The sequence below is a fragment of the Mustela putorius genome, unplaced genomic scaffold (genome assembly GCF_011764305.1).
Source record: "Mustela putorius furo isolate JIRA1106 unplaced genomic scaffold, ASM1176430v1.1 tig00000738_pilon_pilon_pilon, whole genome shotgun sequence".
Lineage (NCBI taxonomy): Eukaryota > Metazoa > Chordata > Mammalia > Carnivora > Mustelidae > Mustela > Mustela putorius.
The window spans coordinates 4,353,483-4,479,380 of record NW_025421463.1 but is presented as its reverse complement, the minus strand read 5'-3'; the positions used below and the strand labels follow the sequence as shown (position 1 = coordinate 4,479,380).

Here is a 125,898-nt window from a genome sequence, read left to right as displayed (position 1 = left end):
CTCTGAATAGTCAGTATTTGTATGGACATTTATTCCTTCTTTTCTCTTTGTAAATACCTCAAGTTTTGGTTTTTCCCTTTTCTTTTGTTATGGTAAAATATACATATCAAAAAATTCACCATTTTAATCATTTTTAAGTGTTTGGTGGCATTAAGTACATTCACATTATTGTGCTCTTGTAGCCATTCCCATAATTTTTCATCATCCCAAATAGAAACTCTGTACCCTTGGGCACCTGGGTGGCTCAGTGGGTTAAAGCCTCTGCCTTTGGGTGCCTGGGTGGCTCGGTGGGTTAAGCCGCTGCCTTTGGCTCAGGTCATGATCTCGGGGTCCTGGGATCGAGTCCGGCATCGGGCTCTCTGCTCAGCAGGGAGCCTGCTTCTCTCTCTCTCTCTCTCTCTCTCTCTGCCTGCCTCTCCGTTTACTTGTGATCTCTCTCTCTCTCTGTGTCAAATAAATAAATAAATAAAGCCTCTGCCTTTGGCTCAGGTCATGATCCCAGGGTCCTGGGATGGAGCCCAGAATCACTCTATGGGGTTCTCTGCTCAGCAGGGAGCCTGCTTTCCTTCCTCTGTCTCTGCCTGCCTCACTGCCTACTTGTGATCTCTGTTTGTCAAATAAATAAAATCTTAAACAAACAAACCTCTGTACCCATTAAATACAAGCAGAACCATACAGTATCTGCCCTTTGTGTCTGGTTTCTTTCCCTAAGCATAATGTTTTCAAGGTTCATCTATGTTGTAGCATGAATTAGTACTTCATTCTTTTTTATGGCTGAATAATACTCCATTGCACAGATATTCTACATTTCGTTTATGTATCAGTTGGTCATGGACAATTGGTCGTTTCCCTCTTTTGGCTATTATGAAAAATGCTGCTATGAATATGGGTGTAGAAGTAATCTGTGTCCCTGCTTTCAATTCTTTTGGGTATGTACCTAGGATAGAATTTCTGGATCATATATTTCTATGTTGAATTTTTTGAGGAATGACCAGTTTTTCTCTTTTTTTTCACTTTTGAGTGAAAAGGAATGCTGTCAATAATTATGTGGGATAGCAGTGTAAATCATGACTATCCTGTGCAAATCAAAATGTACAATCATCTTTCATATGCATGGACAAAAGGGTAGGACATGGCAGAGAAAAGTATTGGTTTCCCAATCTATGTTTTCCACTTTCTGTAAAATTTAGGTTTGCACATGACCACTCAGAATGAAGGCCATATTTCCAAGGTTGCCTTGCAGCAATGTGTAACTATGTAAACTACATTCTGGCCAAGGTGATATGTAATGGCGGGTGCAGTTTCTGGGAAGAGCTCTTATTTATTATTTATTATTTTTTAAAGATTTTATTTATTTATTTGACAGATCGAGATCACAAGTAGGTAGAGAGGCAGGCAGGCAGAGAGAGAGGGGGAAGCAGGCTCCCTGCCAAGCAGGGATCCCAGGACCCTGAGACCATGACCCAAGCCAAAGGCAGAGACTTTAGCCCACTGAGCCACCCAGGCGCTCTTACAGGGGAGAGCTCTTACAGGGAGGGGCATGCCCCCTTCTCTCATTTCTTCCTTTTCCAGGCTAAAGTGGAAATGTGATGGCTGCTAGTCCTTGGAGCAGAGATAACTTGGGAAAGGAAAATGCATGCACAAGGCAGGGCAAGAAGGTGGAAGGAAGGAGCCTGGACCCCTGATGCCCACTGGAGTCCCTAACACCAGTCCTGGGCCACCTGCCTCTGGACTTTTACTGGAGAAAGAAAGAAATTCTTTTTTTTTTTTTTTTTAAGATTTTATTTATATATTTGACAGAGAGATCACAAGTAGGCAGAGAGGCAGGCAGAGAGAGAGAGGAGGAAGCAGGCTCCCCGCTGAGCAGACAGCCCGATGCAGGACTAGATCCCAGGACCCTGAGATCATGACCTGAGCCGAAGGCAGAGGCTTGACCCACTGAGTCACCCAGGTGCCCTAGAAAGAGAGAAATCCTTGTTTTATTTGTTTCAAGGTTTTCTACTCCTAATTTTCCCAAATGCTCTTATCTTAGTAACTAGTCCGAGATTGTTTTAAGGGTGTAAATGCTAACTGATCATAGAGTAAGTGTGGAAATCCAACTCCGTCTCTGGCTTTCTTTGCTTTGTTCCACTCTAGGCTATTCTGAGTTTCCTCACCCTTCGCACGTCTTCTGTGCCCTTTCTCCTTGGCTTTTTGCTCCCACTTTCATGGCAGAAAAAGCCCCTCCGCATCGACACTCAGAGCCCACTCCCTGCAGCCGCTTGTTCTCACGGGCACGCGGGGACCTGCTGGCCTTGGCCCTGCAGCCGCAGAAGCAGAGGCTCACGGTTCCTCCTCACCTCCTGTGCCTCTGGCCCTGTAGCCTTTCCCTGCTGGCTCTTCGCCGCAATTCCTCAGTCTCCTCAAAGCACCACCTGCTTCTCTGTCACACTCGGAGAACTTGGGCATCTGGGCCCCAGGACGGGCAGCTACGGGACAGAGAGCTGGTGGTGCTAGTGATTGGCGTGGGATCCAGGCGAAGCTCTCCCACCATCATGCCAGTCTCAGCAGCTCAGAAACCCCAGTCCCTGACATCCCCATGTCGTTGCCTCCTGGCCCCACTCCTCTCACACACCCCCACCCCCGCCCCCGCCCACAAACCTCTGCCTTTCAGAAGCGTGGAGCCTCCTGGTGCCTCTCATCTCTTCCCCCTTCTCAGCCTCACCTTAATCATGCTACATTTCCTACAGGCAGTGGGCCCCACTTTTTTCTTTTTACTACCTCTCCGGCATCTTTGACTCCGGGGCACCCAGTCCCCCACCTCCTGCCTCCTCTAGGGCAGGAGTCAGCAAACTTTTCTATAAAGGGCAAGACAACAAATATTTCAGGCTCTGCTGGCCTTTCCTCCTTTATAGCTAGAAAACCCTACATAGACAATCAGTAAATGAATGGGTGGGGTTAGGTTCCAATAAATTTTGATTTACAAAAACCCGGCAGCTGGCCTCTGTAGTTCGCTGACCCCTGCTCTGGGGCATTGTTTCACGAATTATTCCTGACTCCTCCTGGATTTTTATTTCTTCCTCTATGCCAGTTTCTTCTTCACAATCTGCAAACAGGTTGAAGTTTCTGCATCTGAATGGGGAAATCCCTGAAAGGGGAGAAAGAGTCGGGGCAATGGAACCCAGGACAGTTTGTGGCTGAATTTAAAGAAGGCAAGAGACTGAACGTGATTTCAGTGAACCTCTAACAGGAGCAAGTCCTTGTTTGTGGAATCTAAAAAACAAAACAAATGCACTAACACACAAAAAGCCATACAGACCCATAAATACAGAGAACGATCTGGTGGTTGGCAGAGGCTAGGAGAGTGAAGACATAGGCAGAAGGGGGGCAACGGAGCGGGAGGCACAGGCTTCCAGTAATGGAACCAATAATTCACAGGGATGAAAGGTTCAGCATAAGGAATATAGTCAGTGGTATGGTATAGTGTTGCGTGGCGACAGATGGTCCCTACATTTGTAGTGAGCACAGTATAACATACAGACTATATTGTAACCCTGAAATTAAGGTAATATTGTGCATCAACCATACTTTCAATAAAAGACAGAGGGGTGTCCATCCGGGAGGCTCTGTCAGTTAAGGGTCTGATTTTGGCTCAGGTCTTGATCTCAGGGTCCCAGGATTGAGTCTCGCACTGGGCTCTGCACTTAGCAGAGCAAGGAGTCTGCTTCTCCCTCTTCCTCTGCCCTTCCCCCATCTGTGCATTCTAGTTCTCTCTCAAATAAGTAAATAAAATCTTTTTAAAAATAAAAGAGAGAGAGAAAGAAAGAAAGAAAGAGAACTTAATTCTCATATCTAAAGCATAAAAATGGTAAGAAACCAGCTCTTTTACCAACCAGAGTAGTTTCCAGGCCACACTAAAGACCTGGGTCTCATAGGGTTAGGTTTGACTGTCAGAAATGGGAAGTACAAAATAACAATGTCTTTTTTTTTTTTTTCAAAATAACAATGTCTTAAACAAGATAAATAAAAGCTGAGAGACACAGCCTTCAAAGGGAATGGGTCTCCACAATGTCAGGGACCCCGGCTCCTTCTGTCCTTTTGCTGCACTATTCGTACCCACCATTCCCAAGATCACCTCATGGTACAAAATGGCTGCTTGAATTCCAGCCGCTAGTTCTCTCTCTCTCTTTTTTTTTTTTTTAAAGAATTTATTTATTTATTTGACAGACAGAGATCACAAGTAGGCAGAGAGGCAGGCAGAGAGAGGGGCGGGGGGGGGGGAAGCAGCAGGCTCCCCGCTGAGCAGAGAGCCCGATGCGGGGCTCAATCCCAGGACTCTGGGATCATGACCCGAGCTGAAGGCAGAGGCTCAACCCACTGAGCCACCCAGGTGGCCCTCTTTCACCATCTCTTGATGGCCCACTTTGGGGCATTCCAGCTGCTACGTCATGAGGCAGCCCTGCACAGAGCCCCATGTTAGTAAATTTGGAAATGGATCCTTCTTCCTTTGTGACCTCAAGAGCCACATGAGTGAGCTCAGAAGCAAACCCTCCTCGTGGAGACTTTAGGTGATGGCAGCCCCCGCTGATACCTTGATTACAGCCTCGCCCGAAAGAACCACGCTGCTGGATTCCTAACCCACAGAAACTTCAAGAAACTAATGTCTGTTGTTTTCAGGCACTTAGCTTTGGGGTAATTTTTTTATGCAGCGTGGATGATTACAACATCCCTTTTTAAGGATACTTCTCAAAACTGGCCTTCACCAATCATATGTACATCCGTTTGGTCGAAACTTACTCCATGACCACACCTAGTTGCAAGTGGTGGTGCTGGAGATCTAGTCTTTAGGGGGATGGTGGCCAAGGCCTGGCTCAAAATGGAGAGTTCTATAGAAAGAAGAAATATTGGAGGCTACCTACAGTCTCTGCCAACCCCTAGAACATGACAGTGACCAGAGGAACGGGTTGAGATGATTAGCTTAAGCAAAATCTAGAACTAATCACTCACTAGGAAAATGACTTTTTCATTCTGGCTTAAACGAAAGGGGATCCAGTGCCGGAGCAGGGAATGGGGTCAGAGTCCCAAGATTCTCATAGGCTGCCTGGGGAGGTACAAAGACCCAAACAAAACCAGGTTTCTGGCTGGAAGAAGGAAGGGGGACCTGAACACTGGGAAATCAACAAACAGCATCCTCCCAGACTGAATATAAAAGGTGATGACTTGTTTCTCACTCTCCATGATCTCCACAGGAGACAGAGACAACAGACTGATACCACTTTGCCCAACAATTTCCTTATCCAGCCCAGACCCCACTCTCAGGTTGAGACCCCACATACCCAACTTGCTTGCTGCCATCAGCTCACGGTCCTTCCACATATCCCCCTGTGTGCATTTGTCAGGGCTACTCCAGCAGAATACCATGGGCTGAGAGGCTTAAACAACAGAAATTTATTTTCTCACAGTTGTGGAGGCTAGAAGCCCAAGATCAAGGTGTTGGCAGGTTTGGTGTCTGTTGAGAGTGCTCCGTTTTGCAGGGAACCACTCTGAACAGTTTTCATGACATCACATGTATGTTGCTGTTGGTTTTCTACACCCAAAACCAGGTCTCCAGCTCTCTGGACACCCACTGGGTGTCCAACAATTCTATTCAGTTCTGACACTAACCACCCAGAGTTAGTTAGCATCAGATGCCATAAATTAAGGGTTGGGTCCCCTGAGAGAGAGTGGCCCTACTTCAGAAGCCAATCACGGGGTACCTGGGTGGCTCAGTGGGTTATTGCCTCTGCCTTTGGCTCAGGTTATGAACCCAGGGTCCTGGGACATGGGATCGAGGCCCACCTGGGACTCCCTGCTCAGCAGGGAGCCTGCATCCTTCCCCTGCCCCCCTGCCTGACTTTCCGCCTACTCGTGATCTCTCTCTGTCAAATGAATAAATAAAAATAAAATCTTAAAAAAAAAAAAAAAAGGAGACAATCACAATTCCCAGGCCTCCTGTACTTTTTGATTGAGGCTATAAATTTGGGGTTCCCATGACCCCCTCCTCAGGTTCAGTAAATTGCTAGAATGGCCAAGGTAGGAAGGCCGCTTTACATCCTGTTATCTGTTTGTTATGAAGGACGTGGCCCAGGGACAGGCAAATGGGAGAAGTGCAGACGGCAGATGTAGGAGGACGGGCTGGAAGCTTCCATGCCCTGTGTGGGTGCGCTACCTTCCCAGCACCTTGACGTGTTTGCCAATCCAGAAGCTCTACAAGCCTCATAGTTTAGCATTTGTATGGAAATTCCGTCACAGAGGCACGAATGATTAAATTATTGGACTATTGAGATTAACTCACTCTCCAATCCCTTCGTCCTCCCCAGGGGTGGGGGATGGGGTAGACCTGAAAGTTCCAACGGTCCAATCACAGGGTTGGATCCTTGGGCAGGGGAGGATCCTAAAGCTATCTAGGGGCTTGGGGTGCGCCAAGAATCACCTCATTTGCATAAACTCAGGTGTGGTTGAAAGGGGCTAATTGTGAATAACAAAAGAGGGTCCTCTCACCTCTTCACTCAGGAAATTCCAAGGATTTTAGGAGCTCTGTGCCGGGAACTGGGGACAAAGACCAAATACATATTTCTTATTTCAGAGTAACCCATTTGCCTTCTCTGTGTCCTCAAAACAGGGCTTTTTTTTTTTTTTTTTTTCTGTGTACCCGAATCCCTGGTATCTGTTACTCTTATTAGGACACCAGTCATATAAGATTAGGGCCCCACCCTACAGTCTCATTTTAACTTAATCACCTCTTTGAAGATCTTGTCTCCCAATATAGCTACATTCTGAGATACAGGGAATAAGGACTTTCTGAATTTAGGGAGGGACACTGTTGAGCCCATAATATCATCTTCTTTAATTTATTTTTTTTTAAAGATTTATTTATTTATTTATTTGACAGACAGAGATCACAAGTAGGCAGAGAGGCAGGCAGAGAGAGAGAGGGGTAAGCAGGCTCCCTGCCAAGCAGGGAGCCCTATGTGGGGCTTGATCTCAGGACCCTGAGATCATGACCTGAGCCGAAGGCAGAGGCTTTAACCCACTGAGCCCCCCAGACCCCCCTATCATCTTTTTTTTTTTAATTTTTTTATAAAGATTTTATTTATTTGACAGAAAGAGATCACAAGTGGGCAGAGAGGCAGGGAGAGAGGAGGAAGCAGGCTCCCTGCTGAGCAGAAAGCCCAATGCGGTGCATGGATCCCAGGACCCTGAGATCATGACCTGAGCCACCCAGGCGCCCCAATTACTTTTTTTTAATTAAATTTAATTTTTTTCAGTGTTCCAAAATTCATTGTTTGTGCACCACACCCAGTGCTCCATGCAATACGTGCGCTCCACAATACCCACCACAAAGCTCACACCCCCTACCCCCGCCAAAACCCTCCAGAAATCTTCACCTGCATTTGTTCACAGACTCATTCAACAAACATATGTAGGGATGGCACTTACAGACTGGTCGGGGATAGAGAGAGTGGTGTTGGAGGGCCGGGGACTGAGATGTGGGGATCTGAGCATCTTAAAGATTTTTTTTTTTTTTTTTATTTGACAGAGAGAAATCACAAGTAGATGGAGAGGCAGGCAGAGAGAGAGAGGGGGAAGCAGGCTCCCTGCTGAGCAGAGAGCCCGATGTGGGACTCGATCCCAGGACCCTGAGATCATGACCTGAGCCGAAGGCAGTGGCTTAACCCACTGAGCCACCCAGGCGCCCCAGAGCATCTTAAAGTTAGAGGAGGAAGACCCAGAAAATGAGCCAAAAGGAGAAAAGGCCTCCCCTTCCTGGTCTGTGGACCGCCCCCCCCATTCCCCTCTCACTTCTCTGGTTCTTCTGCGAGCCTCCTCTGTAAGTGAGACCCTTTCTCGCTTTGAGCCCCACTCTGCCCCTTGAGATTCCCCATCTCCATCCCTCCTTGGCAGGAGAGCAGTGCCATACCATCTCGCTTCTGGCACATTCCCACTGGATGTCAGTGGAGCCTTCCTCTGCTTGGGCATCAACTGCTTTCCAAGACGACTGGGAGCAAGAGGGAGCTCTGGGCTCTCACAGGGCTGTAACGTGGTAGGCATTTTCTCTTCAGTTTGAAAGCTCTGTATCAGAAGTAACTGTAGCTGTTTTGTTCCTCAGTTACCAAAGGGCAAACTCACCGTATCACCATAGAATTCCTTTTCTTCCAACTCCATACTGTCTAGCCGAATGAAAAACGCAATTTCCTCCTATTGATAGGATTTTACCCTGTTTCTTGAGAAGTGATGAAGATTTCCTAGTCTTTTGGCCCCAACAATGCGTATGCTCTCCTCCTGGGGATTTTTTTTCCCAAATATAATTGTGTGAAAATGCCCCCATCTAAGCTACCAGGGAGGAATGACCCCATTAAGAACTAGATCTTCTCTGATTCTCTAGTTTCTCCTCTAATCTTGAGAGGGTTTGCTCCCTTCTGCTGTACTACTGAAATTGGAAGAAGGAATAGGCTCCAGATGGATATGGGTAGTGGGATTTGGGTAGTGGGGACGTGAACGTGTTGTCTTTGGAAGCTTTATCTTTGCTCTGTGAGGTAGGAAGTGAGGCCATTACTGAGAGTGAAAGAGGAAGGTGAGGCAAGCACACAGCTCAGCCAAAGGTTAGCCATCATCCTGAGGAGAGTGGGCAAGACAGCTGGCTGGAGATGCTCGGTAATGTTCTCAGCATTGTTGAAGGCTCAGGGAGAGAAGTGACCTTGAATTTTAAGTTATACCAGTTTGTGTCTGCTCTGTATGGCTGCCTGCCACATCATTGCGTCCACTCCCTATCTCCTTCCATTAACTGGTCAGTCAACCACCAACCTCATAGATTGAACTATGAGGCCTAAATATTCCTCAAACCCATTTTCTGTCACCATACAACAGCTTCCTCACTGTACTCTCTGGTCCTCTTCTCTCTATCAGGGTGACTTTCCAAAATGCTTTCCAAATTCTCAAATTTTATTGTGTCACTCCCCTACTTACAGCCCTCCAACGGTTCCTTGTCACCCATGGGCTTCATTCTAAGAGCGGTAGGAGAACTTTGGAGGGCTTTGAGCTGTAGAGTGATATGATTCAGTTTAGATTTCTGGAAGTTCACTCTGGCTCTTGTGTGGAGAATGGGTCTGAAATGGAGCAAGAGTAGAAGCAGGGAAACCAGTGAAGTCTTGTAATGTGGACGAAATAGTGGCTTAGACCATGTGCTGAGAATGGGGATGGAAGTAATTGGAGGGAACTGAGACATCTTTTGTTTTGTTTCATTTTTTAAGGTTTTATTTATTTATTTGACAGAGGGAGAGACACAGGGAGAGAGGGAACACAAGCAGAGGAAGTGGGAAAGTGTGAAGCAGGCTTCCCGCTGAGCAGGCACATTGGGGGGCTGGATCCCAGGACCTTAGAATCTTGACCTGAGCTGAAGGCAGCCACTTAAGGATTGAGCCACCCAGGTGCCCCGAGACACGTTTTTAAAATAGGATTGATCACGTTCGCCAACAGTTTGGATGTAGAGTGCACGGGAGAGGGAAGTGTTATAAAAACCCCCTACTCCTGGGGACTGCCTAATTCCTTGGCTACTGGTGCCCTTCACCCTTCCCTTCCCGTGACCGTGCCTCTCCAATTTTCATGGCTCTGCATTCACTGACAGCTCCTCAAATGGGTGTGCTTCTCCAAGGTCCATGCCCCTCTTCCGTTCTGTCTTTATTAGTTCCTTTACCCTTTAGCTGCAACTCTGAACTATATGTTGACATTTTCCATGCCTACATCCCTGTTCTTGACCCATAATCATGCCCCATGTCAGTATTTCTATCCGGAATAGGCGCCTAAATTTAACATGTCCAAAATGGAACCTGTTCTTTGACCATCAAGTATGCCCCCAATTCTGTACTCTTGACCTCAATGCTTTCACCGTTTCCCCAAACATTCCTCACTGTGTACGAGCATGTCATCGTCTTCACCTTTCTCTCCATTCCCCCTAAGGTTGTGAGCCAACAAAGTCCATGGTCTTCAAATATGCATCCCATTCTGTGTTTCCATCCATTTCTAAAGCCACTGATTTATTCAACCCTTCATTATCTTTTGCTTGGACTATTCTGACCTCCACGAACTACTCCTTCTCTACCTTTTATCCTCCAGATTTCTGATGCTTACAATTAATATTTCCCCGGGGTTGTTCCACATATGGCTTGGTCAAAGTTCAGGTGATATCACCAGAAACCATTCTTCTACCTCCTCCCTGCTCTGCTTCCTCTGTGTGCTGACTCCATTCCTTCATTCCTACGTTCCATTCACTTCATGCTGCCAGGACTCTGACCTTTCTCATTCAAGTCCACATTAAACACCTAAAATGGAGCCTCACTGGCTCTGACTGGCCATGTGTGTGTCGCGAACCTCCACTTGAACAAATCGGTGTTTAAGAGGACAGTATGTTCTCATTGGCTTAGGATGAGGTCACATGCACCCTTGGTAAGGGGGTAGAAGTTTCCCCCAAAGCATAATGGTTGAGTCAAGAAAGATTGGTTTCCTAAAAGCAAAACCAGGGTACCATGATCACAAGAAGGCAGATGTGATGCTGAGCATCATCTGCTCCAAGGTTCCTCTTCCCCTCTCCTTTTTCTTGTTGAGTGGTACCACCCCCAATTTAGCCACTTGAGGTAATCCTTGGCACATCCATTAAGTCCCACCAAATCCCAAATCCAATCCACTTTTCCTTTCTGTCCCCAACAATCCATTGTTAGAAACTATCCTATATGTTCGTAAGTATTCGTTTCCTCCAACACTTAACAGGTTTCCCTGGCCTGTTAACTTTGGATTTCGCCACATGATATGCTCTGGCCAGTGGGATGTGAGCATATGGGAACTTTGTCACACTCACCCAGAGTTTTGTTTTGTTTTAAGATTTTTATTTATTTATTTGACAGACACGGACCACAAATAGGCAGAGAGGCAGGCAGAGAGAGAGGGAGGCAGGCTCCCCACTGAGCAGACAGCCCGCTGTGGGGCTCAATCCCAGGACCCTGAGATCATGACCCAAGCTTTAACCCACTGAGCCACCTAGGCGCCCTCATCCAGAGTTTTAAATGCAACTGTGGGGCTTGGCTGGGGTACTTGTGCTCTAGTCCCTCACTGTGAAAAAAGGTCCCAGACAGTGGCTATTCCTTCAGCCTGGACTCCAAAATGAAAAGATATGGGTAGCTGAGTCTAGCAGAAAGATAATCAACCTGAACCTATTATATGAGTAAAAAAATAAGTATAGATTGCCATAAGCAGTAAAATTTTAAAGCTGTTTCTTATGCAGCATAACTTAGAGAAAGCTAAGTTGTACATAGACTTTGTACATAGACTTCAGTTCAGGTCCTTAATATTTCTACCTGGATCACTGCAACCAATCTTTCCTGACTCTCACTGCAACGTCCTCCTAGTGATCTTTCTGTCTCCTGGCCTCCTGTCCATTCTCCACTTTGCCGTCACAGGGATCTTTCTACAGGGCAAATCTGACTACATGATTTCCTATCTTGCCACTATTTTCAGGATAAAATTCAAACTGCTTGAACCCAGTTTTTCAAGAACGTCTCCGGATCTCTGGCCTTATCCATCTTCCTTCCTTGCGCATCTACCCCTGGCCCCAGTCTCACTGACCCCTTTGCAGTGACTAAAGTCATGATTTTAAGGTAGCAGGAACTTTGCCCACCCTGATGGCCCTGCCTCTTACTCATTGAGGGGCCACTCAGTTGTCCCATCTTCTACGGAGGAACCCCTTGCCCAATGTAGATTTAAGTCTCCTTTCCCTCCTCTGTGTTCCCACAAGTGCCCTGTGCCCCCCCCCCTTCTCATGAGGCTCACTAATCTCACTCTTTCCTGGCCCCAAAGTTCCACGAGGTCAAGGACAGGGTCTGGTTTGTCTCTGTGTTCCGTGGGCTTGGTGGTATCTCGCACAAAGCGTCTGGCGATGCTTGGAAGATAACTAAAGGCAAGAATGAATGCACGTGTTGGATACTCTGCTACCTATTCCTCCAAGATTCTACTTCCGCTACCAAGATTCCCCAATCTTCCAAACTGCTGTCGGACTTACCTTCCTATAAATGAGATTTGATCATTTGATTTCCCTGCTGAAAATGCCTCTCCTGGCTCCTCTTTTTTTTTTTTTTTAATTTATTTATTTGACAGACAGAGATCACAAGCAGGCAGAGAGGCAGGCAGAGAGAGAGAGAGGAGGAAGCAGGCTCCTTGCTTCCTCTCTGCGGAGCAGAGAGCACGATGCGGTTCTCCATTCCAGGACCCTGGGATCATGACCGGAGCGGAAGGCAGAGGCTTTAACCCACTGAGCCCCCCAGGCGCTCCTGGTTCTTCTTTGTTCTTACTCCATCATGGTCTAGTTTCTTCCACTCCTTTGACTTTGGCCACTATTCAAATACCGATGAGGCCCAAATTCCAGCCCAGAACTCTCTCTACTTTTAGATATAAAACTGCCTATTTTACTTACCTACTCCTGTGTCTTGGAGAGACCTTAAACTAGATGAGTCAGATGCCCGTTTTCCTCCTCGAATCTTCTTCCTCTCCCTCTCCCTCTCAATAAATAGCGTTGTCCACCACTGAGTTGCCCAAACCTGGCAGCTGGAAGTCGCCTTTAAGAAGTGGGTTAAGGGGGGGCACCTGGGTGGCTCAGTGGGTTAAGCCACTGCCTACGGCTCAGGTCATGATCTCAGGGTCTTGGGATCGAGACCCGCATCGGGCTCTCTGCTCAGCAGGGAGCCTGCTTCCCTTCCTCTCTCTCTCTGCCTGCCTCTCCATCTACTTGTGATTTCTCTCTGTCAAATAAATAAATAAAATCTTAAAAAAAAAGAAGTGGGTTAAGAGGGGCCCCTGGGTGGCTCGATCAGTTAAGCAACCAACTCTTGGTTGGTTGGCTGAATCTCAGGGTCATAAGATCGAGCCCCGTGTGAGGCTCCATACTCAGCCGGGAGACTGCTTGGGATTCTTTCCCTCTCCCTCTGCCCCTCCTCCCGCTTTCTTTCTCTCTCTCTTTCTGTTTCAGGAGTAAATAAAATAAATCTTTAAAGAGAAAGAGAGAGAGGGAGAGAGATGGGTTAAGAGTTCGATTGTGGCAGACAGATAAATGGCTTCAAAGGCTAGGTCTTGTGTGTCCACAAGCAAGTTCCTGCACCCTCTCAGACTTTAAATCTGTAGACTCTCGTCATGGCCACACCCTCCTCCCTAGGTCACTGAACGACAGAATCACTCCAAGTGCTAGGCGAGTACTACTGCCGAGTTAAGTACTTACCAAATATTAGTCTTTTTTTTTTAAAGATTTATTTATTTGACAGGGAGAGAGAGAGAGAGATCTCAAGTAGGCAGAGAGGCAGGCAGAGAGAGAGGGAAGCAGGCTCCCCGCTGAGCAGAGAGCCTGATGCGGGGCTCGATCCCAGGACCCCAGGATCATGACCTGAGCTGAAGGCAGAGGCTTTAACCCACTGAGCCATTCAGGCGCCTCTCAAATATTGGTCTTTACTATGATAATGACCCTCCCCCTCCTTCAGCCATCATCCAACCACTAACTTTGTAGATTCTACATTCTCACCGTCTCTTGAATCTGTCCCATCCTTTCTGTCCCCACTGCCGCCCTCCTAAGCCAGCCTCTGGTCCTCTCTTGTCTAATGACGACAGGAGCTTCCTCACCAGTCTTCTGGGCTCCACTCTTGCCCTCTTTCGATCCTTTCTCTATAGTCCTAGTGTGGCTTTTTCTGAAAACAGACTCAGCTCGTGTCGACTTCCGGCTGAGCAGAACTTCTTTCAGTTCCTCAAATGGACAGAACTCTATTCTCCCTCCACAAATGCTGTTTCCTCTGCCGGGACCTCTGCTCTCTGCCAGCCCCCTCCACGGGCTGGCTCCCTCTTCTCTTCTTTCTGCTTCCCACACAAATGCCAGGCTGCCTGCTCACCTCTGAGGGCTGTGGCTCAATATCCCCTGTTCTAGCAGTCATCACATGTTACCACAATGATGGCTTTAGTGACCGTCTCCTGTCACTGGACTGGGAGCACCACAAGGCAGGGTCTCTATTTGGGTCACCACCATATCTCTAGGAATTAGCACAGGTCTGCTCCATAATAGAAACTCCATACATTTTTAAATGATCTAAGTTACTTTTTTTTATTTTTAAAGATTTTATTATTATGATGATGATTTTATTTGACAGGCAGAGATCACAAGTAGGCAGAGAGACAGGCAGAGAGAGAGAGAGGGAAGCAGGCTCCCCGCTGAGCAGAGAGCCCGATACGGGGCTCAATCCCAGGACTCCGAGATCGTGACCTGAGCAGAAGCAGAGGCTCAACCCAATGAGCCACCCAGGTGCCCCCATCTTACTTACTTTTAATAGGTAATACATGTGGGTGCCTGGGTGGCTCAGTGGCTTAAGCCTCTGCCTGCAGCTCAGGTCATGATCCCAGGGCCCTAAGATCAAGCCCCATGTTGGGCTCGCTGCTCAGTGGGGAGCCTACTTCTCCCTCTCTCCTCTGCTCATGCTCTCTCTCACACTATCTCTTTCTAATAAGTAAATAAGTCTTTAAAAAAAAAAAAAGATAATACATGTAACTAGTAGAAAATCCAAAAGTTGCAAAGGAACATACAGTAAAAAATATCTCCCTCCACCCTCATTCCCCAAACATCCACTACTCCTATTTTCTTGAGGATCATTCCAAGATATTCTATGCAAATACAAGTATATATGCATATTCACTATGGTTTTGGTAGTATATTATACACCGTATAGGACACCTGTTTATTATTTCTCTTAATATATCTTGCGGGATGCCTGGGTGGCTCAGTCAGTTAATCGTCTGCCTTTGTCTCAGGTTGTGATCCCAAGGTCTTGGGACTGAGTCCCACATGGGGCTCCTTGCGTGGCGAGGAGCCTGCTTCTCCCTCTGCCTTCCTCTCCCCCTGCTTGTGCTCTTTCTCTCTCTCTGACAAATAAAATCTATATTTAAAAAAGAAAAAGAAAAAGAAAACAACGTATCTTGGAAGACAGTCCTTTTCAGTCTACATAAAACTTTTTAAAAAATCTGTGTTAGGGCTGCCTGGGTGGCTCCGTGGGTTAAGCCTCTGCCTTCAGCTCGGGTCATGATCTCAGGGTTCTGGGATCGAGCCCCGCATCAGGCTCTCTGCTCAGTGGGGAGCCTGCCTCCCCCCCCCACCCCCGCCTGCCTCTCTGCCTACTTGAGATCTCTATCTCTGTTAAATAAATAAAATCTTAAAAAAAAAAATCTGCATTAGTGTTCCCTTGTAAATTTGTATCATAAATTACTTAAACAGGGGCACCTGGGTGGCTCAGTGGGTTAAGCCACTGCCTTCAGCTCAGATCATGATCTCAGGGTCCTGGGATCGAGCCCCACATCTGGCTCTCTGCTCAGCAGGGAGCCTGCTTCCCCCTGCCTCTCTGCCTACTTGTGATCTCTCTCCCTCTGTCAAATAAATAGATAAAATAAATAAATAAATAAATAAATTACTTAAACAGTCCTCAGCCACTGGGGATTGAAGCTGTTTTCAATCTTTTGTTCTTATAAACAGTGTTACCCCGACTATCCTTAACTGTGTCATTCACACATGAGCCCTGATTCCCCCTCTCTCTCTGTCCCACCACTCATGTTTTCTCTCTCTCTCTCAAATAAATATCTTAAAAATAAATAAATACATAAGTAAATAAAATTTAGAATCTGACAATACCAAATGTTGTCAGTCAAGTGGGATGACAGGAACTCTCAAGCACTTCTGGCAGGAGTGTGAATTGGTTAAGCTGCTCAGAAAACCTGGGACTGTGGAATCCCTAAATCCCAGAAATTCCAGTCCTAGGACTTACACATCTTGAGAGAGCCTTGCCCATGTACTTCAGTTCAGAGCAGAACTATTCCTCATAGAATAAAAATGAAAAGCCTTCAAAGGTCCATCCATAGTAAAATGGAAAAATAAATTGTGATTTATTAAGACAGTGCAAAACTCTACAGCAACAGAACGAGCAAATCACACCTTCAGGCAGCAGCATGGCCTAACAACGTGGAGCTGAACACATACGTCACAAAAGAAGAGAATGGCTTCCTTTATGTAAAGGTGAAAAATGGATGAAACTATTCTACAGTGTCTGATGATGCGCACACGGGAGGGAAAACTATATTAGAAAGGGAAGGAAACAGTGGTGACTGAAGTCAGTGTAGTGATTCTGCTTCTGAGAAGCAATGGATATGCGATAGGAGAGGCCACAGCAGTGATGGGCAGAGCTGCTAACAATCGGCTAGATTTCATTTCGTGGCCTGCCTGATGATTACACACTTGTTGATTTTGTCTTTAAAATGTGTATATAAGGGTGCCTGGGTCGCTCAGTGGGTTAAACCACTGCCTTTGGCTCAGGTCACGGTCTTAGGGTCCTGGGATCGAGCCCCGCACCAGGCTCTCTGCTCAGCAGGAAGCCTGCTTCCCTTCCTCTCTCTCTGCCTGCTCCTCTGCCTGCTTGTGATCTCTGTCTGTCCAATAAATAAATAAAACCTTTAATTTAAAAAAATTTGTGGCTTAAACAATACAGACATTCATTATTTCACAGTTTATACAAGTTAGGAGTCCAGGCATTGCTTAGGTGGGTCCTCAGCTCAGGGTCTCCCGGGGCTGCCATCACGATGCCATCTGGGCTGCGTCTCATCTGGAGGCTTGAATGGGGAAGAATCTGCTTCCGAGCTCCTTCATAGGATTGGCAGACTTCATTTCCTTGTAGTGGTATGACTGAGGGCCCCAGCTTTGTTGTTGGCTATTGGCCTATAGTTCCTAGAGACCACTCACAGTTTCTTGCCATTTGGCTTCCTCAACATGGCTGCCTACTCCATCAAGCCTGCAAGGAGAACCTCTTACTCTGATTCTCTAATTGGCTAAGTCTTGATGCAGTCTCATATGACACAACATGATCTGGGAGTGATATCCTATCACCTTTCCCACTGCTATTGGTTAGAAGAAGTCACAGATTCTACCCACACGTAAGGGTAGGGGATTACACAGAGGCAGGAACATCAGGAGGGGGGAATTTGGGGGAGTCACCTTAGGGTTTGTCAGCCACCGCTGTTTATTGTTTGGTGAGGTTTTTCATCCACTTTCTTTCCTATTTTTTTTCCCTTAACCACATGCAAAAGCTCTGTGATTAAAGAAATTAACCCCTTGTTTACCAAACCACCAACTCTTTTTAAATTTTTACTTATTGATTTTTTTAAAGATTTTATTTATTTGAAAGAGAAAATGAGAGAGAAAGAGAGAGAGCGCGAGAGCAAGAGCACAAGAGAGGGGAGGGTCAGAGGGAGAAGCAGACTCCCTGCTGAGCAGGGAGCCCAATGCAGCACTTGAGCCTGGAACTCCAGGATCATGACCTGAGCTGAAGGCAGTCGCTTAGCCAACTGAGCCACCCAGGCACCCTATTTGTTGATTTTTTTAAAAAGTAATCTCTATACCCAATGTGGGCCTTGAGCTCACAATCTTGAAATTGTTCTTTGATTTATGCCAAGAGGAGTCAGAAGAATAGTGCAAAGACTAAACCTGCAATGAGGCCGCTGGTCGGAGGTCAAGGCAAGTATTCTACCGACATCTGATGGAGATGCACCTGAAGTCCAGGGGGAGGAGATGTTTTTCAGGTTGGCGGTGTGTGGAACACTGGGTTTGCTACATTGTATGCCTGTAATGACCTCAGTACCCCAGGACATCAGTTGTCACCAGGTGATGTCACACGTTTAGCTCCCCAGTAAGCCACAACACCAGATCACCCGTGCCCATCGCCCATGGGCTTTATGGCATTTTCTGTGCCTCCCTTTACCTATGCCTGGATTACAGGGACAATGGGTTTTTCAATTGTTTCATGTTGGACTTTTTGCTTTTGTTTGCTTGTTGGTTTGGTTTGGTTTGGTTTGCTTTACCAGGATAGCCACTCTCAGTCATTCAAGACTCCACTCCCAGGCTGTGTCCTAGAAGGACACCGGAACTTCTAGGCCAAGGTCGTTGTATCATCATCTTTGTGTAAATTGTAATTGTGAGTATTGTAATTGATTCTGTATTTACATTCCTGTCTCTTTCACTCAATAGCAATACCCTCCAGGGCAAGGATTGTGTCTGATTTCCTTATAGATCTGTATGTCCATCCGTCCGGGGGAGATGTCCATATGGGTGTCCCACAAGCACATTACCATGTCCAAAGCTGAACACATCTAAAGCACCTGACTGAGTGCTCATATAACACCCAAGACTCTATCATTGCCTCTTGAATATTAGATTATAATTTCCTGTTTATGAGACTATCTTTACTACTAGACAGTGAGAAACTGAGGGCAGAAATCGTGTGAATTTTATTTAATTTTGCATTGCTGGAGCCCAGCACAGTGCCTCCATATAGGAGCTATTCAGTAAATGTTCAATGATCTGAACTGGATTTCTCTATCTTCAGGACAAGGTACCGTGGGAGTATCTAGGAAATTCTCAGGACACATTTGTTACGTTAGATTCTAGGAAAGATGCTTCTCCCAAAGCCCTCTGCCCGCCCTCCTTCTCTGGCAGGCTTAGATTAACAGTGAGAGCCAATAGTTTGTCACATAGCAACAATAGTAAAGAATGAGCTACCGCCGAATAGAGCAGACGCTTGCCTGCTGCAGAGAGCAGAGCAGAGCTATTTTGAGATCCTTTAGGTAGAGTCACAGTCTGATAGGCCCACACATTGTGGCGATAGTTACCATCAGCTTAGGGGTACGAGGCATTGAAAACATCTGATTTGCATGTCTGTCTTTTCTGCCATCCTTTGAAGAACGCTTTTAGAATATAAAGGACCAAATTTTAGGTCACGGTTTTCTTTTCTTGAAGTCAATCAGATTTTTATTTTTAATACTGCTAACCTATTTTAATATTCCAATGAATTGCTGTACATTCTAATTTGTAGATCAAACGACCACAAGTTCCAAATAAAAAGCAGGGCTCAGTCCAGCCTTCCCAACATGGCACACATGGTCCCTTGTGGCCTGGCCAGGCCACTCTTTCAGCATCCTCTGCTGCCTGGGTCCTTTCATTAGCATGTGCTCCAGCCTCCATAAGCAGCACCCAGGCACCAATGTGACAAAGTATTTCGCTCATGAATTATCCATTCTGTTTGCCTTAAGAGAGCCTCCACTACTCTGTCTGGTAACTACTGATCCAACGAGGTTTCTCTCCAACTAGATGGTGTGCCCAGGGGGTGAGAATAGTGTCTCTTCCATCTTGGAATCCACAGTTCCCAGCAAAGTGCTGGGCACAGAGAAGATGCTCAGGAAAGGCTGGTTCAGGGTGTCAAGACTGCAAGTTCTTGCTCACTAGTAGTCAGGCTCTAAAAGCCCACTTCAGTCCTTATGGTGGGGCACCATGCCTAACAACATGGAAAGTTACAAAATCTATGGCTGCTTTTATGGCTTTGGCACTCTGTGTTCTAATTTTACAGAAAAGATTTTGTGATGGGGTGCCTGGGTGGCTCAGTCGTGTCTGCCATCTTTATCTTATCTCAGGTCCTCATTCTAGGGTCATGGGTTCAAGCCCCACGTTGTGCCCCGCATTGGGCACGGAACATACTTAAAAAAAAAAAAATTGTGAATGTGTGTGTTTGAGTATGTGTTTATATAGAGAACTTCCTTCTTCCTTTATTCATTCATTCAACAGACATTCATTGGCTTTGAATCCTGCAGCAGCTCCTGTGCTAGGTACCAGAGGCGTGAGAAAGCGTGAGACCCACTTTCTGCCCTGAAGGTTAAGTGGTAAGAGGCCTGTATGTGCTGTTGGAAAACCTGAGTTCAAGACTTCCCTTTGCCTCAGTTTGGGGTCTCATGAAGGACATTTTATTTGCTTTAGAGCCTTGGTTTCCTAGATCATTAATGAATATAAGCACTTATTCTCCTTCTGTTATAAAAATCTGTTATAAAGAGGGCACCTGGGTGGTTCAGTGGGTTAAGCCGCTGCCTTCGGCTCAGGTCTTGATCTCAGGGTCCTGGGATTGAATCCCGCATCGGGCTCCCTGCTCAGTGGGGAGCCTGCTTTCCTCTCTCTGTCTGTCTGTCTGTCTGTCTACTTGTGATGTCTGTCAAATAAATAAATAAAATCTAAAAAAAAACATCTGTTATAAAGAATCCAAGATATTCATGATTCCAGGAGAGAGGAAGATTGGCTGGTACCCGATGCACAGGTGAGAGAGACTGTCTTTTTCAGAGCCAGATAGATGGTGTCCTGGTCACTGCAGCAGAAAAGAAGGATGGGCAAAGAGACCGACTCACTGAGGCCAGCCTGGCAAATCAGGGGTGTCTATTCATTTGTTCAAGACGGTTGAGTTGAGTTCCTACCATGCATTAGGTCCTGAGTTAGGAGCCGGGAGAGAGAGAGATGGACAACATGGTGACCCTACCTGCTGTCACCGGGAAAGGCCAACAAGGACTATAACACCGGCCGAAACACAGGCAATTCGGAAGTATAGGGTTCTTGCCATGGGATGGCATCTGCAGTCAGGATTTGAGGGATCAGGAAGGCCATTACGGGAAAAGGGATGTGTAAGTTGAGACCTGGAAGGTGATTGGGAATTAGGTGGCAAAAAGGGGGCTGGGGTAGTGACTGTTTCAGACAGAAGGAATATGTGTGAAGAGAAAACACATCACAAGCAGCACAGAAGTGATTCCATTTTGCTGCAAGGAGGGAGTTTGAGAGAAATGGGGCAGGTAGACAAGGGCCATTTCTTACACATTACAAAGAAACACATTTCTTTGCTAATGGCAAAGAGGAATCATTCAGGCTTTTTTTTTTTTTCTTCTTCTTCTTTTTTTTTTTTTTTTAAGATTTTATTTATTTATTTGACAGAGGGAGAGAGAAATCAAGAGTAGGCAGAGGCAGGCAGAGAGAGAGGAAGGGAAGCAGGCTCCCCGCTGAGCAGAGAGCCCGATGCGGGGCTCGATCCCAGGACCCTGATATCTTGACCTGAGCCGAAGGCAGAGGCTTAACCCATTGAGCCACCCAAGTGCCACCCCCCCCTTTTTTTTTTTAATTTTATTTATTTATTTATTTGACAGAGAGAGATTACAAGTAGGCAGAGAGGCAGGCAGAGAGAGAGAGGAGGAAGCAGGCTCCCTGCTGAGCAGAGAGCCCGATGCGGGAATCGATCCCAGGACCCTGAGATCATGACCTGAGCCGAAGGCAGTGGCTTAACCCACTGAGCTACCCAGGCGCCCCCACCCCCCCCTTTTTAAAATATTTTATTTATTTGAGAGAGAGACACACAGCGAGAGCAGGAACACAAGCAGGAGGAGTGGGAGAGGGAGAAATGGGCTTTCCGCCGAGCAGGGAGCCTGATGCGGGGCTCGATTCCAGGACCTTGGGATCATGACCTAAGCCGAAGGCAGACGCTTAACGACTGAGCCACCCAGGCACCCCCCCCCCCAAAAAAAAGATTTTATTTGAGAGAGAGAGTGCATGGGTGAGAGTGTGCATAGCAGGGAGGGGCAGAGGGAGAGGAGGAGAGAATCCCAAGCAGACTCCAAGCTGAGCCTGGAGCCTGACACCCGACTCAATCTCATGATGCTAAGATCATGACTTGAGCCGAGATGAAGAGTGCGACACCTAACTGACTGAGCCCCCCAGGCGCCCCGCTTTTAGCCATTTTTAAGTGCACAGTTTAGTGGCATTAGGTCCATTCACACACCTATGCCAGCATCACCACCATCCGGCTCCAGAATTGTCTAATCTCACCAAACTGAAACTCTCCACCTGTTAAATGGCTCTTCCCATTCTTTTCAGGCCCTGGCAACCACCATTCTTTCTGTCTCTGTGAATCTGAGAACTTTCATAAGCGTATGTAAGTGGAATCATAATCCATGGTTGGGGTTTCTCGTTGTTGTTACTGTTTTTAACATTCACTTAGAGACCGGCTGGGCCTGGTGGTTTATTAACCTTTGGGAGTGGGGAGAGGAACTATTATAATGCTGCAAGAAATGTTCTCATAGGGGTACCTGCGTGGCTCAGTGGGTTAATGCCTCTGCCTTCGGCTCGGGTCATGATCCCAGGGTCCTGGGATCAAGCCCCACGTCGGGCACTCTGCTCAGTGGGGAGCCTGCTTCCCTTCCTCTCTCTCTGTCTGCCTCTCTGCCTACTTGTGATATCTGTCAAATAAATAAATAAAATCTTTAAAAAAATGTTTTCATATCCATCTCTGTGCACTTGCAGAATTCATCCTAGAGATATTGGGATTTTCAAAATCTTTAAGTGTAATACTATGAACCTAAAACATGTGTTCCAAGCTCTTTTCCTATTAATAATTGTATATAAACACCAATTCTCCACATCCTTGCCAATATTGGCTACTAAAATTTTTTTCAAGAACAGATTTTATTAAATGTTTGATATAGATAAAAATGTGTTCTCGTAAACGCTGATAACATTTTGGAAGAGTGTGCAAATCAGTAATTACTTGCAATGGATATGCAGCCACTTTCACAGCCGGTCCCCACTCGTATTTGCAGAAGGAACCCAAGTTCCTGAGGCATTCTTCCCTTCCTGGGTGGGGAGCCACCCAGGCGCCCCTCGAATAGCCCTTTTAATCTAATTTTAGAATGAATGACTGGAGGGGCGCCTGGGTGGCTCAGTGGGCCAATCTTCTGCCTTCGGCTCAGGTCATGATCCCAGGGTCCTGGGATTGAGCCCCACATCGGGCTCTCTGCTCAGCAGGGAGCCCGCTTCCCCCTTTCTCTGCCTGCTGCTCTGCTTACTTGTGATCTCTGTCAAATAAATAAATAAAATCTTTTTTTTTTAATCCCAGGGGAAATTCTTTTTTTTTTAAAATATTTTATTTATTTATTGGACAGAGAGAGAGAGATCACAAGTAGGCAGAGAGAGAGAGAGGAGGGAGCAGGCTCCCCGCTGAGCAGAGAGCCCAATGTGGGACTCGATCCCAGGACCCTGAGATCATGACCTGAGCCGAAGGCAGTGGCTTAACCCACTGAGCCACCCAGGCGCCCCAAATAAATAAAATCTTTAGAAAAAAAAAATGAATGACTGGAAACAGCTAAGGTGACACTATGTATCAGACATTGCAGGTAAACATTATTCCTAAATTATCATGTTTAATCTTCACAGTCAAGTAGGTCCAATCAAGAAATCCATTTTACAGATTGGGAGCCTGCCCACGTCACACAGCTGGTAAGTGACACAGCCAGAATTTAACCCCAGGCCTGGTAGCCTTCAGTGTCCATGTTCTTACCTGCCAGTCTCTGCTCTCTTCTGTGGCTCCCTCTCCCACCCCCCTCGCACCTACCAGTTTGTGACTGACAATTCCTTCTTCGTGCACACCCTTAATCCACACATAGCACTGCACAACTGTTGCAAATATTCATTTGGTTAAGGTATATATAATCCAGGGTGATCATTCCATTTTGCTTTTTTGAAACTACCTGAAGTCTCATTTTTAAAAAAAGATTTTATTTATTTATTTGACAGAGAGAGAGATCACAAGTAGGCAGAGAGGCAGGCAGGGGCGGCGGAGGTGAAGAGCAGGCTCCCTGCCAAGCAGAGTGCCCTACGTGGGGCTCAATCCCAGGACCCTGAGATCATAACCTGAGCCAAAGGCAGAGGCTTAACCCACTGAGCCACCCAGGCGCACCCCCCCCCCCTTTTTTTAAAGATTTTATTTGACAGAAAGTCAGCGAGAGAGGGAACACAAGCATGGGAAGCGGGAGAGGGAGAAGCAGGAGTCCCATCGAGCAGGGAGCCCCGCCCAAGGCCGGGCAGATGCTTAACAACTGACCAATCCAGGAGCCACTGAAGTCTCATCTTGATTGCATTCGTGGGACCCTCGCTCATTTCTCCAGTCCTCTTCAATGCTGCTGACTCCAGGTCCTGGGTGAACACCCCGAGGCACAAATCCTGGGAAGGAGCAGGAGGCATGAGAACTCTGTTTACTGTGGAGCCTTCCCTCTGGTTAGGTCCATGGCTCCTGATTCTTTTTGCAGAATTATCTCATGAGATGGTTCTCAGATCTTCTTGGATAGGCTTCCTTTACCTAGTCCTAAGGTACTTTTGGCCAGGCAGGCCAGTTATGTTTGAATGCTGCTTAAATTCAGGTTGGATCCTTGGCAAAACGAGGCAAATCTTTTTCCGAAGGTCAGAAACTCTTCAAAAATTTGGGTGAGCAACCTTCCAGAAGAAAACTTCCAGTCAAGTTTCCAGGTGTTGTCCACATCTGTTTCCTATGTCCTCTTTACTGCAAAGGTGGGTATCAACGATCAGAAATAACGGAGTCATTCCCGCAGGCCCATTTTGACCTTCGTCGCACATGCTGAATCCATCCAAAACCAACTTTCTTAAAGCACCTTTTCAATTTACCTGCTTTTCTACTTTGATTGTGGTGAATTAGGCCTGAACTTCACAGGACAGAACTCATCCTTATTGGTAATCTGAGTTGCTCCACGGATATCATCTCTGCTAGCTTCTTACTCCCCCCATTCACTTTAAAGAGCAAACCACCACCACCACCACCAAAGTGAATTCAACAATAAGCACACACCAACTAAGGAGCAATGAGATTTGAAATATGTGAAAAAGCTTTTAACTATCTCCATAGATACTGGTTTGGGGGTTTCCTTGGGGAACACTAACAACCTTGCCACCTCCTCAAGTACCAATTTACCCAAGGCCAAACACAGCGGAATCCCATAATGTGTAGGAATGTGAAAGCATGCTGGCAAGGCCCTCCTCTGCAAAACTATGTTTTGCACACACTTTATTTATATTCAAGAATTTTCCTCCGTAGTTACATTTTGCTTTTGTCCAGGCTTAGATTATCTTTAGCACATTACGTTTTTGCCCTTTTCCGTATCTGCATTATCTTTAAGGCACTACCTAAACGTACCTCTTTTATTGAACTAGCCTACTGGGGGTGGGTGAAAAGTACCAGCATAAAATGTCCTCAGATCTCAGGTGTATTCAGAAAAATAATTCGTCTCCCTTGGTGAAAGAGGTACCTGGTAGGGGCAAGCGGACACGTGGTGGGCTAGAAGCGAATTTAGGTCTGGTCCTACAGCGTCTTCCCACCACTGTGATTTTTGTTTCCTGATTATCAAAATAATATAGGCTTATTGTAAAACAAAGTGTAAAATTTGGAGAAAAGGGAAACAACTCATAATCAGTGTGAATTTTTGGATGTGAACCGTTCCCTCTGGGAGAGAGATGGAGGAGAGAGGACGCACTGGGTCTCTCACCAGAAACACTGGCCGACGACGGGGTACCCCCTGCCTGGTTGAATCCACTGGGGTTCGGAAGACTGGCCGCCCAAGGACCCGGGACGCAGGGCCATCCCCACGGCGCTCCTATTCGGCCACCTGCGCCGTGACCTGGCGCCTTCCCCAGTGCAGCTCCCGGGCTCCGTCACTCCCCGTTCCCACCGGTCCCCTACGCAGAGACCCAACCCAGGCACCTTCCCCCGCAAGTGTCCACCGACTGAAAATAGATCCCGAGTCGGCCCCTGAGCCCCCCCGCCTTGCCGCCAAGTCCTCCCCTTTAAAGGGAGCCACCGGGTGACGCCGGGGGAGTTTGCGGAAGCGCCAACCGTGTTGGGGCCTTGGGCGGATCCCGTGATTGGAACTGGCCCCGCCCCCGGGTCCTCTTCCCCCATTGTGTGAGCGGCTCGGGCCCAGGCCCCGCCCCCTCGCCACCTCCCTCCGGAGGCCCAACCCCTCCCCTTTTTTTCACCCCCCCTTGGCTCATTTCCGGCCGCCGCTGCTACCGCTAGCCTGTAAGGAGGATTCGGCAGAGGGAAGAAACAACAGCCGCCATCTTGTTTGTGTGCTAGGCTGGGGGGGAGAGAGGGCGAGAGGGAGCGGGCGAGAGTGGGCAAGCGGGACGCCGGGCTGAGTGCGAACTGCGGGAGCCAGAGTGCGGAGGCGAGCCGGGCCGAAGAGAGGCGGCAGGGGCCGAGACAGTGGCAGGGGGCCCGGGGCGCACGGGCTGAGGCGACCCCAGCCCCCTCCCGTCCGCACACACCCCCACCGCGGCCCGGCAGCGGGGCCGGCGTCGACGCCTAGGGGGGACCATTACATAACCCCGCGCCCCGCGGCGCCTTCGCCCGCCGCCGAGGGCGGCCCCGAGCGGAGCCCCGGGGGGCGGGCGCTCCCGGCACCTGGCCGCCGGGGGTGGGGGCCGCAGCGGCGGCCGTATTTATTTCTGTGCCGCGGGAGAGGAGGGCGAAGGAGGAGAGCGCGGCGCGAGGAGAGGCCGCCTGCGCCGCCCGCCGGAGCGGGGCCTCCTCGGTGGGCTCGGCGTCGGCGCGGGCGGGCTGCGCTGCTCGGCCCGGCCCCCTCGGCCCTCTGGACCGGCGAGCTCCGCGCCCGGCGTCCTCGCCGCGCCTCCGCCGCCCGCCGCGCGATGTGAGGCGGCGGCGCCAGCCTGGCTCTCGGCTCGGGCGAGCTCTCTGCGGCCATTAGGGGCCGGTGCGGCGGCGGCGCGGAGCGCGGCGGCAGGAGGAGGGCTCGGAGGGTGGGGGCGCAGGTCCGGGAGGGGGCACCGGGAGGAGGTGAGTGTCTCTCGTCGCCTCCTCCTCTCCCCCCTTTTCGCCCCCGCCTCCTTGTGGCGATGAGAAGGAGGAGGACAGCGCCGAGGAGGAAGAGGCTGATGGCGGCGGCGGAGCTCCGAGAGACCTCGGCTGGGCAGGGGCCGGCCGTGGCGGGCCGGGGACTGCGCCTCTAGAGCCGCGAGTTCTCGGGAATTCGCCGCAGCGGACGCGCTCGGCGGATTTGTGTTCCTGTGCCCTCCTCCGGGCCTGGGCCCAGGCCCGGCCCCTCGCACTTGCCCCTACCTTTATCGAGTCGGCATCCCTCTCCAGCCACCGCGACCCAGCGAAGAGAAAAAGGAACTTCCCCCACCCCTTTCGGGGGCCGGCGGAGCCCCCCGAGCCCACCCCAGGGAACGGGGCGGGGAGCCCTGGCCCAAGAAGAGATTTCCCGAGGATTCTCGTTTTCCTCGTCTGTATCTCCGAAAGAATTAAAAATGGCCGAGAATGTGGTGGAACCGGGGCCGCCTTCAGCCAAGCGGCCTAAACTCTCATCTCCGGCCCTCTCGGCGTCGGCCAGCGATGGCACAGGTTAGTCCCGGGAGCCCTGGCCTTCCACATCCCCCTTAATCTTTTTTGCTCCGTGCACCCTTCTTCTTCCATATTTTCTTCCTTTTTCTTTCTTCTTAGTTCTCTGCTTCTTCATTAATTTCAAAGGTGTTTGAATGAGCTGGTCGAAGACGTCCAGTAGCCCAACCATTTTCTTTGCTTCCTAATACATTCGTTGCAACACTATGTCATATAGATGTGTGTTCTGGAATTAGAGCTCTTGAGTGGTGCTATGGAAATAGCCTTTATTGTTGCTCCCATGCAGTTTAATTTTTGAAATGCCAGTGCATTTGTGTGTAAGGGCTTTTTTAATGCAATTTTGCTTTGAATGTTTTGTTGTTGAGAAATGAGGAATTGCGAATCCTTTCTCTTCTATTGCACTTACTCTGTTTTCTCTACTTTCCACTCTTCCTTTTCAAGGTTTTCTCTTTTTTGAACAGGATTTTCCGTTGAGGATGAGAGTATTAAAAAAAATCTCGATTTTATTTGTGTGTATGTGTGACCCAAGATTTCAGGTTTGACGTTAGGTTTAACGTCAAACCTGAAATTTGGTTCGAATTATTTTACCTCCCATTCCTAGCCCCCCCCCCTTTTTATTTGCCTTAAGAATCAATATGGAGCGCAGTTCATTTTACATCTTCCATTTCTTTGGTGTGAGACTAAAATGTCTGAAACTCTGGGGTTTTAGGTTGGGGGAGAGCAGAGGCATTTTCTTTGCAGTTTGTACTCACTTTCGGCGGGGGGGCAGTGGAGATAACCAATTGTGTGAAGTTATGTACTTGGAAATCAAAATTAGGAGTTGTAAGGGTCCCAGTCATGAACTGCAAATGTAAACTGATCGTACAAAAGTTTCAAATGTGCATTAGGTTCTGTATTTGTGTGGTTTTGATTTTTTATGTTTTAAACATACTTGGGGATCCATAGTTCAGCTTAAAACAGCTCAGCCATTCTTAACTTCACTCAGTTGTGGACCAACCCTTTTGTCAAGGGAAATTCAGGGAGACTTCCCTCCATCATTCCCTCCTTATAATTAGTTTGGTGCTGTCCTGATGGCCACCGACCTTCTCTTTTGCTCTCGTAGTTGTTTGAGGTGCCAGGATAATGAAGAGGGAAGAATGGCTGGCCATCTGACAGTCCACAAGATGTTCCCCCTTACTACGGAGCATCTCTGTAACTCAACGTCATCCCTCCATCTGCCAGTGAGAGCGCATAATGGAGTTAAATGTACCCTATGAGTTTGTAGAGAACTTCTAAAGTATGTTTCTAAGTAGGCTTCGTCTCTCAGGGTGAAAATGTAAGGATGTGTGGCAAATGCTTTGGATTCTTTGCTTTTATAAGAAAAATGTGTCATGAGTTTAAGATAACTGCAGATTGAAGATTTTTGCAGTTTTCTACTTCAGACTTGTAAAATTGGCCATGCAAGAACTTTGATCTATTCTTATTCCTTGAACTTTCTGTATTCTTCACAGGTTTTTTTTTTTTTTCCTCTTACTTGCCTTTTTTCCTCAGGACTGTTACACATATCGAGTATCCTATTTCTTTGCACTTACTAAAATGTTCCGAAGGATTTTCATATCACCTTTAGACATATTTCTGTCTGTATGTTTTTGTTACTTTAATTTTTGTGTACTGTAGTAATGAATTTTACATTTGAGTTCAGTAGTCACTTGGGATGTTGTAGAAAAAACTTTAATGTGTCACTTTGATGACCCCTGATTTGAGCAGCTTAGTCTTAGAGAAATGCAAGGCCTGAAAGGAAAGCTGTGCTCTCTTGTTCAGGTACCTCTGTTCAGGTGCACTACTGCTTTCCTATTTGATCTGTGTACTTAGCAACTTTAGCTAACTCATTTTAGTAGTGTCTCACCTGTCTAGTACACAAAAACTGCTTGGCTACTTGAAATATCTTTGGATAATTAAGAGAGTCCTAAATGTATCAAGTGGGTTTTTAGAGTAAAAAACTCTCGACCTTGAGATGAACTCAATTTTAGTACTAAGGGTTTATCTTAGTATTAGTTACCTTTCTCTAAATTTTGTGATGAGAATTGATCCCCCTGCCCCAATTAAGATTGTACTCTAGGAATTTTTTGGTGTCAATTTTTAATCCTAATCAGTCTGGGGTTTGGCCGGGGAGCGGGAGATGGAGGGAGAGAGTGAGGGAGTTCTAAAGAAAGTACTATCCCATTGTGAACTTCATTGAAGTTGGTGATTCCCCCCCACCCAGCCAACAGTGTGTAGTATAAGTTGGCAGGGAACTTTAAACAGACGCACCTCACTTCTTAAAATTGAAGTTTTCAAAACATTTCTACTTTTTGACTTTTGAGTTATTACCTGGATATTTTATAAATGTGAAAGTAAGTTGTTTTTTGGTGATTAAGAATTTTATCTAGAACTGGATAAAAATGATCCCAATGTGCTAGCCATCAGAAACTTTTTATTTTATTTTTGTAATGATTAGGTCTTGCTATTTTAGTAGTGTAAGCAGACCTACCACGAGTGTTGGCATGTGCCCGTTTTACAGGAAGGAAAACTGGAATCCAGTTGGTTGATATACTAATGTGTTAACAAATTAACGTTTAAATTCCAGCTTCTGGATTTTTACGGTTAGCCACTGATGGCAGAATAAAAATGACTTCTTTATGAGAAGTCAAGGATTCTTCTAAAACATTCCGGATTGATTCAAATAACTTGAATTAAGTTAAAGTTTATGTGTTGGAATGGGAAGACACATTTTTTTAGCTTTTGCATCTTTGTGTTCCTGTTTCAGTATTTGTACTTGACTCATTGAAAATTTTATTTAACTTGGTATGGTTAGATCAGAACTGTTTGATAAATCAAATGACTGCGTGTCCTCCACCCAAAAAAAAGATGCTGAAAGCCTTTTGTAAAAATATTCTGGTAAAATTACTGACCAGGAAAGTTAACAGGTAAGTCCTGAAAATATTTTTTTAACCTATTTCTAGTAATAATCTGAGTGATGGGCTTGATGAGGTTGATACAGTTGCTTTCATTGTTCACTGGGTATGTTCTGTAATCGCTTTGTAAACACTTAATGCTATATGCACTGAAAGAACAGACTCTGGAAAGATGGCAGATATTGTGAGGATCTGGCATGTTAAATAAGGATCTTTCTGGTCTTGGTAGCAGTTTTGTAGTCCTACTGTGTACTCGTGTCAGAATCGGCTTGGATTTTATGCCTGTTTTTCATTTCAAAGGAACAGATAGGGCAGATAGTATATGTAATATTTAATATATATAATATTTCCTTTTGACCACTAGATTAATGCACATAATAAGGAAGTGGCAAGGATTTTTTTTTTTAATGTCATTTATATTTTCTCAAAACACTACTGTGGATTAATGGTTTATTATCCTAACCAGAATATTTTTGGTGGAGGCCATTTCTTTTCAGCTCTTAAGCCTATGATACTGTGTTTTAATTTTAATTTTTAAGGCGTGCATGTTTATATTAGAGTTCTCCTGGGGTTTTTCAGTTATGGCTCCTTGGTCCAATGAGGTACTGCTGACCTCAGTGTTATGTTGCAAAACCTTTTATTAAGTGCCTTGAACTCTGGCAGTTGCCTATTCTCAAGGCTTTGGAAGTTCATTTATAGGTCTTCAAGAAGGCTATATATGATTGATAGTGAGATAAAGTGACTTTTGTTAAATTGTAAACAGCATATGTGTTATATACAGTATGGGTGCCCTTTTCCAGCAGAAATTCTTTTTTTTTTTTTTTTTAAGATTTTATTCATTTATTTGACAGAAATCACAAGTAGAAGGAGAGGCAGGCAGAGAGAGAGAGAGGGAAGCAGGCTCCCTGCTGAGCAGAGAGCCCAATGCTGACTCCATCCCAGGACCCTGAGATCTTGACCTGAGCCGGAGGCAGCGGCTTAACCCACTGAGCCACCCAGGCGCCCCATCCAGCAGAAACTCTTGTCTGTCACAGATGTAAGGAATGTATTGGCATGTCCAGTGAATGTATAATGGAGAGGAAGGAAACAGTTTCTGCTTTTGGTTGCCTTTTTGCATTATTTTCTGTTTTACTTTGCTTTTCCACCTTCTCCTTAGTCTGTTCTATAAAAAGCGAGAAAAATTGAAACAAGAAGTTGAAAATTAGTGCCTGATGGTGTTTGTAGGGACGTTAAGTGGTAAATAGGAAAGGGGAAAAAAGAGTAGGAAGAACGTTGCACAGTCAAGTGGGAGTGTAAAATCCCTCTTTCTGGTATATTTACAAAAACATCTCAGGAGCTGTTCTGCCAATTCATAGCAGCCAACAATTAATAAGATATGCTTGTTTCGTGTGTATTTGGTGATTTTAGGGTTTCCTCTTCGAGAATTTCTGAAGTTGAATTTTTTAGTGTGGCAGACATACTAGAGAAATTAATGGGCAGGTTAAAACTTAAATTATACCAAGTGTACAAATTTTTAAAACATTGAATTTTGCAGATGATTTTTTCATGTGATGGGTGTTAGTTTTCTTCTGAAATTTTGGTAGGAAATTTTTATTGCCTAGTTCTCATAGGTTTAAGGGAATGAATTTTAAGGTGTTAAGCTTCTTCTGAACAGTTAAGATATCCTTTGTTTTAAGATATAGATCTTATTTTATAAATGCTTCAAAAAGCATTTAGGAGTAATTTAATTAAGAGAGAGAAAGAAAAACTAAAACTCCTGAAAAAAAGTTAGTGCTTAAGAAAAGGGGTTTTTGGAGAGACTAGATTTCTGATCCCAGATGTGACTTTATTATGAACTGTCAACCTTGGGCCAATTACTTAACCTCTTTTTCTCAGCTTCCTCACCTGTATTACCCACCTTACAGGATTATGATGAGGAATAAAAGAAAATTCTCTTTGTCAAATGTTTAGGATGGAGTGCTTGCTGCAGTGTAGTAATATGCTCATTGTGTTGATGGTTTTTAACCTTACTGGCTAAATATATAGCAACGACACAGCAGTGGTAAAGATTTTTTAGTGGATTTATAGATAGATTAGATAAAGAGAAAGCCAACTTCATGAAGTTCAGAGAGTAGTAGTCTTTTTTTTTTTTTTAAGATTTTATTTATTTATTTGTCACAGACAGATATCACAAGTAGGCAGAGAAGCTGGCAGAGAGAGAGGGGGAGGCAGCTCCCTGCTGAGCAGAGAGCCCGATTTGGGGCTCTATCCCAGGACTCTGAGATCATGACCTGAGCCGAAGGCATAGGCTTAACCCATTGAGCCACTCAGGTGCCCCCAGAGAGTAGTAGTCTCAGAAGTAAAGCTTATGATACAGTTAGCCAGTCTGCTCAAAGATTAATTTTCTGAACAGTGTAAGAATACAGGTAGCTGAGACTAAAAGTAGAAGCACGCTATGTCCTGTCATACAGGGTGTTTTGTATATGTAAGTAATTAAAATGGAAATGAAGTATTAAAAGCATAGTGAGAAATCAGAAAGATTGTTCTTACTAGAAATGCTCAAGTTAGAATGGCTTTTTGCTAAAGAACTGTGTGATTAAACACTATTTTTTTCTATTTTCTGTTTGCTTATCCCTGGGTCTTAAAAGAGTTTCTTAAAAAGGAAGGGGGAGAAGAAAAGGACAGTGCAGTGCTTTTCACATGTTTTTGACACACCCAATAAGAACTACATTTTACATGGAGAACTAGAGCCCCTACCTCAGCAAGTGGACAAACTACTTCCCTTACTACCTGTAACATACTCTGATGTTTTCTATTATTTTTTTTTAAGTTCTGTTTGTGACTCATCATATTGATTTCATGACCCGCTATTGGCTTGTGACCCACAATTTGAAATACTGGCTTAGAAGAGTTGACAACTTGGCATTCATCTGTACTGGACCAACATTTTCTGTATACTAGGCATTTCTCCTCAGTGCAGGGAATACTCAGTTAATCAAGACAGACATGGACCCTTCCTTTCTGTACGTAGCTCATAGATAAGGGGATGAGAGTGATGATATTTAAGACTGACGAGCATTATGTTTGTGAAGTACCATGTACAGAGAGAGACACAGGAGGGCCTATAAGCTGTAACTACTGTTCCTCTGGTGGCTGTCTTTGAAGAATTGGTGTCTGATCCTGAGATCTGAAGGATAGAATATAGGATTAGTAAGAGTGCGCCCAGGCTGGGAACAAGAGTATGGCCTGTTCAGGAAACCTATTAATTTCCTTCTGACTGGGGTGGAGGGGTGGAATAGCCAGAGATACAACCATATAGGTAAGCACAGAGCCAGTTATGCTTGGCTTACAATTCTTGGAGTTTAGACTTTTCCATTTTAGCTCTTTTAAAAAAGATTTTTATTTATTTATTTATTTATTGCCAGAAAACACTTGGATTAACACTTGCGCAAATGGGGGAGAAGCAGGCTCCCCACTGAGCAGGGAGCCCAATGCTCAGGACCCCGGAAATCATGACCTGAGCCAAAGGCAGATGCTTAACCCACTGAGCCGCCCATTTTAGCTCTTTTTTCTTTTTTTAAAGATTTTATTTATTTATTCATGAGAGAGAAGCAGAGGCAGAGGGAGAAGCAAGCTCTCCAAGTAGCAGGGAGCCCATGTGCGATTCGATCCCAGGACCCCAGGATCATGACCTGAGCCGAAGGCAAATGATTAACCATCTGAGCCACCCAGGTTCCTTGTTTTAGCTCTTTTAAATGGTTGGGACATAATTACATCTTGATGATTGACTAAAGTGAGGAATGCTTTGCAAAGGAACAGGGAAAAATATTAAATAGGGAGACCAGAGAGATGGCTGTTTTAGGATTCCAGCTGTGATGAGGGTGGCCTGAATTAGTAGATGGAAAGCTGTGAAAAGATTTGAGGAAAGTGGGTGACCAGCAGAACTTAGTGATTAATTACACGTTAGGATGTTGTGATAGAGGAATCAAGGGTAATTCCCAAGTTTCAAGTTTGGGCAGTTGGATTGGTGAGGTTGCCATTTTCTAAGATAGCAAACATAGGAAGTGAAGTATTTGTGTCTGGATGGTGGTGGGGGAAGGAGTTGTGATGAGTTAAATTTTAAGCATTTTGAAATTATGTGATTCCCCTGAGTTGAGTAGTCACTGTTTTCATTTGGTGTGTCTTTCTCTTATTTCAGCCAATAAACGTTAATTACCAAACATCAATTGCTAGACACTTGGAATTGTAAAAATGAATCAAGGTTGTACTTTTTGCTCTTAAAGCATTTAGGATCTGATGGGGTTGGTACACATGTCCGCACAATTTTCCTGTGAGTCGTAGTCTGATAAGTGTTTTTAAAAAGTCAGGATAAAGGGAGAGGATAGGGATTTTTTCTGACAGTGTGAGGTTGGAGAACTGAGGGAAAACTTCAGAAAGTGTATTTGAACAGAGGTAGGAGAACTTGAAGATAACTTAAAGAAGTAGAGAAAGTTGGAAGAGTATTTGTGTTTCAGGTGGAACAAATAAAGGCGGTTCTGATGTGACTGGAACGCAGACTACGGTGTTATGTTTTCATGTGAGACAGGTGGAAAACGATTTTGGTGTCCTATTATGAAAAGACAGAAATATAGTAAGGAGTTTGACATTTCTTACCATCAGGATAAAGCTTTTACGAGCAAGAGAATGACATGGTCAGGGAAAGGGGGAAGACTAATTCTGGTGACACAGTACAGGCTGAGTAGCAAGGAGAGCCTAATGGCAGGAAGACTTAGGGATATGTCATTTATCTTTTGAAGTGCACTTCCATTTGCCTTGGAAGTTTTTGGTAGAGTGTAGTTATTGATGTGGGTGGTTTATTTTTTTAAGGTCCAGTTTTGTTTACCAGTAGTCCTAAATGTGGAGAATACAGGAGAGAACTCAGAAACCATTCATTCTCTCCTTTTTCTTTACAGATACGCAATCTTTAGGAATTTTTTTGGTTTTGTTTTTTGGAGAGATAGCTCTAGCACGTAGGCTCCCCTATGGGCATTTCATTCCCACAGGACAAACCCCAGTCAAACAGATGAATCTTAGACTCACTTCCAAGATGTTACCAGTATTCAAAATCAAGAAATGATCAGTGGTGGTTAAACTAACATGCAGTTTAGGTTTAATATGAACATGTCATTGAGTTGATTTTTAAAGTGGGATTTTTGATAAATAATAGTGACCTCACCTTTTAGTTAATTTCATGCCAAGAAGTGTCACCATATTAATAAATTGATGAAGAGCAAGGCATGTAGTCAGTATAAAACTTCTAAAAGTGGGCGGGAGGTCACACATTTGATCACTTATAACACTTCATCTTTGTTTAAATTTTGAGACCTAACTTAAATATGTTGGGGTTAAGAGTCAACTCCAAGTCAGTCACTTGCCAGAGTATAGGTACACCTTTTGATGTCATGGTTGCAGGACAATGTTAAGAATGCATATTTTGAAATTTGCTTGCACTTCTGCCCTTTGACTCCTTTGGATTTCAAAATTCAACACTTGCTGACATGCATAGCTATGTGATCCTCTATAACCTAATATTGATCATCGTCTTCAATCCAGATTTGTAAATAACTCACAGATTGTTTCCAGTTGTCTTGAAAAGTATTAGAAGCCATATCTGTTTATCCAGCATGGATATTTCATTTTAATTTTCTTAGTTTTTAAAAAGTAGCTTTGAAGTATTTGTGCATCTTTCCTTTCTTGATAGATGGGTTGTTTGTGATTAGATTAGTTCTACATCGTATCGAAATACAATTTTTTTTTTAAGATTTTATTTATTTACTTGACAGAGAGAGATCACAGGTAGACAGAGAGGCAGGCAGAGAGAGAGAGAGGAAGGGAAGCAGGCTCCCTGATGAGCAGAGAGCCTGATGGCGGGCTCAATCCCAGGACCCTGGGATCACCACCTGAGCCGAAAGCAGACGCTTTAATCCACTGAGCCACCCAGGCGCCCCTCGAAATACAATTTTTAAATAAAGCGCTGAATGAAGGTTAGGAAAGCTGTTTCATTCTAATTAATCCATGAAGTCTGCAAATTTGCCTCATTTTAAAGGCTGCAGTGTTTTAAAATGTCCTGCCTTTTTTTTTTTTTTTTTAAAGATTTTATTTATTTATTTGACAGGTAGAGATCACAAGTAGGCAGAAATCCAGGGAGGGGAGGAAGGAAGCAGGCTGTCTGCTGAGCAGAGAGCCCAATGTGGGGCTCCATCCCAGGTCTCTGGGATCATGACCTGAGCCGAAGGCAGAGGCTTTAGCCCACTGAGCCACCCAGGTACCCCAAATGTCCTTCTTAAACACCCAGACAGCTGAGTTAATGTAGAAAGTGTCCTAAACCAATCAAGAATGAGATATCTTTGTTATATTGCCAATGTCTAGCCAAACTGTTAACAGATTTATTGAAGTTATATAGATTTGACTTTCATTACCATCCTTACTTTTTAAAATCCCACATCCCTCGCTTGGAATAGGGGCTCTGAGCATCTGATCTCTACCCACCTCGTCGCTCACTCTGTTCTCCCTACTTTGAATTCTTAACAGTTGCTGAACTGGAGCTTTAGGTGGTACACATCCCATTTTCTTTCTCTCCATCCTTCACCTGTCCCACTCCTACTTATCCTCTGGCCTCACTGCTGGGTTAGAGGAAAGAAAGGTTTTGAGATCTGGAATGTTCTTTTTTTAAAGCATTTTAATGCCATAGAGAGAACTAAATGAAAGGAGAATCAGGGGGGCCTGGGTAGTTCAGTTGGTTAAGTGTCTGCCTTCCCCTCAGTTCATAATCCCAGGGTGCCTGCTTCTCCCTCTCCCACTCCCTCTGCTGCTGCCCCTGCTTGGGTTTTTTTCTCTCTTGCTCTGTCAGATAAACTCTTAAAAATAAGAGAGAGAGACACACACACTCAGTGGATAAATTCTGTCTTCTGTTAAGTGCATACTTGAGAATTGACTAGTTTTGGAATAGTATGGATATTAGTATGGGTATTTTGCTTATGTGCACAGTTTAAAAGCAGTACTGAGTTTTTTATTTGACTTCAGTTTACCTGAAGCAAAAAAAGAAGCCTGTTACAAACAAATAATGTTTGGGCCTTGCAAATGGGGAAAAAATGTATAACTGGGAAGAGGTGCCATTCAGTAGAATTAGATTTTGGGCCAAAATTATTTCAAGTGTCACATCCTAATTAGAAACTTCAAAAAAAAAAAAAGCCTATTATTTATGCTCACAGCACAGTGTGCAGTGTGGGATTGTATTGTTAAGTATTCTAATTTTGAAGGTTATGCTTCATTTATGTATTTCATGGTAGGTAGTATTTATCTAGTTTCTCATATATTGTGGAAGCATCATTTTTGGAAAGGCTAAGTGATGTGAGTATTCATTTTACAAGAGATTACATGGCTAAATTGTATAGCAATATAGAAAACACCAAGGGTGACCTACAAAATCAGTATGTAATAATGAAAGGATGTTTTGACTCAACGCTGGTTTCCCACATAATTCAATCCGATTTTGTTTTTGTTTAGGTTGTCACATTTCTAATATCTGGTTCATTAGATACACCTCATGTATTCTAAACTTTGCAAATCACATTTAAATCGGTCCTGTTAGTCACATTTGTATCACTGTATTTGGATTGAATGTACACTCAGGTGAAGAAACATTTTACTCAGAGTTATTTTGTACTTGAGCATCATTAAAGGTATTTGGGAACTTTTCAACCAACTATTTGGTAGAAACTGTCCGTTAGTGATGTTGATTGGTTGATAATTTCTTAAAAGTAAGCAGGAAATATCTTATTGGACATAATGTGAGTTTATTCAGCAGTTGTCTGTGATACTGTTTTGTGATAATTTGCTGTAGGATAGTCTAAAAGGTAATAGAATAAATTTCTAACCATATTTAGATTTATAAATTTCTAGCCATAGAGAAGGGAGGCAATTAAGCAAATATTTAGGAGCTTGCTTTAATATCTAGAAAAGATACTTGCTGCCTTTTCCTTTCTTACCTCCTACCCCTCAGTCCACTGCAGTCTGGCATTTGCTGTTCACAACTCCAGTGAACCACTCTAACCTGGATTAGTAAATATTTCCTAGTATCTACATTTAGTCAATTCTCTCTGGAGCATGGGACATCACCAACATTTCTTTCTTGGAACCTGGTTTCCAGGACAGTATTCCTGGTGGATGGGCTGGGGAATATTGGGTTTTAACATCTTTTGATGGTTTAAGATTATTGTCCCTTAAACGCTTGTATATCTCATGGTCCCCCTAATGTCCAGTGGTGACTTTTTTCTTACATCATCGTGTATTCCTCTAGATTTCCCATCTGGATAGCAGAACCACTATATACTCTTAAGTCATGCAGCCCAGAAACTTAGGAGTCATCCTTGTCTTTTTTCTTAACCCGCCACCTGTAGTCAGAAAGAGTTCTTTTGATTGACATTTTGGTGCCTGCCTGTGCTCATCTAATACATCTGTTCCAGGATCAACTGCTAGTTTTTGTCACTTCTCCAGCAGCAGTCCCCTAACCAGTCTCTGACTCCAGCACGTCCGTCCAGTTCATTCTTTATCTTGTTTGCCTGAGTGGGATCTAAGAAATACAGATTTGTTCATATGCTATTATTGCTTAACGTTCTTCAGTAGACCAATTTTCTCTTTATAATAAAAATTCCAAACTCTTAGCTTAGGGGATCTTCTAGGTTTCTCATGTTTGTTGAACATCTGAATTTTATTCAGCAAATGTGAACTAATTACTATGAAGGGCAAGTTGAGATAGGGGTCTGAGAAGATGATTTATTTGAACCTTCATTGTTTCCCCTTTCTTCGAAGGAAGAGGAAGAATTTGAAAAGCTAAGTAACAAGCATGAAATTGAGGCTGGTCAGTACTAAAACTCACCATCCTGTAGGATTTCCTAAATGTGACATTAAATTTTTTAATTATTTTTTTCCCTTGCATCTTCATACATTTTGCTTTAGTTTGGGACTGCTTTTCTACTAGTTTTAGACCAAGGGTTTCATTTGTTGTCTAGGACAAAATTGTAGCTAAGGACTCACACTAGAAGTTATCCTGGCCCATCCCTCTGGACAGAAGGTTCTGAAATTTCTCATCAGGCGTTCAGATTCTCTGTCACTTAGCCAGGGACATCAGAATCTTCTGTGTAGTTTACCTTTTTCAGTAAACACTGTTCCTGTCCCTAAAAACAGAACAACAATAATAAAACTCCATGAAGGAAGTAGAGAAAGTTTAACTGTATCTTGATGGAAGGGCGACATGAGCTCACAGTTTCTAAATGAGGTCAGCTTATAGATTTGGGTTTAGACTCCCTGTGCAGTGCCAAGGTATAGATAACAGTGATAGCTGATGGCATTTAGGAATCATAAATGTCCAGAGCTTTGAGGCACAAAGTAGCTTAGGGGTAATAATGAGTGTTAAGGATATTAGATGAAATAATAGGGTCTGTTTGATCAAAGAATATATGACTTTTTTATGTAGTCTTCCAAATTAGTATAGCTGTTGAAATGTTTTAAGTAGGGGCGCCTGGGTGGCTCAGTGGGTTAAGCCTCTGCCTTCGGCTCAGGTCATGATCTCAGGGTCCTGGCATGGAGCCCTGCATTGGGCTCTCCAGTCAGTGGGGAGCCTGCTTCCCTTCCTCTTTCTCTGCCTTCCTCTCTGCCTATTTGTAATCTCTGTCTGTCAAATAAATAGATAAAATCTTTAAAAAAAATGTTTTAAGAAGAGGTAAGAGAACTCTTATAAAGTTTAAATACCAATCAAATATAAATACAGTATGCAATTTTAGAATTGCTGTAAAACATTATTTAATTCTGTGAGCATATGGTAGATCGTGTGAGAAATGTAAATATTTATTAAATGCAACCCTTGGGATGCCTGGGTAGTTCAGTCAGTTAAACGTCCAGCTCTTGATTTCAGCTCAGGTCATGATCTTGGGGTTGTGGGGTTGAGCCCCCCATCCTGCTTCCCTGCTCAGCAGAGAGTCTGCTTGGGAATCTTTGTCTGTGCCCCTCCCCTGTGCACATATGCGAGCTGCCTCTCAAATCTTTTAAAAAAATAAATGCGGGGCGCCTGGGTGGCTCAGTGGGTTAAGCTGCTGCCTTCAGCTCAGGTCATGGTCTCAGGGTCTCTGCTCAGCAGGGAGCCTGCTTCTCTCTCTCTCTCTCTCTCTCTCTCTCTGCCAGCCTCTCTGCCTACCTGTGATCTCTCTCTCTCTCTCTCTCTCTCTCTCTGTGTCAAATAAATAAATAAATAATTTTAAAAATGCAGCCCTTATCCTTCAGATACTCATAATTTGGTAATGGAGTAAGATGCACACAAACATTTAGCCATAACAAAAGGTAGAAGGGAGTGCCTAGTTGACATTGAGAGCCATCTTGGGAAACAGGAATATTGGGATCAATCTTTGAGTTGGAACCTGAGTGGATCTCTTGTAGTAGTAACTACATTTTAGGTCTATTGAAAATACAGGATTTAAAAAAAAAAAAAAAAAAAAGAAAGAAAGAAAGAAAGAAAAAAAAGAAAATACAGGATTGCCATTAACAAAAAAACCAAAACTTTTATTTTCAGGGTCTATCCATGTAAACCCTCCTGTCTGGCTTCCTGATGGAGCTAAACTTTTTAATGTGATGGGAAATGTTTTGCATAAACATGAAGGAGCAATCAGATGGAGCATATTTGTGGCTATAATGCATGTTAAATTAAAATCCTCAAGATTCTAGGGTCTCCAGGGGGACTTCCATATTCCTAAAGTTGACTTCTCAGTGAATTCTGTGTGTGTGGCTCTTATCTACTACAGATACTATTGAGAAGGGTTAGTGGGAATAATACAATTCTTGAAGTGCCAGGAACAATCCCTTGTTGAAAGTGCCTGATAAAAGTTTGTTCTCCTTGTTACAAGATTGTTTGTCTCCTAATAGGGTAATGATTCCATGGACTAATAATAGATAAAACATATTTATGGTGCTTAGTATGTGTCAGGCACTATTCTACAAATTAACTTATGAAGTAGGTACTTTGTTATATAGAGGTGGAAACTAGGCTCTTCTGTGTGTTCTTCAGAATCCTCTTGTCAGGTTCCCTGAAAAACTGTTAGGATTTTGATTGGCATTGCATTGAATGTGTAATTTTTCTTGTATTATTCCTTTGGCTGGATTGTCCAGTACAACATTGAATTAGAAGTGTTTCTCATGGTTATCTTTGTCTTGTTCTGATGCTAGAGACTTTGATGTTGGTCCGTTAATGCATTATTTGCTGTCAGTTTCTGGGTTTTGGAAGGAACCCCCCTTTTTTTTTTATCACTTTAAGGAAGTTCCCATCACTTTCTTGATTGCTGTAGTTTTTTGTTGGGTGTGACTGGGTATTAATTTCTTTTTTACGATTTATTTATTTATTTATTTGACACACACAGAGAGAGATCACAAGTAGGCAGAGAGGCAGGCAGAGAGAGAGAGAAAGAGAGAAGCAGGCTCCCTGCTGAGCAGACTCGATCCCAGGCGACTCGATCCCAGGACCCTGAGATCATGACCTGAGCTGAAGGCAGCAGCTTAACCCACTGAGCCACCCAGGTGCCCCTGAGTATTGAATTTTATACAGTGTTTTTCTTTCAGCTATTGAGATGAACCTTACATTTCCATTCTCCTTTGTTAATACAGTGGATGGCGTTTATAGATATTCTAGGCTTCTAATGCAGATCCCTCCACCCTGGATTCCTGACATTATCCCAACTTGATCATTACAGTGCATTTTAAGACACTGATGAATTTGACTTGCAGGGTTTTGTTTTGTTTTGGGGTTTTTGTTTTCAGTTTTTGCTTCTTACGTTCATGATTTTCTTTTCTTGTACTGGCCATGTGATTTTTAGAGTATTCTGTTTTCTAGAAGTGTGTATGAGGTTGAACTTTTACTTGGAAAGTTCAGTGAGGGGGGGTGCCTGGGTGGCTCAGTTGGGCAACTGTCTTCCACTCAGGTCATGATCCTGGAGTCGCGGGATCAAGTCCCACCTTGGGCTCCCAGCTCCACGGGGGGTCTGCTTCTCCCTCAGACCTTCTCTCCTCTCAGCCCCTCTCTCTCTCACACTGTCTTTCCCTCTCTCAAAAAAAAAAAAAAATCTTCAAAAAAAAAAAAAGTTCAGTGGGAAATGCCTGTAAAAAAACATTTAGATATGGTGTTTTCCTCATGGGAAGATAAACCAATGATTAAGACAGAGACTCACTCTTTCTCTCTCTTTTTCTCTTTCAAGATTAATTCATTTGAGAGAGAGAGGGAGAGTGCAGAGGAACAAGGGGAGGGGCATCGGGACAGGGAGGATCCCTAATTGTGTTTCAGGATTATTCAGACTTTCTGTGTCTCCTTTTTGAAAACTTATTTAAATGGGAAATTTCAACTTAATAGAATAGTTAAAAGGAATTCCCATGTGCCTGTTACTTCAAGTTATTTTTGCACACACAAACATGCTCCGCTCCTTTCCTTTTTTGCTGGAGTGTTTCTAGCAAATCCCAGACCAGTCATTTCACCAGAAATCTTCTTATGTATCTCTTAGTTTAAAGGATTTGTTTTAACATAGTAACTATGCTATTACCACACCCACCAAAGTCAATAATTTAATATTACCCACCACTCAGTCATATTTAATTTTACTGATTCTTTTTAAAAAATCTATTTATTTATTTATTTATTTATTTGAGAGAGAGAGAGGCGCCTGGGGAGGGGCAGAAGGGAGAGGGACGAACAAAGAACCTCAAGCGGACTTCCTGCTGAGCGCAGAGCCCAACTCGGGGCTCAGTCCGGTGACCCTGAGATCATGACCAGAGCCAAAACCAAGAGTCGATGTCAACTGACTGAGCCACCCAGGTGCCCCTTCCTGATTCTCTTCTTAAAAATGGGTTTTCTTATAGTTGGTTTGCAGGTTCCAAACAAGGTATATCTAGTTGTTGGTTCTCTCTAATAACAACTCCCATTCCCTTATATTTGTCTTTTTATGTCATTGATTTTTTTTTGCAGAAACTGGGATGTTTACCCTACAGAATTTCTGTTTGATTAAGGTTTCATTAATATTTTCTCAGGAACGTATCCATTTTTGTCTCTAATTTTTTTGTGTGAGGCTGATTAGCTGTATTGCTTTCTGTTTTTTTCTTTCTTCCTTAACCTTCCAGAAACTCCGCACCCGGAGCAGAGAGCCGGATGCGGGGCTCGATCCCAGGACCCTGGGATCATGACCTGAGCCGAAGGCAGAGGCTTTAACCCACTGAGCCACCCAGGCGCCCCATGTTTTTCTCTTCTTTTGATAGTTACTTTTATCTTTGATTATCTTGCTACTATTTTTTTCTAATATAACTTGGCTACTTAACTCAATTTTTATCTTTACTTTTTACTTAAGTTTTGAAATGTATTGTTACTTTCCTTTTGTGATTTCCTCTTGTCACTTACGTATATGTACACTTTTCAAATTTCTAAATGACGGGGTGCCTGGGTGGCTTAGTGGGTTAAAGCCTCTGCTCAGGTCATGATCTCAGGGTCCTGGGATCGAGTCCCACATTTGGCCTCTCTGCTCAGCAGGGAGCCTGCTTCCCTCTCTCTCTCTCTCTCTCTGCCTGCCTCTCTGCCTACTTCTGATCTCTGTTTGTCAAATGAATAAATACAAAATCTTAATAAATAAAATTTCTAAATGAGCAGAGTTTTTTTTTTTTACTTAAATGCTCAACGCAAACTATGCAGATGATGGGATATATCCTTGTATACTGTAGGGGAAAAGTAGAATGCAAAATTGTTCATAAAATATGTATGATTTTAGTTTAGTGAATTATGTAAGTGGAAACAGTGAAGGAAATATATCCACATACTAAGCAGTTGTTTTTTCAGTAGTGATTCAGAAAAAAATTTTTTTTTTCTTTTAAGATTTTACTTATTTATTTGTCAGAGAGAGCACAAAGCAGGAGGAGTGGCAGGCTGAGGGGGAAGCAGTCTCCCCACTGAGTAAGGGAGCCTGTTGTGGGACTCTATCCCAGGATCCTGGGCTGAAGGGAAATTTTACTCGAGACTTTATTTGAATTCCAAAATGCCTAAGATACATTTTGTAGGAGCACAAAATGATTTTTCAAAAGGAAAGAATACTATAAAAATCTGGACTCTGAATCATGCCCAGAGATCAAATACAGAGCAAATTGTGTGTGTGTGTATTAGAACTTCCCATTCTTTCTTTTTTTTAATAGATTTTATTTTTTTATATGACAGAATGAGAGAGCACAAGCAGGGGGAGTGGCAGAGGAAGAGAGAGAAGCAGGCTCCCCACTGAGCAGGGACCCCATGTAGGGCTCCATCCCCTAGAGCATGACCTGAACTGAAGGTGGATGCTTAACCAACTGAGGCACCTAGGTTCCCCAATTCAGAGCAATTACAATATGACCAGATGCTTAAGTGTGTTGGACATTAGGGAGTTGGTGTGTGAGTGGTGAAACTTGTCCTTCCCAAATACAGAGTCTGGATGCAGGGGTAGGGTGAGGGGTGGTGGTAGGAAGAGATAGCATGGAGGAGGGGAGAGAGACAGACACACAGATAATTTCAGTGCCATGATAGAATGCTCTTAAGAACAGAAAGGGCACATAGAGGAAGAGTTGGGCTTCGGAAACAAGATTAAATTGGACCCAAGTAGATCATTACTAAGTGGTATTTTGTCTTCAAGGGATGGACTATCTTTTAATAGTATAATCAGTTGATTCAAGTGTATCTAATTATTAAATACCCAATAGTGCCAAGATTTGAGAAACCCTGAGTTAATCCATAACTTGCATTCTCTTTTTGGAGTGATTGGGGTGATTTGTATGTTGTTAAAGGAACTAGGTAGGCATAGTTTTATATCCTATTCCAGTGAGATTTTGGTTAAGGAAAGCTCTCTGTAGGCTGAGGTCAGGTGAAAGTGAATTCACTCAGAGCAGGCACTTTGATGGCAGGCACTTTGATAGTCACTTAGTAAGGAATGGTAGATAGCCCCTGTCATGGAGTTCACGGTTAACGTTCTTGGAATGTCTGTCAGTTTTCTTCACTTGATCTTAGCCAAAAGGCTGAGAAACCATCAGTTGTCTTTATTATTATAATATTTTAAGTCTTGTATTTCATTCTGAACTTAGTTTGTGTATAGATAAGTTATTTTAACCTCTTTAAGGAATTCTGGAATATTGAATGGTTGTATATCTTTTTTTTCATGAACAGCAGTACAAACTGGGCAACTCATGTAATGGGGTTGTGCTAACATTTAATCCTTTTTCCTTTGGTCCTACTTTAGGTACAGTTCATAGGTGTTTAAACTTGTTGGCATAGCCAAATATTTTCTAATTTTTAAATACATATGTAAAAATTTTTAGCATAATATGAAAGACTATAATACATGTGGTATCCCATGGATTGAAGTTTGGAAATATTTAATGCTTATCAAGAACTAAACAGAGAATTTTGTGATTTTGATGGTCAGACTAACTGTCTTTTCTCTTTGCTTTTAGATTTTGGCTCTCTATTTGACTTGGAGCATGACTTACCAGATGAATTAATCAACTCTACAGAATTGGGACTGACCAATGGTGGTGATATTAATCAGCTTCAGACAAGTCTTGGCATAGTACAAGATGCAGCCTCTAAACATAAACAGCTGTCAGAATTGCTACGGTCTGGTAGTTCCCCTAACCTCAATATGGGGGTTGGTGGCCCAGGCCAAGGCATGGCCAGCCAGCCCCAACAGAACAGTCCTGGATTAGGTTTGATAAATAGCATGGTTAAAAGCCCAATGGCACAGGCAGGCTTGACTTCTCCCAACATGGGGATGGGCACTAGTGGACCAAATCAGGGTCCTACGCCATCTGCAGCAGGTATGATGAACAGTCCGGTAAATCAGCCTGCCCTGGGAATGAACACAGGGATGAATGCTGGCATGAATCCTGGAATGTTGAGTGCAGGCAATGGACAGGGGATGATGCCTAATCAAGTCATGAACGGTTCAGTTGGAGCAGGCCGGGGGCGACCTAATATGCAGTACCCAAACCCAGGCATGGGAAATGCTGGCAGTTTAATGCCTGAGCCACTGCAGCAAGGATCTCCGCAGATGGGAGGACAGACGGCATTGAGAGGCCCTCAGCCCATTAAGGTAAGTGCAGTTTGGGTTTGTATGCACGGTCAGAATGTTTTTCATTGTTCCCATGATGGAGGGAGGGCTTGAGGTCAGTTTCTCATCTGTTCTTTTTTTTTTTTTTTTTAAAGATTTTATTTATTCGATAGATCACAAGTAGGCAGAGAGGCAGGCAGAGAGAGAGGGGGAAGCAGGCTCTCTGCTGAGCAGAGAACCCGATGTGGGGCTCGATCCCAGGACCCTGAGATCATGACCTGAGCCGAAGGCAGCGGCTTAACCCACTGAGCCACCCAGGCGCCCCTCTCATCTGTTCTTTACCGTTCCTGCTTAATCTTCTTCCATGGTGTACCATTTCTCACATATATGCCAAGGATCTGTGTTGGCACAAATTTTATGAAGCTCTTACATTAATTTTAAGTAATACCATTTTTTCACAGTTCAGTGATAGTGTATACCTTCAGTTTGTTCCAGCTGATTGCTAGCTAATTCCTGTTTTCTCGGTATTAGAAGTAGTAATGGAATATTTTCACAAATCCTAGAAAATTTTTAATTCCTTTCTAAGCCCACTTTACCCTTCATAGCATACTTGTAAAAATATAGTTTTGAGCTAGCTGGCTCTATACCATCTTCAGAGAGAGATCACGTATTTCCACTACTTGGAATATCCCTGGTTTTCAAGAGGTGTTTATTCTAAAAGATTTATTAAATGTTATTTTTTCTCATTAGTTAATGGACATTAAGATGCATTCATTTACTCAGAAACCTCAACTGACATTCCAAGTGTTTAGTTAACATAATTTTGGTCATTGTTGGAAAGGCTTTTCTTTTTCAAAAAGCCTACTCTTTTAGCTTTATTAACTAACACACACCAAACACATTTTTCAGAACTTTTAAAGTGTGTTCTTGATGTATAAAATTAAGATGTTATAACTCTGTATTTGATGTGTATTCCTTCATATTTTTCCTACATACCTATTTCTTTATTTTTTGAAGTGGTATCCCTATAATTGCCAGCACCTGTCATATAGTTAGTAAATATTTGTTGAATGAAAAAGATGACTTTGCTTGGAAGGTGATATTGAAGATGGTTAAGATTTTCACAAGCAGTTAAGAGCAAGCTCTCTGTGTAAGCTCAATTACTGAGTAGGCATTGGGACTTTGTGTTCCTGAGAATCATGATGATGAGAGAGTTCAGGGGTGAAATTAAAGACAGTGGGAGGAGATGCGCCTGGGTGGCTCAGTCGGTTAAGCATCTGATTCTTGAACTCAGCAGCTGAGGTTTTGATCTTCAGGTCGTGAGTTCAGGTGCCGTGTTGGGCTCTACACTGGGCATGGAGCCTACTTAAAAAAAAAGGAGATGAGGGACGCCTGGGTGGCTCAGTTGGTGGACGACTGCCTTCGGCTCAGGTCATGATCCCGGAGTCCCAGGATTGAGTCCCGCATTGGGCTCCCAGCTCCACGGGGAGTCTGCTTCTCCCTCTGACCTTCTCTCTCATGCTCTCTCTCACTGTCTCTCTCTCAAATAAATACATAAAATCTTAAAAAAATAAAAAAAGAAAAAGAAAAAAGTAAAGAAATGTTTCCCCTTTAAAAAAAAAAAGGAGATGAATAGGGAGTGGGGAGACTGAGGTCATATTCATAAATGAAAGCCCTTAATTTTTAAATTTAATTAATTAATTTATTTGCTACACAGTAAAGAATATTGACCTCTTAGGGAAAGATTCTGTTATCTTTCCTACCTCCTCTGTAGATTTTCCCTTTTTGGTACTTTAATGTTGCTGTGTTGATATGGTTCAGTTTGAATATTTGGAGTGGAAACCAGAATCAGGAAGGTAAAATATTTAGGGGTGCCTGGATGGCTCAGTGGGTTAAGCCTCTTCCTTTGGCTCAGGTCATGATCCCAGGGTCCTGGGATCGAGCCCCACATCGGGCTCTCTGCTCAGCAGGGAGCCTGCTTCCCCCTATCTCTCTGTCTGCCTCTGCTTGTGATCTGTCTGTCAAATAAATAAATAAAATCTTTAAAAAAAAAAAAGGTAAAATATTTATTAGGTACCTCTTCTGGGTTCTAGAACATAGCTGTAAAGAGTCCCTGCCCTCCTGTTGTTTACGCTCCAGCGGGGAGTGGTGGGGTGACAGATGAAACCTTCCCTGACTGATCAGATACTTACTGAGCCTAGCTTTGGTGTTGAATGAAGATAGAGCTGTGAATAAACTTACTTCATAGACCTTACTTTCTAGTGTGTACGTAAGCTACAGGCTTGCATATTCCAGGTACAGGGTGGGAAGAGAAATTTGAAAGGAAAGGCTCAGGGGCACCTGGCTGACTTAGTTGAGCATGTGACGCTTGATCTCTGGTTGAGCCCCACATTGTGTGTAGAGATTACTTAAAATCTTAAAAAAAAAAAAAAGACTCAGTCATAGTGGGGTACTATGTATTTATAATCTGAAACACAAATTTCAGGGCGCTTGGGTGGCTCAGTCGTGAAGCGTCTGCCTTCTGCTGTGGTCATGACCTGGGTTGGAGCCCTACGCCGGGCTGCCCACTCAGCGGGAAGCCCGCCTCTCCCTTCCCCCTGCATGTGGTCCCTCTCTTGCTGTATCTTTCTCTGTCAAATAAATAAGATCTTTTTTTAAAAAACAAAACACAAATTTCTCGTATCAGCATTGTTTCAGGGACTGGATATATAGCAGTGTATAAAACAGACAAAAATAACCTTTGTAGTGCCTCTTTTCATGGGATGGAGGAATTCAAATATAAAAATATTATTACTAAAATATTTTGTGGTTTTAAATGAGTCCTGTCTATATTTTTAAAGTTGATACTCGTAAAGTACATAAAGCGCTTCCTAACATATAAGAACTCTAAATGCTTATTTAGTAGATGAGTTTTGGGGAATAATGTAGGTTTGGGATGAGATACCCAATTAATATACAACCAAGTACTTTTATAAAACAAGTTTTCTCTTTATAGCAGGGGGAAAAAAACTATATTTTTTTACTGGAGATTAAAATAAAGTTGAGTCAAGGTGTTAAAATTATTGGATAGCAATTCCCTTTCTGTGGGCCCAGGTCCGAAAATTACCTCAAAGAGCTGATTATATTCATTACTTTTCTTCCAAAATTCCTAAGAGTTCTAATGATATTTAAGAATCCGGAATTAGGGGCGCCTGGGTGGCTCAGTGGTTTAAGCCGCTGCCTTCGGCTCAGGTCATGATCTCGGGGTCCTGGGATCGAGTCCCACATCGGGCTCTCTGCTCGGCGGGGAGCCTGCTTCTCTCTCTCTCTCTCTCTCTCTCTCTCTCTGCCAGCCTCTCTACCTACCTGTAATCTCTCTCTGTCAAATAAATAAATAAAATCTTTAAAAAAAAAAAAAAAGAATCCGGAATTAAGGAAATTTTCAGTGAGACTTGAAGATTTGAACCGTCTTGGCAAATGGCAGTGACTTTTGAGCACAGTTCTTTTTATGGAGGAATCTGTGGTTCAGAGTGTGTTCATGGGTTGTGACATTACTGCTTAAACAGCGTTCTTCCAAAGCCTAACAGTGGTTTATGGGGAAAAACTTGGGTCATATCCCCCTTTAAGCTAGTGTTTGATTTTAGAGTTAGCATAAGATGAAGACAGGGTTTTATGTCTTAAAGTTATTTCTGACTGATTAGTTCTGGAAGTGCCATGAACAGCAGAAGAGTGCCGATTTTGAGTCCTGGTACCTGGGTTAGTTTCTGGGCTGTTAGCACAGTCGTTTCCTCTTCAGCTGCATATTGCCACGCTTCTTGGTGAAATTCTTTCACTCTCCAGTAACGTCACAAGACATAATCTACCTCTTTAAAAATGCTGGTGACAAAAGAAATAAACATTTTTGAAAATCCTTTCCCTAATAGCTGCCTTTTTATGTATGAAGAAAGAGATGAAATTAATCATCATAGTTAATGATGGTGGACGGTGGAGTTTTACTGCCCAGGTTAACAATGAACTCAGTTATTCACATGTAGCTATAGTAACTTGGGCAACTTGCTTGCTCTACCTCAGATTTCCCATCTGTAGGATGGAAGTAGTAAGAGTGGGTAACCTACCTGGTGGAATTATTGGGGAACTAAATAATTAATAGAAGTAAGCCCTTTGTGAGTGGTATATTTTAAGGACTTACCTGTAGAGTAGTAATAGTAGTGGGAGCATGTGCTTAGTATTATTGTAGTTCCATTTTTGTGAAGTTGTTCAAACATTTTTATGGGGAGAGGGAGAAATCGAATCTAGATCACCTAAGTTAAGCTGTAATCTTCTAGAGGCATAGCTCTTGGCTATAACAGGAGATGAAACAATATACCACATGAACAGCTGTTGGCTGGAGGATATGGGGATGCCCACTAGTAGAGACTTCAGTGGATTAATATTCTATAAATTTGGTGAAGATTAACTTTCTTTGGAACTAAGGACTTTTTTTTTTAATGATTTTATTTATTTATTTGAGAGAGAGAGCAAGCACGAGAGGAGAGAGATCAGCGGGAGAAGCAGACTCCTTGCTGAGCAGGGAGTCTGATGAGGGACTTGATCCCAGGACTCCAGGATCATGACCTGAGCCGAAGGCAGTCGCTTAACCAACTGAGCCACCCAAGCGCCCCGGAACTAAGGACTTTTTATTCAGGCAGTGTTCATTAATATTCTGGATGCCCCCCTCTTAGAAAATACAAAAAAAAATTCTAGGGGTTCCTGGGTGGCTCAGTCAGTTAAGCATCTGCCTTTGGCTCAGGTCGTGATCTTGGGGTCCTGGGATCAAGTCCCACACTGGGGCTCCCTGCTCAGGGGGGAGTCTGCTTTTCCCTCTCCTTCTGTCCTTCCTCCTGCTTGTGTGCATGCTTTTTCTCCCTCTCTCTTAAATAAAATCTTAAAAAAAAGAAGAGTATCTGTTCTGTTAAAGAGCTTGTTATGATTTTTTTAACTTTTTTTTTTTTTAAGATTTTATTTTATTTGATAAAGTGAGATCACAAGTAGGCAGAGAGGCAGAAGCAGGCTCCCTGCTAAGCAAAGAGCCCAATGTGGGGCTCGATCCCAGGACCCTGGGATCATGAGATCATGACCTGAGCTGGAGGCGGAGGCTTAACCCCCTGAACCACCCAAGCAACCCATGTTATGGGGCTTGTTATGATTAAAAAGAGACAAGATCCAGAATTTTATTAAATAACAGCAGACAGTATAGTTGTATCTAAATTAGCATTAGCTCCAACAGTTAAGGAGCTGCTGAATTAATATGCTAAGGTCATTAATTCTAACAGCAGCCCTATGGTTTTATGTTACACAGGTGAGGGACCAGTCAGGAAATGGGTATTACAGAGAATTTTTGTTTGTTGTTGTTTTTTTTTTTTTAAGATTTTATTTATTTATTTGACAGAGATCTCAAGTAGGCAGAGAGAGAGGAAGGGAAGCAGGCTCCCTGCTGAGCAGAGAGCCCAATGCGGGACTCGATCCCAGGACCCTGAGATCATGACCTGAGCCGAAGGCAGCGGCTTAACACACTGAGCCAACCAGGCGCCCCAACTTTTGTCTTTTTGAATTAAAAGTGCCTGTTGTTGATCACTGTATAATGTCATTCTGTTGTTATGATCCATGTATTAATAAAACTTACACAGGTAAAAACATAGAGTTGCCTTTATGTTTCTTGCAGCAGCAGTCACCTCCTCACTTACTTGTAACCTTATATAGGGGTGATCATTGCTAGATCTGCTAGATCCTGTAAGAGCAGGAACCCTGCCTGTTTTCTATAATTCAGTTTTCATGATTGCTGGGCCATCCATAGACAAAGCCTTGGAACATCCTTTTGTTTTGTTTTTAAGATTTTATTTATTTATTTATTTGAGGGAGTGAGAGGAGGTGGTGAGGGGGAGGGAGGAATCCCAAGAGGACTCCACACTGAGCACAGAGCCGGATGTGGGGCTCAGTCCCATGAGTTGCAAGATCGTGAGCCAAAACCAAGAGTCACACTCTTTAATCAACCTGAGCCAACCAGGCACCCTATCTCTTTTTTTTTATACGATTTTTTTTTTAAAGATTTTATTTATTTATTTGACAGACAGTTCATAAGTAGGCAGAGAGGCAGGCAAGAGAGAGAGGGGGAAGCAGGCTCCCCACCAAGCAGAGAGCCCAATGCGGGCCTCGATCCCAGGACCCTGAGATCACAACCCAAGCTGAAGGCAGAGCTTTAACCCACTGAGCCACCCAGGTGCCCCTCTTTTTTCTTTTTAAAAAGATTTTTAAAATTTATTTTAGACAGTACAAGCCATGGGAAGGGGCAGAGGAGGAAGGAGAAGCGGACTCCCCCACTGATCAGGGAGGGCGAAGCTGGACTCCATCCCAGGACCCCAGGATCATGAGCTCAGCCAAAGGTTATGCTTAACTGACTGAGCCACCAGTCGCTGCCAGTCACCTCATCTTAGAGCATTTTTATGTATTACATTTTACTTCTTATTTTGTAGTCCTGGATCTGGGGGATGGCAGATCCTAACCTTCCTTTCCTCTGTCTCTGGTTACCTCACATGCTGTGAAGAATTGTGTTATTTGGCATCTGTATAGATTGGTTTCCAAATTTTGTATGAATTGTGACTGATGAAATTGATATTTAAAAAAAAGTCTGGGGGTGCCTGGGTGGCTCAGTGGGCTAAAGCCTCTGCCTTCAGCTCAGGTCATGATCCCAGGGTCCTGGGATTCAGCCCCAGGTCGGGCTCTCTGATCAGTGGGGAGCCTGCTTCTCTGTGATCTGATCAGTGGGGAACTTCCTCTCTTTCTGCCTGCCTCTCTGCCTACTTGTGATCTCTGTCTGTCAAATAAATAAAATCTAATAAATAATAAAATAAAGTCTGAACTTGATTCAAATGAATATTGGCTTTAGGAATAATTCCCATTTTCCTTCTTTCCTTTTCCCTTTTTACAATTTTTTTGAGGTGGTAGGAACAGTAATGTCATTTTTGGAGTGCTTCTCTTAAAATTAACATTAGTTAGTGATCATCTTTGCCATAGGATGTTAAAGAGTATTTAGCCTATAAAATTTTGAAGTATAAGAGCAGTGATTGATCTGTTTTAGAACTTGAATCAGCCAGGAGTGAAGCAGGTAGGAAGGACCACTTGGGATGGTGGGTATTAAGTTTAAGGAGGAAGAATCCATTTTGAGAGAAAGACTAATCTTAAATTCTGTAATCTGACAGATTTGAACGAAGAGGGTCTTATACCCAAATTTACCATCTAGATGGATGTGGTTTTAGGTTTGTAATAACAGTTTGAGGGATAGTCTCAATGGGTGATGAGGCCTGCTAAACTAAGGCATTGGTATAGGAGTAAGGGGAATGATTCTGAAAAGTAATGTTTAAGATTTGCTGTAGGTTCTAAGAGATCCCTAGTCCTTCTTGTTTATCATTGTACCCTCAGTTACTAAGTAGTATCTGGCATCTAACTTGGATTCAGATATATAACATTGGCATTTATTAAATCTGATAGGTAGTAGGAAATGTCTGATTATAGTTAATTTTGTTTTTATTATTTGATGAATCTTGGAGTCACACACAGGGTATTGTTTTGAGTTACTGTGGTATCTTCAAATCTTACTAAGGGATTTTTTTTCCCACTGTGCTAAATATTCCCAAACAATTATTTTCTTTATATTTGAGGTACTACTTTTATTTTTTCTATGTATTTGCTAATGATAACCCCTGTCAGGTGTTTTCTGGATTCCTGTGCTCCATAAGTTTCTTCTTTTAATATATTGAAAACTTAGAAAAAACCTGTAGAGACAGATTTTTTTAAGGATTTATTTATTTGATAGAGAAGGGGGGCAGAGCGAGGAGGCTCCCCCACTGAGCAGGGCCCATTGCCCACACACCCTCCCCCGCCAGGGCTCGCTCCCAGGACTCTGGGATCATGATCTGAGCCGAAGGCAGACGCTTAAACAACTGAGCCACCCAGACGCCCCTGTAGAGTCAGATTTTAAAAAAGAAAGGAAGAAAGAAAGAAAATATTCTCCCTGAGGTGTTTTTTGTTTTTGTTGACTAGAACTGTTGTGGCTTCCTGGTCCTCTCTGCCTTTTCCATTTAGGTGGTTCTCTTTATCCTTGGGGTGCAGGTGGGTGGTGGGTAGTTGGACGTCAAGGATCACTTGAGATACAGAGAAGGGAAACGATCAAATAATGAACTACAGTGTAGTGGAAATTAAGTACAGTATATTCCCTTCCTGTTATATTTGGTGGGGAAGTCCTGGAGGCTGGTGATATTGGAAGGATAGGGATGTGGAGATGGGGAGATTGGTTGTATTTTGTCAAACACTGGCCCCAGAACCCTGAGGAAGACCAGAAAAGCCAGAAGTCTGAGAGTCTTCGTGGGTCAAAGTGATGAGAAGTGTTAGGAATGCATTACTGCCACTGATCAGCAGTCATTGCAGTCTGTATATGTGAGACCAGTAGTCCACCCTGGAGTTTCTAGGTAATGCATTGTAACTGGGAAAGCAAACGTCAGGAACTGGTTGAAACCCAGTTGGAGTCAGATAAGGCAGTGCCTGTGTGAACAATGTGAACCACCAGATTCTACTGTGGTATATTTGAGTAGAGATATTATGCTTATTAAGAGACATCAAGGTAGCTTACAAATCACTGTGTTTTATTTTCATAAATAAGGACTCCTAAAAACTTAATTTATTGTCTGCTGGCCTTTTATGGTCTGTCCTGCAGATTCTGTGTCAGAATAGCATTCATTTTATGTCCGTCATGAGTTTCCATGCTGATAGGAAACATAGTCAACTGAAATGTAACTCCCCCAGATGTAAGCTCATGTATTATTGGACCTATATATTCATATAAATAATAGTACTTTAAAAGCATGTGGAGGACCAGCACTGCAGCCACGCTTGAAACTACCAGCAGAAATTTGACTTGTGTTTAAGCCTGTTTCTGTAGGCCAGATTCATTTAGGAAATTCCAGTTATTGGAGACTGAAGCAGTAAGTTTTTTACTCTGGATGCTCCCCATTCAGATTGCCTCATTCTTTTTTTTTTTTTTTAAGATTTTATTTATTTATTTGAAAGAGAGACAGTGAGAGAGAGCATGAGCGAGGAGAAGGTCAGAGAGCGAAGCAGACTCCCCATGAAGCTGGGAGCCTGATGTGGGACTTGATCCCGGGACTCCGGGATCATGACCTGAGCCGAAGGCAGTCATCCAACCAACTGAGCCACCCAGGCGTCCCAAGACTGCCCCATTCTTGTATGATCTCTCCAAACCTTGCCACTTCCCTCAGGCTTATTCCCCGAGTTACTGAACTCCTAGTCTTCTGATCTCATCTGGAAACTGTCACAGTTCTTTAGTTTTTCATTACAGGCAAACCTTTGAAGATGTCATATTTCTATAAATCCTCTGTATAGATACTGCATATAATTTATTATTATTATTATTATTATTTTAAAGATTTTATTTGACAGACGGAAATCACAAGTAGGCAGAGAGGCAGGCAGAGAGAGAGAGGAAGGGAAGCAGGCTACCTGCTGAGCAGAGAGCCCAACACGGGGCTCCATCCCAGAACCCTGGGATCATGACCTGACCTGAAGGCTGCGGCTTTAACCCACTGAGCCACCCAGGCGCCCCAGTACTGCGTATAATTTAAAGAACAGTTTTATTCACTGAAGTTTATGAGTTTATTTTGTGACTCTTATATTTCTGTTTTCCTGAGTCAACAAGTTCTTTTGTTGAGCAGGATAAGGGCAGTGGGGCTACAAAGATAAATGAACTAAGGTTCTTTCTCTTAATGTGCATGGTCCGGGGGGAATAGAAGAGGCATGCATTTTATTTTTTCACCTCTGTTGTAGTATAAATGCACAAACATTTTTTTTTAAAATATTTTATTTGTTTATTTGACAGCTAGAGAGAAAGCACAAGTAAGCAGAGTGGCAGGGAGAGGGGGAGAGAGAGAAGCAGGCTCTCTGCTGAGAGCCTGATGCAGGGCTGGATCCCAGGACCCTGGAATCATGACCTGAGCTGAAGGCAGCCGCTTAACCAACTGAGCCACCCGGGCGCCCCTGCACAAACATTTTTTAGGGAAGAAAAAGCGCTTCAGTGGTCTGGAACAATAGATGCTTCACAGACATGGTAACTTCTGAAATGTATCTTAGAGTTCCAGAAGAATCTGTAGCTGCTGCTTAGTTGATGGTTGTACCACTAAGTAAGCAACAAAAAATGAAAATTGGACTGCTTCTTGGTGGACTTAGTATCTTCTTTCTTTACAGGTTATCGTTCAGAAATCAGACAGGAAGGGAGGGTGTGCCACTGCTTAGTTATAGGGAAAAGGGAAGTCTTTAAGGCAGATGATAGAGATTTAAGAAGAAAGTTGCTCAGGGGCGCCTGGGTGGCTCAGTGAGTTAAAGCCTCTGCCTTCGGCTCAGGTCAGGATCCCAGGGTCCTGGGATCGAGCCCCGCGTCGGGCTCTCTGCTCTGTGGAGAGCCTGCTTCCTCCTGTCTCTCTGGCTGCCTCTCTGCCTACTTGTCATCTCTATCAAATAAATAAGTAAAATCTTTAAAAAAAAAAAAAAGAAAGTTGCTCTTCAGATTTGCAAGTTAATGGGTACAGGCTACAGAAGGATACCATGGATAGATAGTCAGGCTTCGTGAACATCATGAAGGCTCTGGGTAGGGTAAAAAATAGAATAGACAGAAGGCAAGAAAACCTGTTGGACACAGCCTGCACAAGCTGTGATGAGGGGCTTGAATTAAGACACTGACAGCGGACAGGGAACAGTTTAGGGTTCGTGTATGTGTTTGGAGATAGAATTTGAAGGCCCCTCTGGTAGACCTGGATCTGTCTGAGTAGACTAGAAATCTAGTATGACTCCTTTTAATTGGGTAGTAGTACTAGTCTCCTTAGTTTCTATGCTGAGAGCTTTGCAGTATGTTTTTAATAGGTGGTGGTTGACTTCTGGTGGATTCTTCTATGGAAGAACAGGATTGTAAGTTGCATCATTGCTATCAGTAAAACATTTGGCTTCTGAATAATTAATACTCTGTTCATTAAGTTTATAACTATCCAGTATGATCGCTCCAGATTGCCTGTCCTAAGTACAGACAAAAATTGACTTTTTTAAGTATATAGGGGTTACAGAGAAACTCAGATTTACTTTAGGAGCCAAGCAGGTAATTTAATAAAGCAGGTAGGTTTGAGACTGCAGGGAATGATGTGGACTCTGAAGTTTGCATGTTCTGTCTAAGGGATTCAGATATCAAAAGTTGTTTTATTTTATTTATTTATTTTTTTAAAGATTTTATTTTTATTTATTTGACAGACAGATCACAAGTAGTCAGAGAGGCAGGCAGAGAGAGAGGAGGAAGCAGGATCCCCGCTGAGCAGAGAGCCCTATGCGGGACTCAATCCCAGGACGCTGAGATCATGACCTGAGCCGAAGGCAGAGGCTTTAACCCACTGAGCCACCCAGGAGCCCCAAATATCAAAAGTTTTAAAATCACTGTGCCACTGTATCCCTAAATGAAAAAAGGACATATCCCCTAAATTATGTTTTCTACCTTTTATATGAACAAAATGCTAGAGTAAGCATTCAGATGCTCTTGACATGTCATACTCTCTAACATAGAGATTAGGTCATTTATTGAGTTGAATTTAATTTATTAAGCCATATTTTGTACATTAAACAAAAATGCATCTACTTCATTCAAGTGAAGGTGAATGACAAACCCTTGATTTTTAGATACAGCTTAATGAAGATGCTTATAAGTTTTCTAAAACACATTTATCAAATATTTACAGAAAATAGCTCTGTAGACTTATTCTACCTGAGCTGAAGCCCCTAAATATTTTTTTTAAGGTTTTATTTATTTATTTTGACAGAGAAATCACAAGTAGGCAGAGAGGCAGACAGAAGGGGGAAAGCAGGCTCCCCACCGAGCGGAGAGCCTGATGCAGGGCTCGATCCCAGGACCGTGAGATCATGACCTGGGCTGAAGACAGAGGCTTAACCCACTAAGCCACCCAGGCTCCCCTGAAGCCCCTAAATCTTAATCTTTTTAAATAATTTCTTTATAAAAAGTTTTTATTTATGTATTTGCGATAGAAAGCAAGTGAGAGGACTAGAGAGAAGAGCGCACAAGTGGGGGGAGGGGCAGAAGAAGAAGCAGACTCCCCACCAAGCAGGGAGCCCAACTTGGAGCACAATCCCAGGACCCCAAGATCATGATCTGAGCCGAAGGCAGATGCTTAACCAACTGAGCCATCTAGATTCTCCTATAAATCTTGATCTTAAAAATATGAGTATTTCCATGAACATACTTCTCTAGTCTGTTTATAACAGCAGAGGACTACTTTTAAAATTGTCTCTATAAATTAGGAAGTGGAAAAGGAATGGTCATGTTCTGTTAATGCAGGGAATAAGATTTAATTTCTTGTCTGTTTTTATTTATTCTTAGATGGGAATGATGAACAACCCTAATCCTTACGGTTCACCATACACTCAGAATTCTGGACAGCAGATTGGAGCCAGTGGCCTTGGTCTCCAGATTCAGACGAAGTCTGTACTACCAAATAACTTATCTCCATTTGCCATGGACAAAAAGGCAGTTCCTGGTGGAGGAATGCCCAACATGGTGGGTAGTAATCTATCAAAGATTTGTCTTTAAAGTAGCATTTTGACAGAAGTACTGTGTTAAACTTTCATGCTGTCTGTATACACACTAGGAGTTAATGGATGGACACTGTGATTTAGCTTGTTCCTTCCTTCCATTTCCCGTGGGTTTTTGTTTCTTACAGTATTGTTCAGTCAGAGTGCTTGGCCAAATGGGAGCAAGTGGGGCTGCTACAACAAAAATTTTGTGGCCTGTTCTATTGATTATCTTCTGCTTGTGAGCATTTCTGTGGAATTGCAAAGTAGAACCTTTCTCCTCTTGGGAAGGACTCTGGCGAAGCATTCGGACTCTCAATGACTGTATCTACTGATTTGTATCTGAGTACCATACGAAAGTAACCTCCCTCACCCTCAAAGTTACACGTTGTTTTAAACCGTGATTTTTGTTTCGGGAAATCTCCAAAGCTGCTAACATTGCTATTTTTATTTCTTTTTTTGGTGCCAGGAGGGATTTTACTAAAGCATGGGCATGGGACCCATGGGCAGAAAGAGCTGCTGCTTGCTATTTTGCCAAAGTAAAACGATTTCTAGGTGTAAATTTGTTAAGTAGTCCATGTTCACCTTTGGAAAAAAATTGTCCTGTAGAAATGCTACTTCTCTTTCAGATTTTTAATTTTTTTATTTGTGTTATATAGTCACTGAATTGCGTGTATTTCAAATACTTAAATTACTAGAGATAATAAAAATGAATAAAACAAGGCATCTCTGTCCCCAGAAATGTTTACTTTTTTCACTGGGGAAGAAAAGGGGCTTTCTTCGATAATTACAAAAACTAATTTTTCAAAAAAAAAAAAAAAAAAACTAATTTTTCACCCACCTAAAAGGATCTTGCTAGGTCTCCCGAGGAGTTCTTCATTGTTACTGTGTTTCAGAACCTGAGTTGGACATTCTCTTCACTATAGACTCCTTGCCTTTTCCTCTTCCACCTCAGCTTATCATGCTGTTCTCTTTACTTTTGCTTTATATCCTATATATACTTTGACTGTATTACTTGGTAATGTAGCTTTGTTTTCTTACTGAGCTTCTTGATGGTAGGAACCATTGTTTTATTTTACCTTGGAATCTCCTGTGGCACATGGTAGACTGTCCTTAAAGGTTTTAATTGAAAATGTCTAGGTCTGTATTTATTAAAGAGCACACTGTGACACCTATGTTAAATGTATCTTTGTTGTTTTATCCCTTAGGGTCAACAGCAGGCCCCACAGGTCCAGCAACCAGGCCTTGTGACTCCAGTAGCCCAAGGGATGGGTTCTGGAGCTCACACAGCTGACCCAGAGAAGCGCAAGCTCATCCAGCAGCAGCTGGTTCTCCTTTTGCACGCTCACAAGTGCCAGCGCAGGGAGCAGGCTAATGGGGAGGTGAGGCAGTGCAACCTTCCCCACTGTCGCACAATGAAGAACGTCCTAAACCACATGACACACTGCCAGTCAGGCAAGTCCTGCCAAGGTGAGTGGGCTCAAAGGGTTTCTGTGCTCAGCAACTGACCTTCAGAGTCCAAGAGAAGAGAGAAAATGTGATCTCTATTTTGAAACTCCTTTACAGTTAATGTCTTACTCCATATTAGGATATAATAAAATTCAGTATTATTTTGTCAGTATCTAGGGTTGTGGTAGAAATTTTGAAGGATATCCCTTTTGTGGTGATCCTTACTGACTTTGATTTGCCCTAGCATAATATACTTTAAATATTATTGAGGATTTGCAGTCAGGCAAATACTAAAACAATGTTACCCAACTTAGTATATTTTATATATTTGTGGAGTCATTAGAAATCTGTTTTTATAGAGTAAAGTAGATTGCACATCTTGGTAAAAAATATGGGCTCTGGAGCCGGGTTGCTTAAGTTTGAATCCCACTTTGAGTATTCTGACTTTATGCGAATTGGTTAACCAGGTTTTGCCTGTTTTCTCAACTGTAAAATGTGAGTGGTTATAGTACCCTATAGGAATATTAGGAAGATGAAATGAGTTAACATTTTAGCACTTGGTAAGTGCTATCAATAAGTTTGCTGATAATTAATGTAAAAAAAAAAACTATAAACTGCATTTGAAAAAATTATTCTTGTTCTTTTTAGTGGCACACTGTGCATCTTCTCGACAAATCATTTCACACTGGAAGAATTGTACGAGACATGATTGTCCTGTGTGTCTCCCCCTTAAAAACGCTGGAGATAAGAGAAATCAACAGTGTAAGTGATTAAATCTTTTGAGAAGCTTTTGTACTAAGAACATTCTTAGACTCTTACCAGTGCACTTTGGTGGGATTTAGAGTACTTTTTGATTATGTGACATTCCTGTGCTAGGTTGTTTCCACTACTGTTAATTTCATATTAATGAGATTAGAATTAGTCTTCTATTACCTAAAGATCCAGAAACTGTTAATAGTCGTTCTGTATAAAAACAGTGAATTTATGCTTCATTTTTACATTTATGAAAACTTGAAAGAAATGACATTGGGTAAATTACTCTTTTATACTTGTCTAAATACCTAGACAGTTTGAAATTTAAAGAAAAAGGAAAAAAGTTTGAGATTATTTTTATAAGCTTGGGATGATGAGCTTTTCTTAGAGAAAGACAAAAGGAGAAAGATTTAAGTGCAACTACCATACCTCCTCTCTAGAAACAAAACATTAAGGATTTAGGGCTGAAAAGACAAATTTAGAAATATGTGTACAGCATGTGAAGAAGGAATTAAGTACCATAAATTAATGAAGTCATAAGTAACCCAGGAGAATATTGGGATAAGGAAATAATAATAATTATTTAATAGAGGGAGGACATACCAGAAAGTTCACTATTAAAAAATGAAATAAGGTGCTGTTTCTCTCACATCACATTAGAAGAAATGATGCTCCCTGGTGTTGGTATTTGTGTGGCTCTGAGTCCTGGATACACTGTTGGTGGGAACACTGATACAGCCTATAGGGAGGCTTTTGAGTATTCTGGATTGAAAGTCTTTCATGCCAGTGACCCTCTTTTGACCATTCAGTTCTACATCTGGACATTTTTTTCAGGGAAATAATGAAAAACAAGAGGCATGTACTGAGATGTTTCATAATCACATAAAAATAATTTTATGTCTTTTAAATTCATGATGGGTTGGTCTGTTTTTCTTACATCTTTAACATTATAATCCCATTTTCTTTGTCTTCTCTAGCAATTCTGACTGGAGCACCAGTTGGACTTGGAAATACTAGCTCTCTTGGGGTGGGTCAGCAGTCTACCCCCAGCCTAAGCACTGTTAGTCAGATTGATCCCAGTTCTATAGAAAGGGCCTATGCAGCTCTTGGGCTGCCCTATCAAGTAAATCAGATGCCGACACAGCCCCAGGTGCAAGCAAAGAACCAGCAGAATCAGCAGTCCGGGCAGTCACCCCAAGGCATGCGGCCCATGAGCAACATGAGTAAGTTTGTGTCCTCCCCTGTGACAGGTGTGATGTTGGTTATATGTAAATGCCATGCAAAATGCAGAATTACCTCCTTAGGTTTAGTCTATGTGTGTGTGTCTTTGTCTTCCCACTCTTAATTTTTTTTGTTACGTGACTAATTGTTTAAGGTATTTTTATTTTTAAGTTTTTATTTATTTACTTGACAGAGCACAAGCCAGGGGGAACAGCGGGTGGAGGGAGAGGGAGAAGCAGACTCTCCCCACTGAGCAGGGAGCCTGATGCGGGGCTAGCTCCCAGAACCCTGGAATCATGACCTAAGCTGAAGGCAGACACATAACTGATTAGTTCTTAAAGTAATTTTTTTAAAGATTGTAGTATAAAAGCCTCATTGTGGTCAGTATACCTGAGGCAACTGCTAGTGATTTATATCCTCCTCAATCCATACAAGCATATGTGAACTTGGATTTCTAGAACTGGGATCTTGTGTGTTATTCTATAACTATTTCTTTAATGCAGTTAGGACATCTTTACCCACTGTATCCTTTTTAATGGTTGAAGAGTAATTCATTGTACAGAATAATCTTTCACACATGGACATTTAGATTTCCTCCCCCTCCCCATCTTAAACCACACAAATTGTTATGGGGGCACCTGGGTGGCTCAGTTGGTTAAGTATCTGCTGTTGGCTCAGGTCATGATCCCAGGGTCTTGGATCAAGGCATGCGTCACGCTCCCTGCTCAACAGGGAGCCTGCTTCTACCTCTCCTCCCTGTGAGAGTTCTCTCTCAATATCTTCTTTTACTTTCTTTAAAAAAAAAAAAAAATCTTAAAAAAAAGAAAAGGAAATTGTATTTTGGTTTAAAATATATAGAAATGAGTGTGGTTAGTTTTGGGTTTTGTTTTGTTTTGTTTTTAAGATTTTATTTATTTGACACAGAGAAAGAAAGCATAAGTAGGCAGAGGGATTGGCAGAGGGAGAAGGAGAAGCAGGCTCACCACTGAGCAGGGAGCCTGATGTGGGGCTCGATCCCAGGACCCTGAGCTGAAGGCAGTCGCTTAACTGACTGAGCCACCTAGGCGCCTGAATGTGGTTATTATTAATACAGAGGCCCATATTCTCACTGAAGTGGTGTGCCTTTTGAAATAGCTTATTGAATGTATGTGTTTACTTAACTTCTCCTATGATACGACTGAGAAGGAAGGAGAAAAGTGAGCAGTGTTCTAGTACCTAATTTGGGGCAAATTGTTCCCCTCTGTGTGTAGTGAAGTGAAGGAGGTTTGCATTTAGATTGTATCCCTTTGCTGTTACGCAGTTAACATTTAAGCCATTTTGTTTAAATAGTTAAGTAAGTAAATCCACTGGTGAGTCAGTGACTTTTAATACTTTGCCTCTTTATTCTAAAATTGTCCTTGGTGATGAGATCTTCTGTGAGTAGAAAACTGTCTGGGGGCGTCTGGGTGGCACAGTCAGTTCAGCATCCGACTTTTCGTTTTGGCCCAGATCATGATCTCAGGGTCCTTGGATCAAACCCCATAGTTAGGCTCTGCTCAGTGCAGATTGTTTCTCCCTGTTTGTCTGCCCCTCTCACTTGTGCTGTGGTCTGTCTCTCCCCTCAAAATAAATAAATCTTAACAACAACAAAAAAGTTCTGGTTCTGTATAATCCACCATATTTTTTCCTGTGAAGTCCGTTGTCATCCTTCTGTTAATATTTGTAATAAGCTTTATTTCTGCCCATTACTGCCCAATTCTAACTGAGGAAACAAAGTTGGGCATACTACTCTTACAAAAATGTAATCTTGCTGATTTTTGTGCTTTTTAACTCAAATATACATCATTCTTTGATGAGCATTGCTAATTTATTAAATAATTATTGAGGGTCTAGTTTAAAAAACTAGACCGGAAACTGGGTAAAGAACTAACTAATCCTGCCCTTTTGTGCTCGTTTTCTTTTCTTTTTTTTTTTTTTTTTAAATGTATTTTATTTATTTGACGGAGACATTCAGAATCATTTGAAAGTTAGCTTCTTGAGATTTCTTTTGCCCTTTTCTTGGTGTCTATATTTTAGGATTGAAGATTAATTAAGTTTCCATCTCTTTCTTGTTAATTCAGTTATTAATAGTAATAATCATCATGAGCCGAAACTTCTAGAATACCTCATTTCTTTCTTCTTCTGTGTTCAATCCCATCTTAAAAACTGGTGTGAAAACAAACTCCTCTTTTTGGCGTGTTACATCCTCATGGTTTTTATCTATTAGGCCCAAGCCAGATGGGCAAAGGCTTATATATGAAGTGTTATTTCTTTTATACCAAAGCCCCTTTATTTATTTATTTTTTAAATATTTTCAGTGTTCCAAGATTCATTGTTTATGCACCATACCCAGTGCCAAAGCTCTTTTAGAAGTAAATAGTCCTGGGCACCTGGGTGGCTCAGTTGGTTAAGCCACTGCCTTCAGCTCAGGTCATGATCCTGGAGTCCTGGGATCGAGGCCCGCATCAGGCTCCCAGTTCCACGAGTTCTCATGTTCTCACTGTCTCTCTCTCCCTCAGATAAATAAATAAATAAAGACTTTTTAAAAAGGGGTGAGGGGAAGTGAGTTGTAAAAGTAAATAGTCCTGGGGCGCCTGGGTGGCTCAGTGGGTTAAGCCTTACGCTCAGGTCATGATCTCAGGGTCCTGGGATCGAGAGGCCTGCATCGGGCTCTCTGTTTAGCAGGGAGCCTCCTTCTCCCCCTCCCCCACCTGCTGCTCTTCCTACTTGTGATCTCTCTGTCAAATAAATAAATAAAATCTTTTTTAAAAAAAGGGGGGGTTAAGTAGTCCTATGTGTTTATGTTGAAGGGTGCCCTCTCTCTTTTCATTTTCTTTTTTATGAGTTCTCTAAAACCTAGATAATAAAAGAAATGCATCTCAAAATGGAATCCCCCGGACTAGGGCATGTAATGTTCTCCACAGTCTTACCTTTTTCTTTTCTTTTTTGAGAGAGAGGGAGGGAGAGAATCTAAAGAAGGCCCCGTGCTGGGTGTGAGGGAGAGTTCAGTCTTGCAACCCTGAGATAATGACCTTAGCGGAAATCAAGAGTACGACGCTTAAGCAACTGAGCCACACAGGCACCCCTCTCTGCAGTCCTTTTTTTTTTTTTATTAAAGATTTTATATATTTATTTGACAGAGACAGCAAGAGAGGGAACACAGAATGGGGAGTGGGCGAGGAAGAAGCAGGCCCCTTGCTGAGCAGGGAGCCCAATGCAGGGCTCCATCCCAGGACCCCAGGATCATGACCTGAGCTAAAGGGGAGGCTTAACAACTGAACCTCCCAGGCGCATCCCCACCCCCTATTGTCTTTAAGAGGGTTTTAAGAAAGTATTTTATTGCATGTTATGAACATGTGACCTCTTTTTCACTTCACACCAAAATCTTAACCAATTTATTTGTTGTCGTTTTAAAGATTGATTTATTCATTTGAAGAGGAGAGCGAGCAATCGAATGTGGGGAGGGATAGAGGGCGAGGAAGAGGAAATCTTAAGCAGACTCTGCACTCAGTATAGAGGGAGCCCTTTGTGGGGCTCAGTCTCATAATCCTGAGGTCATGACCTGAGCTGAAACCAAGAGTTGGATACTTAAACAACTGTGTCACCCAGGCAACCCAGCAATTTATTAGTTTTAATCAAAACTTTATACTTCCGAGTAATGTTTGAACTAAGGATTACTAAAAATTATTTTTTGGGGTACTTGAAGTGACCCTTTTAGGCTTCTATGTTTTGAGTTTTATATGGATTTTACTAGAAATATCATGATTTTGATTATCAGAAATAATGACTCTGGAGTTGTATCTTGGCCTTAGCCTAGAACCATATTATCAGAAAGAGTAATGAAATGCACAGTTCAATACTCAGATTACTATTAACTGTATTTTCTTACCTTTCTTTTTTTTTTTTTTTTTTAAGATTTTATTTTATTTATTTATTTATTTGACAGGCAGAGATCACAAGTACACAGAGAGGCAGGCAGAAGAAGAGGAGGAAACAGGCTCCTTGGGATCATGACCTGAGCCGAAGGCAGAGGCTTTAACCCATTCAGCCACCCAAGCACCCCTTTCTTACTTTTTTTTTTTTTTAAAGATTTTATTTATTTACTTGAGAGAGAGACAGTGAGAGAGAGCATGAACGAGGAGAAGGTCAGAGAGAGAAGCAGACTCCCCATGGAGCTGGGAGCCCAATGCGGGACTCGATCCCGGGACTCCAGGATCATGACCTGAGCCGAAGGCAGTCGTCCAACCAACTGAGCCACCCAGGCGTCCCCCTTTCTTACCTTTTTGATGTCTCATAATTTTGAAATACTAAGCCAGACTCTTCACTTCTGTTTTTTTTTTATTTGTTTGTTTGTTTTTCCCCCACTAATGTTCTTTATTTCAGGACACTTTATTTAGGTTTGAACCTGATATGATACACTATATCCACAAATAGAACCATATTGTGTCCTCCCAACAATGTAAGGTTTTTATTACATTTTATAAACAAAAGCAATTTACTATATTTCCACATACTCAGCAACTTAAAATTATTGGACTCCCAAGTGGTTAGTGCCATGAGGTCTCAGCCATATTATTTTAACCCTAAAGTATTGTTGGGGACCCTGCCAAGAGGGCAGAGTGGATAGATGATCAGAAATCCAGGGGAAAACTTCGTTAGGAAATTTGGGACATAAAGAATTTTTTTGTATCCTTCTTTATAGCAGTTTAAAATACTCTAGGTTACTTATTCATAATTGTTGCAGATTTAAGTAAGGTAAAAGTATTATTTAATATGAATATACTTTTTTCTTTCTATTTATTTGACAGCCAGCGATGAATATACTTTTTTCCTTCTATTTATTTGACAGCCAGCGATCACAAGTAGGCAGAGAGGCGGGCAGAGAGAGAGGGGAGGAAGCAGGCTCTCTGCTGAGCAGGGAGCCATATGCGGGGCTCGATCCCAGAACCCTGAGATCATGACCTGAGCCAAAGACAGAAGCTTTAACTCACTGAGCCACCCAGACGCCCCAGTATACTTTTTTCCTTCTAAATTTTAGTTTGGAGTTTTCAAAACCTACCTTAAAGTTGTAATATTCCAGTAAAGACTATATACATACCTTTTACCTAGATTTCTTTGTTCTCAGCATTTTTGCCACATTTGCTTTGTTTCTGAGTATTCTTGAGCTGTCCTGACATTTGACTGCTGTTTCAGCAGGTTTCCTAATAAAAAGGATATTCTTGTCCGTGACCACAACGCTGTTGTGATGTGTACAAAATCTAACATTTGTTGATAACGTCATCTAATGTACAGTCTATTTTAATTTCTCCAGTTGTCCCCCAGAGTCATTTGGGGATTTTTTAGTTTGTTTTTTGATCCACCAAGGCACCCCCAAAAGGTGGATTATTTATTTATTTTTAAAATGTTTTATTTTTTGATTAACATATAATGTATTGGGCGCCTGGGTGGCTCAGTGGGTTAAGCCACTGCCTTCGGCTCAGGTCATGATCTCAGGGTCCTGGAATCGAGTCCCGCATCGGGCTCTCTGCTCAGCAGGGAGCCTGCTTCCTCCTCTCTCTCTGCCTGCCTCTCTGCCTACTTGTGATCTCTCTCTGTCGAATAAAAAAAACAAAAAAATATAATGTATTTTCAGCCCCAGGGGTACAGGTCTGTGAACCGCCAGGTTTACACACTTCACAGCACTCAACATAGCACATATCCTCCCCGATGTCCATAATCCCACTAAGTCATTCGGGTTTTACATTCAGTTTGTTATGTGCCATGTGTTTCTCTTTATTCATCACACATTGACTTTTGATGATCACTGTAGATTGTCCTATAATTTATAATAGTCTGATTGTTTCCTTGTAATTAGATCCAGATTAAACATTCTTGGTATGAATATGTCATGTATAGTGGTGTGTACGTGGTCAGGTTTTAATAATTTCAGCATATAAATGTCTTGGGACTCTTTATTTGCCTTTATAGTATCTCTATTCTCTTTATTACGGACCTTCAAATTATTGGTTAGCTATCTTTCAGCTATTTTATGGAAATTCTGGAACTATTACCGTTAAGAACTCCTGGGTTTTGTTTTGTGCTCTCTTCTAAATGTCTTCTGTGTCACCTATTTCTCGGATACAAGTGCCAGTTTAGGCTATTGGAGTTTGAGAAAAAGTAGTATTTGTGTTTATCGGTCTATGTCATACCATCATTCCCTGAGGTTTGTAGTCCTGGGTAGGAAGAAGCACTTAAGCAGGCCTTTTTACTAGTGCTTTTAAGCAGATTAAGATCCTCCAAAATGACTCGGGACTACAGGTGTTTCTCTTGCTGTGGCTCAACCGGCTGTAATGCTGGCACATTCTCAGTTATAAATTTCAAGTACCTTTGATTGATGGGGACATTTAAGTAAATGAGAAACAGCATTCATTCAGATGTGCCGTGTGCTGGGGAAAAAAATAATATGAAAGGGGCATGGCCCCTATTTTGAAACATCTCTAGTTTGGATAGGTAAGGAAGCAGTTAAGCAGACAAAAACTACAAGATCTCTGTTAGTACACATCCAGTTATAGAAATTCTGTAGCCAGAAGGTGGACTCCCTTCTGGAGCCCTAAATCACAGCTTTTTTGTATAAGACTTCTTGACCATATTTGACCACATTCTTAATAGTTCTTGCTGAGTTCCCTTTCTCTGTAAAGGTTAGTATGGGATTCCTCCTAGGGCTTAGACACAGAGTGAGAGAGAGCACACACGAATTGGGGAGCAGCAGAGAGCCTGACGTGGGCCAGTCCCAGAACCCGGAGATCACAACCCAAGCCCCAGCCAAGGCAGACACTTAGCCAACTGTGTCAGTCACCCAAGTGCCTTGCATCTGACTCTTGATATTGGCTCAGGTCATGATTTCAGGGTAGTGTGATCTAGGTCCATACTGGGCATGGAGCCTGTTTAAGAAAATAAATAAAATCTTAAAAAAAAAAAAAATGTTGGACCCTTAACTGACTGAGCCACCCGGGTGCCCCAACAAAAATATATCTTTAATGATTTTTAGGTGTTGTGATTCCTTCCTCCCCCTTCTGACTTCATCTCTGGCAGTACCAGTACTGTTTGACTTATTTTTGTATTCTCAAGTGAATGTTCGCTCTTGGGATTGTTTTTTTTAACCTCCTCTCAGGATCTTCAATATTAACCTATATAAGGGTATTCCTTCTCAAGTTATGATTGAGCTATAACTTGGAGTCAGGGCTGAGTATTAAATGGACCTGGGGATTCATAGAGAATGTTTTGCTGTGTTTTCATGTGCCATTAAAAGACAGTAAGCAAATGCGTGGAGGGTCATCACTTTTTCTTGTACCCCTTCGTGCTGCTGCCATTGATAAAGCAAATCAATATTATGGGTACCTAGTTTCTCTAAACACTCTAAAAAGGAGTGTTTAGGGGCGCCTGGGTGGCTCAGTGGGTGTGGGTTAAACCCTCTGCCTTCAGCTCAGGACGTTGATCCCGGGGTCCTGGGATTGAGCCTCGCATTGGGCTCTCTGCTTGGTGGGGAGTCTGCTTCCCTTCCTCTCTCTCTGCCTGACTTTCTGCCTGCTTGTGACCTCTGTCTGTCAAATAAATAAATTTTTTTTTAAAGTATTCACACGGACAAATACAGAATTACGAAATAGTACAATTCTGTTTTAAAAGACGACCTTCAGGGCGCCTGGGTGGCTCAGTGGGTTAAGCCTCTGCCTTCGGCTCGGGTCATGATCTCGGGGTCCTGGGATCGAGTCCCGCATCGGGCTCTCTGCTCAGCAGGGAGTCCGCTTCTCCCTCTCTCTGCCTGCCTCTCTGCCTACTTGTGATCTCTCTCTCTATTTCAAATAAATAAATAAAATCTTAAAAAAAAGACGACCTCCAGCAACTACATTTCAGAGCTGGGCTGATGTCAGAAGCATATTTCTGCCCAAGTATTTAGGAAGCATGGAGAAGGAAAGCACCAGCATTTTTCTTCATTAAATGTTATTTACAGGTTCAGCCAATTATTCCCATTATAGTGGGAAGTTTTATTTGTTTCCTTGTTTTTAACTAAAATACCTTGAGGTATGTTGATAGAATTGTAAAAGTTGTAGGGGTTTTTTGGTTTTTGCTTTTACCACATGAAAATCTTATTTGTGTGTGAATATTGCTTTTAGTTGTTTGTTTGTTTGTTTTTTAAAGATTTTATTTATTTATTTGACAGACAGAGATCACAAGCAGGTAGAGAGGCAGGCAGAGAGAGAGAGGAGGAAGCAGGCTCCCTGCTGAGCAGAGAGCCCGATGCGGGACTCGATCCCAGGACCCTGAGATCATGACCGGAGCCGAAGGCAGAGGCTTAACCCTCTGAGCCACCCAGGCGCCCCTAGTTGTTTGTTTTTAAAGAAATGAGCTATTCATTAAAATTGCCAATTGAAGAGGTAATATATATACCTAGAACTATTTAGGTCAGTTTTTGAAGGAGTAGTCAAATGTTTAACCAAAACACGGTCTTTCGTTTCCCCCTCTCCAGTGATCATCAACACACTTACGTTCCTTACATCCTTACATAAGTTGTGCTTATGAAATTATATGCATATATAGTTGTTACCTACACAGTTTCGGTTCTAATTTTTTTTGCTTTTAACGCCATTTTACCCAGTGTCTGTCCATACATGTATGAGTACACCTATAAGACAACATACCAGAAATAGAAATACCAAGTCAAAGAGTGTGTGTGGATTTTCTATTTGTCAGCATTTGCCACAGAGCCCTAGTATTTTTTTTTTTCCTGGTTTGTCATTTGTCTCTTTGCTTATGGTGGTTATTTATTACTCAAGATTCTAAATGTTGTCCTTATGGCTTCTGGGTTTTGGGTCTTTGAAAGGACAGAAAATTCTTGTGATATATTCTAGTACTTTTATAGCTTTTCTTTCTTTTGTTCTTTTTGTTAACTGGTATTTAAAATAAATTTTTTTGTTTGTCTTGACTTAGGTGCTAGTCCTATGGGAGTAAATGGAGGTGTAGGGGTTCAAACGTCGAATCTTCTCTCTGACTCAATGTTGCATTCAGCCATAAATTCTCAAAAGTAAGTTTTTTCTTGGTGGGCGCCCTGTGTTTTAAGCACTTGTTAGATTTCTTTGGTTTTTGTTTCCTTGATTTGAAGCTATCCTTGATGAATGACGGCAAATATTGTATTTGAGTCCATGCTTTTGGCTTTCTACAATATTATTTGAAGTTATATCAATTATATACCTATACCTTCCCTGGATGTAGTAAGAAGTTGCAAGTATGCAGCTGCTTTAAAAATGAGCTTACTCTGTCCCAGAGGTAAGAATTAATCCATTATCCAGTGGTTCCCTGGAATAAGTTATGTTAAAGTAGCAGTTTAATCTTAACAACATAACACCTAGGTCATCTAGACTTCATCCTCCCCTCCAGAGGATCAGGTGTTGTGAGTTAACTTCTGCCTCACACAGGTACAAACACATACTATTTCTATCAGATTTCTTTATTTAAAGACTTGTCATAGTGTGTTGGACCATTTGTACTCATCATTGTCCCCTCTAAATGAAATCTTCTTTCTCCTACCTTCTTCACTAAAACTATATCACAATTCTATTTTAAAGCCCAATGATGAGTGAAAATGCCAGTGTGGCCTCCCTGGGTCCTATGCCAACAGCAGCTCAACCATCCAGTACTGGAATTCGGAAACAATGGCATGAAGATATTACTCAGGATCTTCGAAATCATCTTGTTCACAAACTGTATGTCTTATTCATAAAGACTGAGCATGTCTTATTTATAAAGAGTTACCATGTCAACATGCTTCCAATCCTGCCAGGCACTTAACCACAAGAGGGGTATTATTGATTTTTCTGTAGCCTGGCTGTTGCCGCTAATGCTTCTGCTCCTGTAGCTTTCTTGCTTCCTGTTCTCTGCTTCTCGGCCTTTTCCACCATCATTCGTAGGAGGCTTTCAGCTTTAACAGTGTATATACTATTCTACCTAGTGATGGTTTTTAGTATATTAGCTAAAAATTATTTTAATGTCCCTGCCTTTGCAAATTTCAAATTTTAGAAGCAAAACCACGTCTCAGTGCATTTGAGTATGGTAGTGGTAACAGTGTTTTCTTGTATCCCTAATAAAGCTCTTAAGATGTTGAATGGTGGCAGCTCTCTGTAGTCTTCTGGACCTCTAAAAATGCATGTCAGCGGTTCGTGAGATATCTCTGCACTGTTTGTTGTGGAGTTGATAAATGCCAGGCATTTAGCTTCTTTAAAGAAGCTTCGTTACTTCTTGTCAGAGGAAAGAGGGGAAGGGATAGAGAGCATTATAATGTAATGTGCCCAATATCATAAAAGTACAGTTTGGACTTCACTCATTACAGAGCTTACACTGTGAGTGATGTCCAGCATTTTTTTCTCTGAGAAAGCAGTCTTTTTTCCATTTCTCCTCCACTTAATAGAAGGGTTTCCTTCATTCCATCCATATTTTATACTGGTTTAGAACCATGTGTCTTCTCTTTTATCTAAATTTACTTTTATCTTACATTAGCCTACCAAGTATATTTTAAGTTTCATTTAGGAATTCAAAAATTCCTATTAGTAGAATTTGACAACAAGGAGAAAACTCCCAAGATTTTAAGAAAATGAGTTAAAAAAGAACAAAATGGACTGACTTTGTGATACTCAAATTGTGTAACTATCATTACCTCATATCAGAATCAGTACATTATTTGGGGTTGATTATCTGGCTTGACATTAATTATGAATTTGTTATCAACTCAAATATTCTTCTAAACTTCAATTTCTTTCTTTGCCATTTAGTTTTTCCAAATCTTGCACAACTGAATGTGAGATACCCAAATAATAAAATGAATGACTGGAGGGGCACCTGGGTGGCCCACTCATTAAGGGTCTGCCTTTGGCTCGGGTCATGATCCCAGGGTCCTGAGATTGAGCTCCTCATCTGGCTCTGGAAGCCCACTTCTCCCTCTCATACTTCCTCTGCTTGTGTTCCCTCTCTCACTGTGTCTCTCTGTCAAATAAATAAGACCTTTAAAAAAAAAAATTAATGACTGGAAATACATTTGTCAGATCTTCGGGAACACTAGTGCCAAGCATTTTGTAGGGAATTGTTAGAAAGGAAAAGACTTTGAATTGGGTGGAATCATTATGCATCTCTGCCCCTTCCACTTCATGTGTTTTATTTTACAAGATTTTATAGTGATTATTAGGTTTTATTTATTTATTTTTTGAGGGACAGAGAGAATCCTTAAGCAGCTCCCATGCTCAGAGCATGGAGCCCGATGTGGGTCTCCATCCTGTGTCCCTGAGATCATGACCTGATCTGAAATCAAGAGTCGGATGCTTAATTTGACTCAGCCACCCAGGTGCCCCATTAGGTTTTATTTTACTAAGCTGAACAAATTGAGGAGAATAGAAGGGTCTGAAGGCGGTTGGTTCTTGACACTATGACAAAGGTCAGCTTTTCCTCACTAACTTTATGCAAATAACATGGTATAATTTTTTTGGTCCTATGTTAGAGTGACAGGGGCCAGAGGGGAATTTTGCAGTGTCGTTTCTTACATTCTGCTCTGGGAAACCTTTTGTTTACCTCCGAGACCATTTCATTTGGGCCCGTATTACTTCCTCTTTGAGTACAGCCCACCCCTTTTTATTTTACTTAATATGCACATGATATAAAAATCAGAAAATAACTAATGAGGAGAAAGTTCAAAGTATTGTGTATTTCGGTGATGAGAAGGAGAAGTTGACATGATATAATAGTGGTAGAATTTTCTCTTTCTAGTGTTCAAGCCATATTTCCTACTCCGGATCCTGCTGCTTTAAAAGACCGGCGGATGGAAAACTTAGTTGCATACGCCCGGAAAGTGGAAGGGGACATGTATGAATCTGCAAATAATCGAGTGAGCATTTGCTTTTCTATATAAAGTCAGAAATGGACCCGTCTACTTGTGTATTCTTCTTTGTAACATATACAAATAACAGTGTACGTCAGAGGATACTCTTTAGCTTTCCTGTCTTACTCTCCCTGTGCACAGTCAAGATAACAAAGCAATTTTCTTAAAGCGTATGTCATCAAGAATCCTACATTTTTCCTCTTGGTAATACAGTGCACTTGTGTGGCACTTTATCTGGGTTGTCCTTCTGTCAGCTTACAAAGTGGTTGAGCTGTTACCAGCTCTGTGCTGTGTTCCCGGGAGTATGGTGAATCAGCTGCTTCTCAAGTAGCAGTCCAGTTTCTCTGCATCATTTGAACTTTGTTCTCTAAATCGGCAGTTTTTCAGAATACAGCGTGCTCATTCCACGGGCTGCAATTGCCAGCATGTGTTCTGTAGACCTGCATAACGAGAGGTCATGCTCTACTATGCAGGTTCATAATAAAGTCGCTTTTCACGTGATGATTTCAAACATGAACTCACACCCAGAACGATCGAGGAAAGTGGATTAGGTGGTGCTTATCAGAGGGGAGGGGTGTGCAATGGGGGAGACAGGTGATGGGGATTCAGGAATGCACTTGTGATGAGCACCGGGTGCCGTGTGAAGTGTTGCGTCGCTGTATTGTACACCTGAAACTAATATTAAATATATGCTAACTAACTGAAATTAAAATAAAAACTTGAAAACAGTTTAGATTTTTACCCTTTGGGTTTCTGCTTCCCTCTTTAAATGAAGCGAATATCTGTTCTTTATTCATTTTTTCTGTTACCTAATGGGAGTTCCCCTTCCTTATCTCTGTTTTATTTCCAATATTCACAAAGGCGGAATACTACCATCTGCTCGCTGAGAAGATTTATAAGATCCAGAAAGAACTAGAAGAAAAACGAAGGACTAGACTACAGAAACAAAACATGCTGCCCAGTGCTGCAGGCATGGTGCCAGTTTCTATGAATCCAGGGCCCAATATGGGACAGCCACAACCGGGAATGACTACCAGTAAGTGCTTTTTGTACGGTTATTTTGGGGAGAAACTGGTAATAAAATGGTTTCTAAACAAAGTCATTAATTTTCATTGCTTGTGTACCTATTCTAGAGTTTCTGAACCACCCCTTTCTTTGCAAAGAAATTAATTCATCCCTTAGTAAAAGAAGTAACTGAATAGTATATTTAAGATTTCTGGTGATAGTAAATACTTAACAAGTCTTGATAGAAGCCCAGGATACTCTTCTCTTAAAGCGACACCTAGAAAATGATAGTCTACAGGTTTATACTGACTTGAATTTGGTAGACCTCCAATAAATGTAGGCCAAGCAGGTTCAAAGTCCCCACCAGCCTTCATACATCCTAAACACGAAATAAATGTTACTTAACATTGTCACATTTTCTTCTTGACACAAGATGTTTGAGGGCTAAGAATTTTTTTTTTTTTTTTTTAAACACAAGGGTTTAAAATTCATCTTGACAGTTTTGGTATTCTGGTTATAAGAGCCTTCTCAACCTAATGAATTAACCAGATATCCAAGAGTGTTATACATTCCCTTATTCATTCACTGACTTATTACTGGATTTCAAGCTGTGAAATGAGTTTTAATACACATGGTGAAGAACAACACAGGCTAGTTTGAATGCTGTGAGAAAGGCTATGAGAGCATCAAGCTTGTATTGCTTGAGGTGGGGAACGCTGACTACCTGTAGACCTGCCATCTGAGCCAGCAAGCACCAGCTCATACATCAGGATTTTAGGTGGGCTGAGAAATTCATCTCCCTCAGGCCTTGAAGTAGTAAAGTGGTAAATTCCTGGTTGCTACTGGCCTTTAACAGGCACATTTGTTAAATGCAGTATGCTGGATACATGTTCTCCTAGGGCCAGTGAGAACCTACTGAGAAGTGTTGAGAAGAGCGACAGTGTGTCTGGCAGAGGCAGAGTATACATAAAGGTCCACTGGCAAAGGAAAAGCAGCAGTTTTTTGTCTTTGGTTTTTTAAGATTTATTTTAAAGACAGCCCAAGAAAGAGAGAGGAGTAGAGAGAGAAGCAGATAAGCGTGCCTCCCCCACCAAACCCCCCTGATTGGGAAGCCCGATGAGGGGCTCTATCCCAGGATCCTGGGATCATGACCTGAGCCGAAGCCAGGTGCTTAACCAACTGACCCTTCCAGACACCCAAGCAGCCAGGGTTTTTTTGTTGTTGTTCTGCCTACCTCCTAGGAGTAGGTAGGAGAGGAGAACAAATGTTCAGAAACCGTCAAGACTAGAATTGAGTAGACTAATTAGGTGCTGATGGTCTAAACCAGGATTAGGTATAGAGACAAGTGGGCCAACCTGAGATACTTGAGTGTGTGAGAGTTTTCTGAAGTTCTTTAGATGTTTGAGCCAACTCTAAAGTCTGCAGATACTAAATTGTGGTCTTCACAGTAGAGGGAAAGCAGTATGGTATATTGATGCAGACATGCAGACAACAGCAGACATCAGTGGAACTGAGTAGCCTCTATCCCTGCCTTATCCCATATGCAGATTAATTCTAGAAGAATCAAAAGTTTTAAATTTTAAAAAATTAAAAGTAGTACATAGAATGTATTGAAGAAAATATAAAATGAAATGAGAAACATCTTTAGATACTACCTAGAAGTTGTGAAGAAAAAAATGACAACAGAAGATACCATAAACAATTTTTAATATTAAAGGTGCTGACTTCCTTAGTGTATGACTCGGGGAAAAAGATGAAACATGGGAAAAGAAAATGAAAGAATAAGTAAAATCAATGTGACCTTTTTGGGGTCTTTAAAGCTTAAAGTGGATATTGAAGACTGTACAGTAACTTGGCTCTGGATTACGCTATTGGGGAAAATTAAAATGTTTTTTTCATTCCCTTAAATCTAGTCATTACATTTCTAGAAATTTGATTTTTAAGTAATGTACAGTTGCACAGAAATATTCCCAATAACATAATTTTTACTATAGAAACATCCTAAAAGTGGCCCCACTATTACATTGCTAAAGTAGCCATACAGCTGTACACTAGAATATTTTAATTGAGGCTTCTCCAGAGCATTCCCTTTTTACCCAAGCAGCTGGAAGATGGAACAGATTTGACCAACCATCTGGAGCCCTCTGCTTAAAGGTGAAGGGCTAGGTGTGGCCGCTAAAGGAACCTCTAGAAGGTAATTCCACCTGCCCTGGTGAGCAGGCAGCGCACCCTGAGGGGCAGCTCCCTATACAGAGATACATAATCAGGAAGAATTCGTCCTGTTGTCCTCATGCGGATAAAAAAGTGCAAGGGAAATTCATTATACAAAACGTAAATGTTCATAGGAAAAATGAAAACAAAAAGGATAGGAAACAAAGTGGGAAGGGTGCCTGGAGGGTTCGGTCGGTTGAGCATCTGCCTTTTGCTTAGGTCATGATCCCAGGGTCTTGGGATTGAGCTCTGCCTCTGGCTTCTTGCTCAGCAGGGAATCTGCTTCTCCCTCTCCCTGCCTGTGTTCTCTCACTCTGTCAAATAACTAAATCTTTAAATAATAAAAAAAAAAAAAACACAAACTGGGAGAGTTGACAGAGTTTAAAACCAGATTTGTAATTAAAAAAAAAAAAAACCACAGAAGATAAGAATTAAAACAGCTTTATTTAAAAAGGTACAAAATGTGGGGAGCCTGGCTGGTTCAGTCAGTGGAAGCATGTGACTCTTGATTTCAGGGTTGTGACTTTAAGCCCCGCATTGAGCTGTAGAGCTTACATTAAGAAAAAATTAGTAGAAAAAAAGAAAAGAAAAGAAAAAAATTAGTAGAGAGATAACAGATACATAGAAAAAAAGATTTGAGAGATAATGTTAGATACTATTGCCCATTTTACCAGTGAGGAGCTGAGGTAAAGAGGTGGCTTGACTTGCTATGGTCACACTGTTAGTGAACGGCAGAGCCAAGAATCATACCCAGGCATTTTGCCTTCACAGTCAGCTCTAAACCATGAAGGTATGTTAAATACAATTGTAATTAAAAACTAATAAAAGGGGGCGCCTGGGTGGCTCAGTTGGTTAAGCAGCTGCCTTTGGCTCAGGCCATGATCCCGGAGTCCTGGGATCAAGTCCTGCATCAGGCTTCCTGCTTGGCAGGGAGTCTGCTTCTCGCTCTGACCCTCCTCCCTCTTCTCATGCTCTCTCTCTCAAATAAATAAAATCTTTTTTTAAAAAAATCTGGGGGGAAAAAAAAGGTGCATGGGTGGCTCAGTGGGTTAAGCCTCTGCCTCTGGCTCAGGTCATGATCACAGGGTCCTGGGATCAAGTGGGATTGGGCTCCTTTCCCAGCAGCAAGCCTGCTTCTCTCTATGCTTGACACTCCCCTTGCTTGTGCACTCTCTTTCTTTCTCTCACACACAAAATCTTTATTAAAAAAAATTTTTAGGGTGCCTGGGTGGCTCAGTGGGTTCAGCTTCTGCCTTCGGCTCAGGTCATGATCTTAGGGTCCTGGGATCAAGCCCTGCTTCAGGCTCTCTGCTCAGTGGGGAGCCTGCTTCCCCCTCTCTCTCTGCCTACTTGTGATCTCTGTCAAATAATTAAATAAAATCTTAAAAAAAAATAAACTACAGAGGTTTTTATCTTACGTTCTATAATTTTTATGTATTGAGTGTAGGTTATACCCATAATTTTATAAATCTTGTATAATTGTGGATAAAAGAGTATGTGAATAAATGTTCAGAATTCTCTCCAGTGTTCAATTTGTGTTTTGGTTTATTAAGAACAATACTTGGGACGCCTGGGTGGCTTAGTCGGTTGGGCGTCTGCCTTGGGCTCGGGTCATGATCCCAGAGTCCTAGAATCAAGTCCCGCATATGGCTCCTTGCCCAGCAGGGACCCTGCTTCTCCCTCTCCCTCTGCCTGCTTGTGCACGCGCATGCTCGCTGACAAATCTTTTAAAAAACAAAAAAAGGAACAATATTAGTGGTAAATCCTAGTGGATTTAGTTAGTTGAATTGTACTAAAGCACTTAGTTGTGTGATGATTTTTATTGTTAGTATAGCATACTTGCGGAAGTGACAGGGAATTTTTTGTTTTCCATTGTGTGGTAGGCTTCCCTTTAGAGCATAGTCTGCCACCAGCAAATCTGAGGTCCTTGATACATAGAGCAGTATAATACGTGAATTATTTAAGGTCAGCGTTCACAGTGGGTTTATGCACATAAAAACACATGGGGTACACATCAAATTTGGTCACTGAACAAAATCTGTGGCTGTCTCTTGGAGGTATTCTGCTGCATACCAACCAAAGATTCCAGATTAGTCAAACAGTAGCATATTAAATGCTATAGTAGTCTCTCCCTCTCTCTCTCTTTTTAATTTAAGATACTACTTTATTTTCCTGTCAACACTGAAGGAAAGCAAAATACTATAATCATTTGGAGGCTTTTCTTATATTTTAGAACTAACATTTTCTTTGGGTTCCTAAGTTCGTTGCTTCATTCTTTGGAGAGTCAGGCTGAATTTTTCATGACATTACTAAAGATACTTTGTGAGGTTTTTCTTTTGTTTTCCTTTTCTCTCCTTCATTCTATCAACCCTTCCCCTTTTTAATGGAAAGGCCAGTGGCTAAAAGATGGTTTTCTAAGGGTATCTGGGTGGCTCAAGTCGGTTAAGGGTCCGCCTTTGGCTCAGGTCATGATTCTAGGGTCCTGTGATAGAACCCTGTGTTGAGCTCTCTACTTAGTGGGGAGTCTGCTTCTCCCTCACCCTCTGCCCCTCCCTCTGTTCATGCATGCTCTCTCAAAAATAAATGAGTAAATCTTAAAAAGTAGAAAGATTTTCTAACCGTTTCTCTGTTCCACTCTAGATGGCCCTCTACCTGACCCCTCTATGATCCGTGGCAGTGTGCCAAACCAGATGATGGCCCGGATAACTCCACAGCCTGGTAAGTTGTAAAAGCAATCCATGTAATCCATGTATCTAACCGTGGCTTTAGTTTTTCCCGCAAGTAACCTCGATGTCCTACATGGGGCCTAAACTCACAACCTTGAGATCTAGAATCCCCTACTCTACCAACTATGCCAGCCAGGTGCCCCAACCATGGCTTTTTAAAACAGAGTCTCTGGTGTACTACAGGATTATTCTTGCCACCTTGCTTCCTGCCTCAGACCAGCAGCATGTATCATAATTACCAACTTGAGAAATCCGAGCACATTTTGGAGTTTGAGTCCAGGAAGGGAGGGGAAAGGAATTAAGAGTACAGACAGGTTGGCTGGCAGGTCAGGTGGCAAAGGCATGAAGCATCCATTTGAAAACAACTGGTCGGGGCGCCTGGGTGGCTCAGTGGTTTAAAGCCTCTACCTTCGCATCGGCCTCTCTGCTCAGCAGGGAGCGTGCCCCCCCAACTCTTTCTGCCTACTTATGATCTATCTGTCAAATAAATAAAATCTTTTTAGAAACAAATAAATTAAATAAATAGAAACAACTGGTCAAGTGGTGCCTGGGTGACTCGGTCAGTTAAGCATCTGCCTTAGCCTCAGGTCATGATCCCAGGTCCTGGGATTGGGCCCTACTTTGGGCTCCCTGTTTGGTGGGGAGTCTGCCTCTCCCTCTTCATCTGTACACCCCCCCCCAACTTGGGCTCTCTTTCTCAAATAATTAAATAAATAAAATCTTTTTAAAAATAATAAGTAAAAACATCTGGTCAAGGTGGATTTTACTCTAGATTACTAGATTTTATTCAGAGAACAATATATTAATTAACAGTGGCCTTCATTCACAGTTGAAAACAGGTTCCTTTAATTATCCTGATAAAATGTTACAGAATCAGAATTCATTCTTTAATTCTCCAATTCCATGAAGGTATTCAGACCTAATGTTTTGTACTTACAGGTTTGAATCAGTTTGGCCAGATGAGTATGCCCCAGCCCCCAATTGGACCCCGACAGACCTCTCCTCTTCAGCACCATGGACAGTTAGCTCAGCCTGGAACTCTCAACCCAGTAAGTGTGTCCTCTTTGTGTAATCATTTTGGCCTTTACCTAAATCTTTTTTTGTTGTTGTTGGTTTGTTTGTTTCTGTTTTGTAAACAAACCTTACAGTTGCTTAAACAGCTAACTATACGCGATTAGCATTTAACGTTGATTATTTTCTGTAATTCTATTTGGCCCTTATGGTACACATGATACATGATTATATATGTGTTTTAACGAGGAGAATAAGTAGTTATTTTTTTAAAGTGGAGTAGGAGAAAACTAAGCCATATACCACAGTTAGGCAGTAAATACTATAATCCCTAATTTGCATCCATCTCTTTTACCAATAAATTGTATTTAGAAATTTATCCTACAAAATTCATCACTCAGGTACCAAAACGATGTAATTTGGAGAAAATTCATGTTAGGATCTTGTATTATGTACTCTGTTTTGAAAAAGGCTGTATCCTGAATGTACAGTCAGGGATTCATTATGGTTCAATTACGGTACATTTGTAAATTGGAATATTCTATAACCAGTAATTTCAGACTTAACATGGTGGCATAAAACAGGTTTACAGCTTTAAATGAAAAACCAAGTTTCTGAAGTATATGTATTAGAGGATCCAAGATAGTGAAGAACTCTGTTGATTATAATCAATATAAAATAAACACTAAGAAACCCATGGTTCTCTTACAAGAAGAAAGCTGATAAGAATGACAGTCCGCCTTTCCCTGGAGTCTCAATATTTAGTAGCCTGCATATTTTGATGATCGCCGCTCTTCTGTAATGTGCATCAAACATAGAACCTATCTAGACAGGAAACTGTCTCTTGCAAGAGTGATGTAGGGACAGTTGTTAAGTTCTAGGGACTAGAGAAGAGGGACTCTGAGCATTCACCTCTCCTTATACAAATTCTAAGGCAGTCCACCTTTCCATGTTAACCCCAACCCTTAGGCTTCCAGAATTAGGTAGTGTCTTTAGTCCTTGAGTGCCAGGCTGCCGTGTTTTAATAATCTTTCTTAGACTATTAAGTATTTGGCCTTTGTTTTTCTATAATTGCTTTCTCTATTAAAGTCCTATGTTTGTTTGCGGAATTTTAGAAATGAAATTTAATAATCCTCAAGATAAAGAACGTTTCCCCTAAGAGTGCCCTCATATTCCCTTCCATTGAATCACTGTCCCCATTAGACAGCTGATACCTTGATTACTGTCACCATGGATTAACCTTACCTGTTTCTCGTCTTCACATAAATGGAATTATTCAAATGTACTCTTGTGTCTGGCCTATTTGGCTCAACATAATGGTTTTAATGTTCATCTGCATAGTTGTTTATGTCCATAATTTGTTATTGCTGAGTAGTAGTCCATTTAGTGAGTGTGCCACAATGTGTTTATTCTTTCTGTTATTGATGGACATTTTGATTGTTTCGTTGACTTTTTTATGAATAAAGTACTGTAAACACCCCCCCCCGCCATGAAAGAAATGAAATATAACAATCCTCAAATATTTGTGGACCATGAATGCCACCAAGTTCAGCCACAAATCTTTTTTTTTTTTTTTTAAGATTTTATTTATTTATTTGACAGAAATCACAAGTAGATGGAGAGGCAGGCAGAGAGAGAGAGGGAAGCAGGCTCTCTGCTGAGCAGAGAGCCCGATGCAGGACTCGATCCCAGGACTCTGAGATCATGACCTGAGCCGAAGGCAGTGGCTTAACCCACTGAGCCACCCAGGCACCCCTCAGCCACAAATCTTTGTAAGATTTTAATTGTACTGATTATAGATTCTTAACGGTTTGTGCTACTGCAACATCATGACGTGAACACAGACCTTGTGAAGGTGTATTTCACTGTCACTTAACAGTATGCAAAGAGTGGTTACCTCTGTACCTTGTCAGGTGTGTATCGGAATTGGTTTGTCTGTAACCGCCCGTGATTGGTTTAGAGTAGGCTTGGGTCAGCTGTAAGGCTGTTCTCCATTATCTTTGTATGAGAGTCCAGTGTTGTATTTTCTTCCTTTTCTATCCAACTTTCCCCTCAGCAGAGCCACAGCAGAGGTGATTCTAACTGTAGTAGAATAACCATAATGAAGCAATTGGTGCTCTGGGTAATGTTTGTTTGTTTTTCCCCCCTATGCAGCCTATGGGCTACGGGCCTCGCATGCAGCAGCCTTCCGGCCAGAGCCAGTTCCTTCCCCAGACTCCGTTCTCCGCACAGGGAATGAATGTAACGAATATGCCCTTGGCTCCGTCCGGCGGGCAGGCCCCGGTGTCTCAAGTACGTCTCAGCGACGGGCTGCTGCTCCTGTTCTGGGGGGCCTTAAACTTCTCTGATCCAGGTTTTCACAGGGATGGGTGGGAGCAAATAATGGGTGAAAATAGAGGCTTTTTAAGTTTTCAATAAGAGCAATTATGGACATATGGTATTCTGGACATGAAAAGATTATTCTGTGATATAGCAGTGCTGCTAATTGTTACAAACGAAGAAAGAGGTTAAGTTGATCATTGTAACCGTTTTTTTAATAGTAGCGAACACTTCTGAAAATGAAATCTTAGAGTTGTAATACGGAAGAACGAACTGTGGCTACGGAGAGCATAACCAGGGAGAAAATACTGTGTATTCAACTGTCCCATGCCCCTGAAGTGGCCGAGGCCCATGCTGTTGTGGGTTGTTTTGTTTTCGGGGATTTTCGGGTGAATTTTCTTTGAAGTCTACTTAATTAAGTACTACGTTGGTGGATTATGTGAAGTTTTGACACATTTTGAAATGGAAGCATATTGCTGTGTAAATATTTTCTTTTACTGTGTTCTCAAGTGCCATCTTGTTCTGTTTCTTATTTAACAGGCACAAATGTCCAGTTCTTCCTGCCCTGTGAACTCTCCTATAATGCCTCCAGGGTCTCAAGGGAGCCACATTCACTGTCCCCCTCTCCCTCAGTCAGCTCTGCATCAGAATTCACCCTCTCCAGTACCTAGTCGCACCCCTACGCCTCACCACACTCCCCCAAGCATAGGGGCTCAGCAGCCACCAGCAACAGCAATTCCAGCCCCTGTTCCTACACCTCCAGCCATGCCACCCGGGCCACAAACCCAGGCTCTACATCCGCCTCCAAGGCAGACACCCACACCACCACCAACGCAACTTCCTCCTCAAGTTCAGCCTTCACTTCCTGCTGCTCCTTCAGCTGACCAGCCCCAGCAGCAGCCTCTCTCCCAGCAGAGTACAGCAGCATCTGTTCCCACCCCGACAGCGCCGCTGCTGCCCCCACAGCCTGCGACTCCAGTAAGCAGAGAGTTGGGTTCCCGCAGAACCCTTTCAAACTGTACTGTAGTGTTAAGATTATTTATATGCCGGTTCTAGTTTGTATTTTGTTGTCTCCCCAGTTAAACTAGAATCTCTTTGCAGTTAGGGACTTTCTTTCCTTTCCTGTTCTTACTATAATTAGTACCTAGCATAGAGGGAGCTCAAAGACTTTGTTTAGGTCTGACGCTGGCCGTGGTATGTTTTGCGTTGTGTTCTGAGACTTGAGGGCATATAAGCAGGTGACAAGGGGAAAGAATCCATAGTATGTTCAGCACACCACATAACTTTTTATTTAAAGAATGTTTTTCAAACAGTCTGAGCTGTAGTATTTGAGAGTAAACGAACAAAACCATAGATTTATGAATGTCTGGTTCTAGCCACAGTTAGAAAATGATGACCTAAGGTGAGAAAAGTATGGGTCTTGAACAGTCCTTAGCTTCCTTGTGAGAGATTCATCATGTACATAGCAGAGATCTAAGTTCCCATCTAATAGTTGCATCTTTACTAATAGAATTCTTTGTGTCAAGGCTCAGAACTTTCTGCTTGCTTACTGATACCTACATTTTAGTTCTCTGTCATGTTGGTGAACAGAAAAGTCCATGAGTCATAACTACTTCATAAAACACCATAAGTCAGCAGTGGTTCATCCCACCCTCTGATAGGCAAGGAACAGTAGAATGCAGAAGGGAAACTTTTGATTAGGGTTCCTGAAAATTCTGACTACTCATGAGATTTCTTATTGGAAGACCTAGGAAAAGAGATTACTGGTTATCCCATTAGAATGTGGTGATTCAAAACAGCCACTCTGTGGGAGTTCATTATATGTTCTCTACTTTTTCTATACCCTTGCAGATTTTCCCACTGGAAAGTTAAAAAAACAAAACAAAATAGCTATTCAATCCATCTTTTCTTTCCATTTCTTTCTAAATGTGAGTTTCTCTGGAGTAGTCATCTCTGAGACCCTAGCCCTCACACCCTGGCACGGGAGGACAGCTAGTGCAAAAACTGCTGGTGTCTCTCACATGTACGGTCAGCCAGCCAGTTTTGCAAGTCCTCAGTCTTCTGTTCTAACGCACAGTTTACTTCAAGGGAGCGGAGTAGGCCAAGGACGTGAAAGCACCATAAATGAATGTAATGAGAGGAGCCTAGATTTGGGTTGTTGATCACGCCATCCTGTTGTGGAGCTTAAACTCTGGTTGTATAATTGGCAAACTTTTTGTGTGTTTTCCTCTCTTTATGCCCAGCTTTCCCAACCAGCTGTAAGCCTTGAAGGGCAGGTATCAAACCCTCCATCCACTAGTAGCACAGAAGTGAGTTCTCAGACCATTCCTGAGAAGCAGCCTTCCCAGGAAGTGAAAATGGAGGCAAAGATGGAAGTGGAGCCACCAGAAGCAGCAGATGCTCAGCCAGAGGATGTCACAGAGGTGAGAGCAGGGCAAGGACTGCTGTTGGTTAGGGCCTCAGTCTAGGAACCCAAATTAGCATTCAGGTAATTAGGTCTCATTTCGTTGGTTTCCAGATGAGAAAGGGTCTTCAGGTATGTCTACAGGACAGAGGTTATAAGATAATGATCTTGTTGCTTCCTGGTGGCAAGTCTTTGGAATACTAAAAACGTTTACCTTGTCTTTCAGAGTAAAGCAGAAGACTGTAAAATGGAACCTACAGAAACAGAAGAGAGAGGCACTGAATTAAAAACTGAAACAAAAGAGGAGGAAGACCAGCCAAGTACTTCGGCTACCCAGTCATCTCCAGCCCCGGGGCAGTCAAAGAAGAAGAGTAGGTCTCTTAGGCTCTCTGTTCCTGGAGACAAGGGGGAAAAAAAACCCAAGACTTGGAATAGAAGGGGATCAGGCTTCTTGGGTTTAAGAAATTGATTTTAATGTGATTTCATTAAGCCTGGAGCCCATTTTGCCTGGTCTCTGGGTTATTACTAATATTGGAGAAGACTTTTTCTTTTCTGTAGGTGTAGTTCCTTCCTGCAGTCATTGGGTCAGTTGCACCCATCATTTCTTCAGGGTGGGCTGGTTAACAACCTCTCAAAAAAATTCTTTTCCACCAGAGGAGAGAGATTGTTACATATCCTTGAGTAAAATGCAGGAATCAATTGCAGTGACCATAGTACTGTTTGTTGTTAACCTGGGACTAGGCACTGTACCACCTGCATTGTCTCCTCTAAAAACTTGACAGCGTCTCTGAGTTACCGATGCCTGTTTTACAGGCAGGGAAAACCTGAGGCTTAGCAAGGTTAAGTAGCTTGTCCCAGCTTACTCAGCTGGCAAGTGAACCCAGGGGGGCTGATTGAGTCTCTGCTCCCAGCCAACTCTTAAATATTAATGAGTCAAGCCCAGCAAACAGCTCTGCTTCACACAGAGTGTTTCTCTCTTCAGTTAATTCCCACAAAAACTGATGTACCAACTACTGTAGGACTAGAACTTCTCCTGGCTGTAATGATGCCCTCTGTGGTAGGACTTCTCTTAAGAGAGGAGTCTGCTGGCTCCTCAGATTGGCACATACAAAGTTTTTCTGTTAATATAACGCAGTTTAGAATGTTGGAGTTGAAAAATTATTTGTATTTAAATAAGATTTACATAACTGAAGTGGTATTTTAATATAGGCTGTAAGAAACCCAATCTTATTATTAGAAATCTGTCTTTAAAATAGGTAATTTTGCAGGTTCAAATTTTGTTTCTTTTGAGTACAACCAGATATGAAAAACAAAGTATCCTCTCTATTTGTTCATTTTTTTTCATGGTCGCCCCCAACATCAAGTGAAAAATATCTGAAGTACTAACAGATAGCCCTTCCTGAAGATAAAAATTAATTTGTAAATAGAAGTAAGAAGGCCTGGGCTGAGAGTGTTTTAAAGCCCAAGATTGAACCTTTAATGAATAGCTTCTTAAATAATAGCTTAAATTAAATCCATCGTCAAATCTTTCCTGATGTTTAGGACATATTAACACGCTAGGATGAAATTTGATCAACTCAGTCCATTTTTTGGCAGTAACAATTTAGTTCTCTGTTTAGACTTAAACCTAACATTGGCCATTATAGATGATCTGTCCTTCTCAGCTCTAAAACACCAAGCTAAATTTAATGAGGGACTCTTCCCTCAGGGTTTCGGATTCCTTTAGCGTTTAGATAATACAGGTCTAATTTCTGACTTATTAAATACTGTTATCATGAATAAGGCCTTACTTCTGTTCTTGTTCAACAGCATCGCCTGTCCCTCCCCATCGCTAGTATATTTTGAAATGTTTTTTTGACAGGTCTGTTCATAAATTTTTGGAATGTTGGGGATTCTGTTTCTACTTGGTCAAAACTATCTTAACTGAACTTCTGACTGAAAAATTAGCTGAGTTATGAAGGGTGTTTAAAGTTGACTAGACATGGTGTTTTGAAGGTGCTACCTGATGCGGACCAGGAATTAGAAATAGGAAGTGTGTCCTAAATGATACCTTCATGGAGATAACGTTGGGCAGATTTGTGGTTTGTGAGATATTTTTATAGCTTCAACTTGAGCATTTCTTCTTTGCTTAATTGATAATTTCAAATGTGCTCTTAAGTTTTCAAACCAGAGGAGTTACGACAGGCACTGATGCCAACTTTAGAGGCACTTTACCGACAGGATCCAGAATCCCTTCCCTTTCGTCAACCTGTGGACCCTCAACTTCTTGGAATCCCTGTAAGTATGTGGTGGTACTTTCAATTTTTTTTTTTTAATTTGTTAATAGCTTTATTCAGATACAATTCACATAATATACAAGATACCCATTTAAACTGAATAATTCAGTAATTTTTGTGTATTAACAGGATTGTGCAACTACGGCTAGTCTGTTCTGGATCATTTTCATCACCCCCAAAAAGAAACCCCATGTCCATAGGTAGTTACTCCCATTTCCTCCCCCATCCAACCACTAGTCTACTTCTGTCTCTATGGATTTGTTTATGGGCATTTCATTAAATGGAATTAAATAGTATGTGTTTATGACTGGCTTCATTCAAGGTTCATCCATATTATAGCATGAACCTGTATGTCGTTCTTTTTGTGGCCCAGAAATATCCCTCTGTATGGCCACATCACATTTTCTTTACCCATTCGTGAGTTCTTAGACATTGGAGTTGTTTGCACTTTGGGGCTGTTGAGGGTAGTGCTGCTGGGAGTGTTCATTCACGTGCAGAATTTTGTGTGGGTGGATGTTTGTGTTTCATTGGGGTATATTCCAAGGAGTGTGATTACTGGGTCACGGGTTTATTTGGTAGAAAAGATGGACGAAATTAGCTTCATCTGTTTCTGAAGTTGGCCTTTCTACGCTAGGCTGCTGGGAGCCTTCATTTGAGGCTTCTAAGTGGTGTTGAATAAGGCATTGGAGTGCTTACGGAGGCAAAGTTCTTAGGAACTTCTTTCTTCCTCTAGTTTTCTGTGACCTCAGATCACTGATACCTACTGGGCTTTGTTTTCTCATCAGTAGGCCCTTTTTAGTACTAAAATGTTATGACAGGCCATTTGCCTTCTTGGTCTTTAAATGGATCACACGTATACTGTAGTAAGGAATCTGGGGTTTCAGTAGGTCATCAGCCTACTATCTGGAAAGTCTGCATAGTAGCTCTGTTAATATCTCTATAGATTAGTAATTTAAAGAAAGAAGTGATAGGGGTGCCTGAGTGGCTCATTTGGTTGAGTAGCTGACTCTTGATTTCACCTCGAGTCATGATCCCAGGGTCCTGGGATCCAGCCCCGTGTGTCAGGCTCCGTGCTCAGTGGGGAGTCTGCTGGAGGATTTTCTTTCCTTCTGCCCTCCCCGAGTTGATACACTTGCCCACGTGCTCTCTTTCTCTAAACAAAATTTTTAAAAGAAAGCTAAGGGCATCAATCAATTTCTTGGATATTACCTCAGGTCAAAGACTCAGCTTTTCTGGAAAACTCATGATTATAATAGGAAGACACACCATCTGCCGTAAAACATACTGAGACTGAGGTAATGTTGCTTGGTGCCACTTACCTTTCTAGGATTACTTTGATATTGTGAAGAGCCCCATGGACCTTTCTACCATCAAGAGGAAGTTAGACACTGGACAGTATCAGGAACCCTGGCAGTATGTGGATGACATTTGGCTTATGTTCAACAATGCCTGGTTGTATAATCGGAAAACATCTCGGGTATACAAGTATTGCTCCAAGCTGTCTGAAGTCTTTGAACAAGAAATTGACCCAGTAATGCAAAGCCTTGGATATTGTTGTGGCAGAAAGGTAAGAAATTTTTCACCGGTAATTAAAAGCTTGACTAATTCGAATCCTAAATCATCAGATTGTAAACTCACCTGGAATAGGACTTTGAATCATCTTCACCTGTGGGTGCACAGTTCTGGCATGAGCTGGTTTTCCTGTGCATACCAACTCACATGCATTTCATCTTGTCCTACTGAGTTTTTTGCTAAGTGGCTGAAGGACGTGACGGCCCTGCCCCAATCATCTCAGAGTGATGAGCAGATACAGTACAGTAGTCCCTCTTTGTCATGGTTTTCCTTCCCATTGTTTCTGTCAACCATAGTCCAGAAACAGATGATGCACCTTCTGACATACTAGCAAGAGGTCAGTAGTAGCTTTTATGCTACTTCGGAACACCTGCGTCGTTGAACTTATTTCATCTCTTCACCTAGGCATCATAGCATCACAAGAAGGGTGGGTACAGTATAGTAAAATATTTTGAGAAAGGCCACAATCACATAACTGTGTTTTTAGTATATTATTATTTGTTCTGTTTTATTATTAGTTTCTAATCTCTTACCTGTGTCTAATTTATAAATTACCTTTATTATAGATATGTATGTATAGGAGACAACATGATACTATATTTACAGTGTGGTACTGTCCAGGATCTTAGGCATCCACTGGTGTGGTCTTTGCCTGTTGAAAAGTGAGACTGCTGCAGGATAGGAAGAGTGGTGGTAGTTTTATGTGTGCTCTTAGAAACTGAGTTAGCCCATTATATAAATGAGAACTCAAGAACTCACTGACTTTTGTTTCTGAAATGCTATTTTGCCTATTCTAGCTGGTTTTTCAGGCGTGTGTACTATTTAACAAATGGTTTCTATTGCAGTTGGAGTTTTCTCCACAGACACTCTGTTGCTATGGCAAACAGTTGTGCACAATCCCTCGTGATGCCACTTACTACAGTTACCAGAACAGGTAAGCTAAAACATGTGTGGACCATGGTCCGCGTATCCGTGTGTCCAGGGACTGCATGCGGATGGACCAGCACACATACATTCATGGTTCATGTGTATCTTGCTTGAAAACAACTGTACAGCACAAGTTCTGGTCTTAGCATTCTGCCTTTGTTTGCAGAATCAGTACAGCAGAAGGTAGCCTTGTGTCAGTTGTCTGGCCCCTTATTTTTAGAAGGCAAGAGCCCAAATCCTTGAGAGATTAACCAGTTTTGTGAGTTGGTGGCATAGATGGCATTATATCCCAGCTTACCACAGCCTGAGGCTGAGAAAATTTTTAAATGAATGTCTTTTCTTGTCCATGAAATTGCTGCCATCTCCTTCCCAAAAACTACCCAAAAAGCTTGTACCAAAAGTTTTTAGCCAGCTATATCTTTTGGGAAATGTTTCCTTTTTGTGTGCAGCCTATCACTAAGTTGTACTCAAAGCAAATGAAAACAGGATTTCAGAGTTTTTTTCTTTGCCTCTGTTAAGCCAATAAAAAGGAAAATCTCCAAAAAATAGGTCTGCACCAGACTGTTACTTCAAGTTTATTTTGAATATGACAGTGGATGGTAGAGTTCTAACAAATTAGGAAACTCTGCTTTATTTTTCTCCTGGCCAAACAATGGCTGTAATCATACAGATGGCATTCATTTATCTATCTTAAGCATGATCTGTCTCCTATTTTCAGTCATTAGCCTACAAATAAAACTTGGGGCGCTGAGACAGTCATAACAAGACCAGGCAGTTAATACTCTTTAATAAAAAAACCAACTTCATGGTGGTGGTTCTTGCTGGACTTGTGTGCTACAGTTGCGTTTCTAGCTTTGAAAAAGTCACTTAAACTTTTTGTTTTGTTTACAAAAAGTTAAGTGCACTCCTAATGCTTTGTTGTATCATTAGAATCCATAGTTTTTCACTGTTAATACCTAGGAAAAGTGAGTCAAGTTGTTAAAAGCACTTACGTTTAAAAAAAAAGTGACAACTTGCATGAAACTTTGCTCATGCTGCAGCCTTGACATCTGTGCCATTTTTGGTTTTTTTTTAACACCAGTGCGCAGTGTTTGTAATCTTTGTACCTAAGGAACATGGAATCATGCGCCTGCGTGCACCACTGCCTGCCTTTGCCTTTTCAGCTCTCAGTTGGTGGCTGCAATGAGTATTTCAGCACTTGTGCAGAGTTTTCGTTGAAAAAATATTTTTTTACGTGGCTTTGTTGGGATCAGAAAAATTTTGTGGGTTTTTTTCAGTTGGGGTTGTTTTTAGGTGATTGCTTCCTCGTTCTGTATCCATAGTGGATTTTTATTTGTTACTTATTTTGTTCTTGGAAATGGGGAGAACTGTGTGATTGTTTTGTTTCAGTAATAGAGCAGCAGTTCTTTCCTCCAGTACATTTATCCTTCCTCCTTTTGATTATTTTCATCAAGTAGCATTAATTACTAAAATGAAAGAATGTAGGTCTGTGTAAGTGAAACTTTTTTGTTTTATTTGCTGTAATCATTTGCTACTTGTGATCCCATTTGAGATATTTAATGCTAATCTGCTTTGCCTTGGCTTTCTGCTTTGTGTTGTCTTGTCTTGCTTTTATGTTTTTTGTTGTCCTGCAATCCCTCATTTCTTCGTTTGTTTTGTGTTTTTTTTTTCTCCCTCATGCTTGTCCGTTGTCTGCACTTGGCTTTGATTGCAAAAAAAACCAAAAACCAAAAAAAACCAAAAACAAAACAAAACCAAAAAAAACAAACTGTGGGGCCCATAACTCTGCATCATTGAATGTCCTTGTCGCCGTTGATGACCTGCTCTCTGCTCCCGTCCCCCTCCTTGGCCTGCTGTGATTGGTGGCTTCGTTGCTTGGCTTGGGCTGTGTTGTGTGAACGGAACAGTTCACCCCAGTATGGCCTTCTTGCCGACAGGTATCATTTCTGTGAGAAGTGTTTCAATGAAATCCAAGGGGAGAGCGTTTCTTTGGGGGATGACCCTTCCCAGCCTCAAACGTAAGTAACTACATTGTTTTGGAAAGTGCTGTCTTGGTTAGTTGTCCAGTGATTATCCTTAAGCTTCTAGTGGTCTTGGGTTACACTGCCAGTATAGTAGCTGTTTGCCACAGTGGGCTATTTAAATACAAATTAATTAAAGGAAATAAAAGTTCACATTTCAGATGTTCCATAGACCTCTGTGGGTAGTGGCTGCCATGTTAGTCAGAAAAGATAGAAAACATTCCTGTCACAGCAGAAAGTTTTGTCAACACTGATCTAGGAAATACATCAACACTGGATTGGGTGGTCATTTTAGATACTTCTTCTATATGGAAACAGATTCTCTCCTAAAAATTGAAAGGCTGTAGTGCAAGGGAACTTTGTTATTTAACTCAAGTTGGAGGGGAACTGAACAGATAACTTCCTTACAGCCTTCTCGTGTTTGGTTATCAGTACTGAAATCATTATAATCGTTGAGCAACATTCATTTCACATTATGGGTTTAAGCACTTAATTAGAGTAGCCCAGAAGAAAGAGAGTAGGTTGGGCTTTTGCATTCTCACAAGCTCTTATTGTGTGTGGCAAATGCCAGGACAAATTTAGAAACATAGCTTAAGTTGGCTAATAGCTCTTCTGATTGCTAAAATGTAGTGTTAGACATTGTGTTTCAGGTGTGTACTGTTTTAGGAAGAAAACTATTTGGTATACTTTAAATATTCTTCAGTTCCTTCTTTCTGGTTTAACTTGTAATAAACAGAAGCAGTTCAGAACATTCCAAAAAGTGTGGGATTGTTACACTACTAGTGAAAAATAGGGCTTCTGAGGGAAAACTGGTTAATTTTTCCGAATTAAGTCTTGAAGTTGCACTTTTCCTTCAGTCACCGTTAGACTGCCAATATAATAGAGTCGGGTGCTAGTCTGGGGGAGCAGATGCTGGGTCCCCTTGAACCGTAAGGAGATTTTCTGACCCTTGGCTAAATAAATCAGGCTGACTAGCTCTAAGTTCCCCTGATGGCAGGAAAGGAAGGCAGCCTTACCATTGGTACAGTTGAGTGGCTTCCCACAAGATCTAAACCTTAGGACCGTGAATTTCTTGGACTAAAGTGTATGGGAATCCCCTTCTGATTCTGTAGGTCTGTAGTGGGCTGCGAGCCTGCGCTACTGACAGGCTCCTAAGTGCTTAAGCACACTTTGAAAAGAAAGGACTTTCGCCCTTTAGATCCAGACCATATGTAGTAGGAAGGAGTTTAAGTGTGGAGAGAGGTCCTCTTTTCTGTGAGGAGGAGTCACTGTAGTCAGCGTTGGGCACCCTGAAGTTGGTTCTAGGTAGAGAAGGTTAAGACACTAGCGTCTGTATTGGTGAGGCTATGAGCAGTGTGTTGTGCTAGCTTTGGGGATGGGAGGCCATGTGAAAGTTTTAAACAGGTAACAATTAGTAACCTGAAATGTGTTTTAATATTGAGATTTTTTTGTTGTTAATATAAAATGTTGTTTGACTAGACTGTCCTAAGAAATGAATATTAATTTAAAAGAGGGTTTAGCTCCTTCCGTATACACCATCTTCATAGCTCAGTCTAGGAGCTGTCTGTTATTAAAAGCTATAAATGCTGGGGGCACCTGGCTGTCTCAGTCAGGGGAACACGGGACTCTTGACCCTCAGGGTGGTGAGTTCAGGCCCCATGTTGGGTGTAGAGATTACTCAAAAACCAGATCTTTTAAAAAGAAGAAAGGTATAAATACCTAATGATTACTAAGAGTAGTAAACAAAGTTTTAAAAAGAACAACAAAGTCCTATGTTTGCAGTTGGGGAGTTGCTGGGTTGTTCATTTCCTCTCCGGGGAAATAGATTTATTATAAAGTCTCCAAAAACATGGGCATTCCTTTATGTAAATGTCCATTTTGTAAGAGCCTAGAATGTGCCTATTCAGTGTACCCTCAGTATCTTAGAAGATTTAAATAATCCACTTTTGTAAGATTTGTTCCTTTGGTTAGAATGGTAGTCAGATTGCTCATTTTTATTGCTTTTTCTCATTGTGTCCCTCTTTTCTCCTTAGTACAATAAATAAAGAACAATTTTCCAAGAGAAAAAATGACACGCTGGATCCTGAACTGTAAGTGGCGCCTTGCATAGTCCGTTTACTTTGATATTCCCTCTTCCTTTCCTTCTCTCTGTTTGCATAGCCAGTGTGGTGTGAGGATAAATCCGTACAACGTATGTCCAACACACGGGCTGGAAATTTGGAAGCGTTACAGTTAATATCATTTACATTTCTCTAAATCCCCTAAATAGTTTGGGCCCAAGTGAAGCTCCCTCCTACCTCTGCTGATTGTCATGTGTTCCTTCCCTGTGCATTTTCAGACATCTTCATACTCCCCTACTTTGTAGTGAGGCCAACCAGAAAGTACCGAACAGTCGTAGTACTCTGGACACTCCTAGAATGAGTAGCGTAGTGTCAGACTTCTTCCTTTTTTTAAAAAAATAGATTTTATTTATCAGAGAGTGAGTGCACAAGCAGTGGGAGTGGCAGACTGAGGTAGTAGCAGCCTCCCCGCTGAGCAAGGAGCCTGATGTGGGACTTGATCCCAGGACCCTGGGATCATGATCTCAGCTACACAGCCATCCTCAGTGGCTTTAAGCAGTAGTGATCTTTCACTTTTTACTGCCTACCCACAGTCATATTTTAAATTGTCACATTCAGGGGCACCTGGCCGGCTCGGTAGGTAGAGCTTGTGACTCAGGGTTCTAAGTTCAAGCCCCATGTTGGGTGTAGAAATTACTTAAAAAAAATTTTTTTGGTGTGCCTGGGTGTCACAGTTAGTTAAGTATTAGTTAAGTATCTGACTCTTGGTTTCCGCATAGGTCATCATCTTGGGGTCATGCAGTTGGGCTCCACACTCAGCAGGGAATCTGCTTAAATTCTGTATGGTGCTAACCCTCCTAACCCCTGACCTCCTTCCTGCCACCATGTGCTCCCTCTCTCTCAGATAAAATTATCACACTCAGTGACTTAATTACTTTTGAATTTTGCTCTGCCTGTAACACTAAAGAGCTTTTTTAAAAAAGATCCTTCTTTGAATGTAATCTTGGCTATCTTAAATTGTCGGGAATAAAGGAAAGTGTTGGAAAGTTTGATTTAGTTAAAGTTCTGGTTTAATCTCACATTCTTTGGCTTTTCATTACAGGTTTGTTGAATGTACAGAGTGTGGAAGAAAGATGCATCAGATCTGTGTCCTTCATCATGAAATCATCTGGCCATCTGGGTGAGACATTAGTATTTTTTCTAGAGTTTTTCTTTGTGAACTTTAGCAAGTTTTTATCATTGCAATGATTGTATCATATTTTCAAAGTTACTGTGTGTGATAGTTAAAATTCACTTTTAGGGGCACCTGGGTAGCTTACTCTGTTAAAGCATCTGTTGTCAGGTTAGGTCATGATCCTGGTTCCTGGGATAGACCCCCATGTCAGGCTCCCTGCTGCTCTTCAGGGTTCTGCCCCTTCTCCCTCTGCCGTTCCCCTTGCTTGTACGCCTTGCATTCTTTCAAATAAATAAATAAAATCTTTAAAAAATTCTGAAGTTCACTTTTAAAACATAAAGCTAGAATCCAAAAATATAGGTCTTTCTCTTAAATTAGCAAGCCTCTGCCTTTGGCTCGGGTCATGATCCCAGGGTCCTGGGATCAAGCCCCGCATCGGGCTCTCTGCTCAGCAGGGAGCCTACTTCCTTTCCTCTCTCTCTCTGCCTACCTGTGATCTCTATCAGATAAATAAATAAAATCTTTGAGAACAAAAGAAAACAACTAAGTATTTTTGTAAGATTTATCAGAAGAGTTAAGAAACCTCAGCACCTGGAAACTAACAAAGAGTTATTAGAAGGAATTAAATTTGCCAGATTTTGAGTGCTGCTTATACTGTCTATAGTAGGAACATTTTAAGATACAGAGGGTGTCCATGGGGCAGCTCTGTTCTTACCTCTGAGGAAATGTCATGCTGTGAATGGTTTACTAAATGGTAAAATGGGTTATGATTTGATGTTTGCAGGGGGTTGGGCAGTAAGTTATATGGCTATTGTCCAGTGAAAGAGTTTCATAGAAATGACTACAAACAGATTTCTATAAACAAACTGTCTTTGGGTCCCAAGTTCTGTTTCTGAATATTCTCCATGTATTTACTTAAGAACTGCACATTATCAACGACTTTGACAACAGTAAATGGATTTTTGTCCATTGTGACACTTGTCTACTACTGTGGGTCTCTGTTCACTCTCCAGGATGGAGTTGGTACCAGCTCAGTTCAAGGTTGGGGGTGTCTATACATGATCTCAGGGTGCCCGGCTGAAGAATTGGAAGAGCAAGTGACTCTTGATCTCACTCAGGGTTATGAGTTTGATGCACCCCCCCACCACCACCACCCTTGTTGTGGGTAGAGATTACTTAAATAAATAAATAAATACAAAGTTAAAAAAAGATGGGCTCTCTGTACTGTCCTGTGCTCTTTAATTGTTGATGCTGGTTTAGGGATCACAGGAAAGAAGTGGCTAATTAACACATTTCTAGAAAATAACATGCAGGGGGAAAATCAGTCATTTGATGTATGTATGGCTTATGTTCAGATATGCCTTTTTAGTGCTCTCAATTTAGAGAGCTGGGTAAGAATAGTTAAAAGGCTTACAGTGATTCCTGCAACTTAAGATCAGTCGATTGGTTAAGGAACACTTTTTTTTATTCTTATTTTTTCCTTAATGCTTTCTAAATGCTCTTTGTATATTGCTTTCTTTGTCATTATTATATATTTAGAAATATTTCTCCCAGTTTGTGTTTTGAGTTTTAACTTTATATATATATACACACATATATATATGTATATGGTAGACTTTGTTACTACTATGTTAACTTGAAATTTTTCTCTAAGCTGTGTAAGCAGAGTCTTGGTTTACATTTTAGATTTGTCTGTGATGGCTGCTTAAAGAAATCTGCACGAACCAGGAAAGAAAATAAGTTTTCTGCTAAAAGTAAGTTTAATCTTAGAAGTAAATCCTGGCAATACTTTGCTGAAACATAGTTAAACTATCCAAGTGGCCCGCAGCTGGTTCAGTCTGAAGAGCATGTGACTTAGATCTCTGGGTTGTGAGTTCAAGCCCCACGTTGAGTGTAGAGATAACGTGTAAAGGATTAGGATTTGAAATGTGCAAGGTGTGTGTGTGGATTTTTTTCCCTAAATTTCTTCATTTTGGGGGCCACATATAGAAATACTGTCCAAAGTTGCCATCCCATGCGTGATTGCCTCGATTTGGTCCATAAAATTAGGGCTTCTTGCAGACCTGTCTCGCTTCAGGGACAAGGGGGAGTGATAGCCAAAGATTGTTATCGTACGGTTGAGATTATCACGTTATTTGGTATTTGGTTTAATGTTACAGATGCCTTTGCACTTTTTACTGACCTACAGAATGCTTTTTTTCCTATAATTTCTCATAATACCCAACCAGTGCCATTTTTAAATATGACTGCAATTGAGGCAAAGTGCATGTAGGTGTTCTATTTTTTAACGTCTGAAATTGGAAAATTTTCCAAAAAGTTGGGTGGAGGGGTGCCTAGGTGGCTCAGTTGGATAAGCAGCTGCCTTTGGCTCAGGTCATGATCCCAGGGTTCTGGGATTGAGTCCTGCATAGGGCTCCCCACTCAGTGAGGGTCTGCTTCTCCCTCCCTGCCCCCACACTCATACGCCGTCTCTAGTAAATAAAGTAAATATTTTTTTAAAAAGAAGGTGAGTGGAAGACACATTAAATTGACTACCTTGTCTTCTTCGACTGCACATGTACTAAAATTGGAATGATAGAGATTTGCATAGCCCCTATGCAAGGATGGCACACAAGTTCATGAAGTGTTCCAGGTTTGGGGTTTTTTGTGGGTTTTTGTTTTTTTTTTTTTTTTTTAATTAAAGATTGTTTTCAAATATGAACCACATTGCTTTACTTTAACAAAATCAAGTTATCTTATTTGTGTAGAAATGATATTTTATATTGAAGCTTAAGACGTTTAACAGTAATAAATTGGCACCTTGGTCACTCGTGGACTTCTCACTGCATTTCTAGGGTTGCCATCTACCAGGCTTGGCACCTTTCTGGAAAACCGTGTGAATGACTTTCTTAGGAGACAAAACCACCCTGAATCAGGAGAAGTCACTGTTCGGGTAGTTCATGCTTCTGACAAAACTGTGGAAGTGAAGCCAGGCATGAAAGCAAGGTACCAGTAATTTCTCCTTTCCTCTGGTGCTTACTGTAGCTACTGTTGATGATTCTGATCTGAACGAGATGTTTTTCTCTCCAATCTGCATTGTGTAGGTTTGTAGATAGTGGAGAGATGGCAGAATCCTTTCCATACCGAACCAAAGCCCTCTTTGCCTTTGAAGAGATAGACGGTGTTGACTTGTGCTTCTTTGGCATGCATGTTCAAGAGTATGGCTCTGACTGCCCTCCACCCAACCAGAGGTAGGACTTAACACAGCTGTCTTCCAATTTGAGTGGGAGTTTGAAGCATCATGGGCAGGAAACTATTTGATGTGCTTGGCTTGGAAGTGGAAATGCAAATTTTCACTGCTCAGTACTGCTGTTCTGTGGTCATAGTAATAAGGAAGGGGATAGGAACAGCAGCCTGAAATTGGAAGTGGGAAGCAGACTATTTTTCAGCAAATGGGCTTAAATCTAGATTGTGGTAAAGCACTTTGCCTGAGAGGTATGTGAAAGAATGTTAGGGTATGTTTAGAGTTTGTTTCCAGAACAAGAATGCTGCCAGAATACATTTGGATCCATAAATACTAACACAGTGTGCTTCGAGCACTACTGGGTACTGAGTCTGTAATAGAGCTATATAGGCTTGCAAAACTCCCCTAAACGGCGCACTGTTTGGTCACTTATCTGTGCCTCTGTGCTGTGCATTATCAAGGAGGTGAGAAAGGCGCAGGAGAGAGAGATTGTGTTTTCAGCCACATGAGTAAGAACTCCTTACGTGACTTGACTTGGTTTCTTTCTCCCCACTTGATGCAGGAGAGTTTACATATCATACCTCGACAGTGTTCATTTCTTCCGTCCTAAGTGCTTGAGGACTGCAGTCTATCATGAAATTCTAATTGGATATTTAGAATACGTCAAAAAATTAGGGTAAGCATACTGATGAGTCAGTCCTGTCTTTAAAAACAACTTAAACTAATGACCCCTGGGACATAGGTTGAAGCATCGGTGACTTCCTGCTCCCTTTTCTCAGTATTGTCATTTGGACAGAAATGGCTGTTGTGACCCTAGTCGGACTCATTCCAGATGAGTTCTGTTTCATTCAGTTAAGCTGTTAGGTGCAGTTTGATTGGACGCTTGTTTCTCATTTAGGGCCAGAATCAAAAACTGACTAAGATCTGGAGGTACACAAATGAGTCTGATTTCTTACGTTCAAAAAAAAACATGTGCTTGAAAATATTCCCACTTCCCCTGGCATGTTTTTCCCTTTAACATTTTGCATTCTCTTGAGCTCTTATCGGAGTGGACCCGGCTAGCTTTGGTTTGGTCTTATTGGAGGGCTGCCTCCAGTAAGAACTACACATTGTGAGACCCACTGTAAGTGCTGTGCGTGAGGCCTGGTTCTGGCCTGATGCTGACTTGTACACTTAGTATTGCCTTAATATGATTTCTCTACTGACCCCACACTACAGCATTTTTTCTGGAATGGACAGTAAACTTTTCTCTTGAACATTCCCTCTCCGTGTTGTTAGATACACGACAGGGCATATTTGGGCTTGTCCGCCAAGTGAGGGAGATGACTATATCTTCCACTGCCATCCTCCTGACCAGAAGATACCCAAGCCCAAGCGACTGCAGGAGTGGTACAAAAAGATGCTTGACAAGGCCGTGTCTGAGCGAATCGTCCATGACTATAAGGTCAGGAGGACTTGGGGGGCAAGGACTCATCCGTTGCTCTGTAGTCTGCCATTTGGCCATCTTAACAGAAATCTTCTGTTTGTTCTTCCTTTTTCAAAGGAAGAAAAACTCAGTTTTAAAAGAGTCAGATCTACAAATCTCTGTTTTAAAGATGTGATGAAAAACGTATTCTTAATAGCCATTCATGATTAGAGGGCGTCTCATGATAAGAACTTGAACAGATAAGTTTCTTATCTGTTTTTACTCCTGGGGAGAAAGACAAGAACTGGATGCTCTCCTAGGCAGCAGAGCAGAGCAGCCTGTAGCCAGGCAGTTTCCAGTATTTGTGGTTTGGGTTGTTTTGAACATATTTCTGAGTTGGGGGGTGGGGGATGGGCGCAAGGCAGGCATGCCCCCCATTGCTCTGCGCACGGTCATCAGCTGCAGTGAAGGCTGCGGTGTGATTGATCGTGCCTCCCCCGTGCCACTGGTCCTAGCGGGAAGATGTCCCACCAGTATAAAGGCAGGTAACCTCCCTGTTCTCACAGGCAGAGGAAAGATAGACCCAGAACTACTGACTTCAGACCTTGAGTTTTCACTGTTTAGGTTTAAATGTCTCCCTGGGCCCTCAATAAAGTCTCTGCGCGTTTCTTTCAGAAGGTGTTGCAGTCCTTTGTGTTTCTTGTGTCTAGCCGTGACTGCTTCTGAATGATAAATGCGTCTTTAAAAAAAAAAAGGAAAGAAAAACAACTACCTATTTGTACCGGGGTGTTTTCACAGGATATTTTTAAACAAGCTACTGAAGATCGATTAACAAGTGCAAAGGAGTTGCCTTACTTTGAGGGTGATTTCTGGCCCAACGTTCTGGAAGAGAGCATTAAGGAACTGGAACAGGAGGAGGAAGAGCGAAAGCGAGAAGAGAACACCGGCCACGAGAGCGCAGATGTAAGGGCTTTGCATTTTCCTTTCCGGCTTCTGCCTTGATTCCAGGGTATGATCCACGACCAGCCTTCAACTTTTGCCCAGATCTTAGAACTCTCAGGTGTGAAAGTTCTTTAAATTGGTCAGGAAAGAATTGGCTTAGATAAGTTATTAATGTTCTGTTCTAGTGGTTTTCCAGCCTTTCTATCATCAGACCCGTGGATTTCTGGCAGTAAAAAACAGAAGGAAGGAAACCTTGAAAAACTGATAGAAAATTAACTGTTCAGAGCAGGGGGCTGGCAAAAGTGCTTCCTGTAAAGATCCAGGTTGAATATTTCTGGCTTCCCCCCGCCCCCAGCACTACTTTCTATATGTATCGAGCATTCTGAGCCGTATGAAAACAGGCCTGCGCCAGAGTTTGCCAGTCCCCCGGACACAGTCTGGCTTTGTGTATGGGTCATCTGAGGAGCTTTTCCTGGTCAGTTACTTCCCCATAGCTTAGCTACCATGGTCTCTGTTGAGTCTGACCTAATGATAGTCACTTTTGAGTAGTAGCCTGTTAAACTCACAGCATTGTAGCTTGAATTCATTGACTGGCTCTTCTCAAGTTGTTTTTTTATAGTAGACCCATAAAAGGGTGGGCTACCCTTCCACTCCCTTACTCCCTGTTCTCAAATCGGATATAGGATGGTGTCCAAACTGTGGGGCTCGTCTAAGCAAATAGCTAAGGCTACCATGGTCTTATTGAAGGGTCTTAGCGTAGGGAGTCTTCACTGGAAGAAAATTAGCGCACAGACGTTAGTAAACATTAGTCTGCTGTAAAAGCTTAAAAAAGAGGGTCTGTGTGGAAAGCACTGGTAGAATTAGAATCTCTAGTTTCAAAGAAAAGAAGAACCCATTACCATTAGTATTTTTCAGATCACTTCTTAACAAGAGTGTTAACATTTCCTTGTCCCCTCTGCTAACCTGCAGGTGACAAAGGGAGACAGCAAAAATGCTAAAAAGAAAAATAATAAGAAAACCAGCAAAAACAAGAGCAGCCTGAGTAGGGGCAACAAGAAGAAGCCGGGCATGCCCAATGTATCCAACGACCTCTCGCAGAAGCTGTATGCCACAATGGAGAAACACAAAGAGGTAATATGTAGCCACTTGTGGGGAAGAAGCAGGGAAGGAGGTCTGAAACACTGCCCCCCATGGCTAGCATTTAAGATGTGAGCACGGGACCATTTGAAATTCAGAAGGAAGAAATCCTCCGAGGGGTAAGAAGAAAGAAAAGAGGATAGATGAGTGGGAGCTAAGAATAGGACTGATTATTTCAGTGCTGTCGTATTGTGTCTCTGGCATTAAAAGCATAAGCATAGTTTGTCCAACCCAGTTTGTAATCCTCAGGGTTTCTGAGTTCTGGTGGGTGCCTCGTTTTGATGTTATCAGTAATAATTATTAGCTATTTTGAGCAGTATTTCGTGTCATGAGATTCTGGCCTGACAAAGTGGTTGGGAAAGGTCCCTAGAGTGTATGATGATAGGCTTGACTTAAATTTTGCATCTAGTCTTCTGACTTTGTTTAGCCTGAAGCTGTTAGTGGGTATCTATTGGGAATTAAAATCTAAGGTTGTCAGTTTAGCTTAAATTTGGGTATTATCGTAGCTGGAGGGTAACATACACTGGAAATAATCAAGAGGATTGACACTGCACGGTTGGTCGTTGTAAAGATTTCATAGGGAGTCACCAGGTGGTTTTATTTCTTTGCCTCTATTTTGAGTGACTCGTTAAAGGGATTCCCTACTGGTTAGACCCAGTGCTTTCCTGTGCATCACATTTCAAAATGCTCTTCCTTGCTTTATGAGCCTTTCTTTGAGCCGTAATGTTACACGCAATATTGCGCGGTCAGACAAACATCACAGTCCTCCCTGATGCTTTTCACGGTTGGCATCTGTTCAAGAGGTGTCTCTACTCAGTGTGCTCTTCTTGCCCGGTGTTCTTTTTCTAGAAAGGTCTTAATCTCGTTTACGCAAATATTGCTGCCCAGGTACAAGTGTCACTGCCAGTTTGTACAGAGTTTCGTCTCTGAGAAACTGGCGGGATGTCGTGGGCAGTGCAGCAGGTGCTCACAGGTTGCTCATCTCTTGAAGGAACCTTTGCGTTTTTCAGCTTAGTAAGAGTTTATAGTTACATACAACTAACGCGAAGTCCATGTGCAGTGCCAGCTTCCTGTTGCAGCCTTGACACTAACGGTTATGGGAGTTAAGAGTGGTTGTGTCTTTTCAAACTTCGATGAACAAGAATTTTCTTGTTTATGCAGCAAGGACTAAGAAGGTTTTGCTTTTTTCTTTCTCACCCCCCAAATTTCAGACTTAGAGAAAGTTGCAGAGTGGATCCCCCGCTATGCCCCTCGCTTAGATTCACCGATTGTTAACATTTGGCTACATCTTTATCTGCAGTTCAGCAAGCACCTTCTAAGAAAAAAAGACCTCCTCTCCTTAACCACACTGTGGCTTCACACTCGCGAAGTTGCCCCCGGCTCCACTCTCTAATGTCTGATTGTTAGGCTCCAGTCAAGGATTGTGTGTCCCGTTGAGTTACCATTCTCGGTCCCTGGCTCTCTTGTCATTGGTAACATGGGCGTTTTATTGAATCAGGTCAAGGCCCAAAGTCGTTTTTGTAGAATGTCCCTCAGTTTGGATTTGTCTGACTTGTTTCCTTGTGATTAGATTCAGAGTCGGCCGTGGATTGGATCTTAGAGTGGACCCTTTTGATTTGGAGAGGATTGTTAAATAAGAGAATAAGGTGTCAATCTTGGGCCCTCTGTCGTCGTCCTCAGTGGAGAGACCAGAGGCTTCGAGCAGCCTTGCAAGCCTCCCTCCTGACTCCCCTGTTTGCTGCCATTGACCCAGCGCTGCGCTTACCCCGGAGTCAGACTGCGATGGTCTCTTTCGTAGGTCTTCTTTGTGATCCGTCTCATCGCTGGCCCTGCCGCCAACTCCCTGCCTCCCATTGTCGATCCTGACCCCCTCATCCCCTGCGATCTGATGGACGGGCGGGATGCCTTCCTTACCCTCGCGAGGGACAAGCACCTGGAGTTCTCTTCACTCCGAAGAGCCCAGTGGTCCACCATGTGCATGCTGGTGGAGCTGCACACCCAGAGCCAGGACCGCTTCGTCTACACCTGCAATGAGTGCAAACACCACGTGGAGACGCGCTGGCACTGCACCGTCTGCGAGGTAGGCCCCGGGGGCGGGGGGAAGGGGGAGGCCTGGGTCCCCGAGACGCAGCAGAACAGACGTTACTACACAGGCCTGTGCTCGGTGCCGGTGGGGAGTCCGAGAGCAGATCGGGAGGGGCTTGGCCTTGGAGTGGTTCTCTATAAGGCAGCTTTGGGGCCCTAGCAGAATACAGAAGATGTATTCGAATGGCTTCCGTCTGGGAGAGTTGACTGCACCCATTTTCCCCCCAGGATTATGATTTGTGTATCACCTGCTATAACACTAAAAACCATGACCACAAAATGGAGAAACTAGGTCTCGGCTTAGACGACGAGAGCAACAGCCAGCAGGCTGCGGCCACCCAGAGCCCGGGAGACTCTCGCCGCCTGAGCATCCAGCGCTGCATCCAGTCCCTGGTGCACGCCTGCCAGTGCCGCAACGCCAACTGCTCGCTGCCGTCCTGCCAGAAGATGAAGCGCGTGGTGCAGCACACCAAGGGCTGCAAGCGCAAGACCAACGGGGGCTGCCCCATCTGCAAGCAGCTCATCGCCCTCTGCTGCTACCACGCCAAGCACTGCCAGGAGAACAAGTGCCCGGTGCCCTTCTGCCTCAACATCAAGCAGAAGCTCCGGCAGCAGCAGCTGCAGCACCGGCTCCAGCAGGCGCAGATGCTCCGCCGGAGGATGGCCAGCATGCAGCGGACCGGCGTGGTGGGGCAGCAGCAGGGCCTGCCCTCCCCGACTCCCGCCACTCCCACCACGCCCACGGGCCAGCAGCCGGCCACGCCGCAGACGCCGCAGCCCCAGCCCCCCTCACAGCCCCAGCCCACCCCGCCCAACAGCATGCCGCCCTACCTGCCCCGGACTCAGCCTGCTGGCCCTGTGTCCCAGGGTAAGGCAGCGGGCCAGGTGACCCCTCCCACCCCCCCTCAGACTGCTCAGCCACCCCTCCCGGGACCCCCGCCCGCCGCAGTGGAAATGGCCATGCAGATTCAGAGGGCGGCCGAGACGCAGCGCCAGATGGCCCACGTGCAAATTTTTCAAAGGCCAATCCAGCACCAGATGCCCCAGATGACTCCAATGGCCCCCATGGGTATGAACCCACCCCCGATGACCAGAGGTCCCAGCGGGCATCTGGAGGCAGGGATGGGGCCCGCAGGGATGCAGCAGCAGCCTCAGTGGGTGCAGGGAGGCTTGCCGCCGCCCCAGCAGCTACAGCCTGGGATGCCGCGGCCGCCAGCCATGATGTCGGTGGCCCAGCACGGCCAGCCCTTGAATATCGCTCCCCAGCCGGGACTGGGCCAGGTCGGTGTGAGCCCTCTCAAACCAGGCACTGTGTCTCAACAAGCCTTACAAAACCTTTTGCGGACTCTCAGGTCTCCCAGCTCTCCCCTCCAGCAGCAACAGGTGCTTAGTATCCTTCACGCCAACCCCCAGCTGTTGGCTGCGTTCATCAAGCAGCGGGCCGCCAAGTACGCCAGCTCGAATCCGCAGCCCCTCCCTGGGCAGCCTGGCATGGCACAGGGCCAGCCGGGGCTGCAGCCGCCTACCCTGCCGGGCCAGCAGGGGGCGCACTCTAACCCGGCCGTGCCGAACATGAACCCCATGCAAGCGGGCGTCCAGCGGGCGGGCCTGCCCCAGCAGCAGCCGCAGCCGCAGCTCCAGCCGCCCATGGGCGGGATGAGTCCCCAGGCGCAGCAGATGAACATGAACCATGGCACCATGCCCTCGCAGTTCCGAGACATCTTGAGGCGGCAGCAGATGATGCAGCAGCAGCAGCAGCAGGGAGCAGGGCCCGGGCTCGGCCCGGGGATGGCCAACCACAACCAGTTCCAGCAACCCCAAGGAGTCGGCTACCCCCCGCCGCCGCCGCCCCCCCAGCAGCAGCCGCCGCCGCGGATGCAGCACCACATGCAGCAGATGCAGCAAGGGAGCATGGGGCAGATGGGCCAGCTGCCGCAGGCCTTGGGGGCAGAGGCGGGAGCCAGCCTGCAGGCGTATCAGCAACGACTCCTCCAGCAGCAGATGGGGTCCCCTGCTCAGCCCAACCCCATGAGCCCCCAGCAGCATATGCTCCCAAGCCAGGCGCAGTCCCCACACCTCCAAGGCCAGCAGATCCCTTCTTCTCTCTCCAATCAAGTGCGTTCTCCCCAGCCTGTCCCCTCTCCGCGGCCACAGTCCCAGCCCCCCCACTCCAGCCCTTCCCCAAGGATGCAGCCTCAGCCTTCACCACACCATGTTTCCCCACAGACCAGTTCTCCACATCCTGGGCTGGTAGCTGCCCAGGCCAACCCCATGGAACAAGGGCATTTCGCCAGCCCGGACCAGAGTTCAATGCTCTCTCAGCTCGCTAGCAATCCAGGCATGGCAAACCTCCATGGTGCAAGCGCCACGGACCTGGGACTCAGCACCGATAACTCAGACTTGAATTCAAACCTCTCACAGAGTACACTAGACATACACTAGAGACACCTTGTAGTATTTTGGGAGCAAAAAAATTATTTTCTCTTAACAAGACTTTTTGTACTGAAAACAATTTTTTTGAATCTTTCTTAGCCTAAAAGACAATTTTCCGTGGAACACGTAAGAACTGTGCAGTAGCTGTTTGTGGTTTAAAGCAAACATGCCAGATGAACCTGAGGGATGATAGAATACAAAGAATATATTTTTGTTATGGCTGGTTACCACCGGCCTTTTGTTTCCCTTGTGTGTGTGGTTCAAGTGTGCACTGGGAGGAGGCTGAGGTCTGTGAAGCCAACCACATGCTCCTGCCTTGCACCTCCGATAGGTTTTATTATTTTTTTTAAATTAATGAAAATATGTAATATTAATAGTTATTATTTACTGGTGCAGATGGTTGACATTTTTCCCTATTTTCCTCACTTTATGGAAGAGTTAGAACATTTCTAAAACCAGAGGACAAAAGGGGTTAATGTTACTTTAAAATTACATTCTATATATATATAAATATATATAAATATATATTAAAAATACCAATTTTTTTTCTCTGGGTGCAAAGATGTTCATTCTTTTAAAAATGTAAAAAAAAACAAAAAAACAAAAAAAAATTTCACCTTTCCTCCCCTCAAGTCAACTTTTGTGCTCCAGAAAATTTTCTATTCTGTAAGTCTGAGCGTAAAAACTTCAAGTATTAAAATAATTTGTACATGTAGAGAGAAAAATGACTTTTTCAAAATATACAGGGGCAGCTGCCAAAATTGATGTATTATATATTGTGGTTCTGTTTCTTGAAAGAATTTTTTTCGTTATTTTTACATCTAACAAAGGAAAAAATTAAAAAGAGGGTAAGAAACAATTCCAGTGGGATGATTTTAACATACAAAATGTCCCTGGGGTTTCTTCTTTGCTTGCTTTCTTCCTCCTTACCCTGCCCCTGCCCCATACACACACGTACACACACACACACACACGTACACACATTTTCTGTAAAACTTGAAAATAGAAAGCAAAAACCCTCAACTGTTGTAAATCATGCAATTAAAGTTGATTACTTATAAATATGAACTTTGGATCACTGTATAGACTGTTAAATTTGATTTCTTATTACCTATTGTTAAATAAACTGTGTGAGACAGACACCTGACCTTGTTTTACTTCTTGCCATCACATCTTTGCCTTAGAATGCATCCAGTTGCGTAAGTGCCTGATACGTGGGATTCGGAGGAAAAAACAAAAGCACTAGCTTGGAGCCTTCCTAAACTATCACATAAAGTGAGTTCACAAATTTTGATAAATTTCTCCAAAGCTTAGGGGAAAACCCAAGGACCAGCAAAATGTCAGTTTCACCAATTTGACTTGGTATTAATTAGCCAGTAACAGCTTTATATAGGACCTTCTTCCATGGCTCCCAGTGGATGGATGACCTCATGGTCTTCTGATCTCTCTCATCTTACAGAGATGAGAATGAGCACCTCAGAGGAATCCTGTATGTGCCCAAGTCAGAAGTAACTCCTTGAAACAGCGGCACTGGATGTTGCGGCAACAGTATGTTCCTGTCCCGTTACACTTTGGTTTTGTGACCTGCCAACTAAGAAGTCAATGGGGGAAAATATGTGCTAGTAAGACCTGGAAGCCTGAGATTACAGCAATGAATCTTAGTATATTGTGCTAGCTAGAATGAAGAATGAATGAAGAGGTTACTCGTCTCCCAACTGAGTACTACTAACAGCTTTGGCATCATTGGACAGGCCTTGTCTTTGTCCTAGAGCGTCACCGCTATGATAAGTCTACTAAGGGCTAAAGAAAGATCTTCAAGTAGCTTAGTCCCAACACCTATTTGTTCTATTTTACATGGTCTCAACAAAAATAACCAGTATCTTAACGTGAGGTGAACTTGCACACTAAGCATTAATCAGAGACCATCCCAGAAAACGTGTCAAGTGCCTACCAGTCTCCGGTCAGTGTCCAGCAGATCCGCTTGGAGCACCTACATCATGTGCCAGACCAAATGGCACGCAAGGACAGGACGCCGCCCTGCAAGAAGATGGAAGGTTGCTTAAGTGAGATAAAGGGTCCATGTATGTATAAGCAAGGAACAGGCAGGAGTCAGGGAAACCTACTGATGGGGAATTGGGTAAATAAATACTGGAAAGGACAGTATTTAAAATGGATCTTGAACAGCTGCCTGGCTGGTTCAGTCACACAACTCCATCGCAAGGTTGTAAATTCAAGCCCTGTGTGTGGCATAGAATTTACTCAGTTAAAATGGATCTTGGGGGCGCCTGGGTGGCTCAGTGGGTTAAGCCGCTGCCTTCGGCTCAGGTCATGATCTCAGGGTCCTGGGATCAAGTCCCGCATCGGGCGCTCTGCTCAGCAGGGAGCCTGCTTCCTCCTCTCTCTGCCTATTTGTGATCTCTCTCTGTCAAATAAATAAAATCCTTAAATAAATAATAAATGAAATGGATCTTGGGACGATGAATGGGAAAAGGTGAGAAAGGAAGGGAACTGCACCAGGAGAGAAGAATCAGATCCTGTCAGGAAGCTAGTTTCAGCTCTACTTGGCTGACACCAGATTACAGAAGAGGGTGAATGCCTGTTAAAAGACCACTATTTTCTCCATGGTACTAGGGGCCCAGGATTGATCTGAACCCCCCCAAAAGGGAAAAATACTCAAGAATTCTTAACTCCTTTCCAAGCCGTAAATATCCAACTTTCACATCTCTAGCCTCCTTAGCTTAAAGACATGTGGGCTGAAGTGTTCAATCACATTTTCACTACCACGTTGGAGAGAGAAAAGTGGGGGCAGAAGTAAAGAAATGGGGTTGGAGGGGGAGCAGTTGTCGTCTAGGTCAAAGGCTGCGATAGGGAGGGGGAAGGGAAGAATCCAGAGGCGGGAATACAAGAAGCTGATTTCAATATTCCTGTGTATTTGAAAACTATCACCATGAAAAGTTGGTTAGAGCTGAAAGGAGCCACAACTCTCCAGTTGAGCTATTTATAACACATCCGTCTAGGAAATGGACACGGGGAGGTGAGCAATGTTGGGAGTTCATTTACTTAGCTCACTGAAATCCTCAAAAACACCCCCAACTGATGAGTGAGAAGACTGCAGCTCCAGCAACAACTTGCTCAAAGTAACGCAGCCAGGAAGTGGGTTAGAATGTCAAGGCCTAAGGGGATCCAAAGCCTTTCTTCTGCACACCCTTCATCTCCCTTACCGCAGAGAAATCTCTAGTGATGGAAGCAAATTAACACATAGGAGGACACAGGGGCCCTGCGCCAAGCCAATGCAACACACAGACTCAAAATTGAAAGGGGAGAAAGAAACCAAGGAATCTGAAAGGTAAGTTCCTCAGGCTTCTCCTTTTACAAACAAGGAACTTGGTCTCCAGACAGATGGTTTCCTGGAATGTTATGTTCATGATGAGGTCATGCTATTTCAAGAGCCCATAAGGCCAGCATCAAAAAGAACAAAATGGTTAGGAATAGATTTAACAAAAACCACCAAAAAAAAGTGTAAGATGTGTACACTGAAAACTAAAAACACTGAAAGAAATTAAAGACCTAAATAAATGAAAAGACATTGTTCATGGATCAGAAGCCTGGGAAGTCCTCAGTAATTTGTTAGGGAAGAGGTACTCCAAATCCATCTGGAGATTCTATGTAACCCCTTCCCAAATACCTGCTGGCTTTTTGCCTTTTTTTTTTTTTTTTTTTTTTTTTGCAGAAATTGAGATGCCAATCCTAAAATGTATATGGAAACACAAAGGAGCCAAATAGCCAAAACAATCTTTGAAAAAGTGTAAATTTGGAGGACTCATACTTCCAAATTTCAAACTTAAACTTAAAATCTACACTAATCAAGAGGAGCAGTAGCATAAGGACAGACATTTAGATCAATGGAACCGAGTCCAGAAATAAAACCATATACGTATGGTCAAGTGATTTTTTTATAAGGATGCCAAGAGAAATCAATGCAGAAGGAATAGTCTTTACAACAAATGGTGCAGGGACAACTGGATAGCCACAGAACAAAGAAAGAAGTTGGACCTCTACCTCACACCAAATACAGAATTTAACTCAAAATAGATCATCAGACCAAACTGTAAGAGCTAAAATTACAAAAGTCCTAGAAGAAAACAGGTAGAGGTCTTCGTGACCACAGTAATCCATGACTAGACAGGACATCTAAAGCACAAGCAACCAGGGTAAAAATTGGACTTGAACAGAATTTCAAACTCTTGTCCATCCAAGGATCTCAGGAAAGTGAAAAGACACCCCACAGAATGGCATCATGTATTTGTGAATCGTATCTGGTTTAAGAGTCTGTGTATCCAGACTATATAGAAAATCTGACACTCAACCACAAAAAGACAAATAACCCAATGAAAAATTGGGCAACAGATTTGAAGAGTTGTTTTTCCCCAAAGAGGAGATACAAATGACCCATAAGCACGTGGAAATGAAACCACAAGAAAAATACAGATGTGGGGCGCCTGGGTGGCTCTGATGCTTAAGTGTCTGCCACAGGCTCGGGTCATGATCTCCAGATCCTGAGATCAAGCCCCACATCCGCTCCCGGCTCTGCAGGGAGTCTGCTTCTCCCTCTCTGCCCCTCCCCCTGCTTGTGCTCACTCGCACGCGCTCGCTCTCTCTCTCTCTCTCTCTCTCTCTCTCTCGCAAATGAATAAAAAGATATCTAGAAGAAGAAGAAGAGAAAAAGGAGGAGGAGAAGAAAAGTGTAGATCCATGGAAATGAAGACAGATACACGAATGCTTCAGCAAGGCTTGACTTGAAACTTGAGTTTTTCTCTTCTTCGCTCTTGAAGCCTCCTCCTCCCCTGAACTTGTTTTTCTGTAGATCCTTTGTCCCAGGAGCTCCCTTCTTATCAATGTGGACATCTCACTGATCTCAGTGTATACTTAGTAACGAGACTCAGATGGCTGTTGCCAGAGCTGGTCAGGAGACCATCTTGAAGACACAATGAACGTGGCTGGCAGCACATACCAGATTCCTATCAAAACGGCCCCAATCCTGTATTTTCCTATAAAACCCTTCAGCCTTGTACCCCGCAGGCGGCTCTACAGTTTTGCTGGGCTTTTTTGGTTTTGTTTTTGTTTTGAAAGTAGGTTCCACACCCAACGTGGAGCCTGAACTCACAAATGTGAGATTAAGAGTTGCATGCTCAAGAAAAAAAAAAAAAAAAAAAAAAAAAGTTGCATGCTCTACTGACTACACCAGCCGGGAGCCGCTAGTCTATAGTTCTGAAGACACCACCTTGTTGAGGCCTCCTTTGCCTGGCCAAGTAATAAAATTATCATTCTTCTTTATCACCAAACTGTCTCTGTATTCTCTTTCAGCACAGAGGAGCACAGAGGTTGGTATCAACAAAAAGATGCTTAACATCATTAGTAATTAGGGAAATGCCGATCAAAACTACAATGAGATACCATTTCACACCCACTAGGACAGCTAGGATCAAAGATAGAGGCTGGTGAGGATGTGGAGAAAGTGGGACCTCACACACTTCCAGGGGGATGTGAAAGAAGGCAGCCACTTTAGAAAACTGTAGTAGTTCCTCTAGGCTAAATATTCAGGGGAGCTTGAAGGGCTCAGTGGGTTAAGCATCTGACTCCTGGTTTCAGGTCAGGTCATGATCTCAGGGTCATGAAATCAAGTCCCACTTTGGCTCGGTACTGGGTGTGGAGTCTGTTTAAGATTCTCTTTCTCCCCCTCCCTCAGCCCTCCCCTCAACCTCTCTCTCTCTCTCTCTCTCTCTCTCAAAAAAAAAAAGAATGTTCTTTAGGTTAAATATCTGTAAGAATGATGTGTACACTGCAGAAAATTTATCTCAGTAAATATCTGTTTGTAACATAAAAAATATTTATGCATAGAGTTACCATATGCCCTAGCAATTCCTCTCCTTGTTATAGACCCAAGGAAACTGAAAACAAATGTTCACACAAATATCTGTACACAAACACCTATGGCAGCATTATTCATAACAGATGAAATAATAAGCAATTCAAACGTCCATCAGCTGATAAATGGATATCCATCCAATGGGATATTACTCAACCATTGAAAGGAATGAGGTGGTGATTTACGCAACAATCTGGATGAAATCTAAACACGTGGTAGTCAATGAAAGAAGCCAAACATGAAAGACCACATACTATATGGTTCTATGTATATGAACTACCTCAAACAGACAAATGCTCAGAGACAGAAAGTAGATCAGTGCTTGCCAGGGGCCGGGTAAAGGGGAGCATGAGGAGTGACTGCTAATAGGTATGGGCTTGATTTGCGGGAGGCGAGAATGTCCCAGAATTGACAGTGATGATGGCTGTACAACCTGAATATACTAAAAATTCTGAATTGTGAGATTTATTCTTTTTAAAGATTATATTTGTCAGAGAGAGCTCAAGCAGGGGTGGGCAGAGGAGGAATAAGTTTCTCTGCTGAGCCCAGTGCAGGGCTCAATCCCAGAACCCTGGGATCATGACCTGAGCTGAAGGTAGACGCTTAACCCACTGAGCCACCCAGGTACCCCCAAGCCTAAGATTTTTGAGAAGGAAGTTGATCACCCTTCTTCCTAACTTCCTGACGAAGTTAATCCAAAAGTAATACGTGCAGTTAACACCTCCCAAATATAGTGCTAAACCTAAGTCCAGTCACTTCCCATTTATGAGGCGCTGAGACCTATTGCGTATGATAAGCTCTGGAGACAGAAGAAGGAAGAACTAAACCAAAACCAAAATGAAGTGGTAGTCACAGTAAACTATAAAATAAGTCTTGGGCTGCCTGGGTGGCTCAGAGGGTTAAGCCTCTGCCTTTGGCTCAGGTCATGGTCTCAGGTCCTGGGATTGAGCCCCGCATCGGGCTCTCTGCTCAGTTGGGAGCCTGCTTCCTCCTCTCTCTCTGCCTGCTGCTCTGCCTACTTGTGATCTCTCTCTGTCAAATAAGTAAATAAATAAATATAAATAAAACCAAAAGTCTTGGGTAACAACCTAAGTGCCAACAGGTATGAATGTGTGAAGAAGTAATGGTCTATACAGAAGCATAGAGCAGAGCGGTGTTCAGTCCTGAGAAAGAAGGGAATCCTGCCCCCCGTGACATGGGTGGATCTCAAGGCTGTTCTGCTAAGTGAGGAGAGTCAGAGAAAGACTGACACTGGTATCCATTCCATGTAGAATCTGAAAAAGCCACACTTGCACACACAGAGAGTAGAATGGTGGTCACCAGCAGCTCAGGGGTTGGGGGACTCAGGGAGGTGCTGTTTAAAGGTGACCAGCTTGGAACTGAGAGACAGACGCCCGAGTCCTGAGGATCTGATGCACAGCCTAGCGGTCTGACCCACCAAGACTGCGGTAGCAGCTTCAACGGTGTCCACAGGCTAGCTCTTAACTGATACCCCCACCAAAAAAGAACGAATTCTGTGACATAAAAAACATAAGCTAAAGTTAAAGTGGCAATTATCACATCGCTACATCCACACACTGCACCCCTCACACATACTATGTCACTGATATTTCTATAAAAACGTATCAACAGGTTTAGTCTAATGACTATGATGCGAAGTCACCAGTCTATGACCTACGACTTTGAAATGGAGGTGACCTTGTTCGTGCTGCCTCACGGAACAGTTGTAAACATACAAAGGTATTGCCCGAGCCCATCAGAGATTAGAACTCTTGTGCATTGGTGCATTGGTGGTGGAAATGAAAAATGAAACAGTGACTGTGGGCACAGGATACTGGTTCCTGAAAAGCTGTACATAAAATTACCCTGTGATTCGGCCATTCTAATACTGAGCATAGTCACTAAAGAACGAAAAGCAGGGACTTGAGCAAATATTTGGACACCAGTGTTCATAACAGCATTACTCATTATTCACCATGGCCAGGGGGTAGGCAGCAGCCCAAGTGTCTATCGACGAATGATGGGATAAAGAAAATGTGGTATGTCCATACAGTGGAACATCATTCCTTAAAAAGGAAGGAAAATCGACAAATGCTATAACATAGATGAACCATGAACCATGAAGACGTTATACTAAGGGAAATAAACCAGACACAAAAGGACCGATACTGTAGGGTTGCACTATGTGAGGATCCTAAACTAGACGAATTCATAGCAATACAAAGTAGAATGGTGGCGGCCAGGGACTGGGGACAGAGGGGACCGCGGGATTATCGTTTAATGGGCATAGAGTTCAGCTAGGGTTGCGCAACAATGTGAATGTGCTTAATAACACTGAAATGCACACTTAAAAATGGTTAAAATGGGGCGCCTGGGTGGCTCAGTGGGTTAAGCCACTGCCTTCGGCTCAGGTCATGATCTCAGGATCCTGGGATCGAGTCCCACATCGGACTCTCTGCTCAGCAAGGAGCCTGCTTCCCTCTCTCTCTCTCTGCCTGCCTCTCCATCTACTTGTGATTTCTCTCTGTCAAATAAATAAATAAAATCTTAAAAAAAAATGGTTAAAATGGTCAATTATGTGTTATGTATATTTCACAATAAAAAGATAACATAAAATCATGTTATTAAAAGTATCTTAGGGGGGCACCTGGGTGGCTCAGTGGGTTAATGCCTCTGCCTTCGGCTAAAGTCATGGTCTCAGGGTCCTGGGATCGAGCCCCGCATTGGACTCTCTGCTCAGCAGGGAGCCTGCTTCCTCTTCTCTCTCTCTGCCTGCCTCTCTGCCTACTTGTGATCTCTGTCTGTCAAATAAATAAATAAAATCTTTAAAAAAAAAAAAAGGTATCTTGTCAGCAATAAAGCCCTGACCCATACATTATTTTATTTCTTTCCTTCCTGGATGCGGTCCATCAGTTAGCCAAAAAGGAGCCAACGATATATAATTACATGTCAGGATGGTGGAGAGACTTCTGGCCATGAATTCCAGTACTTCCTCCTAGTTCACACCTACTACGGAGCCGGACAGACAGTACTGCCAAAAGGAGGGGGAGAGATGGCGGCTTGGGTCCCCGAAGCAAACAAGATGATTACCGTTTTGCATACGCGGCCTGGTAGGAAGCAGCCCATAAAGTGAGGCACTAGGTCGTGAGAGTCTGGAATGAGACACACGCAACAGACCCCACAGTTCTCAGGGCTACCGGGTGGTCGCTGGCAGAAAACCGAAGAAAGAAAATGGTACATCAAGAGTGTATGACAGGACGTTCCGATCCGTGTAGCTAGTGCCCGGTGCGTGGTAACACGCAGACCCCCGCTGAGCAGGGCAATGACGGTGGGGCTAGTGGGGGACACTCGTGACTCCAACAAATGGAACTTGCAGGCATGAGAAACACAAGGTCTGAAATGGAAAGTTAACGAATGGTGTTAACAGACGATTAAATAACGGCAGAAATTATGTTTGGTGAATCGGAAGATAGAATGATAGAAACGTTACAACGTAGAGAAAAAAGGCTGCAAGAAATGAACAGAGACTCTGCGGGACAATATCAAGCATATGTGTAATTAAAGTTCCAGAAAAGGGGGCAAGAAAAATATTTTTGGAAATAGATGACAGAAAAAGTTCCAAATTTGTTGAAAACTAAGTTCATTCACAGATCCGAGAAGCTCAGTGAACCCCAAGCAGGATAAACTCATAGAAAATAATACCAAAACACATAATAATAAAACTGATAAAGAACAGTGATAAAGAGAAAATCTTTTTTTTTTAAGATGTTATTTATTTTCTTGACAGAGAGAGAGAGAGCGCGCGCACAAGAAGGGAGAGCCGCAGGCAGAGAGAGAGGGAGAAGCAGGCTCCCCGTCAAGCAGGGAGCCCAGTCCGGGGCTCGATCCCAGGACCTTGGGATCATGACCTGAGCCAAAAGTAGATGCTTAACTGACTGAGCCACCACGTGGGCCCCCAAAGAGAAAATCTTAAAAAAAAAAAAAAAAGCCAGAAGATAATAAGACATATTATGGAACAAAGATAGATTTCTGGGGCGCCTGGGTGGCTCAGTGGGTTAAGCCGCTGCCTTCGGCTCAGGTCATGATCCCAGGGTCCTGGGATCGAGCCCTGCATCGGGCTCTCTGCTCGGCAGGGAGCCTGCTTCCCCTCCTCTCTCTCTGCCTGCCTCTCTGCCTACTTGTGATCTCTGTCTGTCAAATAAATAAATAAAATCTTAAAAAAAAAAAAAAGACTTCTTATCAGAAATTATGCAAGTCAGAAGTCAATGAGAAAAAAACTGTCAACCTAAAATTCCACAAAAGAGAAAATAACCTTTGATTTAGGAACTTTTGAAAGTCCATTTGAAACAGTCTATTGGCCTTCATATAGTAAAGGTTTAAACATGAAGGCCAATAGGCTGTTTCAGATGGACTTTTACTCTCATTTAAGTAAACTCTATGCCAAACATGGGACTCAAACTTACAACCCCAAGATTGAGTCAAATGCTCTACCTACTGAGCCAGCCAGGCACCCCACAAATGGACTTTTTTTTTTAATTTTTATTTATTTATTTGAGAGAGAGACAGTGAGAGAGAGCATGGGCGAGGAGAAGGTCAGAGGGAGAAACAGACTCCGCATGGAGCTGGGAGCCCAATGCGGGACTCGATCCCGGGACTCCAAGATCATGACCTGAGCCGAAGGCAGTCGTCCAACCAACTGAGCCACCCAGGCATCCCCAAATGGACTTTTTTTTTTATATATATTTTATTTATTTATTTGACAGAGAGAGATCACAGGTAGCTAGAGAGCCTGGCAGAGAGAGAGAGAGAGAGGGAAGCAGGCTCCCCGCGGAGCAGAGAGCCCGATGTGGGACTCGATCCCAGGACCCTGAGATCACGACCTGAGCCGAAGGCAGCAGCTTAACCCACTGAGCCACCCAGGTGCCCCTCCCCAAATGGACTTTTATATGTTACTAAATTAGGGGTGCCTGGTTGGCTCAGCCAGTAGAGTGTGCAGCTCTCAACCTCACGGTTGTGAGTTCAAGCCCCACATTGGGCAGGGAGCCTACGTAAAAAAAAAAAAAAAGAAGAAGAAGAATAAAAGTTCGGGGGTGCCTGGGTGGTTCAGTGGGCTAAAGCCTCTGCCTTCGGCTCAGGTCATGGTCCCAGGGTCCTGGGATCGAGTCCCACATCGGGCTCTCTGCTCAGCGGGGAGCCTGCTTCTTCCTCTCTCTCTGCCTATCTCCTCTGCCTACTTGTAATCTCTGTCTGTCAAATAAATAAATAAAAATCTTAAAAAATATATTTTAAAAAAATAATAAAAGTTCCTAAATTAATGCAAAAGATAATAAGCAAAGAGGGAAAAGTTTACAAAGAACAGATAGCTAAATAGCAAGACCTAAGACTTAGACTCAACCATAATGATAATTTTTTAAAAGATTTTGTTTATTGGGGCGTCTGGGTGGCTCAGTCATTAAGCAACTGCCTTCGGCTCAGGTCATGGTCCCAGGGTCCTGGGATCGAACCTTGCATCAGGCTCCCTGCTCTACAGGAGGCCTGCTTCTCCCACTCCTCCTGTTTGTGTTCCCTCTCTCACTGTGTCTGTCTGTCAAGCAAATAAATAAAATCGTAAAAAAAAAAAAAAAAGATTTTATTTATTTTATTTGAGAGAGAGCGAGCATGCAAGCAGGGGTAGGAGCCAAGGAGTCGAGGATTTCAAGCAGGCGCCGTGCTGAGTGCGGAGCCTTTCTCCCTGCTTGATCTCACAGCAGCTCAGGTCACGACCTGAGCTGAAACCAAGAACCTGTCACTTAACCAACTAAGCCACCCAGGCACCCCTTAACCATAATGATAATTATAAAAAATGTTCTAAACACTCCAATTAAAAGGTAGACATTAGGGGTGTCTGGGTGGTTCAGTTCGTTGGGCATCTACCTTCAGCTCAGGTCATGATCCCAGGGTCCTGGGATCGAGCCCCGCATCGGGCTCTCTACTCAGCGGGGAGCCTGCTTCCCCTCCTCTCTATCTGCCTGCCTCTCTGCCTACTTGTGATCTCTCTGTCAAAAAAATAAAATAAAATTTTAAAAGAAAAGAAAACCTTCTCAAAAATAAAACTCCAGGCCAAGATTATTTCACTGAATAATTCTATCAAACATATAAGAAATAATATAAATCATATATGATTCTTTCAGAAGATAAAACACCTTTCAACTTATTTTTATGAAATCAACACTACTTTGGTACCAAAATTTTTAAAAATTGTAAGAAAACTAAAGACCAATAATCCTCATGACATAGATGTAAAAAATCTTAAGAATCTGGGACACCTGGCTCAGTGGGTTTAAGCCTCTGCCTTCGGCTCAGGTCATGGTCTCAGGGTCCTGGGATGGAGCCCCATATCCGGCTCTCTGCTCGGCAGGGGACCTGCTTCCTGCTCTCTCTCTGCCTGCCTCTCTGCCTACTTGTGATCTCTGTCAAATAAATAAGTAAAATCTTAAAAAAAAAAAATCTTAAGAATCTACAAAAAAAAAAAAAAGCTAGGGCGCCTGGGTGGCTCAGTGGGTTAAGCCGCTGCCTTCGGCTCAGGTCATGATCTCAGGGTCCTGGGATCGAGTCCCGCATCGGGCTCTCTGCTCGGCAGGGAGCCTGCTTCCCTCTCTCTCTCTCTGCCTGCCTCTCCATCTACTTGTGATTTCTCTCTGTCAAATGAATAAATAATAAAAATCTTAAAAAAAAAAAAAAAAAAGCTATTACATTACATACATACTATATTGAAAGCAAAGGTTTTCTCCATAAGCTCAGGAATGAGGCAGGAACCTCTGTTCTCAGCAATTTTTTTCAACATTATACTGGATGTTTTTGGCAGCAGTATAAAGCAAAAAAAAAATAAATCAAAGACCAAATGGTTAGCAAAGAAAGAAGTAAAATGTTTTATTCTCAGTACCATGATGGTGTAAATAAAAACCCCATAAATAATCTACAAAAAATCTACTTAAAGTGATAGGTTAATTTAGCAAGGGAGGAAGATACAAGAAAAGTTCACAAAGATCACTTGCATTTCTATATTCCAGCAATTAACTAGAAAATGAAACTGTTAGGGGTGCCTGGGTGGCTCAGGCAAGCATCTGACTTTGGCTCGGGTCATGATGTCGGGGTCCTGGGGGAGAGCCCTACACCAGACTCCCCACTCTCCCTCCCCCACTTGTGCTCGTACTCATGCTCTCTCTCAAATCTTTTTTTCTTAAAGATTCTATTTATTTATTTGACAGAGAGAGGGAGAAACCATAAAGAGGCAGAGAGGCAGGCAGAGAGAGAGAGAGAGAGAGGGGAGAAGCAGGCTGCCCTTTGAGCAGGGAGCCCAATGTGGGGCTCGATCCCAGGACCCTGGGATCATGACTTGAGCGGAAGGCAGAGGCTTAACCCACTGAGCCACCCAGGCGCCCCTCAAATAAATCTTAGAAAAAGAAAATGAAATTTATATATTCTAAATAGGAGTCTCCTATCATATGTGAGGTTTGCAAATATTTCTAACAGTTTATACCTTGTTTTGCCATCCTCTTAATAGGGTTTTTGGGGGCCAGTGTTATAAATTTGTTGGAAGTCCAATAATACATTTTTTTTTCCTTTTATGGATCATGCTTCTGGCATCATGTCTGAAACTCTTAGGTCTTGGAGATTGTCTCCTACATTACCATCTCAAATTGTATAGTTTCATGCTTCACATGTGAATTCATGATCCATTTTGGGTTTGGGTTTGTTTAAAGATTTTATTTATTTATTTGTCAGAGAGAGCACACACAAGCAGGCAAAGGCAGAGAGAAGCAGGCTCCGTGCTGAGCAAGGAGCCCAATGAGGGACTTGATCCCAGGAATCTGGGATCATGACCTGAGCCGAAGGCAGTGGCTCAACCGACTGAGCCACCCAGGCGTCCCTTTTTTGGGTTCATTTTTATACAGAGAGGTTTTGCTTGAGGCTTGTTTTGGGGGGTGTTTTTGTTGGTGGTGGTTGTGGTTTTGCGTTTTATTTTGTTCTGAGTTTTTTGTTGTTGCAGATAGCCAGTTCCTCCAGCACCCTTGGTTAAATAGCCTTTCCTCCCCCACCTGGACTCCCTGTGCATTTTTGTCATAAAGAAACAAACAAAGTTGGCCATCTTTGTCTGCGGCTATGTCTGTGTTCCTTGCACTGTTCCATGGGTCTGTATGTCTCTTCATCTGCCAACACCACCTATAGCGCTGATTGATGTAGCTACAAGTCTAAAATAAGGCAGAGTGATTCTTCGCACATCATCCTTTTTCAGAATTGCCTTGTTTTGTTTTTTATTTTTTTAAGATTTTATTTATTTTGATAGAAATTTTGTTTATTTGTTTTGATAGAAAATGAGCTACACCTATATATCAACTGGGGGAGTTGTATCTTCTTGTCCAGGAGCACAGAATGCCTGTTTGTTTCCACCCCTTTGATTAATTTCATCATTGTTTTGTAGTTTTCAGCATACAAGTCCTCTACATGTTTTGTTATGTTTACACCTCAGTATTTCTTTTTCTTTCTTTTTTTTTTTTTTTTACTCATTATAAATGCTACCTTACTTTTCAAGATTTTATTTATTTATTTGAAAGAGTACGTGCATGCACACCAGAGCAGGGAGGGCAGAGGGAGAGGGAAAAGCAGATTCCCCACTGAGCAGGAAGCATGATGTGGGACTCAGTCTCAAGACCTGGAGATCATGACCTGAGCCAAAGGACAGACGCTTAACAGAATGAGCCACCCGGTGCTATTTTACTTTTAATTTTGATTTTTTTTGAAGATTTTTTTTTTAAGATTTAATTTATTTACTTGTCAGAGAGAGAGAGAGCACAAGCAGGCAAAGTGGCAGAGGTAGAGAAAGAAGCAGGCTCCCCGCTGAGCAATGAGCCCAATGTGGGACTCGATCCCAGGATCCTGGGATCATAACCCGAGCCAAAGGCAGCAGCTTTACCAACTGAGCCACCCAGGTGTCCCTGAAGATCTTATTTTTAAATAATCTCTACCCTAGAACTCATAGCCCTGAGATCAAGAGGCGCATGCCCACCCACTGAGCCCGCCAGCGCCCCTTGATTTTCACTTTTTAAGGTTTTTTTTTTGAGTCTCATTGATATATAGAAACACAATTGGGTTTTGTATGTTTGTCTTAGACCAAACTCATTTATTAGTTCCACTGACTTTTGTTGCTGTTGATTGCATGGGATTTCTACGTAGCCCATTATGTTTTATTTATTCTTCCTTCCTGATCCATATCCCTTTTATTGCATTTCCTTCTCTTGCGTCATTGCACTGGCACAACTGGCCCGGACCCTGCTGACTAGCCGCGGGGAGAGTGGACCTCCTTGCCTTGTTTCTGATCTTAGGGGAAAATTCAGTATTTCACCATTAAATATGATGTCGGTTGTAGGTTTTCTACAGGCATTCTTTATCAAGTAGAAAACGTCTCCTCTATTTCTAGTCTCCTGAGCTTTTATCATGAATTGGTGTTGAGGGACGCCTGGGTGGCTCAATGGGTTAAGGCCTCTGCCTTCGGCTCAGGTCATGATCCCAGGGTCCTGGGATCCAGCCCTGCATTGGGCTCTCTGCTCATCGGGGAGCCTGCTTCCTCTCTCTCTCTCTGCCTGCCTCTCTGCCTACTGTGATCTGTCTGATAAATAAATTTTTAAAAAATGGATTGGTGTTGAATTCCTGCCAAGTGCTCTTTCTGTACCATTCCATATGATCAGATGATTTTTTTCTTTCGCCTATTACTACAGTAGATTGCCTTATTTTTGAATACTGAACTGGCTTTGTATCTCTAGATACAAATTTCCCTTGCTTGCAATATGTAATTCTTATTTTTTTTTAAAGATTTTATTTATTTGACAGAGAGAGAGATCACAAGTAGGCAGAGAGGCAGGCAGAGAGAGAGGGGGAAGAAGACTCCCTGCTGAGCAGAGAGCCTGATGCGGGGCTCGATCCTAGGACCCTGGGATCATGACCTGAGCTGAGGCAGAGGCTTTAACCCACTGAGCCACCCAGGCACCCCAATATATAATAATTCTTATACCATGCTGAATTGTTTGCTAATATTTTGTCAAGAATTTTGGAATCTGGGGACACCTGTGTGGCTCAGTTGTTAAGCATCTGCCTTCAGCTCAGGCCACGATCTCAGGATCCTGGGATAGAGTCCCATATGATTTTGGTCATGATTTTGGCTCAGGTCATAATCTCAGGGTCGTGAAACAGAGCCCTGTGTGGGGGTCCGCACTCGGAAGGGAGTCTACTTGAGATTTTCTCTATCTCCTTCTCCCCTCCCCGCCAACAAAAGAATTTTTGAGTCTATGTTCACGAGAAACAATGGTCTACAATTTTCTTTTTCCTTTTTTCTTTCTTGTTTTTAACTGTCTTTGGTTTCAGTATCAGGGTAATACTGGCTTCAGGAGATTCTGTAGAACTGGTGTTAATACTTTTTTTTTTTAAGATTTTATTTATTTCTTTGTCAGAGAGAGAGAGGGAGAACACAAGCAGGCAGAGCAGCAGGCAGAGGCAGAGAGAGAAGCAGGCTCCCTGCTGAGCATGGAGCCTGATACAGGACTCGATCCCAGGATACTGGGATCATGACCTGAGCTGAAGGCAGCAGCTTAACCAACTGAGCCACCCAGGTGTCCCGGTGTTATTTCTTTTTCTTTTTTTTTTTTTTTAAAGATTTATTTATTTATTTATTTGACAGAGAGAGAGATCACAAGTAGGCAGAGAGGCAGGCAGAGAGAGAGAGGAGGAAGCAGGCTCCCTGCTGAGCAGAGAGCCCGATGTGGGACTCGATCCCGGGACCCCGAGATCATGACCTGAGCCGAAGGCAGCGGCTTAACCCACTGAGCCACCCAGGCGCCCCCCGGTGTTATTTCTTTAAACATTTTTTCGAACGCTCCAGTGACACCATCTGGACCTGGAGACTTCTTAGGACATTTTATGAATTCAATTTTCTTAATAGTTATGTGACTGTTCAGATTATCTCTTTAATATTTGATGAAGTAAGGTAGTTTATACTTTTTAAAGAATTGGTCTGGGGCACCTGCGCGGCTCATCGGTTAAGTGTCTGCCTTGGGCTCAGGTCAGAATCCTGGGTTTGTGGGATCGAGCCCCTCATCGGGCTCCTGCTCACGGGGTACCTGCCTCTGCCTTTCCCTCACCTGCTCGCCTGTGCTCTCTCTAACTAATACTCTCTCCCTCTCTCTCAAATAAATAAAATCTTAAAAAAAAAAAAAGAATCAGTCCATTTCACCTAAATTGTCAAATCTGTGTGTATAGCGTTGTTGGTGTATTCTGCTATTATCTTTTTAACATCTGCAGATTCTGTAGTGATGGGCCCTATTTCATTACTGATCTGAGTAATGAAGTTTGTCAATATTGTTGATCTTTTCAAAGAAGTAGGTTTTTGTTTATTTCTATTTTTCTGTTTCCAATCTCGTTGATATCTTTTTTCAACATTCATATTTTTATTTTTAAAATATTTTATTTATTTATTTGAGAGACAGAGAGAGCAATGGGGGTAGGGAGAGGGACAAGCCACTCTACACTGAGCACAGGGTCCAATGTGTGGCTCAATCTCAGAACCTTGAGATCATGACCTGAGCTGAAATCAAGAGTCGGTTGCCTAACCAAACGAGCCACCCAGGTACCCCACTGACTTTTATTTTCAGGGAGGCTCCACACCCAACATGGGGCTTTGAACTCATGACCTGAGATTAAGAGTCATGTGCTCTACTGACAGAGCCAGCCAGGGCCCCAAGCTCATTGATTTTTTATCTTTATTATTTCCTTCCTTCTATGTTCTTTGGGTTTTTTAAGATTTTTAAATTTATTTCTTTATTTGACAGATGGAGATCACAAGTGGGCAGAGAGGCAGGCGGGGGGTGGGTGGGGTGAAGCAGGCTCCCCACTGAGCAGAGAGCCTGATGTGGGGCTCGATCCCAGGACCCTGGGATCATGACCTGAGCCAAAGGCAGAGGCTTTAACCCACTGAGCCACCCAGGTGCCCGTTCTTTGGGGTTCTTTAAAATCTCTTTCTAGTTTCTTGAGGTGGGACTATAGATCATTGATTTGAGAACATTTCTTCTTTTCCAAACAGTAAGTGCTATGAATTTCCCTCTCCATTCTGCTTTAGCTCTATCCTACAAATTTTGATATTTCATGTACATTCAGTTTAATTTTTTTCAAAGATTTTATTTATTTGAGAGAGAGAGAGAGAGAGCATGAAAGGGGCAAGGGGCAGAGGGAGAAGCCGGCTCCCTGATGAGCAGAGGGCCTGATGTGGGACTTGATCCTGGGACTCCAGGATCATGACCTGAGCCGAACGCAGTTGTTTAACCAACTGAGCCACCCAGGTGCCCCAGTTTAATTTTTTTGAACTTCCCCTGAGACTTCATCTTTGACATGTACTATTTAGAAGTGCATTAATTTCCAAGTGTTTGGAGATTTTCCTATAATCCTTCTATTACTAATCTCTAGTTTGAGTCCATTGATTCCAGGGGTCAGAAAATGTACTTTGTATGACTTCAACCCTTTTAAACTTGTTGATATTTGCTTTATGGACCAAAATATAACCTACCTTGGTTCCACGGGCACTTGAAAAAGAATGTATATTCTGTTGTTGTGGAAAGACTGTTCTATACTGTTTGTAATGTCCATCAGATCCTGTTGGTTGATGAGTTCTATATCCCTTCTAATTTTATGTCTAGTTGTTTCCCATTTGTTGAGAAAAGGATATTGAAGTCTCCCAACTCTAACTATGAAGATATCTACCACTTTATGTTTCACATATTTTGCAACTTGTTTGATGGATGTACATTTAGGGTTTTTTCTTGTTGTTGTTGTTGTTGTTGTTGTTGTTGTTTTTGAGAGAGAGAAAGGG

General features: G+C 42.9%; 1 protein-coding gene and 1 pseudogene across 1 annotated transcript; both read left to right on the top strand.

Moving 5' to 3' along the window:
- Positions 1–26,197: 26,197 nt before the first annotated feature.
- Positions 26,198–108,222, top strand: EP300 (E1A binding protein p300). Its single transcript, XM_004771265.3, has 31 exons — positions 26,198–27,134; positions 45,572–46,209; positions 58,622–58,798; positions 60,021–60,282; positions 60,910–61,023; positions 61,992–62,237; positions 71,218–71,311; positions 71,853–71,990; positions 74,038–74,155; positions 75,011–75,185; positions 80,006–80,083; positions 81,031–81,140; positions 83,257–83,394; positions 83,962–84,399; positions 85,665–85,844; positions 86,052–86,196; positions 87,984–88,102; positions 89,429–89,668; positions 90,519–90,607; positions 92,538–92,618; positions 94,655–94,711; positions 95,784–95,861; positions 97,542–97,609; positions 98,690–98,840; positions 98,939–99,085; positions 99,641–99,754; positions 100,357–100,522; positions 101,282–101,446; positions 102,395–102,556; positions 104,361–104,642; positions 104,876–108,222. Exons 1-31 carry the CDS (start codon positions 27,041–27,043, stop codon positions 107,087–107,089), a joined length of 7,278 nt encoding a protein of 2,425 aa, XP_004771322.1. The 5' UTR covers positions 26,198–27,040; the 3' UTR covers positions 107,090–108,222.
- LOC123393113 lies at positions 98,394–98,493 on the top strand (annotated as a pseudogene).
- Positions 108,223–125,898: the final 17,676 nt, after the last annotated feature.

What these genes read in the sequence shown, in the direction of transcription:
- EP300 (XM_004771265.3), top strand. Translation starts at nt 27,041, where the DNA reads ATGGCCGAGAATGTGGTGGAACCGGGGCCGCCTTCAGCCAAGCGGCCT. An exon ending in GTCGGCCAGCGATGGCACAG is followed by an intron (nt 27,135 to 45,571) that starts GTTAGTCCCGGG and finishes CTTTGCTTTTAG; the next exon opens with ATTTTGGCTCTCTATTTGAC. An exon ending in GGCACTGCACCGTCTGCGAG is followed by an intron (nt 104,643 to 104,875) that starts GTAGGCCCCGGG and finishes TTTTCCCCCCAG; the next exon opens with GATTATGATTTGTGTATCAC.